Consider the following 129,104-nt stretch of genomic DNA (forward strand, 5'->3'; position numbering starts at 1 on the left):
TTGTCTTGCCTTATGTCTCTAAGCAGCACTTCTAGAACCAAAATAAATAAGAGAGGGGACAGTGGACATCCCTGTCTTGTGCCCTTTTGTATTTCACATGAGTCTGTTAAATCCCCATTGACAATTATCTGTGCCTTCTGTGATGTATAAATCGATGTGATCCATTTTATAAAATTATCTCCAAAGTCCATTTGCTCTAGAACCTTAAACATAAATTTCCAATTCAAATTATCAAATGCTTTCTCAGCGTCCAGAAAAATCAAGGCTGCTTGTATGTCATTTCGTTGTTCAAGATACTCCAACACATTCAAAACATTCCTGACGTTATCGCGTAATTGTCTTTTAGGTAAAAACCCCACTTGATCTTCCTGAATAAATTGTTGCAATATTATTTTCATTCTTTCTGCCAAAATCGTTGTAAAAAATTTATAATCATTATTCAATAAAGATATTGGTTGATAATTTTTTGTTTTAGTTAGATCCTGCTCTTCTTTAGGTATTAATGTTATATTGGCATTTTTCCAACTATCCGGTATCTTCCCTTCTTGCAAAATAGAATTCATTGTGTACTGTAAAGATAATAGAAGTTCCTCCTCCAAGCATTTGTAATACATTGCTGATAGTCCATCCGGTCCTGGCACCTTTCCTAATTTAATTTTACTTATAGCCTCAGATATTTCTCTTGACGTAATAGGACCATTAATAGCTTGTCTCTGAAAATCTGTAATTTTAGGCAAATTCTGTTTTGATATATATTCTTCTATTTTTTCAGAGGGAATTTCCTGACACTTGTACAAAGTTGAATAATATTGATGAAAAACCCCTTGGATTTTTACATTGTCTGTCAACATCTCATCTCCTTCTTGTATCTTTAAAATAAGATTTTTTTGTCGTTCTTTTCTTAATTTATATGCTAACAATTTCCCCGGTTTATTTGCAAATTCAAAAGTCCTTTGTTTAGCAAAGTTTAATTTCCTTTCAATTTCTCTAACTGTCAACATTGACACTTGGTTCTGTAACATTTTAATTTGATTTACAGTAGAAGCTTTGGTTGGATTCTTTTTCAATTCTTCCTCTTTTTGTTTTATTTCTTCCAAGATTAATTGCATTTTCTGTTGTTTCTTCTTTTTTAATTCAGAGTTACATTTAATAAAATATCCCCTCATAAATGCTTTACTTGTGTCCCAAACAATATTTTCATCTGTTCCTTTATATAAATTGTGTTCAAAAAACTCTTTTAATTTCTTCTTACATTCCTGCACTATTTTATCATTCTGTAATAAAGATTCATTTAGTCTCCACTTAAATCCAAGATTTTTTTTTTTTTAAAGTCAATATCACTGGATTGTGATCCGAAAAAGTTTTTGGTAATACATCCATCTTGGAAATATCTTTCACTAAACTTTGAGACATCCAAATCATATCAATCCTCGAAAATGTTTTATGCCTTTCTGAAAAATAAGTAAATTCCTTTGCATTATTATTTATATGTCTCCCAAGCATCCACCAATTCCAAATTTTCCATCAATTCAAAACAAATCTTCGGCAATTTGCCCTGTGTCTCTTTAATGTTTTTCTCAGAAAGTCTATCCATTTTTGGTGAAATTACCCCATTCCAATCACCCATGACACACCAATGATCATATACAAACTCTGATAATTTTTCCATAAGTCCAGTATAGAACCTTGTTTTATCTTCATTGGGAGCATAAATGCCCACTATCAAAATTGTTGTACCCTGTATGGTAATTTCAACTCCCACAAATCTGCCACTATCATCCAATAATATCAATTTAGGGGACAATTGTGAATTAATGTAAAGGACCACACCATTTTTTTTTTTTGATCCTGCCGAAATAAATTCTTCGCCCAAATTTTTACAGATTAAATATTTGGAGTCTTTCTTCTTAATATGAGTTTCTTGTAAACAAATTATATCCAATTTTAATTTTTTCAAATAATGAAATACTTTCTTTCTCTTCTGCGACGAATTAGCTCCATTTATATTCCAAGTTAGATATTTGTAATCCATTTTTTAAGCATGTATTTTAGAAAAGTCTGTACCTGTTGCTCCCTTTGATTCATCATCATCCTTTTCTTCTTCTACCTGTTTCTGTTGACTTTGTTTCCCAGGAATTGTATCCATGTCTTTGAGTTTATCTTCTTCCATATCTTTTGAAGCTTTTCTCAAGAAATCCCTTGCTTTTTGAACAGTATTTAATCGATACTTCTGTTGTCTGAATGTAAAAATCACTCCCTCTGGAATATCCCATCTAAATTGAATTTTACATTGTTTAAGTTTTTCTGTGAAAAAAGCATATTCTTTTCTCTTTCGTAAAAGTCTAATAGGAATTTCCTTCATCACCAGTATTTCTTTACTGTCAATTTTGAAGCCATTGTTAAAATGGTGTTGCAATACCGTATTTCTAGTATTTTTTTTAGAAAATTAACAAGTACATCTCTTGGGATTTTTTTCATTGTTGCATATCTGGAATTAATTCTGTAAACTGTATCTATTTCAAATTCCATCCGATCTTCATTCATTTCCAAGGATTTTGCTAAAACAGTAACAATTTTCTCTCTGATGTCTTCACCTGTTTCCTCAGGAATTGCACGGAATCTCAAGCAATATTCTTTATCTCTAAGTTCCATAACATCAAAATAATCCAGATTTTTTTCTAATTCTACATTTGCAATGTCAATTCTATTCTCTAAGGTTTGCACCTTATCTTTAACATTTTTTACTTCCTGTGTTAATTGCCCAATATTATTTTTAATCTCACCCACTTCTGTTTTGATATGATCTTGTAAATCTTTATAGTCCTTTTTCATATTGTGAAATTCATCTTTAAATTGTTGTCTGTCCTGTTTCATCTCTTGTTTCATCTCTTGTTTAAAATCATTAAATCCCTCCATAATTTTCTGAAACATGTCTATTCCTTCCTGTGTATCAGTTGAAACTCTTCGCTCTAAAACTTTGGCTGCTTTCCTGGTTGTCATTCTAAAAAAGTAAAACTTTTTCTATTATTAACCAATGTTTCCAAATTTAGTGGCAAACTGTTTCTTACTTTTCCTCAACAACTAAAGAGTTAATATAATCAGGCTTGTTAGTGTGATCTTAGCCAACACAGTTCTTATCTCCGGCACGTTCAAGAATGTAAAACAAATCCAGTTCTCAGCATCCAGCATTCAGTAACATACACGAACAGCAGATTCGTTGAAAAAAAAACATAATCCAAAATAGAAAGGAATAGAAAATAGTCTCAGATATATTTCCTTCAAATAATCAAAAACATCTTGTCCAATAGGTTGCCTCTTATTCGTTTTAATCTTTATAATTCCAAATTTAAACCAGCTTTTTGTCATATAAAAAAAAGAAAAGTAAAACAGGTTCTTTGAATTGCTCCCTTCTTCCTTAACTTTATGCAAAGCAAAAAAAAAGTGTGACTCACCCAAGTTTCTTAATTAGCTGATTCGTAAACAATCCTCTTTTACGGTAGTATTTTAAGTCCAAGATAAGATTTAGACAGATGGAGGCTACCTCGTTAAAAACGTTTTTAAAGAGAGAAAAAAATGTCTCGCTTACTGTCAGCATAGCATGTTGGAAATCCAAGCTCCGTCTTCCGTTGCCAGGTAAGCCTTCTTATCTCAGGGGATTCCTGATCAAATCCAGCTATCTGCAACTCGACGAAGTTACGTGGATAATCTTCAGTTCTCCTTTTATCTTGGAGAACATTTACGCCAGTCATAGATTCCTCTTGATTGACTTTAAACTGGAATAAGCTTTCTCTGAGATAGAGCTCCCTCAGAGACAACCACCAGCCAGCACTCCTTCCGGGAAATCAGTCGACCAGTTTGTATTCCAATGTACAAAGACTTCCCTGCCTTGGTGGCTGGAGGCTGTTCTGACTTGCCACAGACAACCAGGTGAGTAATACTCTCCTTTCATTTAGAACACAAACACAGAAATAGAGTGTTGCCCATCCTATTTTATTTAATTTTGTAAATTTATATCACACACACTGCATTTGGGACCATACTATACCAGTATATGCTTGCATATAAATTATACTGTATAAAAATTGATTGTAGTGCTTATTTTGCTTGATAAAGCAGCAATAAATGGAGAAAACTAGGAAAATCATAACAATAAGGAAACTGTTCCTAAATTATGTAATATGCACAGACAAAAATATTACAGACAACAGTTTTGCAGAAGAAATTTCTAGGTGATTTAGACAGCCAGTGTGGGGTAGCAGTTAGAGCAGTCTTTCCCAACCAGTGTGCCTCCTGATGTTGTTGGACCACAATCCCCATATTTCCTGACCATTGGCAATGCTGGCGGAGGCTGATGGGAGTTGTAGTCCAACAACATTTGGAGGCACACTGGTTGGGAAAGGCTGGGTTAGTGTGTTGGACTATAACCTGGGAGACCAGGGTTTGAATCCCCATACAGCCATGAAGCTTACTGGATGACCTTGGGCCAGTCACTGCCTCTCAGCCTCATAGGAAGGCAGTGGTAAACCACATCAGAGCTTGGAAGATTACTTTTAAAAAGTAATAAATTACAGTTACAATTACATGGCCCAAAAAGTAGTAATTGCCGTTACAATTACAATTGCTCTGAAAGTAACATTACTTTTTTAAAAGTAATCGCTACAATTACATTTCAGTTACTTTTTAAAAAAACCACCTACAAGGTGCTGGCCTTGGCTGTTGCACATCTAAGTAGCCTAAAACAATGTTAAAAATAAGCACACACATACAGAGGTAGTAGAATAATTGTTTTTATCCATAAGATAGCAATGGTGGTTTCTCCGCTGGTAAGGGAGGTGGGGAGGGAGGCAGAGGCCACTAAGATCTTTGCACGTCAAACCAAGTGCATCCCCCCCAGCCAGCGAGCATAATCTGTCTCACTTAACCACCTCCTGGACCCTGCCCTGCCACCAACTAAGGGACACTCGCCCAGGCAAACATTTTCCCCTGAGATGCAAAAAAGTTAAAGTACTACAAATGCATCAAAGTAGCCAGAGAGGGTGGTGGAGGCCACTTTGTGTGCCAAATGCAAACACAGTATTCACACACACACATGTTGTCATCTTTCACCTCCACAGTTCTTTATCTCCATTCTGCTGCTGCTGCCTCCGAGTCCTCCTCCTTTATCCATGTTCTTGCCCTCCGGCTTCTTTTCCCTTCCACTCCATTCTTCACCACCACCATCCATTTTTTTAAACAATTGTTTTCTCCACTTCACTCCATCTCACTCTCCACCTCCTCCCTCATTGCCTCCTACCCACCCACAGAGCATGAGGGAAGAGCGATGCTGCACAGAAGCCCAGTTTGAGGCACATGATTTTTATCCACAAATTGGAGGAGCAGAATACTTTCCCCGTCCTGTCCACCAAGTAATGCCCAAAAGTAATGCTGGAAGCATTACAATTACTCCTCAAAAGTAATAAAATTCCTCCTAGTTCTATTACAATCAAAATGTAAAGGAATTACCCTCTTGTTCCTCAAAAAAGTAATGAATTAAAAGTAATTTGTTACTTGTAACAAATTACTTCCAAGCTCTGCTCTGAATACCGCCTACCATGAAAACACTATTCATAGGGTCACCATAAGTCAGAATTGACTTGAAGGCAGTCTATTTCCATTTTTAGTATGCTGAAATAGCTCCTAAGTGCCACAAGAGGGCTCTATATATATTGGTCTCGTTTTCAAACTGCCTTTCTTCCATGAATTCTACAGTGGTTGACCTTCTATAGAATTCCTGTGTGAGGCAGAGGATTCTGGAGTACATTCTAGGACATGCTCTTAGATTATGTGGAGTGTCATTTAGGCCTGTTAGGCTTTGCAAGATTGAGACTACTCTTCTCAAGATTAGGGTCTCAGCTGGTGAACCAGTTGTAAAATGCAGTCCTGGCCACCAACATCACCAGGACATCACAGATAATGCTGGTTGCAGAAGAAGCCCCAAGCTGCAAACTTGATTCTACAGGTAGAGTTCAATCCATCCATAACAGGCTGCATATCTCCATCCATATCAACATGAATTCTAACAGCTCCTTTGACTTATTTAAGCCATGTTTCAGTTTGTTCATCCTCACCCATCCCAGAACTTTCTCCAGAAATTGGTTCAGCATATCAGCTGTCTCCCTGGGAGTAGTTGCTGGAAACAATGTAGAGCTGAGTATCACTTGTGTACTGAGGGCACTTCAGTCCAGATTTGTGGAACAATCTTCCCCACAGTCTCATGTAGATTTTTAAAAGCATAGGGGGACAAGATGGTATCATGTGGCATGCTATAGGCCCATAGCCATGGGACACAATGGTAGTCTCCCAGCTAGCTTTTGTGGACACTGTGATGCCCTTCCCTGGCTCTCCCTGTCAGGTTCCTACCTGCTCATGGTTACTGCCTGTCACTAGGCACCACCAGGGACTCTACCAGTCCGGACTGTCCTTTTTATGGTTTCTCTCCCCGCTCTAGCACAGACCTCACCAGATCCCCCTGCTAGGCAGCACCACCAGTCACGTCCTATAACCAGTATTCCCAGAGACTCTGCCTGAGTCTCTCTATCAGGTTACCTCTGTGACTGCGTGCTTAAACTGTCCCAATCCCTTTGTATCAATGCAGATAATTTTGGTTTGCTCTGGATACTTGTGGTGTTATATTCTTCCCTTCACCGCTGCCACCATTTGTTACTGCTTCCCTTCAGCCTTGGTCATTACCTTACCCTCCCTTCTGGTCTGTGAAACCCCAGCCAAGGATCAGGCCTTCGGTAAACCAAATATAGTTTTTCTTAAATAACAGATAACAAGATTACTTTATAAAGGCACATAAGCATATGGTTTCATCTATTACTATGATACTTGTCTTAGTATTAATCCGAACTCCACACTCTCATCACATCCACCAACTCTCCACACAATCTCCTCTCAAAAACCCACCAAAACAGCCCACTCACGTCCACACAGATTTAACTGTCATCCTTCCATTTATACTCTCAGCCATTCTAAACACTCAGCCAATCATCCAGCATTCTACTGCCCATTCACTCCCCCCTCCTCTTTCATTCCACTTACCATGTATCACCTATACAAACAGCACTTACCATATATACATTAATACAGGAACATCACATTTCCCCCCCCTTAAAATAACGGCAGAGTATTATTCCTGTTCCAGGATTCATACGCCGCGTTAACAAACAAAACAAGTCTCTCTGGGGAAAATGTCTTTCTTTGCTCCTCCGTCTGGTCACGTCACTGCAGTCCCAGCCACCTGCCTTGACAGTCCATCGGCCAATACATTGTCCTTGCCTTTGATGAACTGGAAGTCCACTTGATAGTCTTGTAGGGCCCAGGACCACCTCTGCAGCATAGTATTATGGTTTTTCATAGTCTGTAACCATAACAAGGCCTGATGATCCGTTGTTACTGTGAATCTTCGTCCCCACACATATGGGCGCAACTTATTCAGTCCCCACACGACCGCTAGGCACTCCTTTTGGACCGACGAATAGTTTTTCTCCCTCGGCGTCAGCTTGCGACTCAGATACGCCACTGGATGTCTGGTGCCTTCTCTCTCCTGCAGCAAGACGACTCCCAGTGCGAGGTCTGATGCATCTGTAGCCACGATGAATGGTTGCTCATAGTCTGGTGCTATTAATATAGGTCCTTTGCACAAGGCTTGCTTCAGCAGATCAAAAGCCTTCTGACATTCATCCGTCCATACCACACGCTCAGAACACTTCTTCTTTGTCAATTCATGCAAGGGGGTTGCGATTTCCCCAAAATCTTTCACAAACTTCCTATAAAACCCAGCCACACCTAGAAATGCCCTGACTTGCTTTTTGGTTAAGGGGATAGGCCACGATTGTATTGCCTCCACCTTGCTCCATAAGGGGGTGATTTTCCCACTCCCCACCTTATGTCCTAAATAGATTACTTCACTCACAACTTTCCCATTCACACAGTACGGCACAGATCTGATTGGGGCATGATCTCCAGTATCAATGGAATGTATAACTATACTGGTTCGGCCAGGTTTATTGCTAAAGAGATTCCCATAGTTTTTCAAAACTCTCAGAATCTCTTCTTTTACTTCCTCCTTCACCTCCTCTGACCATTCCACTTGATCTACCCCTCCTTTGTCTTTGCTTTCCTGTACCAAATCTGGAAGTTCAGGCCCACTTCCCTCAGGGAATAAGGTAACTTGCAACACCTTTGCATCCCTGGTATGGTAAGGTTTCAACATATTTACATGAACCACTTTGTTTTTGTTTAATTGGTCTGTGGTAATTACATACGTCACTGTGTCAAGCTTTTCTCTTATGGTATAGGGTCCCTCCCAGTTAGCCTGTAATTTATCATGTTTCCTGGGTATGAATGCCATAACCATATCTCCCACATCATACACACGTTCCCTGGCTGTTCTGTCATACCAGTAACTTTGCTTCTCCTGAGCTTGACTTAAATTCTCTTTCACAACTTCCATCATTGACGTTAATTTATTGCGGAATTCCAATACAAAATCTACTACAGATGTTTTGTACTCTCCCAGGGTTCCTTCCCATGAATTTTTTAACAGTTCCAAAGGTCCCCTCACTTTTCTAGTAAACATTAGTTCAAAGGGTGAGAAGCCTGTTGACTCCTGAGGGACTTCTCGGTACGCGAATAAGAAGCACCCCAAACGTTCATCCCAGTCTTGTGGGTGATCTTGAACATAACTCCTTATCATGCCCTTCAGAACCCCATTGAATCTCTCAGCCCATTAGTGGCGGGATGGTAAGTAGTGGTCTTTAGATGTTTTAGACCACAACATTTCCACATACATTGCATCACTTCTCCCATGAATACACTGCCTTGATCCGTCAGCACTTCATGAGGGAAACCCAGCCTCATAAAGATTTTTAATAAAGCCTCTGCCACTACAGGGGCTTCTACAGATCTTAGTGCTTCTGCATCTGGGTACCTGGTGGCAAAATCCACTACGACCAATAGATATTTCTTGCATGCCTTGTGGGTTTGGAAAAAGGGCCCACCAAATCTATTCCCACTCTATAAAAGGGTTGCCCTATTATAGGAAGGGGCTTCAAGGGTGCCTTAGTCTTTACTCCACTTTTTCCCACCTTTTGGCATATACCACAAGATAGACAATGTTGCTTTACATCTTTGGAGATATTTGGCCAATAATAGTGTGCAGCCAATCTCCTCTTGGTCTTTTTTATTCCCAGATGTCCTGCACATGGGACATCGTGGGCTACCTCTAGCAATCTGGTTCTGTATTTGCTAGGTACTATCAATTGCTTCACTGGTTCACATTCATCCTTTCTCTCAGCAGGCATCCACAGTCTATATAAAATCCCATTCTCACACACAATTTGATTCCTCAGCTTGTCAGTAAAGGGAATCTTTTGTGTCAGGGCTTGGTCCTTTATTTGCTTCAAACTTGTATCCTTATTCAGTTCTTCCCTGAATTGCTCTGTCTCTTCCCCAGAGACCATTTGATACAGTTTGTCTCATTCAGCAGGCCTGCCAAGGGTTGCTATGGTGACCTGAGGCTCGCAAACAGGTTCCACCCTGTTTCCTTCAGCCCCTTTTAACATGGCTTCTGTTTCTTTGCTAAGTTGCTGTCTGGTCACCACATATATTTTCCCTTGTGCCCCCATAACATCTCTTCCCAGTATCACTGGTTCTTGTTGTTGGGCATTAATACCTACTTTATATTTGCCCTCTCGGCCTCTCCACTCCATTTTCACTAGGGCCATAGGCAAGCTTTCTGGTCTACCCCTCACTCCTTGAATAGTCACCGTTTCCTGAGGTAATATTTCCTCAGATTTTATTAAATCTGGCCTCAGTAACGTCTGAGCGGCACCAGTATCAAGCAATGCCCAATAATTTGCCCCTTGTACACTCACTTCCTCTCTCAGACTTGAATCAAGGTCTTTTACTTCTGTCCAGTTTATCTGGCAGAACTGAACCTTTTTTTGTTGTTAGATCTTTTGTTCTATTTTTACTGCCCTTGCCTGAGCAGGATTACTAATGGGGTTGGCAACCTCACATTGAAAACGTAGGTGCCCTGGTCCACCACATTTGTAGCATAATTTCTCCTCACTTTTAGGGTACACAGATCCACTCTGGGGTGTCCTGTGCCCTTCAGATTTTACTGGAGGACTCACTCGCTGTGGTACCACATCCTTTTTGCCGCCATTATATGGTCTGGGTTTAAACTCTCTTGATGTTTTCCCCACCCAGCCAGTTCTATTGGAGGCAAAGTGATCCGCCATCTCTGTGGCCTCCTGCACCGATGTAGGGGAACGGTCTTTGACAAGGAGCCTTATTTCTGGTGGTAACTGATGGAATAATTGATCCAGTATCATGAGGCTTTTCACCTCTTCCACTGACTGAGCTTTGGCACTACTCATCCACTTTCCAAATATATCCATCAACTTTGCTCCCAGTTCAACAAAAGACCTCCCTGCTTGGATCTGACAGTTTCGGAATAACTTTCTAAAATAGTCAGGTCCCAGTCTGAACCTTTTGTATACTGCCTCTTTATACTCAGCATAGGTGATGGGCTTGTCTGAGGGGAAATATTGGTATACCTCAGCCAATTCCCCTTTGATCAGGTTTGATAAATATTGCATATATTTATCCTCTGGTAGCCCCCACAATTGAGCTGCCTTTTCAAAAGTGCTGAGGTAAATCTGTGGATCTTGTCCAGGCTCAAACACTGCAAAGTCTTTTGGTGTAACCTTTATCTTTGTTTCATTTCTGTCCTTTCTTGTTTCATCAGAATGAAACTTCTCTCTTTCAAACTTTAACTTTTCCACCTGTAATTCAGCATCCACTCTCATTCTCTCAAATTCCAACTCCCGCTGTTTTTCTTTCTCTTCCGTTTCAAAGACCCTCTGCTTGTCTTTTTCCTCAGCCTCCCTCCTCAATCTCTCAGTTTCCAACTCCCTCTGCTTGTCTTTTTCCTCAGCCTCCCATCTCAACTTTTCTCTCAAATACTCTATATAAGCGGGATTGCTTGAGTATCCTTCTGGGGTCTCTTTCCTGACAGGTTGTTTTTGCTGGGCAGTTGCAAATCCTATAAGTGCTACCCTCAATTCATCTACCCCTTTACCCTCGTGAGGTAAATTGAATGTTATGCACTTCTCCACCAGCTCCTCTCTTTTCATCTTTATATATTCAGTCATTTTAATTTAATTTAATTTAAATTTAATTTAATTTAATTTAATTAATTTAATTAATTTAATTTATCGGTGTACATAACAATAAAACAATCAGAAAATATATAAATACAATAATATAATAGTACACATTAAAATGCCTGGAAATATAAAAAGGTTTTCACCTGGCGCCGAAAAGATAGCAGCATCGGCGCCAGGCGCACCTCATCAGGGAGACCATTCCACAGTTCCATGGTGTTTGAGTTCACTCACTCTTTGCCAGTCACTCTCACAAGTAATCTTGATTTGTTATTTCTGTTTGCCACACCACTGTTAGGGATTCTCTAGTATTCGTACCACCGCTACAGCCAACACCTGTGACGTATTCTCCTTTGTTCGTATCCCACCACTACTGCCACCCCATGTGATGTATTCTCCTTTGTTCATATCCCACCGCTACTGCCACCACATGTGACACCCTTCCCTGGCTCTCCCTGTCAGGTTCCTACCTGCTCGTGGTTACTGCATGTCACTAGGCACCACCAGGGACTCCACCAGTCCAGACTGTCCTTTTTATGGTTTCTCTCCCCGCTCTAGCACAGACCTCACCAGATCCCCCTGCTAGGCAGCACCACCAGTCAGGTCCTATAACCAGTATTCCCAGAGACTCTGCCTGAGTCTCTCTATCAGGTTACCTCTGTGACTGCGTGCTTAAGCTGTCCCAATCCCTTTGTATCAATGCAGATAATTCTGGTTTGCTCTGGATACTTGGGGTGTTATATTCTTCCCTTCACCCCTGCCACCATTTGTTACTGCTTCCCTTCAGCCTTGGTCATTACCTTACCCTCCCTTCTGGTCTGTGAAACCCCAGCCAAGGATCAGGCCTTCGGTAAACCAAATATAGTTTTTCTTAAATAACAGAGATAACAAGATTACTTTATAAAGGCACATGAGCATATGGTTTCATCTATTACTATGATACTTGTCTTAGTATTAATCCAAACTCCACACTCTCCTCACATCCATCAACTCTCTACACAATCTCCTCTCAAAAACCCACCAAAACAACCCACTCACGTCCACCCAGATTTAACTGTCATCCTTCCTTTTATATGCTCAGCCATTCTAACGCTCAGCCAATCATCCAGCATTCTACTGCCCATTCACTCCCCCCTCCTCTTTCATTCCACTTACCATGTATCTCCTATACAAACAGCACTTACCATATATACATTAATACAGGAACATCACAGATCTTAAAATACATTAAGAAAGGACTGGAGCTGTCATAATACCACGCTTCTGAGCCTCACTCCAATGAGAGGACCCAGAAGGATACCATGGCCCAGAAGGATAGTACCAAAAGCAACTGAGAGATCCTGGGGAATGAAAAAGATCTTATCTCTCAGTGCAGATCATCTGTAAGAGTGGCCAAGGTGGCTTTAGTCTCAATATGGCTGGAAGCCAGACTGCAAGGGATATAAATTATCTGGACCAACCAGAACCAGCTAGCAATACATGAAATTACCATCATGAATATTGCCATAATATTGTGGCTGTGCAAATAAGTTTGTAATCTTTTTCCAGGCTTAAAGTGACATCCTTTGGTTAATGGCAACAGTTCAGACAGAACAAAAAACCTTCATTATTGATTCGATTGCCAGTATTGTTTCGATGTACCTGGAATGTGTAAGCTTTTCTGCAGGTCACACCTACCTTGTAAAAGTAGGTATGATGCCTGAAAAAATGTGGGTGGTTCTGTCTTAGTTGCTAAATGTCAAGGGAACAGTCTGCTCTCATTTTTATCTAAGCTAGTTAAGTCTGGGGCTGAACTAACAGTATGTCAGAAGTGGCTTGATTTGTGTGGCTGCTGCTGCTGCATCCTGGTAACACCTGGTCAGCCTGTATACATGTAAATAAACAGGATTATTTTTTACACCTGCAGTTAGGGTTGCCAGGTCCATGGCCTGACACTGATCCTGTATCTTTAGGAGAAGAGAAAGCCAGCCAAGTGCAGGTGTTCTTGCAGCTCTGTAATGGGAAAAACCACAAGGTGGACTTCTCCCTCCCCCCCTCCACAACTTTTAAAGATACAGAAGACCTCTTGGAGGCTGGGCCTGGCAACCAAGAGGTCTTCTGTATCTTTAAAAGGTGTGCAGGGGGAAGGGAGAATTCCACCTTGTGGTTGTTCCCATTACAGAATTGCAAGAACACCTGCACTTGGCTGACTTTCTCTTCTCCTAAAGATACAGGATGAGTCTCAGGCCAAGAACCTGGCAACCCTACCTGCAGTAGATGTTCTGATACTCTCTTCTCCAAAGGAAACTGATCCTGAACTTCATATGGCTATGGTAGTGACTGTAGTGAAGTGGTAGAACACATGCTTTGGATAGTCTACAAAAGGTGTCAGGTTTGATCCCTGGCATCTCCATTTAAAACGATCAAGGAACAGGTGATGGGAAAAGCTTGTGCCTGATCCCCTAGAGAGCTGCTACCAATCAGAGCGGACAGTATTGGGCCAGATGGGCAAATTGTGTGAATTGATGTGAGACAGCTTCTAAGTGATCCTATGAGAGGAAATTGGAGGTGCTCCTCTAAGACAATATCATAAGCTTCACATACAAACCCACACTGTTCTCATCTCTGCCACTGGATCTGGACAACCTCTATTAAGGATTGCTTATGGGGATAGCCTCCTAACCTTTCTGGGATTGTATATTGCTGAGTAAAGATTTGGGCTGGGGACACCCCTATTTGTGACTAGCGATATATAATGTCCAGCTGCCAAACTCATTTACTCAGATTCTCACATTTAGAATTTGGAAACATCCACAATTTCAAATTTTAGCTTTAAAGTTCTTAATTAAAATTCCCTCCCTTTGAATATTAGGCAGGCGCCATCGCTGCTATCTTTTCAGTGCCTTTTGAAGACTTGCCTCTTTCAACAATCCTTTTAGGCTGAGACCTATCCCAGTCTGTGTCTGTGTTAGAATTGCTTAATATGTTTTTTAATAATATTTTAACCCTTTTTTAAAGTTGTTTTTTTTAAAATGTTTTTAATGCTGTTCTGTTTTAATGTATTTTAAGATCTGTTTTTATGGTGTTTTTAAAGTGTTTTTAGCACTTTGTTTGCTGCCCTGGGCTCCTGCAGGGAGGAAGGGTGGTATACAAGTTAAATAATAAATAAATAAATAAATTTCCAGGGGATGCTCCCAATACATTTTAGCTTTTGATTATATTGTTTGCACTACAAGAGGTGAATTTTATCCCTCAAACACTCAAATCTTTGGGGAGCTGAAACCCCACATTTCTCTGTCTTAACCATTCCAGATGAGGCAAAGTGTTGATCCTCTGCTTGGGAACAATTGTTTGGATGATGGCCAATATATTGAAACTAATTCCTGACAAGATGGAGGTGCTGTTGGTTGGTGGTTTATCTGCCCAGGGAGGTGGTGTTCATCCAGTTCTGGAGGGGATTGTACTTTCTCTGAAGGATCAGGTGAGTAGTCTGATATTAGATTCATCTTTATCTCTTGAGGTTCAGGTAGCCATGAAGAACCTATCAGTGCCATGAAGGACCTATCAGTTGAGGCTGTGAGCCTCACTCCTGGACAGTGATAGCCTAGCCACAGCTATATCCATCCATTGGTAACTTCAATGTGGGATTACTGCAATGGGATTTATGTAGGGCTGCCTTTGAAGATAGTTCAGAAGCTGTAGCTAGTCCAGAACACAGTGGACAGGTTGCCACTGGGGACTGAGTAAAGATACCATATTTTGCCTGTATTGAAACAACTCTGCTGGCTGCCAGTAAGGTTCCAAGTTCAATTCAAAGTGTAGGTCTTGACCTTTAAACCTTAATACATAGCTTAGGAGGACCCTGTCAGGCTCCCACCTGTGGTCCCTGGCTTGTCATGGTCCCACCTCAGGGTCCTGGTCTCCAAATGGTTCTCTCACCGGCTGTAGCAAAGATCTCTCAAGATCCCACTGCTAGGCAGCACCACCAGACATTCTCTGTAAACAATATTGCTTTGAGACTGTGCCTTTCTCTCCTTCTGACTTATTACTACGTTGTGTCTGGGTGCACTTACAGGCCACAACCCCTCTGTATCTTTGTGCCTATAAAGCATACAGCCCTGGGTTGCTCTGGATACCTGATGATGTTACACTATCTCTTCACCGCTGCCACCACTGATACTGTTTCCCAACTTTTGTATATGCCCTGCCCACCCTTCTGGTCTGTGAAAACCCAGCCCAGGATCAGGCGTTTTGGTAAACCAAGAACTATTTATTTATTTACACAGGGAATAACAAGATTACTTAAAGGTTTAGTCAACAAGTGTGTGGTTTCATAAAGATGTGTTACTCTTTATGTTTCTTAGTCATCAATAACCTGTCTCACTACCTGCCTAAATCCAATCCACCCAACAACCCACTCCAAAACCAACCAACCCTCCAACCAACAGACCCACAAAACGAACCCTCTCTCAACTGTCATCCTCACATTTATACCTCCAGACACTCAAACACTCAGCCAATCATCATCCAACATTCTTCAACATTCCAACCCATGTACTCCCCCCTCTCACTCAGTCTACTTACCACATATATTCTAATAAACCTGCACTTACCGTATTTACAGTATTAAATGTACAGGGACATCACGGACCCATATATGTGTTGGAGCATCTTCTCCCATATCAATCCCCCTCTTCACTGAGATTGTTGTCTGAGGCCTTTCTCCAGGTGCGCCTCCACTGTCTGAAGCACACAGAGATGCAACTAAAGGGAGAAGCTTTTCTGTGGTGAGTGTTCGACTTTGCAGTGCCTTCCCGAAGCAGGTCCATGTAAAGACCATCTTCCTCTCATTGCTTTTAAGAACTATGAATGTAAGCATTTTTCACTTGGCATAGCTTGATTTTACTATTGGTTTGAATAGACTATGCTGGTTTTAGTTTGTTTTTAATTTGCATGCTTTCTTTTTATTATACAGTATTCTTTAAAAATTGTCCAGAAACTAATGTTAAAGATGCAGGATATCAATTATGTAAATAAATATATTCCCAGGAACGGAACTTTTGCAACATTTTGGAAGCTTCCGTATTTTGCTAATGATTTTGAATGCTGCTTTGTTCAGTTGATGTGTCTAAAATGATTGCCTGAAAGTGCTAGTTACTGCAATATTATTGCTGTTATATTTGGGGAAGAAGATTCTTATTCAGACTTTGAATTTACATAATTTGCCATTTTTTAGTTGTATGCAGAACTCTATGTTAACCCTTCTCTGGCTCCCTTCTGTCACTTACTACTTTGCCTACAATTTCTCCACATAATCATACTTGTGGTCAATTTATGGTCAGTCTACAAAGTGCCTGGCCCCTGCTACTAGAGTATCCCGCCCTCCGATTTACAGATTGTAAATAAATACGGACAAGGTCTCTGCCAGCAGGGCCTATGATGTTTACTCCGAGCACTGTCAACTCGCATGGCAGAATTGACAAAAACCTGATTTCCATAATCTATGCTGTTCTGGGGCTGCCTGTGGAGACAAACTGGACATTTCAGCAGATCAAAAGTACAACAGCTGGGTGCATGCAGCACTAGTCCTAAAAGATCCACATTGTCTGTCTTTTTTCTTTCTTTCTTTCTGGGCTCAGAAGTGCAGGTTTTGACCTTCAAAACCGTTCATGGTTTCGACCCCACTTATCCAAACAAATATCCCCTCCCATATATACCACACACATCCCTGTGCACTGAAATCAATGGAGACAATTTTTTGAGTGCCCCTGATGTTAGTAGTATACATGTAGATCACAACATGTAGAGCTTTCTGGGTAGTAACATCTCTGTTTGGAACTCCCTAATAAGGAAAACTCACCTTTATTTCATTTTGTGATTTTTTAATTGAATGTGTGAACCACTCAGAACTATGGTTACAGCATGGTATGTGAGCGTAATAACTAAAATAATGATCGCAGAAACAAAAGACAATCTTTTTACTATATTCATTTTTCCTATCCTATAAGGAAGCAACACCACTTAAAGGGCATGTGTGTCATACCAGTTTCCTTTCAAGGAGACTTCCCTGTTGCTTTGGAAATAAGTTACAACTTCTGTATGACACAACTTCTGTTATGACAGAGGCACATGGAAATTAACGTAGTGCAATTGCCCTGTGCTAATAACAGACATCACTGCTTTTGGTTTATAAATAGCAGCCATTTAAGGAAGGTGTGTTTTATTTCAGAATCGTTACGTCTTTAATTTAATTAGAAAGAGAGTTTATTCTGAAGGACTATAATGAGAACAGTCATATTTTCCCCTGTGGTCTTTATAGCACATTTGAAAACTGCCAATTAGCTGCCTGATAGGGGGAAAGACCCTTCTGTGGGATAGATGCTTGCAGCTGGCTCTGGCCACTTAATTGTTTACAAGCGTGTGGCCCTGCAGCACAGGATCACAGGGCATGTGGTGAAGGAATTCCCATATTGCTGGGATGCACATGAAGGACACCTCATAGAGAAACTGCTCTGAAGGCTGTCAGCACACTTCCTACTGGTCCTGTTTCTTCATGCTATTTTAAAGATGCTTTTAGGACCCTCTGCTATTTTGATGAAGCAAGACATTAATAACTTTATTATTTATTACATTTATGTCTTGCCTTTCTTCCAAGGAGCCCATGCCTCCCCCACTCAATCTTTTCCTTCTAACCCTGTGAGGTGGGTTAGGCTGAGAAAGTGACTGGCCTGACACCACTAGGTAAGACTCAAAGCTGAGTGAGGATTTGAACCCAGGTCTCTGGTCCTAATCTGGGAGAAACATGTTTAGTCTGTGGTTCATGTTTGCTTGGGACAGCAAATTTACTTTAGTGACCAAACAGGCTTGACTGAAGTAGCCCATCTCTATCAGGCTAATGTTTTTGTCTGTAAGCTCTGTTTGGACATCTTCATAGCGCAGATGAGAGGTCAAGGATGGGAGAACAATGGCTTGCCTAAGACTACCCAGTGGCTGAGATCTGAACCAAGGACTTGGTGTCTGGCTCACTGTCTTTTAGCCAATCCATTACAACACACCTCCAAAAGAGTGCCACTTTTTATCCTACCCAGTTAGGGGCAGTCCAGAAATTTGATATATCAGTGGGGCAAAATTAAAAGGACATCAAGGAGTTACTTACAACTATATGATAATCATGGAAAACAGAATATTGGTGGACAGCAAAAGAGGTTTAAAGATGTTCTCAAAGCTAATCTAAAAAAAGTAACATAAGCATCAAGAACTGGGAAGCCTTGGCCCATGAGCATCCCAACTGGAGGTCAGCCATTATCAAAGGTGCTATGGACTTTGAAGAAGCACGAGTACAGGGTGAAAGGGACAAATGAGCTAAGTGGAAGGCACGTCAAGCAAATCCTCATCGTGACCATCTTCCATCTGGAAACCTATGTCCTCACTATGGGAGGCTGTGTGGATCCAGAATTGGCCTCCACAGTCACTTATGGACCCACTGTTAAAGACCTTATCTTGGAAGACAATCTTACTTGGCCACGAGTGATCGTCAATGATGAAATGAAAATGAATGAGTGATGCAGTCTGCTTCTGAAAACCAGTTGCCAGAAGCCACAGGAGAGAAGAGTGCTCTTGCATTCAGGTCCTGCTTCCCATGGACATCCAGTTGGCCACCATGAGAACAGGATGCTGGGCTAAATGGGCAATTAGTCTGATCCAGCAGGCTTTTCTTATGTTCTTTGTTATTTTTAATACGGAGTTGGAAAACATGAGAATGACAAACAAAATAATGCCACTCAGCATGATTCTGTTTCTACTAATAATATATTTTCCCTAAAATTTTATCAATTAAAGGGGATTTTCTCAGCAGCCTGGCCTAGCATCCATGATTTTTGTAATACTGTGTCAGTTTTGATGATAACCCTAGTGCCCAAGAGAAAACGGGTTTATTGAGTGGTTTGTCCAGACCTTGAACAACGTTCAAACAGCCTGCTAAGAAAAAAGAGAAAGAAATCCTGTGGGAACTGCTTCTCTAGAAGATGCAGATTTGCCAGCATTGAGATGTGGCCCTGAGGGCCTACTTAATTCCAGCCTTTTGTACAGATATTAAGGCTGCCATTCTGTGCACACTTATTTGGGAATAAACATGTCTAGGATCAGGCCGCAGGTGAAAGCAATTCTATTAATAGAGGTTGCTTGCTTAGTTAGATCTCACCGAAAGTGGCTCTGTAACTCCTCAAGTACTCTACTGAAAGCCAGGACTATTCCGGTATTTTGAATCACACACCTGAGTTTCCTAACTGGAATAAGTTCGCCAGAGGTAAATAAATATACGAAAGCGGAGGCAGGCGTGGCTGTGGTGTGTGCGAGAGAAATCTTTCACAGGCAGAGCAGTTACTCAGCAGGCATGCCATTTTTCCGCTCGCAAATGTTTGCAGGGTGAAACCCGAAGCTCTTCTCCGCCTCCCAAGCAGAGTAGGAGGGACCCAGCGAGGAGGAGGAGGAGGAGGAGGAGGAAGAAGAAGGAGAAAGTTCAGCTCCTCCTCCACTTTGGCTCCGCGGTTATTTTTCCTTCTCTGAAGAGGCAAGAGAGAAGGACACGCCTGGGAAAGACGGTGCGCAGGAGAAGGCGAAGGAGCGCCTGTAGTTTCCTGACAGCATTCCTGGGTGCTTCCCTGCAAGGTAATAAATAGCTGCATCCCTGGGTGTACCAGACGCTAGGGGTGAACAGCAGGGAGAGGCCGCAGTTGCCTTCCTGGTGCGCCTCCCGAAAGCCACTAGCTAGCCGCGGCTGGAAACGGAATCCTGGGTAAGGTCTGAGCCACCAAGACAGTTCCGGCAGTCAAAGCCTAGGCAGGTTTCCTCCGAGGCAAGGGCCGCAATCGGCGAGACTCTCGGCCGGATCTGTAGCGGCTTGATTTGAAAGTAAGTGTTCCTGTATTCAGTGGGCCTTAATGGCAACTAAATTGATGTTTCTCTCCCCTCCTCCTCCGGAGTTGAGGAGATTAGGGAGCCCCGATCTAAGGAGGCTGTAAGGAGGGCTCCTTGTTCCCCTCCCTTCTCAAGTGCAAACATGGCTTTCAGTCTTCTGCGAGGAGAATGAGCGCTGCCCGCCAAGGGCGTAGTTCCTGGGTTGGGTAAGGGAACAGAGGGAGCCCCGGGGCTGCTCCTTGTTGAGAGAGAAACAAATTGTATTGGTACGGCCCCTGCTCATGCAAGTCTTTCTGCTTTCTGTTAGCATTAGTAGTAATACTGCAGATGCTTTATTTTCACTAATCTTCAGCAAGCCTTGTCACGTGCTTTGCATGTTTTCTTTCCCTTGTCTTTTCCCCTGAATATTTTTAGATGTTCAGTTCGTTGGACTGTTGTTTCTGTTGTTGCGTATGTTACACTGTGTAGTGCCATGTCACTGTGTCAGTAATTTCATCTGGGCCCTTATAACGAAGATGCTTAGCAGCGTTTTTCTGTTTCTAGTATTCAGAGTGTTTCATGGGCATAATCTCAGTAAACCTTCCAACACCCCTGTAATGAAAGCCGGCATTATTTGACCTGTATAACAGATCCTCCGTGGCGCAGAGCGGTAACGCAGCCGAAACTCTGCTCACGGCTGGAGTTTGATTCCAACAGAAGGAGGAAGTCGAATCTCCGGTAAAAGGGGTCGAGGTCCACTCAGCCTTCCATCCATATGTGGGCGGTAAAATGAGTACCGGGCATATGCTGGGGGGTAAAGAAAGGCCGGGGAAGGAACTGGCAATCCCACCCCATACAAAACGGTCTGCCTAGTAAATGTCGCAAGACGTCACCCTAAGAGTTGGAAACTACTCGCACTATAAGTGCGGGGACACCTTTACTTTACTTTTTATAACAGATTTGGAATGGGGAGTGTTGGAGTGATGGCTTCTTGCCCAAGGACACCTGATGGAGTTTATTACCGACCTGATATTTGAACAAGGAACTTTCAGTGTATGCTCTTAATCGTCATACTGTGCTAGCTATGTTCTTAAAGAATATGTTTATGGCCTACCTTTCCTCATAGCCACTTCACCAGCCCCCTCCCTCCCTCCCTCCCTGAAATTGGGCCTGCAGTGAGTTCCACAGTAGCCCTCTAGTGTGGGACAGCAGATGTATTTTATTCTTTATTTTATTCATACCTTTCCTCCAAGACAACGTAGATGGTTCTTCTCTTTCCTCCATTTTATCCTTACAGCAACCCTATGAGGCAGATGGCCCAAAGTCTCCTAGTAAGCTTGTTGGCTCAGTGGAGATTTGAACCTGGATCGCCCCAGTCCTAAAGTGATACTTTAATTGCTTCACCATACCGCTTGTAGGCAGGGATAGGCCTGCCCTTATTAGGCTTGGTGTAACCCCTGGGCCTTGCCATGCGTTTAAGGTTAGCCATTGTCCTAGACAGAATGCTGGGCTAAATGAGCCTTTGGTCTGACACAAAAAGATAATTAATTCTTACGGTTTTTTGAAGGGGGGGTAAAAGGAGAATCAAATTGGAATGTAACTTTCTGTTCTTGTTTGTTTGGTGAAAAAGCCCAGGTTAAATCACCATGATCTGCCATGAAGGAGCTCCAAATCTGACTGGCGTGAAAGTGGACTGTGCTTATCCTTTTCCTGCAGAATGCCTCTCTGTTAAAAATCACCCCTCCCCAAGTTGCTTTTCTCCCCACAGGGGAGAACTACGTGTAGTCCTGGAATATTTTTGGGGTTGGGGGTGTGAGCAGGAAAATTGTGATAGGAGGGAGTATCAAACACTCCCATACATTGTGATTAAATTGGGAGCCTCTCCCAGCTGCAATAATTGCATTTTTCAAGTGCCTGGTATCACACTGAGTTCAGTCCTTAGTTCTTAAGCTTCAAGTATTGGGTTAGTATAACCACAGGAGCTAAATGCCCTGAGTTTAATGGAAAGTGGGGAAATCAAGTTTTTAACCCTTACAGGTTGATGACCTGGTGAATGTAGGCTGCAGGCAGATGGACAATGCCTGGTGAAATCTTAAAAGTGGGAGAGGGGTGGAATTCAGGGCCCTTCATAGCACCCTGTACCTCCCTACAACTAGCAGAGGCCAACTAAACTATGTCAGATAAGCAACTATATGAAAATTTGCTTTTTTTGTGCAGAATTTGAGTTGTCTCAGTAAGGATCTTTTTGCTAGTGCACATTACATAAAGTTGATTAGGTTGTGATCTCTGGGTTGTAATGTACTTTGTATAGTTAACATGCCATATTTATAAAGTGCACTAGATGCTGCACAATAATTATTTTCTAGATATGAATAGTGATCTGTGTGAACTTTTAGCCTGAAACGTTTCCCCTTAATCTGAGTTATTTCCCAGATGTTGCAGTTGCAGGATTGTTTTCTTTTGTCCGATGAACCCACAACAAAGGATCCTCCAGTCCATATCTCCTCTAGTTGTTCATAATAACATTGTTATTTCTCTTACCCTGTTTCTGGTTGTTCATTGCACAGGAATCTGGTTTAGGGGCAGCTGTAAAAAAAACTCAAAAACCTTCATGCTGCCTCTTGCACTTCTAATGACTGGTGCTGCACCCAGATTTATTTTTGTATGCATATCTGGAAAGAGAACTGGTATAGTGACTAAAAGTGGGACAAGGTGTTATTTGGAAACAGAGAGGTCCCAGTTCAGTGCATCCCTTGTACTGCTAATGTATTATCCTAGGGGGTGGGAGTGGGGAGCTTAACCCTTCCCCCGAGTCTCCCATGCCAATGACCCCCAGCGGGTTTCAATTTATTTTTCCCAGATGGGCTCTTGAACTGTACCAAGGCCATTTAAGGGAAAACCAGCCTTCAAATAATATTTGCAGGGGAGAATTGCCTGCAGGCACAGGAGGCATTAAGGATTTTTTCTTTTAGCTTGCTGATCCTCCCCTGCAAGATTCCTCCCTTCCTGGCTACTACATTGGCAAGCATGGGTTTGGGAATGTTCTTATGCCAAGATAATGTGTAGCTGTGCCATGGAGGGAATCCCTTGGTTCAGATCTCACCTCAGCCATGACCTCATCTGATGACTACAAGCCACTGTCTCTCAGTCTCATCTCTTCCCCATCTGCAGTGTGGAGGATAATTATATTGGCTCGCTATAGAGATCTCTCACTACAGAAGCTTGCATTCTCTGTTTTGTTAGTGAAGAATGGATGTTTAAGTGTATTTAGATTTCATTTCAGCGGGCACAAGTCAACAAAATTGGCAGATGTTATCTCGATTTAACAATATAACATCTCATCCTTTTTCAGCACCCCATTTTATGTACCGCCTTCTAACTATGGTGCAAATTTGTCTGGCAATGGCTGGCCGTGTTTGTTCTTCTTTTATTTGCCCTGATCAAGTGGACATTGGCTGGGCATTTTTTACTGTATGTTGGTGACTAACTGCTGTCGCCTCCCCCACTTCACCTCACCATGCTTCATTGTTGCAGGTGCTTCACTTATAGCTGGAGCAGAGATGAAAAGTGGTGCACTGAAGCATGTACTGCAGGTAGGGCAGAGTTTGGCTGCCCTCACCCATGTGCAACATTTGTTGGAAAAATTGGCATCTCCTCTTTAAACCTCCCCCTCCCTTATATGTGAATGAGACAAAGAAGTTATGAAGTGTATCTGGCCCTTTCATGTGCAATTTAGACCTCGATTTCAGCATGTGAAAGTAGGGGAGAAGGAATTGGTGTGGTCTCAGTTTTGGTCTTGGAGCTTTAAGTCGATGGCCTGCTCAGTTTTGGGTGAGTTCCAGTCTGTTGGTTTCAGTCCCTTAGTCTCTGGGCAGGGAATTGTAACTTCAGAACAGGATGATACTGAGGATGAACTAAAAATAGGTATGTACTTTTAACAGTATTACAGTATATAAACAATAGTCTATATTATTATTTTTCATATAAAATCTATACAGAAACATAACTTTGCTATATTAAAAAGGCCAAAGAATAAAATATTTGGGGTAGAAGGGCAGTTGAGGGGTGGGGGAGCTATCCCATTTTTTCCTTAGGTTATCCTGTCTCAGAGGTTTATTGTGAGACAGAGAATAAGTGGCCCAAGGTCATTCGGGGATGTTCATGGTCCCAAAATCTATATATACATATATGAATTAATAAATACTGGATCCAGCCTAGTAGGAGATTTCAACTGCAGAAACTCTATTGAAATGACACTCATGTGCAACTCTGGTTCGTTTCAGTGGGGCCTCCCTGTAAGAGAACGTTGTGCTGGGTTGGATTTACGTTAAATGTATTAGTTTCGTCTGCTTGACTTATTTGATTAATGTACATATTTATCTGTGAACCCAACCATCCCGGGAGGATTTTATTCTTTTAGACTGTAGAACGAGGGACCTGTTTGGCAAAACTAGAAAGAAAAATGTGTTAACCAAGTGCAGCTTGATTTCACTGGCCTTTCTTCTTCATTAACTCACGTTTCCTTGTGTGTTGTAACCTTTAGCAATCAGTAACAGCTTCTCCACCTAGAGTCGTAAATGACTTGTGACCTCATTGCATGCTGTCATGGAAACTATAACAGCCCAGCACTGTAGTTCCTCCATGCAGCCTTCTCCAGCGTGGTGCTCTCCAGATGTTTTGGGCCACAACTCCCTTAAGCCCATCCAGCATGGTACAACTCCTTTAAATGGGACAAGTGCTGCAGAAACTGGGCCAGGAGGTCCCTGGTCCAAGTCTTAAGATCCTGTCTGCTGCGGTTGAGCTGTCTTCTCACAATTCTACTCAGTACTGCTATTCAATAAGGATGTAAATTAACTGGAACAAGGATGTGGAGAAATATAGTGACACAGAAAAGGTTGGTCAAAACAGTGAGTAGTGAGAAAAGGCTTCAGAAGCTGAAGACCAATGTAGAATGGGGGTGGCCAACTGGTGGTCCTTGGGCTGGAACCAGCTTTTGAAGCAATTGTATCTGGTCCCTGACAACCATAACGAATGGACCGTGATTTTGGCTTGTAAGAGAAAGAAAAGGTTTTTGAAACCTGTAAAAAAGAGATGCCACATTTTATTTGTTTATTATTTAGAAGATGTATATCCCACCTTTCAGCCAAATGATTCTCAAGGTGGCTTATAAGCAACAGGTAATAATACAAAAACAAAAAAAGCCCACTTTAGTGTGTATGTATGTTTTTTGTATGCAGTGCTCCAGCTAACTTTGAGTTATATTCTTTAAAATTGTAAGCCCTCATGAGCCCTGGGCTCCTGCCGGGAGGAAGGGTGGATATAAATCAAATAATAAATAAATAAATGATGCCAACTTCATTACAGAGCCTCCTCTGTGAGGAGGTGTCACTTGGTATGGCAAAAGGTTCTTCTCACTCCCAGACTACTGCCTCCATAATAGTGCAGGCTCTCAAAAATACACAGGCTGACCATTTCTGAGTTACAGTTGAATGAATGGTTTTCAAATTTCATACCTTCAGGGAACCTTTATGGATTGATTCATCTGCTGAGGTATTTTTACCATTACAGAAGATTCTGGAAAGCATTAAAAGGATACTCTAGATCAGTTCACATGTAATGGCCAAGCCGTTGTTTGGTGACTGGGACTTGGATTTGTGCCCATAGATTGTCATTGTGTTCAAATCAGGCAAACTAAGGAAATAAAAGAGGGAAATGAATGCATGTGATTTGGGAGCCTGATATGCATGAATCTGTGTAATTTTGATCTTTCAAAACCATGTTAAGAGAGAGCTATTAATCACAATATAGCATTAACATAAATAAAAAGGCTTAAGATGTCAATATGTTTACCCTATATATTAAATAAACAGCTCAGTTCATTGTGTGGCTTTTTATGTAGGCTGAACAACATTACTGTCACACAAGGAAGAGGGATTAGGAGGAGCCCCAATATTTGCAGAAGTATACCAAAAAAAGATGAAAAAATGGAGGGGGGAAATCCCAAAACAGCCCAATTCTCAGAGACCACAGGCTGCTGACTGACTGACAAGGTGGGTAGGGTGAGGGGAGGAAGAGCAGAGGGGAGGGGAAATGGAATGTTGTATTATGGAAAATAAAGTGGCTGGAACTCTGAACAAGGACACCCTAAATTGCATCATTTGGTATATAGCCATCATGACTAGTAGCCATTGATAGCCGTATCCTCCATGAACTTGTCTAACCTCCTTTTAAAGCCATTTAAGTTGGTGGCCATCACAACATCTTATGGTAATAAATTCTGTAAGTTTACTATAAGAACATTAAGAGGTTTGTATGCTGCATATTTAAAAAACTCTGTTTCTCATCCTGCCCCAAATGTATTTGTGCACTGGTGGACATAGAGAGCTTCATGGCATGAAATCATATAGTCATGTATTGAAAACTGTACCGGGAATCTCTGTTTGAAGTGCAGAAACTGTGACTTTATTAATGCCACTAAGTTAAAAACATGCCAAGTTTGTAGAAGCTTGTAGTGGTTACAAGGCCTCTATTTATTCAACTAACCTTGAAGGAGAGGCCTTATTTATCCCATAACAAAAGAGTTCTCACATATAAAATAAGCAGTTCTGTGCTGTCCCCAGGTAAATTAATATGTTCTCTCCCCAATTTAAAGAATTTAATTCAGCCATACCATATGTTTGTCAGAGTCCTGCGATTCACTCTTTGTTTTCTGATGTACATTCAGCATTCGTTCCCCCCTCTCTGCAGAAATGTTCTCTTTTATTATTTATTAAAATGAAACCCGTAAAGTAATGAGAAATTAATCTGATGTCTGGTACTAATTTCTTGTATAGCATGCTAACAGGCACAATACTAAAAAAGTAAAGGTAGCCATGTTGACCCATAAGAAAAATCTCAAAATCCATGTAAGCTTCCTTTATTAGGCCAACCAGCGTGTTGCAAAATATTGTACGAGCTGTTCAGTTCTTCAGAGCTAGACGGTAAAAAATGCAAGAGGATAGGGAATGCATTGGAGGAACAGATTTTTTTGGGGGGGGGAGGGGAGCTGGTGTTCCATCCATCCAAATCTGGATTTAGTACATTAAGTTGTAATGTGGGGCAAGGAAAACAGACTGCTTTCAAAAGAACAGTGAGCAAAATTTAATCCACTTTACTACTTGAATACTTACTGGCATTTTATTAGAATATCAGCCCAAAATACAGATTATTTTTCATTGCCAACAGATATTCCAAAAATTGTATGTCTGCATACAGTAAATTCAACCTAGTACAGATGAACAATTGTAATGGTTCAGAAAACTGAATAATAAATCCTCCAAATTGCAAACAGTTAAGAACTAATGTAGGTGTGTGTAGCTTAAACAAAATTGTTTGTCATCAGAGACTGAAGCAAAAAGAAACGGGCATTTAGGGTGCAGTACCCATGACTGGTCCTTAAACATTTGATGTAATAGACAGAAGAATATATTATAGGATCCGTATTTTCCGCTGAATCGGCCCTGCAAACAGATCAGGGCTGTGGAGTCGGTACGCCAAACCTTCGACTCCGACTCCTCTATTTTTCTACGCTCCGACTCCACCCAGAATTGCTTCCAACTCCACAGCCCTGGAAAGGGCTGTAAATGTCTTTTTAAATTGGAAGTTCTCATAGGAGCATTTTTATCGCTGCCTGAATATGTGCTGGTCTTGGCATCACAGCATTTGTCTTCATCTGGGTCCTGTGCATACACTGACACACAAAATGTTTTCCATCTTGAGTTATGGTGAAATGCTCAACTACAGCTGACTTCATGGGAAGCTTCTTTGACATTTTGAATGTATATTTTAAAAAATTGTCAATCAAAATTTATTTTGAAGTCGGAGTCGGTACATTTCTACCGACTCCGACTCCATCCAAAATTGCTTCTGACTCCGACTCCACAGCCCTGAAACAGATGAACAAAATTTGTAACAATGTTTAGAAATGGTATATCCAGAATGCTCATTGACGTAGACTAAAAAGGAGAAAGTTTGAACACACCCACACCAAAGGCCACATGTTTGAATGGTTTTTCCTGTATTTGGGTAACTGGCTGCTACTCTGTGTGTTTTTATTTGCCCTTTGTCAATATTGTCTCTTCAGTTTAAAAGTGTCATCTGGTCTCATGTTTTTAATGGAGCAAGCATAACAGATCTTCTAAAACTATGGCAATATTAGCTGATAGCAAGATTGGTGGTGGTTTTCCTAGAGAATCCTTTTTTTCCACACGCTCCTGTCTCTTGTATTGCAACAAATAATCAGTTAGTTGATAAAACATCTCTGTAACTGACTAAAAGGAGTACCAATTAAATGGGAAGCATTTTTTAAAGAATTATAATGCAAGAGCTTATAAAAGCACAACCCATCTGCAGTTACCTTAACAAACACTTCCTTCTTCTCTCTCACGCAATGGACTGCCTATCTAACATGAAGCCAGCTGTAATACCTGCATACATCCTCTGAAAGCGAAGTGTGGTTTTTTTCATTTCACATATGTTTTACTCTGTAGAATATTTAATTTTAACTAAGATTTCTTTGAGTTACTACCATACTGAGAAGTTGTCAGGTGTTTTTTTAAAAAATTTTTTTTTTAAGTTCTCCCCCAATGTTCTCTGCAAATGGGTATCTGATACCTTTGTAATACCAGCCCAGATAATGAATGAAGGGGCTTCAGTGTGTTTTCCAGAAACCATTTTTTAAAGTTCTAATTCATACATGTAACCATTGAAATGGAACCATTTGCCAGCTGCTCACTCAAATGGCTTGCTGAGTTGAAGCAGTCAGCACCCTACCACCAAATTATTTTCCCCTCCCCCCCCATTTGGTGTCAGAGGGGGTGAACATTAAGAGTTACCAGCTGGGCTCAGGACTAAGACTGATCACATAAGGAGTACCAGCTCTCTCCCCCCCCCCATCCCCAGTGGCTGGTATCACACGAGAAGAGTGTGATGAGTGATGACCGTGGCAGTGCGGCTTGCTGGCAATCTGCTTTGCCCTCCTTAATTATTTCTTCCGAGTGGCTCTGTCCTCCTTTAAAACTCTGTTCTCACTAGTGTTTTGCATGCTTCCTTGCATTTTATTTTCAGCAGATTGATTCTTAATTCCGTGGGTGGAGGTGTAAGCTTTTTAGCTGGAATTGCAACATGCAGAGACCCATCAACCAGAGGCCCATCTGATAAGTGCAACCAGAGACCCGTCGGATAAGATGTTCCAGAGTTGGTTCTGGGGGCCCTTTGGGGAGTTTTGGTTTTGTTTGTTTTTAAGATACGTTGATAGCTTATTGCCCACTGCGCATACGTTAAGTCTTGACTAATCAGGACCAGGAAGAGAGATCTGCATGTCCTGGAGTGCTGCTGTTACTGACACAAGGAAATAGTGTGATGTAATGCCAGCATAGTCATTCAGAATTTTCTGTTGTACCTGTAGGTGGAAGACTGTGGGATTTGCATAACAGCAAAAGAGGATGCTGTTCAAGTTCTGCATATTAGTTAATGGAACTTTTAAACACTACTGTTGTAGTGTTTGAGCACTTCTGCATGTGCACACCAACTGGATTGATCTGTGTTCTAAATTCTCTCTTCCCCCTCCCCCAATCATGTTTCTTTTAGTCTGTATAGGGTGTGTGTCAATCTGATTATGATAAAGTGTCTTCTTTTTTTAGTGTTTTCTTTTTTAAGAAGTACATCATTGCTTATTATTACATGTGCATGGCAGAAGTGTACACACAGTTGAGGCAGGTGGTAGGGTGCTGATACTGCTGGCTTTCATGTTCATTTCTTTTCCACTAGCTAGAGTAGACTTTGGAATGGACTTTGTTCTTTCTCAGTTTTTATGGGAAATCCTGGCAACGCTGCTGCCAAACAATTGCATTCCATTGTTCTCCATATTGTTCATGTTGTGCGATTGTGCTAATAACAACAAAAATATAACAAGGCGGTGGTCAGATTGCCCAGGCTGCAAATAAGAAACAACTTATTGTAAGTTTGATTGTGGCTGGGAGGTATCAGGAAATTATAAATTATAGGGCTAGCAGCAGGGATTATTTTATAATACATCAAATAGGGAAGGAGGAAACAATTCGTTTAAGGGGTCAAATAGAAGGAAGAAGCAGGATAGGAATTACTTCTGAGAATGAATATTAGGATCTTCCCATAGAGAAGGCCATTGTAGGAATATTACTGGTTCTGTAGTGGCATATTAAGCACTGCATGGTCCCACTGTTTAATTTCTGCTACCAGCTAATTGTGTAAGAGCAGTACCTGCATAAACTCTGTGTGGTGTATGTTTCCTTGACTTGTCTCCTGGAAGCAGTTCTTCCCTGTTACAGGAAGCAGTTCTTCCCTGTTACAGGAAGCAGTTCTTCCCTGTTACAGGAAGCAGTTCTTCCCTGTTACAAACAAGTGGCTGTTTATGTGCCTGACTGAACAACTGTCATTCCTTCCCTTTCATATCCCCTTTTTAGGTGTTTTTATTCTAAGCCATTTTTTTCTACAAGTTATTAAAACGTTTTAAGAATGCCCAATTAGGACATCCAAATGGTGTAAAGACTGTTGCAGTTCACTGAGTGTAAGAAGCTTAGTTTTTAACTACGGTTCCCAAATGGTAAGGCTGGACTCCTTAAGGAGAAAAATCACAACTAAGAGCCATGAAGACAATCGTTATTGTTGCATAAATTTTAGTGGACCATGAGCTCACTTTATCAAGTGAGTCACTCTGTCAGATGCATGAAGTCTTGTCCTTGGTCATCAGGTGTGACACATATAAAACCCAGTAAAAAGTAGGGTCAAAAGGCCATGGAATTTAAGAGGCAACAGAATAAATCAGTTACTCTTTTAAGGAAGAACAAGACTCCTTGTTGTAGCAGAAAAAGACTAATATGGTTACTCTCCAGATGCAAAACCAAACCATTTTCAGTTCCTGATATCTTAATAGTAGGAATCCGACTGTGTAATTACAGGCCTGCAGAACCACTGACTCACCAAGCCAAATGCAGCCTACCCTACATTGTGACCTGCAAGGGGCTTCACTGCTCTCCTCCTGGGCTGGCAGAGAGAGCAGATTTGTCAAGGACTATCCTCTGTGGTCAGTAGGCTGCATGCAGCTTAGTCGGTTTCAAGTTGTACTGTCTGCTGTAATGAGGTGTTTCCCACATCCTCAGTTTTAATGTTGTACCTTGGGCTCTGCAGAGCCCTTCGTAAGCAGTCAAAGAAATAGTCTTTCACTATCAGTGTCATTCAGTCTTGGGGAAACTGGCCAAGGAGGAGGAAATTTGGGTGGTTCAGCTCTCCATTCCTCTTATTCCCACTAACTTGCTGCAGGTGGAAACTTCCCTTATTTGGCTTTGGAAACTACATGAGACTTAAAATTCCACTACAACATCCTGTTGTTGAGGACTGGCTGTTCTCCTTTTGCTGTTGTTCCCCATGTTTCCTTCCACACCGATAGTAGGCTGCAATTAACTGGTGGTCAGTTTGTATAGATCAGTTTAGCTTGTCACCTACCAAATATCTACTTAAAACTATTCTGGTTATGGAGAAGCGCATTGCTGGATAATATAGCTGTACAGAAAGTTGCATGGGACTGCCATTTTAATTCCATTTCCAGATAATTGCTGAAAAGCAATGCTTTTGGCAAGTTATTAGTACCAAAGGTTCTAGTTTGGAAGCACCTTCTGATGCACTTCTCTCTCCCCCCCCCCATTTTTCTCTAAATGCCTTTCATCATCCATCTTTGGTAAGGTGGGAGCAGTTAAAATGTTTTATTAGTTCATTGCTGTTTTAACACTATCCATGCGTAACTTCTCATCAGCACAGCCCTAGCTAACTGGAATTTGGTCCTACAATACTACTATAGTTGCTGCAGCTAACAAAGGGTGGGAAAGTTTGACACAGCAGGAGGATTTGGTTTCAGACTACTAGCCAAATGAATTCCAAACTCAGGTAGGCAGCTAAATCAACAAGCTTTTCTGCCCACTGAGTCCCAACACAGTTCCTCTCTTGTGTCCCTCATTACCTCTTTACTTGCTGGCATTTGATGTCTGGTTGGAATGAATAAGCCTATTATGGTGATTTGGCTGTAACTTTTTAAAAAAGAGCCTTACAGTTTTAAAGATGGAGGAATCTAACTATAGCATGAAAAACTTGTTCTCTTGAGTTTGCTTGTAATGGGACAGATATGGATAAGGCTCCCTCTTTTTACTGGTAGGTAGTAAAAAGTAGTACTAGATTCCTATGATGTATTTCTAGTAAGCCGTGTTTGGTGAAAAGTAATGTTTGAATTCTTGTTAACTCCCATTTGAACTGTCTTTCAAAAGTAGAAGTTATAGAAGTGGCCAAAAAAAGGAAGTGGCTCCATATTTTCTTGGAGAAAATAACAGTTTATGTACCGGAGCTCTTATCTAATAATCTGATTGGGGGTGAACTATCCTTGAAGTATTAACTGTGGGAAAAGCTGAAGGAGTATTCCAAAGCTAAGGCTGCTTTACATATTTACCTTTTAATATGCACATTCAAAACATTTTATATACCTAGGGAAAAACAACATGTTCCTGCAATAAGCACACACACGCTGCTACTAATATATGGTACGGATACATTTCACAGAGAGCCAAGATTGGCTGCTGCTCTCTGCTATGCAGATGTGATGATAAAATACAAATTTGCAGCTGTGTATGTGTGTGTATGTGTCTTTTAAATGGAGGTGCATCAATTTACAATGTTGACAAGAAGACCACAGAAGAGTCCTTATTTTACCTGTGATTGCAACCATATTAAATAGTCACACTGTGACCTAGCAGTGTCATATGTCTGGATCTCATGCAGTTATGGATGGCTAGATCCCCCAAGATTAACGGGTTCATGAGGTTACTATTCATGTCAGTGCTAGTGACATCAAAACTATAAAATATGAAATAAGAAATAGGTGTGCAGTGGCTAGAGTTGGATCTAGGAGATCCCAGTTCAAATATTCATTTGACCACAAATCTTACCTTGAGCCACTCCTCATCTCTTGACATAACTTACCACACAGGGTGGTTGTGAGGATAATGGGTGTGTGGGACTGCTTACAGTTTCTAAGAGGAAGGGCAAAATAAAAATCCGTTAAAGGTAGCATGTTAAAAACTCAAAAGACTCCAGAAGGTTTAGTTTTAAGCTGCTGTGTGTTATGTATGCAATTAACTATCTGAAGTGTATTCAACCATGTCTCTTTTTTGTTGCAGCTTTACAGAATGAGTTATCCAGGGTATCCTCCTGCAGGTGGGTATCCACCTGCTGCTCCAGGTAAGCTTACTATATTTTTTTTAAGTGGAGGGTCCTAATAACCAGGTGGAAATGGGATAATGGAAGGGTCTGAATCAAATGAATAACGCAGAAGAGCCAAGTTCATTCATCAACATATTCAGTTAAAAGGTCTCAGAGAGGCCCTATGCCAGATGTCTTAGAGAGCTGTTGCCAGTCAGAGTAGGTGGAACTTTGGTTGAGGGACCAGTGGTCTAACTCTGTATTTAGCAGCCTCATATATATTTCTATGAAGAAATCATTTACATCCACATTTCAGTGTATTGTGAAAGCATGGGATGTCTCACATGACATTGACTAAATGGTGTACTTTTGCAATTTTTATGTGACTTTCAGTTCTAGAGGCTTTTCCAAACTATAGGTGGTATTGATATGACCCTCAATTTCTCTATACTTGGTGATCTCCTCCTTCCCCAACTCCTAGCAGTGCCAGCATAGACAAGCCCTACAAAACCTCAGACATATCTGGAAGCTGAGATGGAATAAGGGGCAATTTATATGACTGATTGAAGTTGCAACAGTTTTTTACAAATAGGTTGCGGCTCCTGGATAGGAGCCATTTTATTCATTTATTTTACAAATGCAGAGCTTGGAAAAGTTACTTTTTTGAACTACAACTCCCATCAGCCCCAGGCAGCATGGCCACTGGATTGGGCTGATGGGAGTTGTAGTTCAAAAAAGTAACTTTTCCAAGCTCTGTACAAATGTGTAAACCTCTTCAGAGCCTGAAACCATCAAAGTAGTATACAAGATAAAAATGAGATAAAATACAAAAAATGCAAGCTCTAAAAACAATAAACCGTTTTTACAGATGTACAATTAATTCATAAATGACGGGCACATTTCTGGGAAAGCCTTCTTAAACAAAAACTTCCTCAGTAGGCGACTAAATATCATAATGCTAAGTGTCTGTCTAATTTCAGCTGATAATTGATTCCAGAGGGCTGGAGCTGCAACTCTACAAGCCCAGTTTCTAGTACAAACTAAACACATCTCTGGGGCATTCAGTACTCCCAGCAGTGTTATATCGGAGGAGCACAGTTGTGGGCAGGGCTATAAAGGCAAGGCAGTCACTTAGTTGACCTGGTCTGAAGTTGTGTAGGGCTTTAAACGCTAAAAGTGATTCCTTGACCTCCACGCGCTAGCACATTGACAGCCAGCAGAGCTCCCTCAGCAGAGGTGTTACATGGTGTGAATGGACTACGACTGCTGCACTTTGCTGTAGCTTCCAGATTAAGCCCAAGCAAAACGCCACATGTAGTAGAGTCTTTAAATAATCAGTGCCCACAGTGGCCCAGCCATCTTGGTCTAAGAACAGACGTAGCTGTCCTACCAACTGAAGCTGGTAAAAGTTGTCCCTGCTCTGACCAGGTAAAATTGCTGCCTATTATTGGCTGATATGTGGACTCCCAAATATGTCTGATGTTTGTCAAGGCTGAGAGAGAGAGTTGAAGTTGTACTTCTGTTGCAATATCACATTTTCCGAGCACTGGATGGTCTCTTGTTTTGTACCTGGGGCAAGAATTGAATTTCCCCATGTAGCATATCCGTTCCTCTGTTATGTGAGATGCAGCTATACATGTGGCATGACGTTTTGCTGCCTATGACATGAATGTTGACAAATCTATTGTGCTATCCCCCACCCCCATTCTAGCATAGGAACATGCATGTAGCCTTTGGGTGGGTTGGAGAGGAAGTGGCAAATACCTGCAAGGCTTCCATTCGCTGTGGAGCAATAGTAATCTTTTTTTTTTTTAATTTCAGGCAGTAATCCGTGGGGTGCCCCCAGCTATCCTCCTGCAAATCCTCCTCCAATTGGGTTAGAAAATGTTGGAAACTATGCTAATCAGTTTAATCCAGATTATATGGCGGGCTTGGTGAGTAGTTTGAATTTGATGGATCTTATTATTTCTACTAAAGCTAGTTGCAAGGTTCTGCTGTCTGTAATCTTGCTGTATGTTATTTTCAGAGCCTTCTTTTCAAAGTGATTTACAGCAATTAAGTTACATTTAACATTTCTTCCACTTCCTTTTCTTTCCACCTTTTCTAAGCTTCACACCTCTCTTGATAGTAGCCCTTTTCCCAAAATTTCCCACCTTTCCCATTTGTTAGGCAGGACTATAGCTCAGTGGTAAAATCCCTGGTGTCTACAGCACTAACAAACGGATTATATCCTAAACAATGTCCTCTGAGGCACAAGATATGGCAGGGTATCCTGTATCCCCAGTCCTGTTTAACATGTTGATCGTGGTATTTGTGTAGGAACATATCCCAGACATTTTTTGTTGTTATGTGCCTTCAAGTCGATTGCAACTTATGAATCAGCGACCTCCAGCAGCATCTGTCATGAACCACCCTGCTCAGATGTTGTAAGTTCAGGTCTGTAGCTTCCTTCGTGGAATCAATCCATCTCTTGTTTGGCCTTCCTCTTTTTCTATTCCTTTCTGTTTTTCCCAACATTATTGTCTTTTTTAGTGAATCATGTCTTCTCAACATGTGTCCAAAGTATAATAACCTTAGTTTCATCATTTTAGCTTCTAGTGAGAGTTCTGGTTTAATTTGTTCTAACACCCAACAAATTAAACCAGAACTATCACTAGAAGCCAAAATTCCAGGCATACAGAATTATAAAATTCTGTTCATATGCCAATGAAGCCCCCCATACTATTAAAACAAATGGACACTTTGCACTTATGTACATATACTCAGATAGGTAAAATGAAGTACAGAGCATTATACAGCCACAAGAGTGGCTGTGTACTATAGCCAGCGGGGATTTTTCACATTCCGCAATGTTAAATTGAAAATAACCCCCCATGCCATTCTGATACTTCCCATAAGTTCATTTCAAAACAAAACCTTACAAAACTTATAGTCCTGAACTCAGAAACGCTTCCTTAACAACCCTCTCAATTTTCATGGTGATACACAAAACAGTCAGAGAGAATCGAGAGTTCAAAGTCTAAAAGGAGAGAAAAAAAAACCCAGAGCCCTTTTGGACTTTTTTCTGGCAAAGTTCTCATAATCTGTTGAAATTCATTAAAAATCAGCCATGTTCACAGAGTACCTATAATCCTAATACTGACCTTGCCCCATACTCTGACCTTCATCTTCTGCAGTTTAAAAGTTAAAAAAATGCCTGGCTGATTTTTAATTAATTTAAGAAATTTTGGCTGGCAGCGTATGATAACGCGGGGCATGCTCAGTAAGAACCAACTGTCAGAATTCTAAATGCCAGACTCACAGAGGCTGGGCTTGCCTAATCAGGGGGCCACACCCACACCAGACTTGATTTCACGTGAGGCAGTCATGGCTTCCCTCAGAGAATCCTGGGAAGTGTAGTTTGGAAAGGGTGCTAAGAGCAAACTCCTATTCCACTGACAGAGTTCCAGTGGCCAGAGTGGTTTAACAGTCAGCCACTCTGATTGAAGGTCTGTGAGGGGAACAGGGCGTCTCCTCGCAACTATGAGCACCCTTCACTAAGTACACTTCCCAGGATTCTTTGAGAGAAGCTTTGACTGTCCAAAGTGAAATAAAGGCCTGGTGTGGATGTGGCCAGGGGCAGCTTTGGTTTAAATTTGGGTGGGAGGCTACATGTGCCTGCTGTAGAATAAAAAGATGAGGGAAACGCTGAAAAGCAATGATACTGTTCACAATGTTTTCCTTTTGGAAAGGAAAGGGGCTTCTTCTCTGCCCATTGCCCACCCACCCAATCTCCTCCCCTGCCCCTCCCCCAGGTCAGTGTTGGACTAGGACCTGGGAGACCAGAATTCAAATCCCCACACAGCCATGAAGCTGACTGGGTGGCCTTGGGCCAGTCACTACCTCTCAGCCTCAGAGGAAGTCAATGGTAAAACCACCTCTGAATACCATTTACCATGAAAACCCTATCCAAAGAGTCGCCATAAGTTCGGTCGACTTGAAGGCAATCCATTTCCATTTTCAAACATGATTGCACAGAAATAAATCCCATTGAACTAAAACAGTATGCAAATAATCAGACTAGGGTTTCCAGGCCCAGCCTCCAAGGGGTCTCCTATATCTTTAAAAGTTGTGCAGGGGGAAGGGAGAATTTCACCTTGGGGTTTTTCCCATTACAGTGTTGCAAGAAAGCCTGTACTTGGCTGAATTTTCTCTTCTCTTAAAGATACAGAATCATTCTCAGGCCCTGAGCCTGGCAACCCTAGATCAAACCCACCCTCCCTTCTCCCTCCTGTCCCCTCCCTCTTACCCCTTCCTTACCCCTTCCTTTGCCCCTTCCTCCCCACACCCTTCCAATCTCCTCCTTCTCCCTCCTCCTCCTCATGGTCAGTTTTACCTATCTTAAGCATGATTGCACACATGTAAATACTGTTATGAGCATGGGGGTTGGGATGGATGATTCCTGTGGGTCCCCTTCCAACCTCTGATTTGGAATCCTATGCATTGGGGACAGAAACTCACTCTGCTCGTCAGATGAGTCTCTCCTTTGTTAACCAAATAGATTGGCCAGGTAAGATAATGGGCCTATCAGTTGCCCAGCAACGGTGAATGGGCCAGGAAGACCCTTTTGTCATTGAAACTCTTCAGAAGAGCACCCCCCTTCCTGGAGCCCAGCAGAGGCTTGTAGTTTTGAGCTGTGTCTAGAGAATTGCTGGGAACTGGAAGGTAGGCAGAGAGACTGGCTCTCTGCACCATGGCCTTTGGAGTGCCTGCTGCAACCCAGATGGAAAAGCTGGGTATTGGATTGCTGATGCCTTGAACCCCTCCATTCTGAAGCTCAGGTTGGAATGTTTGTAAATAAATAAACTATATTTCATAAAGACACAGCAGTCTCCGCTGACGTTCTTTCCCAAAGGAAACCAAACCCTGGAATGAGCGCAGGGACCCTGGAAATCTCACCGCTCGGAGATTGGGGGACGCATGCAACAATACCATTGAACTCTATAAGCATGCAAATGATCAAACCTGCCCTCTCCCTTCCTTTGCACCCTCCAATATGCTCCTTCCCCCCTCCTCCCCCATGGTCAGTTTTTCCTATTCTAACCATGATTGCATAGGAGTAAATCCCATTGAACTCAATAAGCATGCAAATGATCAGACCTGCTTTCCCTCTCCCTCCCCTCTCCTCTCCCTTCCTCCTCCCCCCTCTTCCTTCTTCCTCCTCCCCTGCCCACTCCAGCCCTCCCTCCCTCCCCCCGGTCAGTTTTACCTATTCAAAGCATGATTGCAGGGAAGTAAATCCCACTGAACTCAATAAGCATGCAATGATCAATCCATTCTCAGCAAGCTTGCACAAGATCCCATTTCTTACCTCCGGGATTAAAAAGCAGGGAAATTCACTAATAGGCAAAAAGCCTTGCGGTTTAAGAATGTACCTATAGCCCACAGCTATTTCTATCAAACTTTAAAAACAGGGAAATTGGGCAGCTATAGTGAATGCACCAGGGGAGCAGGAGACCTGACCTCCTCTCTGAGATATTGTACTGCCCTACAAATTTATCAAAATGTAAACACCATTTGGGTTGGTCTTTCACAGTCCAATCCACTTGCTGTGTAGCTTGGAAGAATTTGGTAACATGTGCCTCTGAGCATATGGTGAGCGGCAGCAACACCTACACTCAGCCCAAATAATAGAAAGAAGACATGCTGTGCTGATCTTGTTTTAACAGGGAGGAAGCAACATCATTAAGACAGTTGCTATAGTTCAGATGGTCACTTTAAATATGTCTGATTTACTTTGCAATTTTAGTGAAGTTTCCTATAGGAAATCATTTTCTTTTGTTTCTGTTTATGTGAGTATGTGAAGTACAGCAACACTGCAAAATTTACACTAAAAAAACTCCAAACATAATTGTGGAATAATGGCACTGACTTCTGCAGAATAGTCTCCAGTGGACCTCAGGAGTGTCTTAATTTGCACAAGATAAAACAGTGGGAAGTGAAATATATTCTAGCAAAATTCTAGGTGTGCTGTATGTTTTTGACTGTGCCCACCTTGCCTTAAATAAAGTGGTTTAAACATAGCAGGCTGAAAACATGCATCCTCTTTTTTCCAACAGCTAGAGTCGTTGCTGAAGTAGCAACATATTGTAATCAATCTGATTGACACAGATTTCTAGGATGAATAATGAGGGAAATAAAATTTTCTAGTTTAGATTCTCTGTAGAAACATTAGTAACACAGGAAAGAAGCAAAGTAAGAACACCAACAAACATACAAAAATATAATTCTCCATCTTTGGAGATGGCAGGTATTGCCACCACTCGTCGTATGCTCAGAGGCACATGTTACCAAATTTTTCCAAGCTACACAGCAAGTGGATTGGACTGTGAAAGACCAACCCAAATTGTGTTTGCATTTTGACAACCTTGTAGGGCAGTCCAATATCTCAGAGAGGAAGTCAGGTCTCCTGCTTCCCTGGTGCATTCAGTATAGCTGCCCAATTTCCCTGCTTTTTAAAGTGTGATAGAAATATCTGTGGGCTATAGGTATGTTCTTAAACCGCAAGGTTTTTTGCCTATTAGTGAATAATATACAAAGACAGAAAACAAAATTCTGTTATATGCTGGTGATGCCTTTATATTTTTGGAACATCCTGATACTTCTGTGCCTATATTGATGTTTGTAGAAGAGTTTTTGGGTAACTCTCAAGATACGCTATACAATTATTTATGTCTTAACATAATGTTAAGCTATGAGTCAGTGTTATGTGAACGAGCCTACCTTCCTCCTGGGCTTGCATGCTCCCCTCTCCTCCTCTGGTATGGCCACGCTAACTGTGTGCATTTGATTGTTTAGGCTTCCAACATGTCAGGAACATTTGGTGGCGCCAACATACCACAGGGCGTGTATCCTCCAGCCCCTGGTGGCTATCCCCCTGTTCCTTCAGGAGGCTTTGGGCAAACTCCAGGGGGCTTTGGACAGCCTCCACAAGGACAGCAATCGTCTTACGGGATGTACCCACCACTTCCAGGAGGAAACCCACCAACAGGAATGCCGTCGTATCCAGGATATCCGGGCAGCCCTATGCCACCAGCAGGGCAGCAACCCCAGCCATATCCTGGGCAACAGCCAATGCCGCCACCAGGGCAGCAACCCATGCCAAGTTATCCTCCTGGCCCAGCTGTTAATCCTTCTATGCCATCTTATCCAGGACCAACGATGCCCACAGTTACTCCTGGATCAGTAAGAGAATCCATGTTTAAATTACTGTGCTTCCCTCTTTTTGTGAAAAGAAGGAAAAGGGCCAAATCTAGATGTCTGGGGGCAGACATGGGATGCAGAAACCCCAGCTGCTGTCACATTGTCGAGACGTTAAGCAGGACAAGAGGGTGGTGGTCAGTTTGGAGGGCGACAAGCAGTAGGGTGGGGAGGATGGTTAACCCTTCTCCCACCACTTTCCCTCCTGCCATAGTTTCTGGATATGTATTTGCCATGTTGAGTGGTGAGGGAAGGCTGGATATAGATGAGTTGCAGGAGAAAATAGCAGGCCACAGTGGGATTTAGTAAATGCTGAGTTAATATCTTTTTAATTTTTCTTGGGCAATATAGTCTGGATACCGAGGCACAATCCATGATGTTCCATCCTTTGATCCCCTGAGGGATGCAGAGGTATTGAGGAAAGCCATGAAAGGTTTTGGTGAGTAGTGCTTGAATTCAGGGTTGGGTGTCTTTTGCTTTTTGTAATAATATGAGATGTCTTCTCTGTCCCCTCCTTTTGTCCTTGTTTGTATATTGCCTTATATGGGATTTATAAAATATTGCAGATTACACCTGTATCTGTAGGTAAATTGAAAGAAATTCTGATCATTATAATGCATACATCATCTGTCCTTGCAACACAGGCTCTTTACCAGTCATGTGGCTGTGTATTCTGTATCAGGGATATGGAAATTCTGTGATCAGAACAAATTTATGCCAAAAGTACACATAGCTGCTCAGTCTGATTACGGTATCCAGCTTTTTCCATTCCTTTCTGGCTTCCTTCCATGGCACTTAATCTATTCTTCAGGGCTGTAAGGTCTTGAAATTTGCTTTTATTTTTATCTTACTCGTTTTTTGTAAAACATTTTTCAGTCTTCTACAATATTTTTCTTTCCTTTCCCACCTGATTTTGTTGTGCTCTTTTCATCCAACTGCTCTATTCTCTTCCCCGCTGTCCTGTGCAAGGCCTTTGAGAGGCTTTAATCCTAGCCAAATGGACAAGCTTTCTCTTCCCTCACAGGAGTTGAAAAAATTGGGTTTTTAAAAAAAATGTTTAAATTTTTAGGAATTGGGATGTGTATGAACACTCCATGATGACATACAAACTCAGTTCATCTGTCTTCGGCTTCCCTGCCCCAAGTACAATACAATATAAATTTGCCCATGTTACTGCAGATTTGGATATGCATTTGAATGAGCAATGCAGTGCAATATTTAAGGCAGCCAGAAGAAAACAGGGTTTGTTTTAATCTTTGATCTGTTTCAATATCAACTGCTAGGTTAGATTCTCCTAAAGTTGGTTAAAGCAGAATCTATGGTGATGATGGAACAGCGGTACTAATAATTTGATGCTGTCTGTATTTTTAGGAACTGATGAGCAGGCGATCATTGATTGTCTTGGAAGCCGCTCAAACAAGCAACGTCAACAGATTATGCTCTCGTTCAAAACAGCTTATGGAAAGGCAAGTTCCCTTCCACCTCAGGAAACAATGACTTTATTATTGGAGCAGAGAAAGAGGAGGGAAGTGGAGGCAAGGCTAAACAGGGAAGTGATCTGCATTTGTTTCAGCCGTATGCCTTTCGGCTTAGCTACAAGCTGAGTTGCAGTGGGGCATGACTAGGAGTTTGTGCCAAAAGTTTAATGGAAAAGGTGGGCTTTGAGGAGAGATTTAAAGGAAAGGTGACATCATGCAGGTGTCCTGGGAGGTAGTTTTAAGCATACAGAATAGTAAGGGGGAAAGGGTTTGGAGTCTTTTGAAGGAGCAGGAGACCTTTGCATGGCTAAGGATGACAACCTTTGCATGGCTAAGGATGACAGGATTGGACAAGTGAAGATCATATGTGGGCATGTATCTAGATATAAGAGGAGAGAGTGAAGGGAGGGCAAGGCCATAGAGATCTTTGAAGGTAAGAACTGGATCTGGGAGCAGACAGGAGCCAGTATATGGATTTAAAGAGGGGTGTCATGTGATCAGAGTGGTGATGGAGGTTAATGATTTTGGCAGCCAAATAATTAAAGAGGTATTCGTTATTGTGGGATCCCAAGAGGATGAGAGAGGCAAAATGAATTTGGTAATATCAAGGACTCTTCAGCGGAACAACTTCTTCAAACATGTTCTCAGTAGGAATTGCTACCAGTTTTTGTATTTTTTAAAACTACCCTGTGGCTATTTTTGTGAAGGGTGATATAGAAATCTCTTAATAGATATATATTTTAGGTTGCTGCTTTTTAGTTTATTACAATGCTTGTAGTGCATGTGTGTATTTAATGCTTTAAACACATGCACATATTCCGTATTTCTTATGCTGTGGAGCTACTCTGAGTCCTGTGGGGAGAAGAGCAGACTATAAATTAAATGAGTGTTCTGATCACTATAGTTCATTACCATATTTACCTACAATAAACCTAAATATGGGTAGCTGCTAATATTCACTCTGTTACATTTGTCTTGCATTCTCTTCCTCACTGGTATAAATTTAGTTCGTAAACTCCTTTGGGCAGATATTGTGTCTTTATCCTTCCTTATGTTACTCAGAAAGGCACCACACACATTGATAGTGCTATATTAATAACTTAATAGTTATTACCATTCTTATCTTAAGTGTGTGACATTGCCAACTGAGGTTACAAGAAAGGAAGTTCAGATTTATTAGTACCCCTTGAACAGGAAGATTTGTCAAATCCTCTTTTGCTTGCTTTTATTAAATATCAACCTTTTAAAAAAACTCACTAAATTTCTTTTTATAAAAGCAACATGTTTTGTTTCTTAAAAAAACAACACAGGATTTGATCAAAGACCTAAAGTCTGAGCTCTCTGGCAACTTTGAGAGGGCCATCTTGGCAATGATGAAGACTCCTGTCCTGTTTGATGTTCATGAAATAAAAGATGCAATCAAGGTTTGTATGATTTCCATATGATTGCTGGAAAACTTTTGCTTCCCAAAATTCTTTACTAGATGCTTCCCCTTTCTCTCTTCCCCCTTAAACCTGTCTTCAAAATCTGGGAAACCATTTGCATAACCACTTGATCCCGGCTCCTCAGCTGAAAATGCCCTTGATTGGATTTGCTTACTTCCATACTTTGGTATTCTAACCTCTCCTCCTCCCCAGCCCTACTGATAATTGTGGTGTCAGTTTTTATTATGCTCTTGGGTGCAGATACTTCAGCCTACATTTCTATGTGAAGAGCATGTATACTGTGGTGGTACTATACATATATAATCATCAACAGCAACAGTTCTCTCCTATTGTATCATATTTGTGGGAGGGAATACGTGGCACTTGCAGATTAATCTAAGAGCAGAAATTGAGAGCTCTGTTGCAGTGTCTCCAATTCCTGCAGTCTAGACTTGTGTCACTATTCAGTCTATGCTGGTCTCCAGCAATCCGTTGTGGGGTTCAGCTTGGCTTATGCAACAACCTGTTTTATTGTGTTGATCTCATTTAAAACATTTTTGGATTCTTTTCCATGTGGTCCAGTAGCTTACAAGGAATAAAATCCCCCAAACAAAAAAATCTTAACAGATTTGACATTTCTTTAACAGGGTGAGAGCCCTAATTCTTACTTTTCCCCAAGAATACAACATCCCTGTCCCCTACTCATCTTAGCAAACCACCAATCTTTTGGTGTTTTTCTGGTTATGTTTGCTGATAAGTTGGTAACAAATTGCATATTCATGTCATGCTGAACAGGAAACAACACCGGGTAAAAATGCTGCTCATCGCTAGTTCACAGCAAGCGCTAACCAGAAAAGGCCATAAGTGCTGTAAGCTTGGTGTCTTGCCAGGCTCTGTGTGTGTGTGTGTATTCTGGAGAAAAGCGTAAGAATTAGGACACTCACGCAATTAAATAAATCTTTGTTGGTTAATTGTATGAGTTTTAATTGAATTAAAAATCAATATATTGAATGTGCATGTGAGAAGATTCCAGAATAGTTCTTGAGAAAAAAGTGTGCATTCTTTGTCTTCTGGATGATGCACTCATGTCAAAGCAGGCATCTTAGAAGAGGCATTCTCCCTTCTCTCACACATGACGGGACACCTCTTTTTAAGACGGTGCTCGCCATATGCAGTCTTTAGAAGTACTTTCAGTAATGTTTTAAAATCTGCAGACCTGTTAATTGGGGGCACCTTTTTAGTCTATCCAAAACTTTTTTTACTGGAAATCAAACTTTGATGGATTAAACGTTGCAGCAGCATCTGCTTCTGCTTAGTAGCGTGTTGAGTGTCTTTTCCTTTTCTTAGGGTGCTGGCACAGATGAAGCCTGCCTGATAGAAATCCTTGCATCTCGTAGCAATGAGCACATTCGGGAAATCAGTCGGGTACACAAAGCAGGTGAGTTTTCTTACCAATTCAGCACCTTTTACTGTTCTGGTACCAAATAGACCTAAAATGATGGGGTGATGTTGAGATTTGGAGGGGGAATCGTGTTTCACACATCAAGGTTGAAGGCTGCTGAATGAATCAGCTGTTTTGCTTTGAATTTGAGCTTGTTGGTATGTTGAGTGGATCTATCAAATTTAAAGCCAAGAAAAAGATTTACTCTCATGTGACTTTTCTGGTGAGGGCAAACTAGAGTTTGTGAAGGTTGACCATTTTGCAGGTAATTTTTTGATCGAGGAGTTTGTGCAGAAAGAGAACTGTAGGGCAATACAATACTGTGAGCTGCTTCTATAGCTCAACACATCTTCTTGTCCATGAGATGCCTCTGTGGTAGCGGTAGCGGTAGTTGTAGTAGTTGTTGTTGAGCAGTCAGCAGTCTCGTTGCTGCAATTTGCATCAGCTGCAACTTCTAGACCAACCTCAAGGGCAGCCCCACATAGAGCTCATTATAGTAATCCAGCCTGGAGGTTACCAGTGCATGGACAACAGTGGCCAGGCTTTCCTGGTCCAGAAATGGCTGCAACTGTCTTACCAGCTTCTAGCCACTGAGGTCACCTGGGCCTCTAGCGAAAAAGATGGATCCAGAAACACCCCCAGACTAACTACAAACCTGCTGTTTCATAAGGAGTACGACTCCATCCAAAGCAGGCAACTGACCAATTATCTGAACTCGGGAACCATTAACCCAGAGCGCCTCCATCTTGCTATGATTCAGACTCAGTTTATTGGCCCTCATCCAGCCCACCAACCAAGTCCAGGCACTGGTCCAGGGCTTGCATGGCCTCTGCCAATTCAGACGTTACAGAGAAAAAGAGCTGGGTATCATCAGCATACTGCTGACCCCTTGCCCCAGTGTTTGCTGTTCACTCTCCCCAGCCCCCTACTTTGTATGATTTTAAAGTTCTTTGCATCCATTGTACACCATGAAGACTGCAGTCTATACCTGCTTTTCCTGGGAATAAGTCTTACTGAGTTCATTAGGACTTGCTTCTAAGTAAATATGTATAGGCTTGCACTGCAAGGCAGCAATCCTGCACACACTTGCTTAAAAGTAAACCCCATTGAACTTGATGAGACTCCATTTCCAAGGAAGTATGCACTGGATTAGGTTGCAGATATGCAAAGGTTCTGGAAAGTGCCCTCCAGATGTTGCTGGGCTACTCTTAGCCTCAGCTGGCATGGCCAGTGGTCAGGGACGATGGGAGTTACAGCCCAGCAACATCTGGAGGACCCCACATTAACTACCTCTCTTTTGGAGGTTTGGTGTGTTTTAAAATACATGAATTTTAAGACTTCTCTTGAGAGTTCCTTTTTTGTACTGCATGGAATGTTATGATGCATTTGATCTGGCAAAAGGACTTACAGCATCCAAAGTTTGTATGGATGTCCTAGCTTAACTTTTAGGGGAAAAACTGAAAATCATCTCTCTCTGTCTCTCCCTGTCTCTCCCTGGCCCACTAACAGTGCTCCATAAATCTGCTAGCCACTGGTGTGTGCCTTTGCTTCTGTCCCTACATGTCCAGCACAAAGATTCCCTTCCTACTGGAGTTTTCAAAGGGGTAGGGGCATCATCAAAGCACTGCAGGTGCAAAGTTCCAGTGTGTGTGTGAGAGAGAACCAGCCCCTCCCCCCGAGAATTAAAAGGAAGAAATGAAGGATGTTTTCTCAAAGTAAGATTTGTAGGAGGCATTGACAGTAATGTGAGGCTGCTACTACGTGCCCAGCTTCAGTGATGGAAAGCTTCCTGGGAGGAGGAGATAGTGGTCGTCATAAGTATTTACTGGCTAGTAAGTCAAAGCAAAATGGAGCTGTTTACACCAGTGTTTTAGTGTAGGGTCTTGCTCTACTCTTTAGGGTTTGCCTTTTTTTTCTTTTCCAGTTTGGCTAGAATACAATAGGGTGAGGTGTGAAACACAGTGTGTGTTTGTATAAATAGGTAATACATATTTTTATCTTGCTACCTCCAGTCCTCCTTTCTCTCTTTCCTCCCACACATTTTGATCCATATAATGCAATACACATGGCAATTTACAAAACGGGTCTCCTCTGCATTTTTCACAGAATTTAAGAAAACTCTAGAAGAAACCATCAGAAGCGACACATCTGGACACTTCCAGAGGCTTTTAATCTCACTTGCTCAGGTATTTACAAGGTAGTTTATTGTTCTCCTGTGTTATTGTGGCTTTTAATTTATCCTTAATCTAAATACTCATAAGATTTAACAAATTCAACATTTAACGAATTCATCAACTTTGGATGATATCCACTGTTAGTCACACTTGTCCATTGATTTCAGTGAGCCTGCTCTGAGTATGACTAACATTGGAGACCATCCTTAGCTTTTAACATGATGTACTTTGTGTAACATATGTAACCTCCCAAACCTAAAGTAAGGAAAAACAGATTTATATTTGGAATAAAATTGTACAAAGGAGACCAGTTTACTATAAACTTGTTCTTTCTTTGTTTCTTCCCCATCTTTTGTTCTTGTATAATACGTTAATTTGGCTGTCAATGTGAAATCCCACATTTATCAATCCACTTTCTTTAAGAGGATATGCCATTTCCCCCCAACATCTAGCATAAGTTCCTTATGAGTTAATCCTTATGATGGCTTAAATGATCTGTATTATGCAAGAGAAAAAGCGTTGGAGTTAATGGAATTGTATATCCCAAGATTTTTTCTAACAAAATAACTTCCCCGATACTTTTTTCCACCAAGAAGCATTCTTGCCATTTAGAACACATGTCTCGTCTCATTTTCTGACATTTCCAACACATAGGAGGATAGTTCCTGTTTTACTTTTGCTTATCATGGCTGGGGTCACATACCATCTTTCATGACCTCATTTTTCCCAGTTGTATTTTCAACTGTGACCTTTCATTCCACGTATATTTGCATTCCAGGAGGCATGTTTTCACCAATATTTTGAGCCCATTTAATCATGAAATCATTTTCTTCTTTTGGTTAATAATTCAGTCTTAAATTATAATTTATAGACATTTGATAGCAATGATATTGTCAATATTTTACAAGACCGTTAGATCAAATAACAGTGAGTTTATTTGAAAATATTCAAAGTTGGGAGGATTTAATTATGCCATTTAACCTTAATGTCAGAGTAAAGTATCTCAGTACTAAATTGGTAGTATCATAAAACAAATATGCATACAGAACAAATAAATAAAATGCAACACAGCTTAAACTATTTGGCCTCATTTTTGCTCGACTAACAGCCTCATTAGCTAATGTCAGTTACAGTGTTTTTAACGCTGTGGTGTGTTGGCTTACTTTCTATGTTGGTAATTATTTCAGGGAAACAGAGATGAAAGTACCAATGTCAACATGTCACTTGTCCAAAGTGATGCTCAGGTTAGTAAGAGAAGTCTCTGCTAATGTATGTTGCACACTAATTTGAAAACATGTTTGCTCAGCCAAATTGCTGCTGGATTGAACAGACTCCCCCAAATTCCTATAAAAGCTTCCTCTAAACATTTTCTCTAACAAAATTGAAAACTAAGACAGTGTGTATTCCCCCACAAAAAACAACACCTTGTTTGTCTTCCAGTCTAATCTTTGAAGTGGAAACATGATGTGTTTATTCTGCAAACAGTTTGCTTTAAATATACTCTCTTCCCCCTCCTGCTTGCTTTTGAAAAAGGGAAATTGGTGTGGCTTTCCCCAATTTTAGATCTTGTAGCAACTTTCAGTGATATGAAGTGGGGACAGAAAAATTCACAGTTTAATAACATCAGTCAGATTACAAGGTGAAGTTATACTGCATGTTGTGGGAAGAGAACAGAATTCAACATGAGGCTGTTATTTTTTGGCTGCAGCCCCAGGTTGCTCACAGTCTAGTTCCATCCTTGATGGACAGGAAGCGCGAGGCTGTCCAGGTTAACGGGGGGGGGGGATTTGCTGTAAGTCATATCCAAAAATATCAAGTCCATTTAAGAATGAACAATGGAGAGAGAAAAGAGTTTGAGTGGAAGGCAGAAAGAAATTCTGAAAGCACTTGAACTGGAGTAATGAGCACCTGTGATTTTTTTTTAAAAGGCACTATATGCAGCTGGAGAGAATCGCCTCGGGACAGATGAGTCCAAATTCAACGCAATTCTCTGTACCAGAAGTAGAGCTCACCTAAGAGCAGGTAACTTTGTCTCTAATTGCATCTACTGTGGCAAGCAATAAAAATGAATTTCTTTTTATCCAGAGGCTGTGTAGCAATTGCAGAATTAGACTGTTAACAGTGCAAGAGACTTCACACGTCTCTTTTTAAATATGCATTTTTTCTTGACAGGTGGCAACTAGTATTTTGCATTTTGATGGAGCCTAAGAGAAATGTGCGGTCGCCTCTGATCAAAGGGGGGGATTGGGCTCCCCTGTCTTTTTTAATAGCCATGTAGAAAAAGCGAGAGACGCTGCCCTACTTTAAGAGCTCCATAGCAAGAAGAACATGGGCAGCGATAAGGAATGTTCACTTGCTCGATGCAGAGGTCTCTGTGCAACTGACCAGACTTTCTCCAAGAACAGTGGTTGCCAAACTTTGTTCTTCAGGTAACACACAAATTTGACCCTAATTACAAATTATCCTTTTTCTCTTTGTACAGTTTTCAGTGAATACCAGCGAATGTGTAACCGTGACATTGAAAAGAGTATAAAAGGAGAGATGTCTGGAGACCTCGAATCTGGGATGCTGGCAGTTGGTGAGTAGTGGTGAGCAAAGACAGATGCCACATTTTAATTGTGGTTTGAATGTGCCTTTGCTGCTCTAAAATACATACCTTTTTTTGCTCCTGGAGTGCATGCTATAAAATGAAAATTTAAAAGTCAAGAAGCTGGGAAAAATAGACTGTGGCTGGTTCTTATGGGCTAGCACCTGTAATATCCACAACAATCTACCCCACAAATACCCAGAGTAGTTTTAAAAGTATTTGTGTGGGCTTTTTGGTAAGTTGAAAGATACCTTTAATGTGGCGTGTATGTCACTTAAGATATTTTTAAAGCACAAGAAGAGGGGCAAAATTAAGAGCTGATACAGTATTTAAGCCATGTATGTGTGTATAAAGCAAGTCATGAAGCTGAGTTCAAACTGTAGGTGAAGAACTTTACTGTTCAGAATCTTTTATCTCTCTTCAATCTGAGATTCATTCCACTTTCTATGCAAGGGTTCTGTTAGGAATAATGGAATGCAATGAAAAATGTTGATTAGACTGCTGGCTTCATCTGGAGCTATTCCATCTGGAGCCTTCCTCAGAGATTACTCAACTATAAGTAGTGTTTACTATTCCTTTAGTTTGTCTTGTTAAACCTGGTTGCAGTTTAATAAATCACAGCTTATCTGGGGAAATGGTTGGAGCTCCATTGAATGTCCTTTGAATTTACTAAATGAAGGAGAAATCATCAGTGCTAAGGACAGCAACCCTTGGCTGTATCCTCTCATTTTGCATTCCTTCCCTTTTGTAGATGGGGCATGTCCAGTAACATAGTGTTTGCATTGTAAGTGTGTTTCTTGGAAAGGGGTTAATATTGCGGTGAAAGCTTTTGCTGTTGCAAAGTTCTTTTTCAAAAATATTAAATAACTTCCAGGATCAAAGTGACACTTATCCTATCATATTAAGTGGTTAAAAATCAATCTGTGAATCCTAGAGTCAAATGTTGTATTCAGCATGAACTCATTGGGTGACCTTAGGCAAGCTGCTGTCTGTATCAGCCTTCTATCTGCAATATGAGGGTAATAATACTGATCTATATTACAGGATTGATATACCTATATATATGAAGCAGTTTGAATATTTGAAATGTGCTATATAAATGCTCATTATTTTTGTCCTATAAAATGGCTTTTACTCCTTTTGCACCTTGCCTGCCAAATCTAACTGGAAATATGTGCTTTTTTTGGCTTCGTTATAGCTTTCAGGATTGTATGCATGGTAATTGTATGTAATACTCTTGTAGTGTGTGGCTAAATTCATTGCCTTCCATTATCTGGTCTTGAAGTGTAATGTCTGCCTTGTTCATCTACATGATAAATTTTAACATTGATGTCAAAAAGGAACATCCCTTTTATTACGTTACAAATGAACATTTCCATTGGTTCTTTCCACCTCCATGAAATGCCCAAGTAAAAGGAAGATACCACTTGATATTTGTTTGGATTGCATGATGGTGTGCTTGGTTTTTTTTGTTTTTGGAATGGTGTGTGTGTGTGTGTGTGTGTGTGTGTGTGTGTGTGTGTTTCTCTTCCACCCTCGTGTCATTCATTGGCTTATCTCAACTCCAAGGTAAGGTAAAAAAGCAGATTTTGACAAAAATAATGTTTTTATAGATGGCAAATAATTTGAAAAATATGATTCTTTTTTACTCTTGATTTATTGTAGAGACTTGTTGTTTGAAAAAGAAATGGATATGATAGAGCCATCATTGCCTATCATTTGCCCAGGCCTACTAGCACCTCTGGGCAAAGAGGTTTTGGAGGTTTTTGAAGGACTCTGGAATCCTGTTTGGCTTGAGAGAGTAGTATAGTAGAACAGAAAATATGAGTGTGCACATTTCAGTAATCTCAAAAACAGGCTTAGCCATCTGGGGAAGAGCTGTACATTTTTGCAAGAAAGCTCCCTAATCTTTTTCTTAGAGTAAATTGTATATACTTAGCCACATTTAATAAATCTTCATAGTACACAACTGCAGTTTTAAGTGGAATTCACAAGTGGTGCAACTTCAGGATTGATTAATTGGCAAAGCAGGAAGAAAACATTCTATTCCCATCACTTTAAAGCAACACAATCAAAGTTGAAGCCAGTCTCCTAGTTTTGTTCTAGGGTGTTTTTAGCCCTGACCAACAGCTGAATACTTTGCACATTGCTTCAAATCAAGTATCTGAAATCCGAACCCTTTTCATCCTCCCTGAGCTGGAGAGCCATTAAGTGAGTGGGTGTCACATAGTGGCTAAAAGACTGAACTACAAATTGGGTAGTCCCTTATTTGAATTTCATATCTGCTTTGAACTGTCTAGGTGATCTTGCACAAGCCATTCTCTCTCAGCCTCAGCCCCTCAAGTGCAATACTGAGATACTTTTAACTTACATGGTGGTGGTGAAGGGATACATTCAAAAGTGCTGTATAACTGGAAAGTATAAGTGTCCCATTTATTCTGAAGCTATTTCATACAACAAAGTTTTTTCTGCCTTGCAGATAGGAAAAAAGTTTTTGAAATTATTCCTGACTGTTCATAGATCAAAATGCTGCTGAACGTCTTAATTTGATATAAATATGAAGTTATTTAAAGTTAGCTGTCAATAACCTTTTATCTCAATTTCTTTTGCAGTTAAGTGTATGAAAAACACACCTGCTTTCTTTGCAGAGAGGCTTTACAAGGCCATGAAGGTGAATAAGTTGAAATCACATGGGCATTAATGTGCTCAGATATTCAAGTGGATTGGCCTTATTAAGAAGCTGTTAGGTTATTGAGTTGATTGGGGTGTGGGTCTGAGCCTAGATCTGAGATTTTAGGGTCAGTCTGCATATCTCATACAAACCTGTATAACTGCACCTTGAAAAGTCACTTCTGGAGGCAATGATTGATAGAGAAGTGGCAGCAGATGTGTGCACATAACCCATTCAAATCCTTCCCCTCAAGGCTCCATAAGTGTGTGTTGCATTTTAAATGTGGAGGGGGGCATTAACTGTAGTGGGGTGACAGCAGGCAGGGAAGGGCTTGGTGCCCTCTTCTCTCCCTCCCCATCTCTTTCTCAGTTGCCTCCCCCACACCAAACAGCTTTTCAAGCTAAAAAGGGTATGTTACATTATAGACAATATATGGACGTGGCTTAACATTGTTAGCCTTTAATTCATCCCCATTAAGGAGCCTTCTCCCAAATGTGGTGCCCTCAATATGTTTTGGACTACAACTCCTATCAGCCCCTGCCATTGTCGCCAATGGTCATGGATGATGGAAGTTGCAGTCCAAAACATATTGAGGGCACTAACATTGGGAGAAGGCTGTCATAGGTTTGAGCAACTTTTTGAATGCTACACTTTTAGGGTGAGGATCGCAGTCTGGTAAAGATTTAGATTCTAGCCCTCTTCCACATTCTTCACAGGGAGCTGGAACCAAAGACAGGACTCTCATTCGGATCATGGTGTCACGCAGTGAGGTTGACCTGCTGGACATACGGCAGGAATACAAGCGGATGTATGGCCGATCTCTCTACACAGACATTACGGTAAGATTGTGAGGGGCTTGTTTCCTCCCGCTCACTGCCCATGCATGCCAACCTCAGGAATGATTTACTAGAAATGCAGCCTGTAATAGTAGTTGTTAATTTAATCTTCTTTTACATTAAGGCACTGTAAAAAATACCATAAAAACAGTACAAAAGGTTTTTAAACAGTACAAAAAACGGGATAGGTGTTTATTTTGTATTCATTTTAAGCCTGGAAAAGCTTGTCGACATAAACATGTTCCCAGAAACCAAAGAAAAGTACAGATAGTGGGTGCCAGTCATATCTCAACAGGGTTGCTGCCCCACAGAACAGGGGCACCCTTATTGAGAGCCCTGCTCCAAGTTACTGCGGATCAGGCTTTTGATATGTTTGGGGCTTTAAGGAGCAATTCTCCTGCAGAATGCAGAAGAGGTAAGGCAGTCTCTCCTGGCTCCATGGTCTATAGGACCTTGCATGTTGATACCAAAACCTTGAACTTGGCCCAGTAGCAGGTTGACAGCTAGCGCAAATCTCCCAGACAAGGTGTTATATGCTGTTGGTAGTTTTCCCCCACAAACAACCTCGCTGCTGCATTCTGCACTAGCTGCAGCCTCTGGACCAACTTCAAGGATGGCCCCACATAGAGCACATTGCAGCAATCCAACCTTGAAGGTACCAGTGCATGGACAGCTGTTACCCAGCTATCCTGATCCAGGAATGACCATAGCTATCTTACCAGCCAAATCTGGTACAAGGCACTCTTAGCCACTGAGGACTCCTCTGTCACTAGTGTCAGAGCTGGATCTAGGAGCACCCCAAACTATGCACCTGCTCCTTCAGGGAGAGTGTAAACCAGCCAGGGCAGGCAACTTACTTACTTGCTGGATCCAGGAACCTCTTGCCCACAGAGCCTCCATGTTGCCAGGATTCAGACTCAGTTTATTAGCCCTCATTCAGCTCACCACTGCATCCAGACACTGGTCCAGGGCCTCCTTGGCCATTCCTGATTCAGATGTTACAAAGAAATAAAGTTGGTTGTCCCCTCTGTACTGATGACACCTCACTTCAAAACTAAGGACCATTCCCAATAGCTTCATGTGGATGTTAAAGAGCATTGGAGACAATACAGTGCCCTGCAGTACCCCATAGCTCAAGAGCCAAGGGGCTATCTTCCTGAACTGTCTCTGTAGATAACAGCGGGCAATACAGAACAGTGCCCTCAATACCCCGTGGATGGTCCAGGAGAATAACATGGTTGATGGTATCAAAAGCTGATGAGAGATCAAGCAGAAGCCAGGCGGTTGCACTCCCCCGTCCCTCTCCCAATAAAGGCCATCCATCAGGGTGACCAAAGCTGGTTCAGTCCCAAACTGAATTCAGACCTGAACCTAGATTGGAATGGGTCTAGATGCATGTGTTCCTGGAGAAAACTGCACCAGCATGACCCTTTCAAGAACCTTGCCCCCCGCCAAGGGATATTTACAACTGGGCAGTAGTTATTAAATACCACTGGGTGCAGGACAGGTTTTTCAGGAATGGCCACATTACCACCTCTTTCCATGTGACAGGCACCACCTTCTCACCACACCCTGCATCCCTCAAGTCATGCCCCCTCCTGATTAGATTTAATCAGCCAAGAGCAAGAGTTGAGAGGGCATGTCGTTGGGCACATACCCACAAGCATCTTGCCATTATCGGGCTGCAAAAACTGGTCCCACAAACCACTGAAAATCTCACTTGGAGCTGCATCAATTATGGTGTCAAGGTCACTGCAGACATGAGCGACTTTGCCCTCAGAGGAGCTAGGAAGGAAACCAGAGGGGCTCCCTGAGGTGTCCTGGGCTCTATCTACCAATATAGGTCTGAACCACCTACAGACCACCCTGGAGAGCTGTGCTGGGCAATTACTTGAGAATACAATGGAAGCAGTGAAGTCGTTCCTCTTCACCTCTTTCAGTGCCACACAGTAGGCTCTAACTTGTTTGTGGCTGTCTTCACAGCAGGACCTCTGCCACCTGCACTCTGTCATTCAGCCTATTTCATAGCTTAGCTCTTCAATATGCTTGGGCCAAATGTGCTTCACACTGTTGTTGTTTCTTGTTTGTTTGTTTATGAACAAAAATAGCTACTAAGTAAGATCTTCTGAAATGAAAATGGACTGCCTTCAAGTTGATTCTTATTAGGGTAGAAAAAAAGCAAAGAATAGATTAAACTGCAGCTGTCTCTCCCAAGAGCCTTGTCTGTGTAATTGTAGGTTGGGATGTACCTTGTGTAATGGTGTACATTAGGGACCAACAACTAGGCATTATGGATCTCCTCTCTCTTCTCCTCATCCCATACCCCAAAACCGTTTTCAGTCAAAAGGCAGGAACCGTACAAGAAGCTGTGGACATTGGGCTTGCCTGCCTTTGTGGGGAGCAGGATGGCATACTGCAGCCCTCCAATCCCTCTCCTTAGAATGATGCTCCTAGTAAAACGATTACGCATAGAATTGGGTAGTTGGATTTTTGAGAAGCCTTACTTTCACTATTTAAAATGAAATAAAATAATTAAAAGCATTATTTTTTCTGATCCTTTTGGAAAAAGCACCTACTATAGCTGGGGCAGTATTTCTATGCTCTGTAAAGCCCCCCCTCCATGCATCCAATTACATTTTCCTAATTCTACTGCCCAAATACATCTCGTCTCCAGGTAACTTATCACCAGCAGCTTTTTAGTGCTTTTAAGGGAGGTTCGTTTCCTGGCCTCTGTCATGAAGGATGACTGCTCTTTCTAGCCTTTGGCGCAAGTTCGTGTCTTCTTTTCACCCCCCCCCCTTACTTTGTGTTTTGGTTTCTGTTACCAGGGCGACACTTCAGGGGACTACAGGAAAATCCTGCTGAAATTGTGTGGTGGAAATGACTAAATCGAGCCTTCTGGATTTTTGTTTGTTTTTAAAAAATCAGCTGGCATTATCTTACCATTTCACATGTTGTCAAAACTTCAAATATCCAGGGAATTCTTCCTCTGCAGTGCCATGTTTGCTAAAATTACTCAATCTATTTCATTCTTTAAATAGTGTCATGAATACACTATATATAAAAACCAGCTGTTGCATGAATAGTCTTTGTTTTGAAACTCCTTTTTTGTGTGTGAGCAAAATGATTCTGTATTGCTTTTTTTAAAAAAAAACCAACCTATAAAACATTTTTGAATGTATGGTGCATGGTAGGTTTTATATTTACATGCTTCTTGTTACCTGAATTAAAAATTACTGTTCTGAAGGATGATTGGATGAACTCTTAGACCTTAGTTGCTTATTACTGTCCAAGGAGAAATTTAAAAGTCAGGCTAGAGTCTTTGGCTTTCATGCTATCTTCTGTTACTTTTCCATGTTGATTTGAATGTGGGATCTCCCTGAATTTTGCAAAGTGTTCTCAAACTGAAGGAAAGCGGATGCGGTGAGTTGGCAGAAGTCAGGTACCAAAATGTTAGGAAGCCTGTCAGGGTTTTTGTTAATCCCCTGCAGATGCACTTTTTCTTCATTCATGATTATTTGTGCTCATGATGGTATTGGGGCAATTAGAAATGATCCATTTCTGCCTGCAAAACTGCTTTGTTATCAATCAGTGTATGTCCCATAACTTCCTGCTGAAATCTTGCAACTTTCAATATGAGAAATGTTCTCATTTATTTTTATTGTGCTACTGTGTTAAGAGGGCCCCTGCAGATGACAAAGTGTTAATTTTGGGGAAGTGACACAGAACAACCAATAAAGTGGAATGATTGTGGATGGTACAGTGTAATTCACCACTATAAGTAATGCACTATTATTCAATTAAATGACATGTTGCAAAATACACCCACAAAAACCACCGGTCTGGATGAGCCTGTTTTTGCCAGTGGAAGCTTTTTCCCCCCATAGAGGTAACAGCAGTATGAGGTAAGATATTTGTCCAGAATTGTGGCATGAAAGGGTTATACCTCTCCATGCTTAGCAGTCCAAATGAACCCCCTCCAAAGAAATACAACCTAATTTTGTTATTAAAAAATTGATTGGCTTCCTGTTGATACTATTAGCTTCACATCTAGTTTAGCTCTCAAGGACATCCTACAATCAAACAAATCTGTTCACTTGTTTCTTGATACGGGGAGGATGGACTTTTGAAAGAGGTGTGAACAGGACTTCCGTTTGCATTGTTAGGATGGAACAAGGCTACTTTAAAAGCATTATTCATTTTATTGGGACATGAACAGGAGCACAGAAGTTCATGGAGGTTCCACATTTTACAGTTGGGTGGATCATGCTTCTCTTTTGCAGAAAGACATGTAAAGAAGTCCCTATTGATTTTAATGTTCAGCACATGCTTAACTTGCCCCATTCACTTCCCTGCTTCTTAGATGGATGCAGTTTTGGCTCGATCATGCCAGATGTCTTTTGAGGAACTCAAAATGCCTTCCCTATGAGTGCATACCAAAGCTTTCCTTTTTGATTTCTTAGAGTTGTGCCTTAAAATCAAATATCTAACTTCTTGAAAAATTTGTACAAATAAACCAAAGCTATCATCCAAGCCTCCTGGAGCTGTGTCCTTATTTTTGCCATGCATTTTGACAGCACCATTTAAACATACTGAGCCGCCTCCATTGAGATATTCAGCTTGAACCATATAGATCTCCTTCAGGGAATGGGCCTTGCCTCAGTCCAATCAGACTCGTGAGGTAATCGCTGTGTTGACAGGTTTTCTGGTTTAGGCAGTTTCTTGAACAAACATTGCTGAGGGGTTCTAACTTGTACAATAGTGATAATAAAACATGACATTTCTCTCTGGCTTCTTGATCTGTCACTTCATACAAGTACAAGGGAGCAGAACATTCTAAATGCACCCATCACTGGGCCACTGAGCCTGGTATCCTTTTCCAGCAGTAAACATTTTCAAGCTAGTGGTAACCAACTTTTTTTCTTTTTGGCAAGTGTGCCACAAGTCAAGTCCAGGGCCTGAAAGAGTGTCCCTCAGTATATGCTTCCATGGAACTTCATGTGCTTGGCAAGGCATTGTTTGAGCCACCACATTTATTTATTTTATATCCCGCCCTTTCTCCTAGAACAACCTTGCTGGATCAGACCAAAGATACATTGTGTTTCCAATAGTGGCCAGCACTGGATGCCTCTGGGAAGCTCACAAGCAAGGCAAGAGGCAAGCAAGGGTGTAGGTCTGATTATGCTGTAGCCAGGCCCATGTGCTTCCCTGCACTTATTCTCTAGGAGCATCACAAACATCTGTTGCTTATGCTACTTGTGGCACCAGTGCTGCAGGTTGAAATGAAATGAACTACCTTCAAATTGATTCCGACTTATGGTGACCCTACGAATAGGGTTTTCATGGTAAACGGTATTCGGAGGTGGTTTACCATTGCCTTCCTCTGAGGCTGAGAGGCAGTGACTGGCCCAAGGTCACCCAGTGAGCTTCATGGCTGTGTGGGGATTCAAACCCTGATCTCCCAGGTCATACTCCACCACTCAAACCACTACACCACACTGGCTCTCATGCTGCAGGTTAGTTATACTTTAACAATGCTAAAATAGTACTGTTTCTTGTTTCAAGACAATCGCAATCCAGCAAGGTAAATAAACATGGACCCACTTGCTAATGTATTGTGGATTAGCCATGCTCAGGATAACTTCATCCCCCACTTACAAATGTCAGGGGCCACATTTTTACCCCTCATTTATGAGAAGACATCACCTCCAGAAATTTGCTCTTTCCCTTCCCAGTTAAGTCAAATTTATGTATTTATTATATTTATATCCCACTCTTCCAGTAGGAGCCCAGGGCACATGGACTACGTGCCATTTGGGAAGAAGCCTAAAGACAAAACATACACAACATTACACTGGCCCAGGTCACAATGGCTTTAAAGTCCAGGCTACCACACTACATACATTATGACATTGGCTGTGGGAAGAAGGGGCCTCCTCCACATGATCTGGAAATGGGCTGTGTGAATCTGCTGGGAAGGTACTGGCATTGTCTAGAGAACAGTTTTTTGTAACTAGCAGAACTGCTATTGTTTTAAATGCCTATGCTTTAAATTAATGGCTTTTATATGATCAATATTTGGCCAGTCTATTAGCAATGTATTTTGTGTATGTGCTTGACTGATCAGATGCCAACCCTGTTTTGGAGAGTACTCTGTGAAAAAGTACTCCAAACAGTAGTTCCTGTAACTTCTTTTTTACTGCCTCTTTCAAAGACTGTTGGGGGTTCTGGGACATTTACTTCTCTGGTGGGGCTTTTGCAATGAAATTTCTTTTGAACAATTTTAGGTGTCTTTAAATCGTAATGACAGCCACATGCTTGAGAAGTTAGCATGGGAATGAACTTACATTTTTGTACTTTTGAGTTGATACAATTGAATCTTAATACAAGAACTTGCTATGAAGCACTGTCCATCCCAAGTCTAAAGACAACAGTTTGGTTTAAAAGCTTACAAAACAGTGCAATATGAATTGATTATGCAGGTGGTGATATATAACACAGTCTGTGCCTTTTTGTCCATCTTGAAGCTCAGCTGGTATCTGGAGTGAGAAAAAGGAAGAAAGATTATGGGTGACAATCCACCAAATCATCCATTTCTAGGGAAGACAATATTGGTCACAACGTGAATAATAGGTTTCATCCAATGAAAGAGGGGGAGGCAGTTCTCACTTGATTTCACACCCTCTCCATACCACCTTCCCACACTATTATTCTAGGGATCACCCAATTCTCAAGAGCAGATTTTTGGGAGACAGGATCCCGTGGTGAGAGGAGGAAACGGGAGAAAATTTCCTCCTCCCTCTGCTGGTGAAGGTCTCCCCTAAGTTAAATCCCTTCCATGAACAGGACAGCTTCTTCCATTTACAGGAAGTTAAAGATGGATAGTACCCAATATACATGGGACAGATACTTCGGTAGTGTGACATACTAGAAAAATATCTTGAAGTTCAAGGATACAACAATCAACCAACAGTGAAGTAATGTTTAAGGAGCAACCAGATTGGTATGCTGATCTGCTGGATGGTAACTTTACAATCATTTGTAGACTTGGATAACAGATTAGTGCTTCTGTATGACATATACCTTCAAAGATATCCATCAGGGGAGTTCCAGGAGCAAGAGGAATACTCCATGCTGATTCACTTACAGTGTTGAGTAATGACTTGACTTCCGAGTCCAGATGATCAACAGTTTTTTCCACCTGCTAATGAAGGAACAGAAATTCCGGGTAGCATTTCCTAAATTGGCCTGGTTCTCACATAGCACTAAACTATGTCCTAGCTTTTTGTCTGAACCCTGATCAGCAGCTTAACTATACTTTGCTTATTATTTATTTATTATTTGATTTATTTCCTGCCAGCAGGAGCCCAGGGCAGCAAACAAAAGCACTAAAACACCTTAAAACATAATAAAAACAGACTTTAAAATACATTAAAACAAAACTTTTAAAACATTATTTAAAAAAGCTTTGAAGACATTTTCTAAAAAAGATCAAAAAACATTGTTTTTTTAAAAAAGGTTTCAAAACATATTAAAAAGCAATTCCAACACAGAAGCAGACTGGGATAAGGTCTCAACTTAAAAGGCTTGTTGAAAGAGGAAGGTCTTCAATAGGCACCGAAAAGATAACAGAGATGGCGCCTGTCTAATATTTATGGGGAGGAAATTCCACAGGGTAGGTGCTGGCACACTAAAGATCTGTTTCCTATGTTGGGCAGAACGGACCTTTTGATAAGATGGTATCTGCAGGAGCCCTCACCTGCAGAACACAGTGATTGACTGGGTATTTGAGTAAGATGGTCTTTCAGGTATCCTGGTCCCAAGCTGTATAGGGCTTTGTACACCAAAACTACAACCTTGAACTTGGCCCGGTAGCAAATAGGAAATAGCAAATTTGAGATGCTACTGATTTTTCTGGTGAGAAATCCAAGGGTTTATACCCAAGTACTGATTGAAGTAATATCTATTATTAAAACTAGAACCTTGAACTTAGCCCGGTAGCAAATGTGCAATTTTTTCAGCAGCAGGGTGACATGTTGGCAACACCCTGACCCAGTGAGCAGTCTTGCTGCCACATTTTCACCAGCTGCAGCTTCCGGACCCACTTCAAGGACAGCCCCACATAGAGTGCATTACAGTAATCCAGCCTGGAGGTTACCAAAGCATTGGACAACAGTGGTCAGGCTACCCGGTCCAGAAATAGCTGCAGCTGTTTTACCAGCCAAAGCTGGTAAAAGACACTCCTCGCCACTGAGGTCACCTGGGCCTCTAGTAACAAAGATGGATCTAAGAGCACCCCCAGACTATGGACCTGCTGTTTCAGAGGGAGTACGATCCCATCCAAAGCAGGCAACTGACCAATTATCTGAACTCGGGAACCACCAACCCACAGTGCTTCCATCTTACTAGGATTCAGACTCAATTTATTGGCCCTCATCCAGCCCACCACTGAGTCCAAGCAACGATCCAGGACTTGCGTACTGCTGACACCTCGCCCCAGATCTCCTGATGACCGCTCCCAAGGGATTCATATAGACGTTAAACAGCATGGGGGACAAGATGGTACCCTGCAGCACCCCACAGCACAACTGTCAGGGGGCTGAAAGACAATCACCCAATGTTATTCTCAAAATGACCCTGGAGCTGGATTAGAACCACTGTAAAATAGTGCCTCCGATACCCATCTCATCAAGTAGGCCCAGAAGGATACCATGGTCAATGGTATCAAAAGCCACTGAGAGATGAAGTAAGAGTAACAGGGTCACACTCCCCCTGTCCTTCTCCCGATAAAAGTCATTCATCAGGGCAACCAAGGCCGATTCAGTCCCAGAACCAGGCCTGAACCCATACTGGAACAGGTCAGGACGATCTGTTTCATCCAAGAGTACTTGCAATTGCTAAGCAACAACCCTCTCAATCACCTTCCCCAAGAAAGGGGTATTTGCGACCGGTTGGTAATTGTCGCAGACCAGTGGGTCCAGGGTGGGCTTTCCCAGGAGTCGTCGGATCCCTGCCTCTTTCAGGGTGGCTGGAACCACTCCCTCCTGCAATGATGCATTGACCACACCCTGAATCCATTCGGTCAAACCCCCTCGGCAAGCTTTAATAAGCCAAGAAGGGCAAGGGTCGAGAGGACATATTGCTGGCCTCATAATCGCAAGCACCTTGTCTACATCATCAGGCAGCATCAACTGCAACCGTTCCCAAGAAGCTGCAGCAGACGTTGCACTGGACACCTCATTGGGGACTACACTAGATGTGAATGGGGCATCAAGACTGCTACAGAGGCGAGCAACTTTACCCTCAAAGTGCCTTGCAAACAATTCACAGTGGGCCTCCAAAGGGTCTAAAACTCTATTTCCTGGAGGTGATGTCAACAGACCCCTGACAATACGGAAAAGCTCCACTGGATGGCTACTTGAGTATGCGATGAAGGCAGAGAAGTGGGCCTTTGCCGCCCTCACCACCACACAGTAGGCATGGTTATGATGTTTTACTCATGCCCAATCAGCCTCACAGCACGTCTTTTGCCACTTGCGCACGAGCCGTCATGCAGCCTGTATCACTGCCCTTAGCTCACTGGTGTACCAAGGTGCAAACTGGGCACCACAAAGCCAGAGAGGGCACTTGGGGACAACCATGTCAAGAGCTCGACACTCCTCACTGTTCCACAGAATGACAAGGGCTTCAACAGGGGCACCTGCTTTATCTACTGGGAACTCCCCCAGGGCATTCAGGAATCCAGTGGATTCCATTCGTCTCTGGGGGCGGACCATCTTAATCTGTCCATCACCCCTGCAGGGAAGGATCGGAGCCACAATTCTAAACTTCACCAGGAAGTGGTCTGACCATGACAATGGGGTGACATGCACCCCTCCATCTCCAGACCACCCCTTCATCTGGAACAAAAACCAAGTCAAGGGTGTGCCCTGCCCTATGTGTTGGGTCGGTGACAACTTGAGACAGCCCCATGGTCATCATGGAGGCCATGAAGTCGTGAGCCGGAACACCAGAGGCAGCCTCAGCATGGCAGGGGGTCCCAATCCTTGCAGCACTTACCAGGGACTTCAGCTGACTGAAGAGACAGCAACCCAGAGGAGCAAGCAGCAAGCACCCAGATGCTCAGAGACTTAATCCCAGGGCATGGCTTCTTCAGTCCCCCTACTGCTGCAGCTGTTCCCAACAACCCAAAGGGCAGCCAGGCTTATATGCCTCCTGACCCAGTCAGGAGCTGATGCAAGAGGCTGCAAGGTTAACTGCAGCCTCTCTCTGGAGCCAGGGTTAGGCAGTGGGTCCCAGTCTTTGCAGCACTTACAACAAAACATATCTATAGCCATGGTTTGTTGTTGGCTTATGAACCTTGGTTTGTTTTAACTATGGCTTGGTATTAAATGCTGAACCAGCACCATACATAACCATGGCTTGTTTGACCTCCCCGTCCCACTCTCTAAACTACAAAGGCGTAAGGCAAGAACAACTGGAAAAGATGCCAAACCCTGGAGAAATTAGCCATGGTTGCTTGGATATCTGGGGGAGCAACTTGTAGTTAACTCGTGGTTTGTTGAAACAAACTGCAGCTTAGAGTTGATATTCAAACCAGGCCATAGTGACTAGAGTAGAAAATACCAGAGATTCACAGTGGAACTCTGTGCAGCTGGTTGTTAACAGGCTCCACCTTTCATCTGAACCAGAATGTGCCCTCTGCACTCAGGTACCAAGGTGTTTTTGCTTTACTGGTACAGCATTACCTGTGCCTACATTTGTACCACTTTCACTCTGCAGGCAGGTATGTACAATGAAATGCTTCCCCACGTGAAAAAATATCTCCTCCTACATCAGGGGTGGGCCATCTTTTTTCTTCCCTAAGGGAGGGGGCTGCATGCCAGCAGTGAGTGAGGCCAAAGCCAAGAGTGGATGGGGCCACCCCATTTCTCTCTCTCTCTGACGCACTCTTCCCCTCCCCACTCAGTGCCCTGGCAGTGGAGCAACTGATCACTTGCAGAGAGATTCTGGAATTGGGCTCAGGGCTGCAGATTAACCACTCCTGCTTAATGCAGAAGTGTCAAGGAAAAAGGTTCTAGCCTAGCCTACTGTCTGACAAGTCAGTTTTCTGACTGGGGATCTTTGGGGGGGGGCATTTCTCCATCATGCAAGTCCCGAACTGCAGTCTGAAGTGATAGATCCCAGACACTGGTTTCCTGCCTGCAGTGGCCGGTGAACTCAAGGCTGGTGGTTCACTTAATGTCACCTTGCTTTGAGATGAGTGCGGCATTTTTAGCCATTTCTCAGTGTTTGGGATACACTCTGCCATGATATCAACCACAAGAAAGTGTAATTCCCCCATTCTTGTCATGCATGCCCTTTCTCCCCCCCCACTCTTTTATTTTCAAAATAAACAAAATATAAACATAACCAACAAAATAAACCCAAAATATTATTATACTATGTATATCATAATCATATTGCTTGTAAAGATTACATTTTGATTATCCATAGTGAATTATTAACACAATTTTAATTTATACATCAATATCGTTCTCTTTCCTTTCCTGCAGAATTGTTGAATATCATTCCTATCCTTTCATTTATTGGACCATTTAATAATAGTGCCGTATCCATGTATATTAGGGTTGCCAGGTTCTTGGCCTGAGACTGATCCTGTATCTTTAGGAGAAGAGAAGGTCAGCCAAGTGCAGGTGTTCTTGCAACACTGTAATGGGAAAAACCACAAGGTGGAATTCTCCCTCCCCCTCCCCAACTTTTAAAGATACAGAAGACCTCTTGGTTGCCAGGCCCGGCCTCCAAGAGGGTGACCTTGGCAACCTTCTCTTCTCCTAAAGATAGAGGATCAGTCTCAGGCCATGGACCTGGCAACCCTAATGTGTATGCCATTGGCAGGAGGATCCTTATATCTTGTAGATTTATATAATTGATATAATCATGGCATACTGAAATGAAATTAGTCCCTTTACTTTCTCATCTTGCTCTCTTTAAATTATCTGTTAGTTTTTTGAGTGGAGCTATATCCCAAACTGTTTTATACCAAGAATCTATATTAAGGTATTTCCAAAAAGTATGCCCTTTCTTTCTGATTCATCACTTCCACAGTGCATGCAGAAGCAGGTGCTTTCAAAATTCCTTTCACTTTGAACCAGCCCCACACAAATACTAAGGCTGCAATCCAATGCACACTTACCTGGGAGTAAGTCCAATTGAACCCAATGGAGTTTACTTCTAAGTAGACATGTTTTGGATTGCCACCTAAGCAAAGCATAGGTCACTGGAAAGTCTTGAGATACAAAGAGGAGGGAAATATTTGCCATCCAGCTTTAGGGTTTGGGAACGGCCGGCAGAGAAAACCTCCTCCTACGGGCGTGGCAGTGGAGGCCTAGCCATCTTAATTTCCTCGACCCTGAATGTGCAGGCTTCCACAGTACAATATATGCCACCAAGCGTCTGCCAGGCACTGATAGTACAAGGTACGAGGGTGAATCCCCTGATTTGTATAAACGTGTATTTCCCCCCATTTTCATCTAAGGTGGATATAGGTCTCTGGTCTGAACTAGAGGAATTTATTGAAAAACTCGTAATTAATTATCTGACTCACTTGCTTTTGATGAGCGGAGACTTCAATGCTAGGATGGGCTCTGGGTTTCCCAATGAGGACGTGCTATGGTCTGAGCCCAGCGAACTTAATCTCCTCCTTTGACAAAAAAATTAATAAGTATGGGCACGCTCTTGCCTCGCTAGTTTTCAAATTTCACTTAGTGTGCCTCAACGGATCCAATTTGGATTGAACGTCTGGGCACTTCACGTACATTTCTACGAAGGGCGCAAGTGTTATCGATTATTTCATTGCTTCTCCCTCTATTATTCCTTTTATTCAGCACATGACAATAGAGTGCAGGGTCGAAAGTGATCACCTCCCATTAACACTCAAGCTTTCTTTTCCAACTTCTCGCCCCACTGTATTGTCTGATCTACAAATGCATGGCCATCTCCAGAGGGCTAGACGTCTTAAATGGTCCCTGAGCATCGATGCTAACATAGGCCAGCTGTTGGGCTCGAATAAACTTCTCTCCCTGCGATCCTCAGCGATTGCCTTCCCTGGGTCCATTCTTAGAACCTTTCAGGATATAGTCGGAGAAATCAGACCCCTGGTCATTTCGACCTCAGTTGGCAAAGACCTGAGTTTTCCCCGGTCATGGTATGACAAGGACTGTAGAGCCAAGAAAAAGGAACTCCGCCAACTTACAAGAATGCTCGCACGCCAGGGCTCTGCAGTGCTTGTATCGCTTTTACAACATTGCCGGAGAGAATATAAATCTCTAACCAGACAAAAAAAAAAGGGCCTTCCACACAGATAGCTAGAATGCCCTGCTCTCGGCCTTGAGAGAAAGAAACAACTCTAAATTTTGGGAATTAATCCGCACCGGGCTAACGAGTGCCATACATAGGACAGACTCACCAATTTCCCCTGATACATGGGTCTCCCATTTTTCTAACATCTTTGGACCCAATGGGAATCCCTCCCAGGTGCCATTGGGAGACATTTCCAATCTTCCACCTTGGCCACCGGTGTCGCCCTTGGAAATCCTAGATCTGATCTCCAAGCTTAAACCGGGCAAAGCCCCGGGGGAGGACATGATCCCTCCCGAGGTATTCCTCACCGACGTAAGTTGGTGGGTGCCGGTTCTGGCCTCTCTATTCACGCATATAAATGCTACTGGAGAGATTCCCACAGGTTGGCGCTCTAGCATATTTGTCCCTATTCACAAGAAGGGCAATCTTTCGGACCCCCGAAACTATAGACCAATTAGCCTTTTAGATACCACCTCCAAACTCTATGGGAGGCTCCTTCTTAATAAGCTCCTGGATTGGGAGACAAATAACTGTATCCTCTATGAGGAGCAAGCAGGGTTTTGGAGAGGCAGGAGCACGATTGATCAGGTATATGTGCTGCAACACTTCATACAGAAACACACGAAAGGCCCCAACACACGTTTGTACGTAGCCTTCGTGGATTTCTCCTCTGCTTTTGATTCTATAGACAGAGACTTACTTTGGCAAAAGCTGGCCCAGACTAATATAGACAGAAGATTGCTCTATCTTATTCGAGTTCTTCATCAGGGAAATACGTCACAAGTACGCCTAGGCCTGCAGGGCTTGCTTTCTCGGGCTATTCGAGTACGGAAAGGGGTGAAGCAGGGATGCATCCTGGCTCCTTTTTTATTTAATGTTTTCATAAATGACATCATCCCTGCTATGGCTTCCCCGTCCTTTTTTCCTCCCTCAATAGGCTCTCATAAGATTCCTTTATTGTTATACGCCGATGACTTGGCCCTACTTTCCTTAAATAAAATTGGCCTTAAAAGGATACTCACTCGCCTGGGTGCCTACTGTAAGGAGCACCTTATGACAATTAACCACACCAAAACCAAGATCTTGATCTTTGGCAACAAGAAGGCAGCTTCCAATTGGTCAACTGAAGGCCATGCGCTGGATCAAGTTCACATGTTCAAATATCTGGGCATCTGCCTTAGCGAGAATTCCTCATGGAAGCCCCACATAAAGGCCATCAAACTGGTGGGAGCGAGATCCTTAGTACAACTTCAAAGATTTTTTTATGCTAGAGGGGGGCAAATGGTTCCCACGATGCTTAAGGTCTTTGTTGCCAAAACAGTTGCCACCATACTGTACGGGGCCGAACTTTGGGGGGCCGCAGCTAAGCAACAAATAGAAACTTTAAAAAACCAGTTTATGAGGAAAATTCTAGGATTCCTGCTGGGAACCCCTGCTGCACATCTCAGAGCGGAACTTGGGCTACCCTCTCTTGCGGCCAGAATAGACCTAGCCCACCTCAGATATTGGAGGAGAATATATCAAATGGACAACAATTCCCTCACCAAACTTTGCTGGTCCGAACAGCTGTCGAAGGGGGGGTGGGCCCATACCAGCCAGGCACTGCTGCAGCAATATAACCTCCCCACGGGTGAGCTATTGAACCTTAGCCCCCAAGCCCTTAGGAATTGGGTATTCAATCATGCAGCGAGGAAAGATCGGGTAGACATTTTAATAGCCCCCTTCTCTATTTGGTATTCCCAACTCAAACTCAATCATGCTAGATCATCGTATTTTGAAATACTCACCCATCCCTCTCTTCGTAAAGCATTCCTGGAACTTAGGTACCAATTAATGCCCTCGGCCTACCTGGAAGGGAAGTATAAGGGAATCCCTATCGAGGAAGGGAAATGTATTTTTGGGTATAATATTGTGGAGGACATTATCCATTACCTGTTATATTGCCCACTGTATGCTAACCCCAGACAGAAATTTTTAGCCCAATTCATCCATTCTCCTTTGGTTAAATGCCCTAAGGAGCTAGTAGTAGAGCTCCTAAATGATAATTTTAAACACGTGACTATCGCTGTAGCTAACTTTGCCTTGGCAGCTAAAAAGTTAAGCGCGATTTATATTCAAAATCAGAAACCCTGAAAGTTTAAAATGTTTTATTTCTACTCACCAGGCTCAACATGGGTCTTATGGTGGCTGATTTTATTTTATTTTATCGCATTTTGTGGCATTTGTGGTATTTGTGATGTATGTTGTATTTGCAATGGCCTTTGGCTAAATGCAAGATAAATAAATAGAAATATTTGTAGAGAACAGGGTTAATATTTCTGCTCTTGTGCTGCCCTCTAGTGAACAGAAGTGTTGCATTTTGTACAATAGATGGGATTAACTGGCGACTGGTCTAGGTGGCTGCATTTGCACATAATGTTAAACAGTGTTTTACAACACTGGTTCCCAAACCTTTCCCCCAAAAGACCACATGAAAATTGCTGAGGATGTTGATGGGCAACTTAATTATTTTTCTTCCGGTTGTAGCAATCCTAATGTACTGTGCTAGATGCTATATTATTATTAATTGTATTTTTATTGGTTATATTGTATTTTATTGTATTAAAATTGCATTCTATAGAATTCAAGTTGTAATGCAATAAAATACAATGCAAGAAATAAAAGAAGCAATAAAAAGTCAATTAAAATCAATATGTCTATTCAATGCAGACATGCTGTGGACCACTTGAATGAAGCTCGCAGGTCACTGGCCATCCACGGACAGCAGTTTGGGGACCCCTGGTTGAGAACAAGCCCTTCTTTTGATGCGGTTGTGAGGAGGAGTTTCTACTAACTGCAGTTTAGTGGTACATCTAAACCCAGATAAACTGCAGTTAGTCTTAAATATAGTTTATTAAAAAAAAGGCCACTTCGAAGAGTGGTTTATGAAACTGGCTTGGTTTACTGGGGCCCTGTATAGAGAAACAAACCCCTACAGGGTCGCAGAAGCAGGAGGTGAGGCAGGCTGGCAAGCAGGTGAGGTGAGGTCGGCGATGGCATGGGTAAGCTGCAGTCATGGCAGGCCAGGGCAGCAAGCCTGCTCTGCTTCCGCTCGGCAGACAGTGAGGAGGACGGAAGCGGTGGGAGAGCAGGATGGTTGATGAGGGGCTGCTGAGCCCTGATCATGCTCAATCTGTTCTACCAGCTGCAGTACGTTCCTCTAAGAAAACTGGAAGTGTGAATATCTGTGTTTTCCCTGCCTATGGTTGGTAGGATACAGCTGAAATACAAATCTTTGTTTGAGCAGTGTTATGCTGTTGCACACAAGTTAGGGGGAAAAGAAAATAAGGGCACCATTTGTAGCAACATAAAAAAGGCAGCAGAATGGAGGAGAGCAGTGGGAAGTTGCTTTTCAGCCCATAGGAAATAAACTGAAAGAAGGGAGGAGGAGGAGATAGTGGGCATGGAGAGGGGAACAATTGATATACTCACCTAAAAGCATTGGAGCAAAGCATCTGCAACCACTAGAGAAACAGAGTGGAGACTTATTTTCTCCACTTTTCATATTATCAGTGGTTTGGGTTAGTACAGATTTACAGGTGGGAAACTGCGTGATAGCTCTGTTTGCCAGTAACGTCATGTGAACCATGCAAATTTAAAGGAGATTTGAGTAGCACGAAACACACAGCAAACCACTATGTAGATGAACTCTAAGTGAGAAGCCATTTTGTGGAAATAGCAAGGAACATAAAGTATCTCTAAGAGTAACTGCGGCTTCTGTGTTGTTTTGCCAAATCTTCTTACCTCTTGGATAGTATCTAAGCGCCTATGAATTTTGTTGTGGTCATCACACCAGTCGTTTTGCTCTGAGCTTCCTTGAAGATCACTGACAGGATCAGCAGCAACTGCAGGGGGAAAAACAAGCAATATTAAAACTTTGCATAGTTACCAAACATTGATAAGCCATGTTTTACAAAAAAAATCTTAGCATCCGTGATGTCTGGGAATATCTACTGAAAGAAAGTTCCACAATTCAGCAGAACTGGGACCTTCTATCATCTGAAAGCCCTAATGTATTACTCATTTGCATGCATTGCTATTGCCATGTGAAGAGGCATCGACGGAGGTACCACTGTAATGTCAGACTATTTTATATATTTTGGTATATATATAGTGCATCAACACTCATCAGGAGTGACATACCAGAGAGTTGATCTCTCTGCTTTCTAGGGTTTACTAGCAAGAGTGGTGAATTGCACCAAATATCACAACTTTGTGGTATTTCAATATATTAGTAAGAGAACATATATTATTATTCTACCGAAAAAAGGGTAAGTGATCATCTTGCAAAAAATTCTTTTCTTATAAATAAGATATCTTAAGGAAAGGGGGGTGCCCCCTTCCCTGTCTCTGTCATGTGCTGGGATTTGCAACTCCAGACCCAAATAAAGAGTCTTGAAGCTTTGCTAAACAGGAAATGTTCTCCGCTAAACAGGAAATGTTCTTCAAAAACATCTCCCTTATAGTCTTTTCTTATCAGAGCACTCTACAGGGCCATGGAACAGCAATCAGGCAAGATCAATAGGAAGCAATAAAGCAGGGATAAACTTTGGCTATCCATATGTTCTTGGACTCCATCAAGCATGGAGCATGGCCAATGGTCAGGAATGATGGGAACCATAGTGGAACAACACATCTGCAATAAAGCCTGCTGAGGCCCAACAGCCTGAAACACCTTCATACAGCACTATGGACACACTGGGGCACCACCACTGAGAAGGCAGAGCCAAGGGAGCCTCCCCACCATAGCAGATCTCAAAAGTGGAGGCTGGTCCACTGCCCCAACAAGATCAGTTTGCCTTCAGCCAGCCCCCATCTGCCTACCTCCATACTTACAACCAGTTTAGGAAGTGCACTGACTGTCACCTGCCTTCTCCTCCTCCTCTTCCTTAGACTTGGTGGTGTATTCGTAGAACTCATCAAGGAGAAAGATGGGGCAAAAGCAGAATTAGCTCTGCTGGCCGTTTGCTCTGGCTCCACCTACTGCTGGCATCTCGGCCTTCTGCCCTATTAGTCCTAATGAGCACTAGTCTCCACTGAACACCAGTTTGTATGGGAGAGGACAGGTATCCTGGCTCACTTTGTGTAGGGCATTACCAGCACTTTGCTCATTATGTCCAGGTATAAGTGTAGCTGGCAAAAGGCATTTCTCAGTGTGGAAGCCACTTGAGACACAGTGATGGTCCTAGCAGCACCCCCAGACTATAACCTATTCATAGAGGGCCTTGCAGTAATCCAGCCTTGAGGTTGGACTATAGAGGTCAGGCTACTCCTGTCCAGAAAAAGCCACAGCTAATGAACCAGATAAAGCTGGTAAAAGGCACTCCTAGCCACAGAGGATACTTGGGCCTCTAGTGACAAAGATGAATCCAGGAGTACCCTTAGACCATGGACCTTTTCCTTCAGAGGGAGCACAACCCCATCTAGAACAGGTAATCTGCCTTCTCCCAGACATGGGGACCATCTACCCAAACAGCCTCCAACTTCCTATGATTCAAGCACAATTTATCGCTCATCCAGTCCACTACAGGATTCAGCACCGATCCAGAATGTTCACAGCCTCTCCTGATTCAGATATTATGGAGAAATAGAGCTGTGTGTCATCAGCATACGGCTGATACCTTGCTCCAAAACTCCTAATAACCTCTCCCAATGGCTTCATATAGATATTAAATAGCACTGGGGAGATGATAGCACCCTCTGGAACCCTGTAGCACAAGTGGCAGGAGGCCAAGGAACAGTCACCCAGTGTCACTCTCTGGACGTGACCCTGAAGGTAAGAGCAGAACCACCATAATACAGTGCCTCCATCCCACTGAGTCAGTCCAGGACGATACCATGGTCAATGTCTTCAATAGGTGACTTTGTCCTCAAAGTGTTTAGCCAGCCGGTTACAGCTGGACACCGTGCACTTCCCCTGGTCAGGTGTGACCATGAACAATGAACTGCAATTTGGTAAAAATGGAAACAAAAGCTTTCAATCTCCTCCTTTTGCTGGTGGAGGAAAAGGGAAGCGCACAAGTGTGAGGCTTGTTCACGTAACACTGAACTGAAATTTAGCATTACATGCGAACGAAGCTGTTGTCAGGCTGTTTACATGTACTTACTGCACATTTAAAGCACATGACTTCCCCCCAAAACCCTGAGAACCATTCTCTGTTAAGGGTGCTGGGAATTTTAGCTTTGTGAGGGGTAAACTACTGTTCCCAGGATTCTTTGAGGGAAAGTCATATACTCTAAATGTATATGCAGCCTTAGGTTAGACTTGTGTGTGGAGGGAATTGTTTCCTCTTCTTTGTCTTTTAAACAAATTCATTGTATAATGAAATAGTTTTAGCCATTTACACACCTAGTCTTGCAAAGTGGGAATGTTTATCCAAAACATTAGTCATTTCCCAGATTAGAATGTGGCTGTTGATTAGCTGAAATATACCTCTTGCTGCTGTTGGCTGAGCCACTCTATTGTCACAGTGTCACTCTGCCATCAGTTAAAATGTTCATGGAACATTATGACATAGCATATCTTGTGCAGTGAAAGGTCAGGACAAAATTCAGCGACACCTTGAGGCTGCTGTGAGAGGTAGGGATAGAGAAGCATGGCGTTGGGGAGGGAGGAGGGCAAGAAGAAGGGGAAAGATTCATTTCAGTGATGAAACAGTCAGCCAAATATTGGTTTGCTATTGATGAAACAACAGACACCACATGTACGGCACAGCTTGCTATCTTTTTGCATGGAATCTCACCATGTTTTGCGATTAGAAAGGAGTTGCTCTCTCCGTCACCTGTGCGTGACACAACTAAAGGGAGAGGACATATTTGAAAGGGTACTGAATGCAGTGCATGACATAGAGTTGCCTTTTGAGAAACAAATTCCAGAATTCTACAGGTATTCTGGAATTCTAATAAATCTGTATAACAAAAGAGGAGTTTCCTAAACTCAGGAGGCATGGACTAAATATAGCATCTCTGTTTGGGATAATCTACTGCTGCCAAGCACTGTTTTCAAAACTGACTCAGGCCAAGAACCATCTTTTTGCCAATTGCCCGATGACACCTGAGAAAGGCAGTTGAGAATGGCAACATCATCAGTGGAACCAGACTTGGCAACGCTCATAAAGAAAAAGCAGCCTCAACCATCACACTAGAAAGACTTCATGAGGAGAGGTTGGGGTGGCTGGAAAGGGAGGTGGAGACCACATGAAGAGATAAATAAATAAAAGCTGGTGTTTGTTCATTTTTACTTTTTCATTATAATAAACAACAATGAAAAAGAAAGAAATGTGTATAAAACCTATACAAACACACCGTGTTTTGTTTTGAAGAGGTTGGGGGGGAACTGAAAAAAGGTTGAGGGTGGAGTTAAAGGTGCAACCTTGCAGACCCTTTCATCACACTTTGGTTTTCATGCAAGTAACACATAAAGTGGCCTGTTTTTATTTTACTAATGTCTGCATACCAAGCTGCTGTTAAGGACAGAGTTAGTGACTAGATGGAAAATTGGTTACCCTTAGTTCAAGGTAAATCTTGCCTCCATCATAGGCTGAGTGAGTTTCAGTTGCTCAGCCCCACTTCCTTGCTTCAGAGGTTCTCAATGTAAACTGTTGCCTGGCAGCTACCAACTATCAGCAAGGAAAGGCTTGCTTCCATCATGGGCTGCTCAATCTCACTCCCTTGCTTTAGTAGTCTGTTGCCTGGCAACTACCAGCAAGGAAAGACTTGCCTCCATTATGAGCTGAGCGAGATCCAGCTGCTCAGCCTTATTCCCTTGCTTAGTAATCAACAGTGGGCCCTGTTGCCTAGTAGACAGAGCCAATAAGTCAACAACAGGGAAGAACAAGGATGAGGGTGAGAAATAGGGTTGCCATGTCTCTGGTTTTTGCCCGGAGACTCTGGCTTTAGTGCGGTCTTCTCTGGATCTCCAGGTGAGTCACCCCAATCTCCGGACTCTTAGCTTTCATTAAAAAAAATTAGGTGGTCTGGTTCAAGAGATATACACCAAAATATCAGCCACCCCTATCCGCAACTTCTGTTAGTGCTGGCTGCTCTAATCCCTGCCCTTTCAGGTTTTTAGCCAATAAGTTCAGTCAAGGTTGTGATTGATGAGAAACTGGCTGACCTCCAGGCAATAGCTAGAACCCACTGCAAATCCTGAAAACAGTTCCTTTTTCTTGCTTGTCTGCACATCAGAAGTTGAGTGAGTGTATAACTTTCAGCAATAGCAAGATTTCCTTTCTACAATAATATAGCAGGAAATCTAGAACTGACAGTCACAGCAGGATCTTGGTAGGCATGCACACACAGTGAACAATTTCAATTATGATTACAATAAAAGTGTACATGCAGGTTTGTTTTAATTACTTGCAAAAATAGCATATTATACACTTTATCTTTCAAATAACTCTTGAACAGAAATTTGAAAAAATGTACATGCTGCAGCATATGATGCCATTACAATATGTTATACTTTTGTAATTATAAGGAGTCAAACAAGTTTAAATTTTCCTGGGCTGTTGAAGAGGACAGTTTATTTGTCTAATGCATAGCCTATTGTGAAAACCTTTCCAATATGAAGCTTTAATCCTATACTCGCCTTTCTGGGAGGAAAGCTGCAATGCTAATTCCACATACCTGGAAGTAAACCCCATTGAACTCAGTAGGACTTACTTTTAAGTAGACATGGTTAGGACTGTGCTGTGAATCAATAGAACTTTTGAGTGAACATAGCAAAGGATTGTGTTCATGTTGTAAATCTTTCCCCCTCCAATCCTTTTTTTTTGTAAGCAATTAGGCAGGGCTTACTTAGATGTCACTGCTTTTATGTGGTAGAAAAGTAATACTGAATTTTTTAAAAAATGTTCTGCAATGACCAACTGGTTTTGACACTAAACTATTATATGGGGTGTATGTATTTTTACATCTCTAGTGTGTGTATATGGAATCTTTCCAACAACCCTGTGAGGTTGAAAACCAGGGCAGCTCACAGTAAGAAATAAATCCATTTAAAATCCAACAATCATGAAAAAAGTATAAAATACTTGCAAAACAGCTTAAAGTGGCATGATTCTGAATTTTGGGCTGGGTCAGTGACATTTCTTATCATTTAAGGTTGCAGTTCTGTGCACGCTTTCCTGTTTGAGTAAGCCCCATTGAATACATTGGGACTTGTTTCTGAGTAAACATGCATAGGATTGCACTATAAATATCTTTACAGGTTATGTAAATAATAAACATCTTTTACATTTATGCTTATATAAATATTTCTTCATACTATGTTTTGATATGTATCTGATTTTACATTATGGTTGTACATTCTTGAGAGCCAGTGTGGTGTAGTGGTTAGAATGTTGGACTATGACCTGGGAGACCAGGATTCGAATCCCCAAACAGCCATGAAACTCAGTGGGTGACCTTGGGCCAGTCACTGCCTCTCAGCCTCAGAGGAAGGCAATGGTAAACCACCTCTGAATACTGCTTACCATGAAAATCCTATTCATAGGGTCGCCTTAAGTTGGGATTGACTTGAAGGCAGTCCATTTCATTTTTTTGTACATTGTTATTTCCTCTACATTTTAAGTGTGCCTTTCTTGTTTGGGGTGATCATGGCCCCTCTCTGTTATTTTCACCATGAGGGGCAGATTAGGCTGAGAGATGGTGAGTAGCCCATGGTCACCAAGTGAACTTTGTAGCTGATTGCCATTTTTAAAATTAATTAAAATGATTTATATGCAGCCAAAGTTTATGAATTAATGCCGATCCACATAATACACTTAAAGCACAACCAATTTGCATTTGAAGAACATGATGTCTCCCAAAGAATCCTGGGAAAGGTAGTTTCCCCCTCACAGTTATAGTTCCCACTACCCTTAACAAACTACAGGTCCCAGGATTCTGTGGTAGGATTCATGTGCTTCAAATGTATGTTGAATGTGCTTTAAATGCATGATGTGGATCTGCCCTAGTATGCTGTGCATTCATTAGGGAATTGAAGAGAATTATTTTAAAAGATTTTTTAAAAATAGGGGCGGAGGGCTGTAGCTCAGTGGTAGGGCACATGCTTTGCTTGCAAAGGTCCAAAATTCAATCTCCGGAAAAGACTACTACCTGGAAGCCTGGCGAGCCAATTCTAGTCTATGTCATCAGTACTGAGCTAGATACTACCAAACATCCTGAGTCAATGTAAGGTCCATTCCTTTGTGTCTAAAAGAGGAAAAAGACCCAAGGACCACAGTGACTCTGAAATTTATTTCTGTATTTTACTTAAAGCATTTATATACCACTTTACTGTAAAAAAAACCCTCAAAATAGGTTTACAGAAGGAATTAAAACAATAAAATATTGGCAGCAACATTTAAAAACAGGTATTTAAAAATATTCAAAATAATAAAACCAACAATGAGTTAAAAACAGATAAAAAGCATAACAGCTTCCACATGACTGGGTAGGCTTGCCTAAACAAAAATGTTTTTAGCAGGAGCTGAAAAGAGTACGATGAAGGTGCCTGCCTAATGTCAATAGGCAAGGAGTTTCAAAGTGTAGGTGCTGTCACACTAAAGGACTGGTTTCTTACAAGAGCAGAACAAGTACTATGTGGAACTCGTAACATGGAAAGCACACCTTGAACTTGGCTTGGTAGCAAATCAGGAACCAGTGCAGATTTCAGAGCAGAGATATTATGTGCTGACAGGGTTTCATGGGGATATCTGTGACCTTGGCTGACTGGCTACCAGTTTTTTTAGTTTTGGTTTTTGGTTAGGAACCCTGAATCCCACCTTAGTGGGATGCTAGGTTTTCTGCCTAACTCAGGAACCTTGTAATGGTTGGTATGGTATTGCATTTAGTAAATCATCACTATCTTGCTTTTCTTTTTTTCTTTGCATTTCATTTATCGCTGACCTTATTCCCTTACATCCATAGATGCAACAGTGGTTCAATGCACCAGCCACTCAGCTCAACCCCCTTAAACCACTGATGATGTAACTTGTTGTTTGCATGATGATTTTTTTCTTGCCTGATAGTGGTAAAGGAGAATTCACGTACTAGGAAGTGTGGCTTCAGCTGCTGTGGTTCCCAGTCTACTGCCTGTGAAGGTAGACCAAACTTTGTGTGCTTTCTCTCTGTCAATTATTACTCACTGGAATTGGGTTAGCTGTCAAAGTGAGTTTATAGCAGCCCACAGAGTAGGCAGGAATGGGTAGAGAATCTTCTTAACTCTTACTTGTTTCTCAAACCTCTCTCTGCAGTGAAGGCTCAAGTCTTGAAAGATGTTTGGAGCAGCCAAGTTAAAAGGCAGGCAGGGCATTCTAGGCAGGGGGTTGCCAACCGTGGTTTGATATCGATATCTTTGCAGAGGATCCCTAGTCAAGCCTTACCAACAGCACAATCCTAACCATATCTTCTCAGAAATAAGTCCTGTTGAGTTCTATGAGGCTTAGGTCCTTAGTAAATGTGCTTAGAATTGAAGCCTTCAGGGGCATCCATCTTTACTCCTGAGTGCTTCCATCTAACATCTCCACAACACTAGGCTCCCTTCTTCCTACAATGGCCTTCTGGTGACTGGCCTGGCCTGAGGGCACTTAAACCCTTCTTGCCAGAAGCAAGTAGGCTAGATTAAATGTTCCCTACCCAGACTCCCTAAGCAGGTGAGGAGGAATTATCCCATAACTTCAGCTGGACCTGGGAACACCCTCATTCTGCTAAGATTTCTATCTTAATTTCCAATCAGATACTTTTTTTTGTTTGAGTGGTATGCTCCAAGCAAGTGTAGTTGATGCTTAATGTATCATGCTTAATGACATCACCAGGGCCCACTCCTGAAATCTCAGGGTTTGGGATGCTTCTTACCTGGCAGCACTAGAAATGAATAATCTTAGCATTATAGTAATCCCATGTTATTTCAGATGAGAATGTGATTTTTGTTCTGATAATTTTTTGTGAGCCTCTTTGAAAACCTGTCAGGGCTATAAAGCAGGATATAAGTGTTATAATAAATTGGCTTCATAGAATTATAGAATAGTAGAGTTGGAATGGGCCTATAAGGCCATTGGGTCCAACCCCCTGCTCAGTGCAGGAATCCAAGTTAAAGTAGAGGGACTAAACATGGTATTAACATGATATAAAGCCCTAAACAGCTCAGGACCAGGTTACTTGAGAGTGTCTTATCCATTAATAGTAACCAGTTGGTCACTGTTTGAACTTCTGCAGGAGAGTTTCTCCTTCAAAGGTACCCAAAGATATCAGAAGCCTACTGCTTGCTCCACAGTTAACTTGGAGCAGGGCTGTCAGTGTGGCTGCCTTTATTCCTTGGAAGAGTATTCCTTTTGAGATACCAGGGCCCACTATCTGCACTTTCTAGGACCTATTGAAGACATTTTTGTTCTATTAAGCTTTCCTAGCTGGATGAATAGTTCTCTGCCATAGGTGTCCATTTTGTTTTTAAACTCATCTGCTGTTTTTTAAACTGTTTTGTAACTGTTTTTGCCATTTTTCTTTTGTATATCACCTTGGGATATATGTGGAAGATGATTAATAATAATAATAATATTTTAAAACATAGTAACAGAAACAGGAGTGCTGTGAGTTTAGTGGATTAGTTCACATACTGCCAGGTCCTAGGAATATTTACTCAGGCCCAATGACTTCACTATGACTTACTCCAAAGTAAATTAGTGTCAGTGCTACTTGTTTACAAGGGTTTCTTTATTTTGTCTTTAGCATTGTTTTTCTATGAGGCAAGCTGTCTCCTCATAATGGCATCACAAGCTCTCTTTTAAAAAATTTTCCAGGAAGAAAAACAACATGCAATTAAAGAGCAGGAAAATGGCCCTCCTCGAATATTTGGCTAACCATCAAACCTTAAAATGTTCGTAGTGGAGCCCCCACCCACATCAGAATGATGAGTACAACCAAAACTATGTGGAACTTGCTTGTCTCAAAGTCAGGAAATTTGGTTAAAAGTGAGTGTAAAGCAAACCACCACTGGGCTTTGGAAAACGTTTTGCTGGGAGAAAACAGCACATTTCAACAATGTCTTCTCTGGCTCCATGTGAAAAGGGATACTTTACATGGGAAAGTTTCATGATGTTACTATAAAATAAATACAAATGCTGCCTGTTTAAGAAAATGTAGACTGTCAGATTATGAACAACTTTGTAACTTGGCACAACAGGTCTTACCTTGCTGGTGCTTGTGGCCAGTACACATGTGAAACAATTAAATAGATTTTTTTCCTGTGATGCAGTGACTTCTATGAAGAACTTACTTCGGGAGAGTACATCTCCCAGATGTGTCATAGAGTTTCTCCCTGCACAACACTGTGAAAATTTGCCAGTTCAGTTCTGATTCATCTAGAAGTCCATGCTGCCACAACCTTTTTCTCCCTGGTTATCTTTTGTTGCAAATCAGTCTTCAGTCCTCTCACCTCAGCTGCCAAAATCATTCACTTCTCCCATCACTCAGGCATATAACTCCCTCTCAAATCTCTAGCCTAGTTTCCTACATCCAGTGCATCCCTTCTCCTCTCTTGGTACAGCTTTGCCCGCATAGTGGACACGTTCACATGTAATGCTAAGCCATGTTTTAGCACCTCATAGACATGCACAAACAAGCCTTAACAAAAACTGTCATAAATAACATTTATGAAGTTTCCTTGGAAGCAAGGAATGACAGCAGTGTTAAACCACTTTAGGTCCATAGAGTCAATATGCCCAAAGAGTCCACCTTTTCAGGAGAGCATGTTGCTGTTACATGAAGCTGCAAACCTTTGAACAATAGGGAACTCTCTTCTACAGATGATCCTTCAGATCCATGCCTTCCCCCAATCCACCCCAGCATGCCCCAGATCTGCACCCACCATACCCTCTTTTTGTCTCTAACAACATTGGACCTCCAACACCAATAAGGCAAGGGCTATGGAGATCTCTCTAGCAGTGGAAAAGGGTCTTGTGGAGGTGGATCTCCCTCTATAAGGATGAACCTCTCTCCTCCCTCAGAGAAGGAGATCCAAAACATCCTACAGCCTCTGGGACCACAGAACTGCAGCCCTAATCACCTACTTTGATGATCAGGTTAGATATAAATGCACACATCTTTGGTCAACCTTACAACTACCTCCCAACTAGGATGATACTCTTCCTTTTCAGGGGCATCCTTCAACATTTTTTAATTATTTATTCCCTTTATGGCCAATCCTTCCTTCATAGAGTTCAAGGTGGTATGTGGGGTTCATCCCTTTGGTCATTTTATCCTCATCACAACCCTCTGAGGTAGGTTAGGGTGAAAGTTGATGACTGGCCCAAGGCCATCGAGCAAACTTCAAGGCTGAGTGGAGATTTGAATCTGGATCTCTCAAGTCCTAGTCCAACGCTCTAATAGTTAAAGTCTAACCACTATATCATGCTGGCTATGCCTTTGCTTAGTAGAAATGAATGAAGAAAAATACAGCCAGCATTTTTTTATTCTGGAATCATCATTCAAACCACATTTGAAATTAATGTGAGTTATTATAATTAAGAGGGAACCTTCCTAGCTTTAGGATACAAAACCACATACAGCACTGTGCAACCAGAATAACTATTTCCACATGTAATACCAACATCTGCTTGGAATTTCTTGAGACACTGAGTAAGCAGCAAGGCAGTTTCAATTTTTGCTGTGTGCTCGCCTGGACTCATTGGGACTATTCTTGATTAAAATATTTCTGTTCTCAGTTATGCTGGTAAAACTTCAGCAAGTTTGAAACCTTGGGTTTTTCCATGTCTCATGTAAGACAGATGAGAGAAACATAATTCTGCCTGATAAAATATCACCTTGTACCAAAAGATAACATTGCAATGAAGCAATCACATGAGCACAAGCAGTAAAGTCTAGAAAGAGGTCCATTTCAACATTAAAGCCACCAGAAGGCTGCATCAGGCATCACAGTCCCAGTGTCATAAACCATGTCTTATGAAGCGGAGAACAAGCATCGGACATGCTTGCTCCTCCCTTGCCCATACTCCGCTCACCAACAAACCAGGATCTCTTGCACCAAAGCTGGCATGCAAAGAAAGAGTAAAAGGCCCAACACTCGTTTCTGGCTTCATAAACTGGGAACATTATATCCAAACTGGCACAAACTGCCTAGATTTTGACACGGGAATGCACACTTTGCAGTACAGCACTGCTTGCTAAAATCTGTAGATATCAAGCTACTTAGAAAAAAACTGAGCTGATTGCTCTTTAAATGTAAATTTGGGATGGACCACTTCCACCTTCAGAAAATGCACATATGCAAAGTTTGTGGGGAGCCTCCCATTTCTGGGATAGGAATACAGGATGGGAGGAGATAGTATCTCAGTTAGCCTCCAAATAACTTCCTCTCACCTGGAGACCCACCACAGCTTTCCTATGGCTTTGCCAGCAGCCTAATGCCAAAATTTAGGAGGTGAAGTTCTAACCACCAACTCACCTGAGGAAAAGCTTTGTCTGTTGTTTTTGTGTGTCAGGCTGCTGTAACTATAAAGACACAGGGGAGCAGAGCCAGTAAAAATGGTGGCAACCCATAGTGGTGTGGTTCTTTTGGTGATATCTTCTGCACTCCAGTGCGAACTAGCCTCATAAACCTGCATAATGGAACACAGTCTTTTTATAGAACTAAACAAGGATTCTTAACTGTGGCTTGCAGCCATGGATGGGGAACTGATGTCTAGTAAGAGACTGTGGGAGAGGGAAATAAACTACTGAGGTCATTCTGTCCAAAAGACACCGTTTCTTGTGCACAGCCTATTCTGATTAATGGGGGGGAAAACACTCAACAATCCCACAATTCCTTTTCTTAAATATGCAGCAATTGTCAATTTGTTCCTGGCTCATTCACATCATGTGAACTGGGTGAACCTTAGAATCTAGCACAGGATCCTCTCCGGTGCACAAAGGTTCCTCCACTACCAAAGCAATGTGAGAAGGGTTGCTTGAAAAGATAGAAACCTAAATGCACATCTCTTTTATTACGAGGTCAGACAAAAGATCGACAGAGCTGATGAGATCTTTGTCTTAGTATTTTGTTCCATTCAGTTTTGTTTACTTGACGACTTTCCCTCTGTCCAAAATATTACATCAGCGAAGTAAGAACTTGCTTGGCTTAATTCTCTGCTTGCTTTGGCTATACTTTTTGTTCTCAGAAAGAAGATAAATCTGCGTTCAGAATCATAAATATTTTTGAGAGGACTAAATCACTCTCAGTTGCTCTTCAGAGCTGGTGGATTGGGTGAATGTGTCTTATTGTGTGGTAATAACAATACTTAGCACTGATGGAGTGCTTTAGAATGTTCATGTACTTTGGATATAGTATTTTGTTATAATTCTTCAACAAGCCTGTAAGATCTGGGCTCCCTGGAAAGGATCTTTTAATAAAGTTATTTATTTATATCTTGCCTTTTGGATCCAAAGATTTTCCCCAGCTGACTACACCTTTCTATTTTTTAAAAAACCAATTAACCATTAAAAAAATAAGACCATTAAAACAATTAAATTAGACAGCAGGAGATAAAATCCAGCCCTATCATCCACCAAGCTTTATTTATTTAATTTGTGTTTGTCTTAATGAAAATTTGCCCCCCTCATCTCATAAAATCAGAATCATTTTGCTCCCATCAAGTTACTTTAAGGATAAAATTCTGATTGGTAATTAGGATGCACAGAACACAAGCACACTGCAGAACACAGTTTTGTGGTTGCACTGGGAATATAAACTTTAGGATTAGCTTAAAAAAATGTTTCAAATATATTCCACAGGGGTAGTCATGTTAGTCTCTTGCAGCAAAGGCAACAAAGGGTCTTGTGGCACCTTAAAGACATAACAAATGTATTAGGGCCACAATAATGTTGTTTTTGCTGTTCCAGATCCACTTTGTTGTTCTGAACTTCACTGAAGTATTGTCCAGATCTACGGAGTCTAATTAAAGCTGTAGCAGAGAGTAAATTTCTACGTCTTGTGATTATTGTGTTAAATCTCCAAAACTTGTGCCCACATTATATTTTTATGGCATTTACCTTAGAGTAGTTGCCATCTGTTTCTATACTTTACTATAAATTGGATGCAATTATCTCCTGGTAGTTTGTCATGTACTCCTCCTGAATTAACTTTAGCTATAGTTTGGTAGTAGAGGTGTGCAGCTGCCAGAAAGACATGGAACTATTGGAAAGGACCTAAAGAACTGTTTTAGGCATGCCTGAGATTTGATAAGTGCACTGATAAGATTTGAGGTTGGTTTGGTTTGCCCATCACAAAGTGCTTTGGAAATTCCCCTCATGGCTACACTAGATGTGATGGTGGTGACAGTTCACTTCAGCTCAGGTCTCTCCCAGACTTGCATAAAATAGGGGGCAGATGACCAATTTTAGAGTAAAGAGGAAGTAAGGCACTAAACCCTCTCTGTATCTACCAATGACCTCCCCCTCACTGTGCTTTTCTCCCAGCTGAGCTCACTTTTGGCATCTGAACTCAGTAAAGAAAAAAAAAGTGCCTGTGGGGACAGATTGGACATAAGGCACAGGGATGGGGAGGTTTACCATCTGCCACTTCCTACCGACACATATACTTGTTTGCTCCTTTTCCTTTAATCCCTGAGACTCCCTCCCCCTATACACAGTTTGTATGTATGACTAGTACAGACCTGGATTTAAATAAAAGGATTTACTGTCACATTTTGTTTAGTCCTTTGTGTCTAGCTCTGAGCTACTCATAGGAAGAACTTTTCCTCTTATACTCTTCCTCTTAATTATAATAAATAATTTGCCGTTTAATTCTGGGGGGCTGCTGTTTGAAAAAACAGTCCTTCAAAACCTTCTTGGGCATGTCAAATCGCTGCATGGTTCTTTGGATCCTGGACATTATCTGTTGGGCCCACAAAGGCACAATACTACTGCTTGACATTCAGAGGTGCCCTACTCCTGTTAGCGGCCACACACGTTCAGGAGCAGGCTTCCATGTGTGCATTTCTCACTGAATGGGGAATTGTGCATGTAGTATTTTCATTTCCATAGCCAGGGATACTCTGAAATAGCTGATCAGCTGTTTAGGGTGCAAAACAGAGAAGTCATAAACCAGCTCAAGAGCACAGTGTAACTAAAGTTCAGGGGGTGCAGGCCTGAGAGATGGCATTCTCTGTGGCAGCCCCTAAGTTGTGGAATTCCCTCCCCACAGAGTTGTGGCTGGCACCTTCACTGTACAAGTTTTGGCAAACACTAAAGGCACACCTCTTTACCCTGGCTTTTGGTACTTGAGATGTATATTTTCAGGACCCACCCTATTCTTGTGAATGTATTTTTCATGGTTTCTAATACAGCATTTTAGACTGCTGTAACCTGCCCTGGGCTCCTACTGGGAGGAAGGGCGGGATATAAATCTAATAAATAAATAAATAATAAAACAAAAAAGGGTGATAAAAATAAAAAATAAACATGGTAAGTCTCAATGTGTATGTGTTTCAAGTGAAATGTGTTTTTTTTAATAATTGTTACTGCATTTAGTGCTCCATGCCAATCAGCTGATCAGTATTAATCAGAGTGCATGCATGTAGAGTTGGATTAGTTCCATAGCATTTTTTCTAAGTGTTCAGTGGATTGCCTCACTAATCCTTACAAAGGCCCTGTAAGGGAGGCTTATATTTTTATTATTCCCATACTGTAGATTTGGGGCCAAGGCTGAAAGAGTGTGGCTTGAGCTGGTAACTGAGAACTGAAGTGGGAATTTTTCTGACATAGTTTATTCCCTACTTCTTCTGCATAATGGCTAACACTGATTTACTAGAGGTAAACTAAACTCTATTGGCATGAGTCTTACAGACTGCCTTTACTGTGATATGCTGAAAGATTGCATCTATATGTTTGGATAAGAGTAATTCATCCTTGAAGAAATGTGTTCACAATTTAGAGTATGGGGGGGAATGCACCCAATGAGAAGCATGAAAGCCTACATCATGATTTAAAAAACTGTGAAGATTTTATGCAAGGTCTAGTTAACATTAAGCATGTTTCTATCCAATTCATTTCAGAGACAAGGTTAAACACTTGCAGAGTATCTTCTACTGAAACAAATTAGACTTTGGGCCTGATCCTATGCCAGCTCATCCAGAAGTAAGATTCAATATATTCAATAATACCAACTCCCAAGTACACACCCATAAGGCTGCAGACTTTGCAGTGCTTGCCTTTGCTAGATTCCATCCTTACTCAGTCATAGCATTATGAGACACAAAAATGTCTTTAAAACATTTCTACACACGAAAGGATCCACTTTCTGCAAACTATTTCCCTCCTTCAACATATTTATACATGCAGTATATGATGGTACAATAAAACAACCAATAGTGGGAAAGGCAGCTGAGTTAACCAAGGATAAACTTTAGAAGATAGTATACAAGGGTCTTCATTACTAGCTTCTTGGAAGTTTTCATAGCAATAGAATTATTTTCTAAACTCATCAAAACTTAATGTCATTCAGAAATCCATACTTGACTGGCAAAGGTGAACAGCGCTCTAACCTGCCTGCCATTTTGCTCTGACTTTTGGAGAAGTGTACAAATACTGCATATTTAAGACCCCTGTAAAAGTTTATAGTTTATAAAACATGTTCTCTATTTACATAGAGTTCATTCTTATAGAGGGCTTTCCTTACGAGAACTTCAAAAATTAAAACAATCCATTAGCTGTTGCAGATCAAAAATAAGCACATTATATTTATATCCATCTCAGCATATTTGCTCTAGATTACTTTTTTCTCTAGAAGACAACATTCTACAAAGTGTCCTGTACAAGCTTTGAAAAGTCTTACCCAATCCTTGTCCATCCAGCATGAAAATAAAAAGTAGAGGCCAAATGCAAGGCATAGTTTCAGAGTCTCGGTCTGGAGGAGTCTCCTGGTCCAGCACATGAAGAGAAATAAGCAGCCTCTTTCTCCAGTCTATACACCGACTCTCTGCAGAACAGTTTGGATTGGCAGCCAGAGAATTGGGAGGAAATATAGTCTCTGGATGCTGAGCCAAGTTTCTTAGACAGCCTTTGCCTTCCTTCCTCCCCACCCCCATCCCAAACCACCCTTTAAATTCCACATGGGGTTCAGTCACCCAGACAAGCTCATTTTAGGCCAAATGTGCTGAAGTGAAGGGGTGATTTCTTATTTATTTATACGGAGCATGAATGGAATGTGTTGAAAAAGAGCTCTATTGAATACAACCGAGCGGATAAGGCACGAAAGCAGTTGCCTTGGATTTCTCCATGTGTAGTTTTTATCACTCTGTGGAGGAGAGAAAACCCTGCAGTATATTTGTAAGGCCTGCTATTACTTGTTTGTTTAGAGTTTTTAAAACTCCACCCTATTCTAAAAGCTTAGTGCAGGTTACAATATTTCCAGCATATTAGATATAACACAATCCAGCAACGCAAACTTGATTCTCAGCAGAAACACAGGAAAACTGCCTTATACATTGTCAGAGTGTTGATTTATCTAACTCACACTCAATATTGTCTACACTGATTGGCAGCAACTGGCTAGAGTAGGTGTGGGGGACCTTTTGCCCTCCACATGTTGCTGAACGACAACTCCTATCATCCCTGGCCTTTGGCCAAGTGTGCCAGAACTGATAGGAATTCTAGTTCAGCAACATCTGGAGGGCCAAAGGTTCCCCACACCTCTCCTAGGGCTCCAGGCAGGGGTCTTTCCCAATCCTACCTGCAGATGATGGAGACTGAACCTGGGATCTCTAGGATACAAATGATGTTCTTTGCCACTACATTTCGCTAAAATGGTGCATCAATTGCTATATTAATGTATCATTGTTACACTATTTATCCCACCTTTTCTACAAGGAGACCTTGGGATAGCTGGAGCCCAACAACAAAAACAAAATGTAAAAAATTGGGACCATTTTTAAAAACCTTGTCATTTTTTTAATGCAGCTGCAATTCACTGTATACCCTCCCTGAGTGGCACATATTGATAGGTAAGCTTACAGCTTCAAAATGGATTCAGACCAGAGTTCACAGTATTTGAGGCTTCTTTAAACTGGAATATAAACAAGCCTGAGATACTGTGTACCCTGAAGAAGACTGTATGGTCAAAATGCATTGGGCAACAGAAAGTGTTGCTTATCTACTTTGTAATTTGGAAATTTGTCTATTCACTATGGTGCATTTGGACACCTCTTAGGATATTATAACCAAATTTTGCATGATGGTTCCTAATTCAAGGAGCTGGTTTTTGTCTATGTTTGAATATAATTGGATGCCATTTTGAATCAACATGGTGGACTGAACTTTTCAAAACTGCACTGATTTAAACCACTGATTTCAAAACTACACTGACTGTGGGGGTTGTATCCACCATAGCACTAAGTAAGTATCCTATCAGTGTAAGGATTACCTCTAGCACAACAGGTCTCCCCTCCCATGCTCCCTCTGAATCTGTTCTAGGGATTCCCCCAGCCTCTTGGAACAGATTTGGAGAGGGTGTGGGGCACACAGTGGGGGGAAGTCCCACTGCGATAGCAGTAATCCTTGTGCTAATTGGATGCATTGGTTGAATACTGCAGAAGGTTTCTTAGAATTCCCAAGCAATGCAAGATGATATTATTATTATTATTATTATTATTATTATTATTATTATTATTTATACCCCGCCCTTTTTCCAAACTGGAACTCAAGGCCACTTCCAGATAAAAATGTACATATCATTAAGAACCTATAAAAATATAAAACATATAAACGTATAAAATCAGCATTAAAACAGGATTAAACTATTAAGATGTTAAAACCAATTACTCTTAAAATACTGCAACCCAGTTTAGGGGCATACAAGTAAAACAATAACATACAGCATCTTCTTCAGTCACTACCCTTAAAACCTTCAGTTCCAAAGGCCTGCCGGAAGGAAAAAGTCTTTAGCTGTCGGTGGAAAGACTGCACAGAGGAGGCCATTCTTGCCTCCCTAGGGAGGGAGTTCCAGAGCCTAGGGGCAGCCACCGAAAAGGCCCTATCTCGTGTCCCCACCAGTCGCACTTGTGAAGGTGTTGGGATCGTGAGAAGGGTCTCTCCTGAAGATCTCAGGGCCCGGGCAGGTTCATATAGGGAGATACGGTCTGACAAATAGCCTGGACCTAAGCCGTATAGGGCTTTATAGGTCATAACCAGCACTTTGAATTGTGTCTGGAAACAGACTGGCAGCCAGTGGAGCTGTTGCAGCAGGGGATTTGTGTGGTCCCTGTAACCAGCCCCAGTTAGCATTCTGGCTGCAGCTCGTTGCACCAACTGAAGTTTCCGAACAGTCTTCAAAGGCAGCCCCACGTAGAGCACGTTACAGTAGTCTAAGCGGGATGTAACTAAGGCATGTGTCACCATAGCCAGATCAGACGACTCCAGGAATGGGCGCAGTTGGCGCTCTAGTCTTAACTGTGCAAAAGCATTCCTGGCCACTGCAGAAACCTGGGCCTCCAGGTTTAAGGCTGAGTCCAGGAGCACACCCAAACTGCGAACCTGCATCTTCAGGGGGAGTGAAACCCCATCCAGCACAGGCTGAACCCCTATTCCCTGATCTGCCTTTCGACTGACTAGGAGCACCTCTGTCTTGTCTGGATTAAGCTTCAGCTTGTTCACCCTCATCCAGTCCACCACTGCTATCAGACACTGGTTTAGAACCGAGACAGTTTCCTTGGAATTAGGTGGAAAGGAGAAGTAGAGTTGGGTGTCATCTGCATACTGATGGCACCGAACCCCAAACCTCCGGCCAACCTCTCCCAGCGGTTTCATGTAGATATTAAATAGCATGGGGGACAAAACTGAACCCTGAGGGACCCCACAGGCCAACAGCCAAGGAGTCGAACAGGAATCCCCCAGCACCACCTTCTGGGTTCGACCCTCCAGGAAGGAACGGAGCCATCGTAAAACGGTGCCCCCAATTCCCATCCCGGTAAGGCGACCCAGAAGGATACCATGGTTGATGGTATCGAAAGCTGCTGAGAGGTCCAACAGAACCAACAGGGACACACTCCCCCTGTCCAGTTCTCTGCGTAGGTCATCTACCAAGGCGACCAAAGCCGTCTCTGTCCCATAACCAGGTCTGAAACCAGACTGAAATGGATCTAGATAATCCGTTTCATCCAGGAATCCCTGTAGTTGGGAGGCCACCACACGCTCTATTACCTTGCCCAGGAATGAGATATTAGACACTGGCCGATAATTATCCATAATAGAGGGGTCCAGGGAGGGCTTTTTCAACAAAGGCCTTACAACTGCCTCCTTTAGGCACATTGGAACTCTGCCTTGTTGTAAGGAGGCATTGACCACTTCCTTCACCCACTCGGCTAGGCCCCCTCTGGCACTTTTAATAAGCCAGGAAGGGCAAGGGTCTAACAGACATGTGGTGTCATCTGCCTCATCTCTCCAAGGATCCTGTCCACATCCTCTGGTTGTACAAATTGAAAAGAATCCATTATTATTGGACAAGCAGGAGCCAAAGTTACATCCACTGAGCCTGTATCAACTATAGCATCCAAGTCGGAACGAATCTAAACGATTTTGCCTGCGAAGTGCCGTCCAAATTCTTGACAGATATGAGGCTGCTAGTTTGCAATAAGTTATTAAGTTACACTTTCTTCTATCTTTCAGTATGCATTCTGTTTTGCGGTTGTATTCAGAAGTTTTTTTTTTATCTTGTTCTCTCATTTTTGATTTGTGCAGAATTCCATACTGAGCAAAATTTGCAGGTTTTTTTTTTAAATGATCCTCACTTTTTTACATTTTGATTTAGTTCTGAATTGTTGGAAATCATTCTTCTTTGCATGAAGTTGGAGTCCATGAGTTAGCCCCCCCTGGGTTAAAAGGTGACTCAAGATCACCCAGTGATCTTCATGGATGCAGTCTCCCACATCCAAACCCAATACTATTAATTACATCACACTGGCTCTTGCATTTAAATACATTTACAAATTACCAAAACCTAAATATGGCTGCCTTTTTGATAGACTGAAGAAAGCTTAAAGTGTTTTTTTAAAACTATCACATCTTTAGCAGGAGAGGTATTCTTTAATATTTTATTTTCTACCAGTTTCAGTAACACACTAGAACCAATTTAGCACCACCAACAAAATAAACATTAAACAACACTGTCATCATTTAATGGTACAAATTCATAATAAATCACCAGATAGTATAAAGCAGAAGATAATTATAATTAATTTAAAAACCCACAAACATCGCAGTGACAGTTTAAAGTAGGGATGGGGAACCTGCGACTCTCCTACAGCCCCAGTCAGCATGGCTAACAATATCTGGAGGTCTAATAACAGCCTGCTGGATCAGGCCAGTGGCCCATCTAGACCAGCATCCTGTTCTCTCAGTGACCAACCAGATGCCTATGGGAAGCCCACAAGCAAAACCTGAATGCAAGCATACTCCTGTGGTTTCCAGCAACTGGTATTTGGAAGCATGCTGCCTCCGACCATGGAGGCAGAGCATAGCCATCATGGCTAGCAGCTGTTGATAGCCTTTTCCTCCATTAATTTTTCTAATCTTTTTTTAAAGCCATCCAAGTAGGTGGCCACCACTACTTCCTATGGGAACAAATAACTACGCACTGAAGAAGTACTTTATTTTGTCTGTACTGAATCTCCCAACAGTCAGTTTCATTGGATGTCCACAAGTTCTAGTGTTATGAGAAAGGGAGAAAAACTTTTCTCTATCCACTTTCTCCATGCCATGCATAATTTTATAAAATTCTCTTCATGTCATTTCTCCAGGTTTCTTATCCCTGGCTCCGACTCCTCTATTTTTCTACTGTCCGACTCCGACTCTACCCAAAATTGCTTCCGACTCCACGACTCCAACTCCACAGCCCTGGAAAGAACTGTAAATGTCTTTTTAAATTGAAGCTCTCATAGGAGCATTTTTATCGCTGCCTGAATATCCGCTGATCTTGGCATCACAGCATTTGTCTTCATCTGGGTCCTGTGTCATACACTGACACACAAAATGTTTTCCATCCTGAGTTATGGTAAGATGCTCAACTACAGCTGACTTCATGGGAAGCTTCTTTGACATTGTGAATTTATATATTTTTTAAATTGTCAATCAAAATTTATTTTGAAGTCGGAGTCGGTACATTTCTACCAACTCCAACACCACTCAAAATTGCTTCCGACTCCAATTCCGACTCCATGACTCCGACTCCACAGCCCTGGTTTAAAGCCCTGGAGAAATAAAAAGGTCTTAACTGTCCCCCACCCCTAAGATCAATAGCACAGATCTGGTGAGTTTCACCTTGGGAGGGAATTCATAAAGTAAGATCTGACACCAAAAAGTTTCTTTTCCTAGTAGCTAACTTTGCCTCTAACTACAACAGTACTCATAACAGGTTGTCAAAATCAAACCTTAATTGGAATGGGGGAGTTAATACAGATATTTTCTTTCAAATATCTCATACAAAGGCATGTTAGGCTTAACTGTACAAAGCAACTCCTTGAGTTTAGTGCTAATATTAACTAGATATCATTGGAGCTATCTCAAAATTGGTGTATCATTTTCCATTTGAGCAGCAGCCATAGTCAAAAGCTATACAAGAAACAAAGTGAAGTTTCTGAAATGTCTTCAACAGCAGTCCCAGGTAAAGTACATTATAGGGTTGTCAGGTCTCCAGGTTTTGCCCAGAGACTCCAGTTTTTGGAGGTCCTCTCCGGGTCTCTGGTGAGTCACCTTAATCTCCGGACTCTTAGCTTTCATTTGTTTTAAAAAATTAAATTTCTAGATGGTCTGGTTTCAAAAGATATAAACCAAAATGACAGCCCCCTCCCCACAATTTCTGTTAGTACCAGCTGCTCTAATCCCTGCCCTTTCAGGTTTTTAGCCTATAAGTGAAATAAGGGTGGTGATTGACAAGATTTGTTGACCCCAGGCAATAGCTAAACCCACAGTTTCCTTTTCCTGCTTGTCTCACATCAGGAATTCAGTAAATATATAGCTTTCAGCAGCATAAAGAGGACTTTCTCTGTACAGGATTGAGACTTATAGGATTGCACTACAACAGAAGATCACAGCAGGATGTTGGTAGGCATAAAAGTTTATGTGCAGGGGTTTGTTTTATTTACTTGAAAAAATTGCGTATTATACATTTTATCTTTCAAATAATTTTTGAACAGAAGTTTTTAAAAGTGTACATGCTGCAGTGTTATACTTTTCTAATTAAGGAGTCAAACAAGTTTAAATTTTACTGGACTGTTGAGGGCAGTTTGTCTTATTCATAACCTGTTTTGAAAACCTTCCTAATATGAAGCTTTTCTGGGAATAAAGCTGCAATGCTAATTCCACATACCTGGGAGCTAACCCCATTGAATTCAGTAGGATTTAGTTTTGAGTAGACATGGTTAGGATTATGCTGAAAATCAATGAGACTTTTGAGTGCACATAGAAAAGGATTGTATTGTAAATCTTTCTCTCCCTTCTGATCCTTTTTTTAAGCAGTTAGGCAGGGCTTACTTAGGTGTCACTGCTTTTATTTGGCAGGAAACTCATACTTATTTTTTGAACAAAAATGTTCTGCAATGGCTATCTGGTTTTGACAGTAAACTATTATATGTATTTTTACATCTCCAGTGTGTGTATATATGGAATATTTCCAACAACAACCCTGTGAGGTAGGGTTTATTTATTTATTTGTTACATTTATACCCCACCTTTCTTTCACCATGGATCCCCAAGGCGGCATACATGTGGTTCCCAGCCGGTCTCCCATCCAGGCACAGACCAAACCCAGACCTGCTTAGCTTCAGCAAGGTGGTGGCCTTATGTGCCTTCAGACCATAGACGATAAATAATAAATAAACCAAGGCAGCTCACAACAAGAAATAAAGCCATTTAAAATCCAATGACCATAAAACAAGTATAAAACAGTTGCAAGCAGGCTAATGTGGCATGATTCTGAATTTTGGATTGGGTGACTGAAGTTCCTTATCATTGAATTGCAGTTCTGTGTATGCTTCCCTGTCTGAGTAAGCCCCATTAAATACATTGGGACTGGCTTCTGAGTAAACATGCATAGGGTTGCACTATAAATATCTTTACAGGTTGTGTAAATAATAAACATATTTGACATTCATGCTTATATAAATATTTATTCATACTATGTCTTGATAGGTATCTGATTTCACACTATGGTTGTATATAATTATTTACAAATTATTATTTCATCTATATTTTAAGTGTGCCCTTCTTCCTTCGGGTGGTCATAGTCCCTCTCTGTTGTTTTAACCCAGGTCAGATTAGGCTGAAAGATGGTGCATAGCCCATGGTCACCCAGTAAACTTTGTAGCTTATTTCTATTTTAAGATTTAATTAAAATGATTTATATGCAGGCAAAGTTTATGAAGTATGCTGTGCATTCATTAATGAATTGAAAAGAACAATTTTAAAAGAGACTTTTAAAAACAGGGCTGTAGCTCAGTGGTAGGGCACATGCTTTGCATGCAAAGGTCCAAAATTCAATCTCTGGAAGAGACTGTTGCCTGGAAGCCTGGCGAGGCAATTCTAGTCCATGTCATCAGTACTGAGCTAGATGGCATCAAATGGCCTGACGTGGTATAAAAGAAGAAAGAGACCCAAGGGTCACAGTGACTCCGAAACTTATCTATGTATTTTAGTTACAACATTTATATACTGCTTTATTGTAAAAAAACCCCTCAAAGCGGTTTACAGAAGGAATTACAACATTAAAATTATTGGCAACAACAGTTAAAAACAAGTATTTAAAAACATTCAAAATAATAAAACCAACAATGAGTTAAAAACAGATAAAAAGCATAACAGGTTCTACATGCCTGGGTAGGCTTGCCTAAACAAAAATGTTTTTAGCAGGTGCCAAAAAGAGTACAATGCAGGCACCTCCTTAATGTAAATAGGCAGGGAGTTCCAAAGTGTAGGTGATGCCACATTAAAGGACTGATTTCTTACAAGAGCAGAACAAGTACTATGTGGCACCTGGAACACGGAAAGCATACCTTGAACTTGGCTTGGTAGCAAATCAGCAACCAGTGCAGATTTCAGAGCAGATGTATTATGTACTGGTAGGGTCTCACTCATGTCAGCAATTGTGCTGCAGCATACTGCACTAACTGGAGTTCCTAGGTCCGGTTGTGCTGCACAGGGATTTCTGTGACCTTGGCTGACTGGCTGCTAGAATTTTTTTAGTTTTGGTTAGGAACCCTGACTGGTTGTGGGATGCTAAGTTTTCTGCCTTGCTCATAGGAATCTTCTTGTGGTTGGTATGATATTGCATTTAGGAAAACATCACTGTCTTTTGTTTTTCTTTTTCTATTTGCATTTCATTTACCTCTGACCTTACTCCCTTAAATCCACAGAAACAACAACAGTGGTTCCATGTGGTCAGCTCAACCCTTTTTAAACCACTGATGATGCACCTTGTTATTTGCATGATGGTTTGTTTCTTGCCTGATAGTGGTAAAAGAGATTTCATATATTGGGAAGTGTGGTTTCAGCTGCTGTTGTTCCCAATCTACTGCCTGTGAAGGTAGACCAAACTATGTGTGTTTTATCTCTGTCAATTATAACTCACTGGAATTGGGTTGGCTGTCAAAGTGAGTTTATAGCAGCCCACAGAGTAGGCAGGAAAGAGCAGATAATCTTCTTAACTCTTACTCTTTTCATAAACATTTCTCTGCAGTGAAGGGTCAAATCTGTAAAGAAGGTTGGAGCAGCCATGTTAAAAGGCACGCATGGCATTCCAGGCAGGGAGTTGCCAGCCCTGCTTTGATATGGATATTGTTGCAGAGGATCCCTAATCAAGCCTTACCTTACCAACAGCATAATCCTAACAATATCCCCTCAGAAGTCCTGTTGAGTTCTATGGGGCTTAGTTAGTGTGTTTAGAATTGCAGCCTCCAGGGGTATCCATCTTTATTCCTGATTGCTCACATCTAACATCTCTACAACACTAGGCTTTCTTCCTACAGTGGCCTTCTGGTGATTGGCCTGGCCTAAGGGCACTTAAACCCTTCTTGCCAGAAGCAAGTAGGCTAGATTAAATGTTCCTTACCCAGGCTCTCTAAACAGGTAAGAAGGAATGATCCTGTCACTTCAGCTGGACCTGAAAACGTCCTCATTTAGCTAAGATTTCTATCTTAATTTCCAATGAAATATTTCTTTTGTTTGACTGGTATACTCCAAGCAAGTGTGGTTGATGCTTAATATATCATGCTTAATGACATCACTAGGGCCCGCCCCTAAAATCTCAGCATTTGGGATGCCTCTGACCCAGAGCTTGGCAAAGTTACTTTTTAAAACTACAACTCCCATCAGCCCCAGCCAGCATGGCCACTGGATTGGGCTGATGGGAGTTGTAGTTCAAAAAAGTTACTTTTCCAACCTCTGTTCTGACCTGGCAACTCTAATTACAATAGGCATAACTCTGGCAGGGGTTTCCAGACTTTTGGGGACTGGAATCCTATTTAGAAAACTGAAAAATGGTTGTTGTCACCATCATAAAATGCTTGTGTTGGGGAGTGGGAGGAAACAGCTGCTGAGGGGACCTGTCTTGCCATGAAGGAAAAATAAATTCCCAAGGAACTGAATACCTGACAAGTCAGGGATTGAGGTTGAGCCTCAAAGACCAAACTACACAGCTGCATTCACAAAGAACAAACAGACAATTTCACAGAAAGAATACTTAGAGACTTTGCTTGCTATAGAACAACAATTCACTAATAGGTAAAAACCCTTGTGATATAAGAATGTACCTATAGCCCACAGATATTTCTATCAAACTTTAAAAAGCAGGGAAATTGGGCAGCTATACTGAATGCACTTGGGCAGCAGGAGACCTTACCTCCTCTCTGAGATATTGTACTGACCTACAAATTTGTCAAAATGCAGACACAACTTGGGTTGGTCTTTCACAGTCCAATCCACTTCCTGTGTAGCTTGGAAGAATTTGGTAGCATGTGCCTCTGAGCATATGGTGAGTGGTGGCAACACCTGCCATCTCCAAAGATGAAGAATTACATTTTTGTATGTTTGTTGGTGTTCTTCTTACTTTGCTTCTTTTCTGTGTTGCTACTGTTTCTACAGAGAATCTAACCTAGAAAATTATATTTCTCTCATTATTCATCCCAGAAATCTGTGTCAAATTTATTTTTATTAATTTCAAAGCCTTTTTATTGGTCAATGTCATATGATTGATGCTGAAGATAGCCTTTTGTGTTTCAATCTGGAGGTTATGCTCAATTTCTGTTTGGGGCACATTAACAGTTGAATCTGAAACTGCAGTTTGATGTAAAATCATACGGATTACAACATGTTGCTACTTAAGCAATGACTCTAGCTGTTGGAAAAAACAACTTCACCTGTCCAAGATGCATGTTTTCAGGCTGCTATGCTTACTCCACTTAAGGAAAGGTGGGCATGGTCAATTAAAAACATAGAGCATACCTAGAATTTTCCTAGAATATATTTCACCTCCCACTGTTTTATCTTGTGCAAACTGAGACACTCCTCATGTCCATTGGAAAGTATTCTGCAGAACAGTCAGTGCCATTATTCCACAATTATTTTGGAGATTTTTCTTTAGGCAGGAGGGGGAGCATTAGGGCAGGTTTGAGCATTTGCATGTTTATTGAGTTCAGTGGGATTTCCTCCAATGTAATCATGCTTAGGTTAAGTAAAACTGACAATGGGGAGGGAAGCCTGGAGTGGGCAGGGAAGGAGGAAGAAAGAAGAGGGGAGAAGAGGAAGAAGGGAGGAAGAAGGGAGAGGAGAGGGGAACGAGGGGAAAGGCAGGTCTCATCATTTGCATGCTTATTGAGTTCAATGGGATTTATGCCTGTGCAATCATGGCTAGGATAGGTAAATGTCGATGGGAAGGGAGAGGGAAGAGGGAAGGAAGAAGAGGGTAGAGGGGAGCAGAAGGAGTGGGAGGAAGAAGGAGGGGATTGGAAGGGGAGTGAGAAGGGGTGAGAGAAGGAGGAGGGAAGGGGCAAAAAGGAGGTGATGGGAGGGAAAGGAGGATAGGTTTGATCATTTGCATTCTTATTGAGGCCAATGGGATTTACTCCCATGCAATCATGCTTGAAAATGAAATTGACTGCCTTCAAGTCGATTCCAACTTTTGTTGACCCTATGAATAGGGTTTTCATGGTAAAAGGTAGTGACTGGCCCAAGGTCACCCAGCGAGCTTCATGGCTGTGTGGGGATTTGAACCCTGGTCTCCCAGGTTGTAGTCCTGGGATCGGTAAAACTGACCATGGAGGAGAAGGAGGCGGAGAGGGAGGGGGGAGGAGAGGGGAAGGAGGGGAGAGGAGAGGATTGGGGAGGGGAGGGGAAGGGGAGGGAGGGGGCAAAAGGGAGGGAGGGAGGGGGCAAGAGGGAGGGTGGGGGAGGAGGGGAGGGCAGGTTTGATCATTTGCATGCTTTTTGAGTTCAGCGGGATTTACTCATGTGTAATCATTCTTAGGATAGGTGAAGCTGACCTGGGGGAGGGGCGGGGAGGAGGAGGGCAGGAAGGGAAGGGGAGGCAAGGGAGGAAGGGGGATGGGAGGGGGAGGAGAGAGGTTGGGTAGAGGGGAAGCTCCTTTCCTTTCCTTTCCTTCCCTAAAGGAAAATGTTATGAACAGCATCATTCTTTTTCAGCGTTTCCCTCACCTTTTTATTTTATAGCAGACACATGTAGTTTCCCACCCAAATTTAAACCAAAGCTGCCCCTGGCCACATCCACACCAGACCTTTATTTTACTTTAGACAGTCATGGCTTCTCCCAAAGAATTCTGGGAAGTGTAGCTGGTGAAGGGTGCTGAGAGTTGCTAGGAGATGCCCTGTTCCACTCACAGAGCTTCAATCAGAGTGGCTGACTGTTAAACCACTCTGGTCATTGGAGCTCTGTCAAGGGAACAGGAGTCTCCTGTCAGCACCCTTCACAAACTACACTTCCCAGGATTCTTTGGGGGAAGCCATGACTGACTCAGGTGAAATCAAAGTCTGGTGTGGGTGTGGCCCCCTGATTAGGCAAGCCGAGTAGCTGTGAGTCTGGCTTTTAGAACACTGACAGTTGGTTCTTATTGAGCATGCCCAACATTATCATTAAATTCAATGCAAAATTTATTAAATTAATTAAAAATCACCCAGACATTTTTTTTAACCTTTAAACTGCAGAAGATGAAAGTCAGAGTATGGGGCAAGGTCAGGAATAGGATTACAGGTACTCTGAGAACATGGCTGATTTTTAATTAATTTCAACAGATTATGAGAACTCTGCCAGATAAAAGTCCAAAAAGGTCTGGTTTCTCTATCTCTCCTTTAACACTTTGAACTCTCGATTCTCTCTGATTGTTTTGTGTGTTACCATGAAAATTTAGAGAGCTGTTAAGCAAGCGTTTCTGAGTTCAGGACTATAAGTTTTGTAAGGTTTTGTTTTGAAATGAGCTTATGGGAAGCATGAGAGTGGCATGGGGGTATTTTCAATTTAACATTGCGGAATGCGAGAAATCCATGCTGACTATAGTGTACAGCCACTCTTGTGGCTGTTTAATCTACAGCTACCAGCATCTACTAATCTAAATTATGCTCCTGCACCTTCAATAACCAAATAGGAGAGAGATTGCTGGCTGGTGCAGTTTGTTCAGGAGCAAACTTTAAGGCTGGTTTCCTCCTTTCCATACCCTCTCTAAAATAGTTCGTGATATGTTTGAAAAAGCATTAACCCCGCACATGATTCCAGCTATAATGAAAACAGAAAAATACACTAGTGCTTTTCAAGAGCAACTCAAAAGATAGTTATAATTTAAAATTATACCACAGATTTTTGGCACAATGATAGTCTGGAAATAGAAAGCATGCCTTAGTGTCTTTAGCCCAAATATGGTCCAATCTGAGAAACTAGTGAAATAATGTGAATAAGAGCTCTGAACAAAACCCGAGATTCAGTAATACTTTCAAGATGAAGCAGCCAGAGGGACATATCACCCAAACATGATAGCTAGTATTTTTATGCTCGCTGGGAAGGGAGAGAGTGTATGTCTGGTTGCTAAGCAATTGCCACACCTGTTCTTCTGGATGACAACAAAAACTAATTCATATTTTGTTTAAGATAACAAAACTGGAAATGTGTAAATACTCTTTCACTGCAAAAGTGGACAATAAATACTTTGTATATAGATATTTCCTAGGGTATAGATATGTCCAAGGGGGGCCAATACCTTTGTGGACATTAAGGCACTAGTTTCGTAGAAGGGCTATATCTTCTACCATTATGCAGAAGAGAGAATTTGGGCAGACTTTGCCGCTGGTGTTATGGTGTAACAGTGTGTGAGAAAAAATGCACCTGCCAAAATCCCCCCTTGTATACTTCCTTGTATACTTGACAACCATAACAAGGTCTAAATGAACCAAGGCATTCTGGGTTCCAAGTTTTTCATCTGTGTGGACCTACTTTTATGTAACTGCACAGAAATTTGTGGGTTACAGATTGCAGAAAGTAAGTGCTTTCAAATTACTAGTTCAAAAAGAAGAAAATGGTTAGTGGTTAGAATGTCAGACTAGGACCTGGGAGACCAGGGTTTGAATCCCCATGCAGCCATGAAGCTCACTGGGTGACCCTGAGCCAGACACAGTCTCTCAGCCTAACCTACTTCACAGGGTTGTTGTGGAGATTAAATGAGGAGGGAGAGAACCATGTTTGTATGCCACTTTGATAATATAATAATAATAATGAGAATGAGAATAAATATTTTAGAATTAATAGAGACCACAAGTGGGGCCCTGCAACTAAAGGTCAGAATGTGGACTGCTTCTGTTCAGTGTCCCAGTCATTCCATTCTACTCCCAGTCACTCAGCATTCTGTGCCTATTAAGCATGCTCAGTCCTCACTGGCCAGTTTTTTGGAATTTCCCCCCTCCATTTGTGTTTCTTTTTTATTTTTATTTTGTGTGTGTGTATGTGTGGACACACTTGTGCCCAATCACAGCTCCACAGTTCATTCCTCAGCTGTGTCCATGAGTAGCTTTTTCTTCTGTGGACATTTCAAAACAGCTTCACAGTGTGAACCAGGAGGTAGGATGGTGCAAATGGGTCCAAAGCTCCTGTATCTTTAATAGAATCTTTAATTGCAGCAAGTATAGCCTTTTCTTTCCTGCCCTTGCTCTTGGGCCTTTAACAGTAGACACACATAGAAATTCAGTCAGTCACATCCCCATACCAGGGAAAGCCTTGCTTGCTTAACCTCTGCATGTTAGGTTGCTGTTAAAGGCAGAGGAGCAGGCAGAGCTTGGAAAAGTTACTTTTTAAAACTACAACTCCCATCAGCCCCAGCCAGCATGGCCACTGGAGTGGGCTGATGGGAGTTATAGTCCAAAAACGTAACTTTTCCAAGCTCTGCAAGCAGGGCCAGTGAAAAAGGGTTGGCAGCCCCAACTCTAGTGTACAGTGGGCTGAAAGAAAGGAAACTGTGACATAGTTGCTTATTATATGATTCTTACTTACATTTACAGTATATCCTACCTTTCCTCCAAGGCAACATATATGTTTCTCTCTCAGCCCATTTTATTCTTTTACAACATTGGGATCTATTATGATGAAGGGCAGGCTATAAACAATCCTATAAACAAACATCCCTGTGAGGTAGGTCACACTGATAGTGAATGGCTCAAGAGGCACTCCCTGGTCCACTTCTGCTGGAGGAGAAGGAGAGTTCTTGGAAAGAGGTCATATATGTCCAATCAGCTGCACATGGGGGAAGACAGAAAGTGCTGAGCAGCCAGATCCCAGTACCCAGCTTCTGCTGGGAGAGCAGCACCTGTGTTCCTCCAGATGCTGTTGGACTCCAGCTCCTTTCATCATTGCCTGTGCTGGCACAGGTCTATGGGAATTGGTCCAATAGCATTTGGAGGCCACGGGTTCCTTCTTTAGAAGCTCGCTGTTGGCATTCAGCTGCAAAGGAAAGCCAGACTTTTTTCTCTTTAATAGTTGGTGACCTCAGTTTTCAATTGTAAAAAACCCGCGTCTCTAGCTATTATGATTCTTGAAATATGTTTGAAAATGCATCAGTCTTCAGAAATCTTGGAAGTCAGAAGTGACTGAATAAAATGTCCTGTGTTTGAGCATGTAGTGTAGGTATTCTGCATAGCTGCTTGTCCCTCCCCATGACTAATAAAAGTGTAATAATGTAAAAAACCAAAATATGCAAAATAAGATGGTAATTTATATTTGCAGACTACATTATTCAGTTTTTCTTGGTGCAGAATTTTAAATCATTTCTGCATAGGATATACAAAGTTCTGTTTCCAGGTACACTTGCCCTGCTAGACCAGGGATGGAGAATTTGTGGTCCTCCAGATGTTGTTGGACCATCAGCCCCAGCCAGCTTGGCCAATGGCCAGGGATGATGGGAGTTGGTTCAACATTTGGAGGACCACAGGTTTCCCCACTCCTGAACTAGTCCAATGGGCGGACTGGCCTTGGATTTTCTTACATACAGAACAGCTGGCTGTATAGTATATAAGAAAGCCTGGATAGTGGTGCATATAACTACCTAATGGAAACCATGATTATGAGGGGAAAGGGGAGAGGCACAAAGAGGCCTCCCCAAAGAGCCAAATCTATTCAAGCACAATACAGCTTGTGCTGTGATGAGACATTCTGCCAGCAACAAGTCAGCCTTTTGAAACACTGTCTTTTTTCATGCCTGGAACCAATATATGATGCTAAGTGTTGTTTGCTGAAACTGAGAGAGAGTACACTAGTCCTAGGTTTGTGCTTAGAATTTCATGACTGCTTGAGTAAAGGTGGTGCTTTGCAGTATTATACTTTGGACACATAATGAGAATACATGATTCGCTAGAAAAGACAATAACGCTGGGAAAAGAAGGGAGTAGAAAAAGAGGAAGGCCAAACAAGAGATGGATTGATTCCATAGAGAAAGCCACAGAGCTGAACTTACAAGATCTGAACAGGGTGGTTTACAACAGATACTTTTGGAGGTTGCTGATTCATAGGGTCGCCATAAGTCATAATCGACTAGAAGGCATATAACAACAACAAAGTGAAGTTTTCCCACTCTGGTGTGACCCCAACTTTGGAACCTGTGAGACATACATGGCTGCTTTCTGTTGTGAGGTCATATGCCATCAGCTGCCTGTGTCTATATCAGCAGGCCAAATACTGAGGCGGTTTAGAGGAGGGTCCCCTGGAGTCTGGGCAATGTCCATGGTTTGCGGCTGCAATAGCGCCCAACTCACATTTAGGGGATGTAACCTTTTTAAAAAATGGATTCTATGGAAGGTTAAGCCACTGTAAAGAAGGGTAGACATGTACTTGCACCATATCTGGTGTGCGCAACATAGATGTGATATGGTTGAATATTTAAACACTTAACTTGGAGGCTGCTTACACTGTTTGGAAAGCAAAGAATATATATATATTAAAGTATGTTTTTATGATGTTTTAACGTGTTTGTAGTGCTTTTGTTTGCCTCCCTGGGCTCCAAGTGGGAGGAAGAGCAGGATATAAATCAAATAATAAATAAAAACTAAATAAACTTCATTCACCTAGCCCAAAATTCAGAATCATGCCACTTTAAGCTGTTTTGCAACTGGGTATACTTGTTTTATGGTTATTGGATTTCAAAGGGATTTATTTCTTATTAAGAACTGTCTTGGTTTCCAATCACCAACCCTACCTCACAGTGTTGTTGGAAATATTCCATATACACACACACACTGCAGATGTAAAAATGCATACACCCATATAATAGTTTATTGTCAAACCAGTTGGTCATTGCAGAACATTTTTTAAAAAACCGATATTAGTTTCCTACATAATAATAAAAACTGTGATACCTAAATAAACCCTGCCTAATTTCTTTAAAAAGTAGGATTGGAGGGGAAGAGAAAGATTTGCAACACAAACACAATTCTTGCTATGTTCACTCAAAAGTCCCATTAATTTACAGCACAATCCTAACCATGTCTACTTAAAATAAGTGCTATTGAATTCAATGGGGTTTACTCTGGGTATGTGGGATTAGCATTGCAGCTTTCCTCCCAGAAAAGCAAGTATTGGATTAAGCTTCATATTGGTAAGGTTTTCAAAACACTGCCCTCTTCAACAGCCCAGGGTTTGACTCCTGCACACAAGAGAAAAAAAACCCTGATAGCTATATACTTACTCAATTTATGGGATTTTCAGATAAAAAGGGAAAAAACAACCATTTTCTGATGTTGCAATGAGGTCTAGACACTGCCTGGAGGTCAACAAATCACAACCCTGACTTCACTTATTGGCTACAATCCTGAAAGGGCAAGGTTAGAGCTAGGAGCTGATTTAACAGATCTGTTAAACAGATTTAACCGTTGCAGGGGGGTGGTGGCTGACATTTTCGTGTATATCTTGTGAACCAGACCACCTAGAAACTTAATTTTTAAAAAATATTAAAGCTGAGAGACCAGAGATTAAGGTTACTCACCCAGAGACCCAGAGAGGGCCCCCAAGAGCTGGAGTATCCAGCTGAAAATCAGACACCTGGCAACCGTAGCTATATTCATGCCACAGACCACAAAATCTTACTCAGAATATGTTATGCAGTGGCCATATCTCTTTGCTGCAATTTTCATTGGTTAGGTTTGTTCCTTGCTGCCTCTCGTTGCTCAAACACAAACAGCAGCATGAGAAAAGAACACAGAGAAGGAGGAGGAGACCAAATTCCTCAGGCAATTTCAAGTGAAGTAAGCAGCTCCAACAGCTAACATCTAGATGGATTCGTAGCGGTTTGGTGGGTGCTGTTATACTTGGCCTGTCTTGACCCTCCCAAGTTTACATCAAGTTTGTAAAATAGAACTTGGAGGCTTTCCCGGGAGACCAGGCCTCCAAGACAAAGTTTTAGATCTAATTTTTGACAAAGTATGTTTTGCTAATAATACTGACTGAGCTGCATCTGTAAGGTGCTGAGTTGCCGTCCTTGATTTAAAATTAATAACAGCCATAGCCAGAGCTGTTCATCTTCTTAATAGCAGATAAAGTGGTAAAGGAGCTGCTATTACACCAGCCTTTCTTCCATTCCTGCCTGTCAAACTCAACTGCTGCTGGGAAATCCTCTTACCCTGTTCTCCATGCCTTTAACTAACCAGATTTAGCTTTCATAATTCTTTCAGGAGACATTATATATAAACAATATAAGTCTTGCTTATCCCACATATAGGGACAAATTGTTTTATTTTTATTTTTATTCTTGGGGGCAGAAACCCTATTAGAACATTTCCCTAATGCTTACCCTTCTCTCTCCACTGTAATCCAACTCAAATCCTCTCCACAAGCAGAACAATCTTTATTAAAGAATTAATCTGGACTTTCTTACTATTCTTTTTCTTTAAACTCCTCCTCAGGAAATTCAGCGTCTTTCCTTTGTTACTAATACTATTATTGGTTGGTGTCAGATTATCTTGGTATACTTCCTATTGCTGTTCCCAAATCAGGCATTTTTCTTCTTCACAGCCCAAACAAACTTCTTACAGGTAATTGCTCGTACATATTGTACATACTGTCCAGTGGTTGGGCCAGCACTTGATTAAATGATTCACACTCTCCTTATTGGTAGGAAGTTCCAGGAACAACTTTACAACATCAGTCTCTTTAGTATGGCTAAAGTAGTAGAGACTTAGGATGTTTTTTGGAAGAAGCTGTTTACAAAACATACAGGTGCATAGCAGATGGGAAAGAAGCAAGCAGTACTAATCTCAAACCAAAAGCAAGATCCTGGCAAACTCCTTCTGCTACCCAGTATTCTTTTAGCAACAGCTTCTGCAAGCTCCAAGATTTGTTTTCTAAACTCTGCCTGCATTCATTTAAACTGTAAAAACTCCCAACCAGTTGGGGTTGGACACAAATTCCAATGCTTGGAGTAGGCCACAGAACTCAGAGACCTGAGGTGGAAGATGGCTACGGGCGAGGGCGCTATGGTCAACGGAGCTCTTCTACAGATGGCTTTTACGGAGTAATTCTCCCCCACACACACACTGGAAGCTGCAACGTTTGGGAGAGCATGGGAAAGATGGGGGAGCCTGTGAGGCGTCCTTCCCTGGCTCTCCCTGTCAGGTTCCTACCTGCTCGTGGTTACTGCCTGTCTCTAGGCACCACCAGGGACTCCACCAGTCCGGACTGTCCTTTATTTTATTTTTTCTCTCCCCGCTCTAGCACAGATCTCAACAGATCCCCCTGCTAGGCAACCACCAGTCACGTCCTAATACTAGTATTCCCAGAGACTCTGAATACTGGTATTGTTATTCTCTTCACCGCTGCCACCATTTGTTACAGTTCCCCTTCAGCCTTGGTCATTACCTTACCCTCCCTTCTGGTCTGTGAAAGCCCAGCCAAGGATCAGGCCTTTGGTAAACCAAATTAAGTATTTATTAAAGATAACAAAGCTAACAAGATTAACAAGATTTCTTCTTAAGGCACATAAGCATATGGTTTTACTCAATACTAATCCGAACTCCACCCCCCTCCTTCTCCACTCTCTCCTGTCAAACAACTCTCTAAACCCCACCAAGCAACCCACTCAGTTCTCTTCTTCCCCCGCGATTCCACTCTCACTCTTCCTTTTATACGTTCAGCCATTTTAAACACTCAGCCGATCATCTAGCATTCTACTGCCCATTCACTCCCCCTCCTCTTTCACTACTTACCATATATCTTCTAAACAACCGACACTTACCATATATACATTAATATAGGAACATCACATTTCCCCCCCCTTAAAACAACGGCAGAGTATTATTCCTGTTCCAGGATTTATACGTCGCGTTAAAAAATAAAAGTCTCTATGGGGAAAATGTCTTTCTTTGTTCCTCCGTCTGGTCACGTCACTGCAGTCCCAGCCACTTGCCTGGAAAGTCCATCGGCCAGTACATTGTCCTTGCCTTTGATGAAGTGGAAGTCCACTTGATAGTCCTGTAGGGCCCAGGACCACCTCTGCAGCATAGTGTTATGGTTTTTCATAGTCTGCAACCATAACAAGCCCCGATGATCCGTAGTCACTGTGAATCTTCGTCCCCACACATATGGGCGCAACTTGTTCAGTCCCCACATGACCGCTAGGCACTCCTTCTGGACCGACGAATAGTTTTTCTCCCTCGGCATCAGCTTGCGACTCAGGTACGCCACTGGATGTCTGGTGCCTTCTCTCTCCTGCAGCAAGACGACTCCCAGCGCCAGGTCCGACGCATCTGTAGCCACAATGAATGGTTTCTCATAGTCTGGTGCTATTAATATGGGTCCTTTGCACAAGGCTTGCTTCAGTAGATCAAAAGCCTTCTGACATTCATCCGTCCATACCACACGCTCAGAACACTTCTTCTTTGTTAATTCATGCAAGGGGGTTGCTATTTCCCCAAAATTTCTCACAAACTTCCTATAAAATCCAGCCACACCCAGAAATGCCCTTACTTGTTTTTTGGTTAAGGGGATCGGCCACGCTTGTATTGCCTCCACCTTGCTCCATAAGGGGGTGATTTTCCCACTCCCCACCTTATGTCCTAAATAGATTACTTCCTTTAATCCAAACTGGCATTTCTTAGCTTTTATTGTGAGGCCTGCTTTTCTTAAGGCCTCCAATACTGTTGTCAGGTGTTGGACATGCTCAGGCACCGACTTGCTAAAAATGGCCACGTCATCGATATAGGCCACTGCAAAATCTGACATGCCTCGCAACACAGTATTGATTAGCCTCTGAAATGAACTTGGTGAGTTCCTTAGTCCCATGGGTAAGGTCACAAACTCATATAACCCATCTGGTGTACTGAAGGCAGTTTTGGCTCTGGATTGCTCGTCTAGTTCCATTTGCCAAAATCCTTTACAGAGATCTAGTGTAAAGATAATGGTTGCTGCCCCCAATAACTCTAACATTGCATCTACCCTAGGCATAGGATACGCATCTGGGACAGTAATTTTATTGATTAGCCGATAATCAATGCAAAACCTGGTCGTTCCATCTTTTTTCGGAACCAGGACAATACTTGAGGCCCAGGGACTGATGGATTCCCTGATCACTCCTAATTCCAGCATATCTTCCACCTCCTTTTTGATCTCATTCAAAACTTTCCCATTCACACGGTACGGACAGATCTGATTGGGGCATGATCTCCAGTATCAATAGAATGTATAACTATACTGGTTCGGCCAGGTTTGTTGCTAAAGAGATTCCTATAGGTTTTCAAAACTCTCAGAATCTCTTCTTTTACTTCCTCCTTCACCTCCTCTGACCATTCCACTTGATCTACCCCTCCTTTGTCTTTGCTTTCCTGTACCAAATTTGGAAGTTCAGGCCCACTTCCCTCAGGGAATAAGGTAACTTGCAACACCTTTGCATCCCTGGTATGGTAAGGCTTCAACATATTTACATGAACCACTTTGCTTTTGTTTAATTGGTCTGTGGTGATTACATACGTCACTGTGTCAAGCCTTTCTCTGATGGTATATGGTCCTTCCCAGTTAGCCTGTAATTTGTCATGTTTCCTGGGTATGAACGCCATAACCATATCTCCCACATCATACACACGTTCCCTGGCTGTTCTGTCATACCAGTAATGTTGCTTCTCCTGTGCTTGACTCAAATTCTTTTTCACCATCTCCATCATTGATGTTAATTTATTGCGGAATTCCAATACAAAATCTACTACAGATGTTTTGTACTCTCCCAGGGTTCCTTCCCATGAATTTTTTAACAGTTCCAAAGGTCCCCTCACTTTTCTAGTGAACATAAGTTCAAAGGGTGAGAAGCCTGTTGACTCCTGAGGGACTTCTCTGTATGCAAGCAAGAAGCATCCCAACCGTTCATCCCAGTCTTGTGGGTGATCTTGAACATAGCTTCTGATTATGCCCTTCAAAACGCCATTGAATCTCTCTGTTAACCCATTAGTGGCGGGATGGTAAGTAGTGGTCTTTAGATGTTTTAGACCACAACATTTCCACATACATTGCATCACTTCTCCCATGAATACACTGCCTTGATCCGTCAGCACTTCATGAGGGAAACCCAGCCTCATAAAGATTTTTAATAAAGCCTCTGCCACTACAGGGGCTTCCACGGATCTTAGTGCTTCTGCGTCTGGGTACCTGGTGGCAAAATCCACCACCACCAATAGATATTTCTTGCCATGCCTTGTGGGTTTGGAAAAAGGGCCCACCAAATCTATCCCCACTCTATAAAAGGGTTGTCCAATTATAGGAAGGGGCTTTAAGGGTGCCTTAGTCTTTACTCCACTTTTTCCCACCTTTTGGCATATTCCACAAGATAGACAATGTTGTTTTACATCTTTGGAGATGTTTGGCCAATAATAGTGTGCTGCCAATCTCCTCTTGGTCTTTTTTATTCCCAGATGTCCTGCACATGGGACATTGTGGGCTACCTCTAGCAATCTGGTTCTGTATTTGCTAAGTACTATCAATTGCTTCTCTGGTTCACATTCATCCTTTCTCTCAGCAGGCATCCACAGTCTATATAAAATCCCATTCTCACACACAACTTGATTCCTCAGTTTGTCAGTGAAAGGAATCTGTTGGGTCAGAGCTTGTTCCTTTATCTGCTTCAAACTTATATCTTTTTGCAGCTCTTCCCTGAATTGATCTGCCTCATCATTATCAGAGACCACTTGATACAGTTTGTCTCCTTCAGCAGGCCTGCTAGTGGTTGCTATGGTGACCTGAGGCTGGTTAACAGATTCCACCCTGTTTGTTTCAGCCCCCCTTAATATGGCTTCTTTTTCTCTGCCAATCTGCTGTCTGGTCACTACATAGATCTTTCCTTGGGCGCCCATTACATCTCTTCCCAGTATTACTGGTTCTTGTTGCTGGGCATTAATGCCTACTTTATATCGGCCCTCTCGGCCTCTCCAAGTCATTTCCACCAGGGCCACAGGCAAACTTTCTGGTTGACCCCTCACTCCTTGGATAGTCACAGTTTCCTGAGGTAATATTACCTCAGATTTTATTAAATCTGGCCTCAGTAATGTCTGAGCGGCACCAGTATCAAGCAATGCCCAATAATTTGCCCCTTGTACACTCACTTCCTCTCTCAGACTTGAATCAAGGTCTGTTACTTCTGTCCAGTTTATCTGGCAGAACTGAACCTTTTTTGCTGTTTCTAAAGCCTTGGGCTCTGTTTTCACTGCCCTTGTCTGAGCAGGATTACTAATGGGGTTGGCAACCTCACATTGAAAACGTAGGTGCCCCGGTCTACCACATTTGTAGCATAATTTCTCCTCACTTTTAGGGTACACAGATCCACTCTGGGGTGTCCTGTGCCCTTCAGATTTTACTGGAGGACTCACTCTCTGTGGTACCACATCCCTTCTGCCAGCGTTATATGGTCTGGGTTTAAAATCTCTTGATGTTTTCCCCACCCAGCCAGTTCTGTTGGAGGCGAAGTGATCCGCCATCTCTGTGGCCTCCTGCACCAATGTAGGGGAACGGTCTTTGACCAGGAGCCTTATTTCTGGTGGTAACTGATGGTATAATTGATCCAATATCATGAGGTTTTTCACCTCCTCCACAGACTGAGCTTTTGCACTTGTCAGCCATTTTCCAAATATGTCCATCAGTTTTGCCCCCAGCTCCACAAAAGACCTCCCTGTCTGTATCTGGCAATTTCTGAAAAGCTTTCTAAAATAATCAGGCCCCAGTCTGAATCTTTTAAACACTGCTTCTTTGAATTCAGCATAGGTGACGGGCCTGTCTGAGGGGAAATATTGGTATACCTCAGCCAATTCCCCTTTAATCAGGTTTGATAAATACTGCATGTATTTATCTTCAGGTAGCCCCCACAACTGAGCTGCTTTTTCAAAGGTGCTGAGGTAAATTTGAGGATCTTGACCAGGCTCATAGACAGCAAAGTCCTTTGGAGTAATTTTTATTTTTGCTCCATCTCTGTCCTTTCTTGTTTCATCAGAATGAAACTTCTCTCTTTCAAATTTTAACTTTTCTACTTGTAATTCGGCATCCACTGCTCGTTGCTTCTCCCTCTCCTCAAACCCCATTCTCAACTTCTCAGTTTCCAACTCCCTCTGTTTGTCTTTTTCCTCAGCCTCAAAGACCCGCTGTTTGTCTTTTTCCTCAGCCTCCATCCTCATTCTCTCAGTTTCCATCCTCAACTTCTCTCTCAAGTACTCTATATAAGCGGGATTGCTTAAATATCCTTCTGGGGTCTCTTCTCTGACAGGTTGTTTTTGCTGGGCAGTAGCAAATCCTATAAGTGCTACCCTCAATTCATCTACCCCTTTACCCTTGTGAGGTAAATTGAATGTTACACACTTCCCCACCAGCTCCTCTCTTTTCATTTTTATATATTCAGCCATGGTGTTTGAGTTCACTCACTCTTTGCCACACACTCTTTGCCAGTCACTCTCACAAGTAATCTTGTTTTGTTATTTCTGTTTGCCACACCACTGGTAGGGATTCTCTAGTATTCGTATCTCACTGCTACAGCCAACACCTGTGACGTAGTCTCCTTTGTTCGGATCTGGATTCTCTGTTGTTCGTATCCCACCGCTACTGCCACCACGTGTGAGGCGTCCTTCCCTGGCTGTCCCTGTCAGGTTCCTACCTGCTCGTGGTTACTGCCTGTCTCTAGGCACCACCAGGGACTCCACCAGTCCGGACTGTCCTTTATTTTATTTTTTCTCTCCCCGCTCTAGCACAGATCTCAACAGATCCCCCTGCTAGGCAACCACCAGTCACGTCCTAATACTAGTATTCCCAGAGACTCTGAATACTGGTATTGTTATTCTCTTCACCGCTGCCACCATTTGTTACAGTTTCCCTTCAGCCTTGGTCATTACCTTACCCTCCCTTCTGGTCTGTGAAAGCCCAGCCAAGGATCAGGCCTTTGGTAAACCAAATTAAGTATTTATTACAGATAACAAAGCTAACAAGATTAACAAGATTTCTTCTTAAGGCACATAAGCATATGGTTTTACTCAATACTAATCCGAACTCCACCCCCCTCCTTCTCCACTCTCTCCTGTCAAACAACTCTCTAAACCCCACCAAGCAAACCACTCAGTTCTCTTCTTCCCCCCGATTCCACTCTCATTCTTCCTTTTATACGTTCAGCCATTTTAAACACTCAGCCAATCATCTAGCATTCTACTGCCCATTCACTCCCCCTCCTCTTTCACTACTTACCATATATCTTCTAAACAACCAACACTTACCATATATACATTAATATAGGAACATCACAGAGCCCCCCTCCCTTCTTTCCATACTTTCTATACTGCCTCCCTTGTTATTTGACCTGAATTGGACACTAGCTACCGGTATGTCCCAGAGACTTTACTTACATCAGGCCGCTGCCGCCGCCGCCACCACCGCCTCTCACAGTGGATAGCGCCGAGCTGGGCTGGACGCAGAGGCAGGCGAGAGCTGGAGACTGGCGGGTTGGGTGTTGCGGCCTGACCTTGGAAGACGACATTGCTGTGATAATCTTTCAGCTTCTGAGGAGTGGGAGGCGCCCCGCGGCGGCTGTTGTTTTGCCATGCGGCCTCTGTTTGTTTTGCCTGTTATCAGTCGCGTTTACACCCTGGCTCCTCTGCCTTGGCTTCCTTGAGAACTGCCCTGTTGGTTTTGATTTCGAGGGGCCTGTTGTCCCGCCCCTCTCTTTCTTGGAGTTGCTGGATGTTAAGATCGGGGAGAATGTTGCTTTACATCTTGCAAATGAACTATTGCCACACTGGTTCAATGCTTATACCAGGAACCTCTATCGGTAGTTACACCTCCGGACTATACAGGAGAGAAGCCCTATTATTTTTGGAACTTGTTGCTTTTACGTTATTGTTAGTTTTTATTGTTAGTCTCTTAATGTTTTGATGTTTACATGTTCTGCTTTGTACATCGCTTAGAGTGGCTGACAATTCAGCCAGATAAGCGACTAATAAGTCGAATAAATAAAATAAATTAATCAGGAGGACCCTCAACTCGTGCCAAGCTAAACAAAACAAAGATAAAGAGAACGAAGCCCATTCTGCATAATCTATAAGATTACATTTACAGATGCACAAATTTGAACTTGGTCCCATTTATAGTTAATATGACTCTAGTAAGAAATTAGGGTTGCCAGGCTCAGAGCCTGAGACTGATCCTGTATCTTTAGGAGAAGAGAAAGTCAGCCAAGTGCAGGTGTTCTTGCAACACTGTAATGGGAAAAACAACAAGGTGGAGTTCTCCCTTTCCCCTGCACACCTTTTAAAGATACAGAAGGCCTCTTGGCTGCCAGGCCTGGCCAACCCAAATTGTTTTTGCATTTTGATAAATTTGTAGGGCAGTCCAATACCTCAGAGAGGAGGTCAGGTCTCCTGCTCCCCTGGTGCATTCACTATAACTGCCTAATTTCCCTGCTTTTTAAAGTTTGATAGAAATATCTGTGGGCTATAGTTATGTTCTTAAACCTCAAGGTTTTTTTTCTATTAGTGAATTTCTCTGCTTTTCAATCTGGGAGGTAAGAAATGGGTTTGCTGAGAATGGATTGATCATTTGCATGCTTATTGAGTTCAGTGGGATTTACTCGCCTGCAATCATGCTTATGATAGGTGAAACTGACCACAGGGAATGGGCATGGGGGGAGGGAGGGCAGAGAGCAGGAGGGGGATGGGAGCAGGCAGGAGGGGGAGGGGAGGAGAACAGGTTTGATCATTTGCATGTTAATTGAGTTCAGTGGGATTTATTCCCATGCCATCATGTTTAGGATAGGTAAAACTGACTGGGGGGAGGGCTGGAGTGGGCAGTGGAGGAGGAAGTAGGAAGGAGGAAGAGGAGAAGGGAGAAGGAAGGGAGAGGAGAGAAGAGAAGAGAAGGAGGAGAAAGGCAGGTCTGATCATTTGCATGCTTATTGAGTTCAATGGGATTTACTCCTATGAAATCATGGTTAGGATAGGTAAAGCTGACCATGGGGGAGGGGGAGGGGGAGGACTGAAGGGAGGCAAAGGAAGGGGGGAGGCCATGTTTGATCATTTGCATGCTTATAGAGTTCAATGGTATTTACTCCCATCCAATCATGCTTAAAACTGACCATGGGGAGGAGGAAGGGGGAAGGAAGGGATTGGAAGGGGAGGGGGAAGGGAAAGGAGGGGATTGGAAGGGGATGGTGATGGGGAGGGAAGAGTAAAGGAAGGGGGATTTACTCCTATGAAATCATGGTTAGGATAGGTAAAGCTGACCATGGGGGAGGGGGAGGGGGAGGACTGAAGGGAGGCAAAGGAAGGGGGGAGGGCAGGTTTGATCATTTGCATGCTTATAGAGTTCAATGGTATTTACTCCCGTCCAATCATGCTTAAAACTGACCATGGGGAGGAGGAAGGGGGAAGGAAGGGATTGGAAGGGGAGGGGGAAGGGAAAGGAGGGGATTGGAAGGGGATGGTGATGGGGAGGGAAGAGTAAAGGAAGGGGGAGGGAAGGGGCAAGAGAGAGGGGATAGGAGGGAGAAGAAGGGAGGGTGGGTTTGATCATTTGTATACTTTTTGAGTTCAGTGGGATTTCTTTCTGTGCAATCAGGTTTGAAAATGGAAATGGACTGCCTTCAAGTTGATCCCAACTTATGTTGACCCTATGAATAGGATTTTCATGGTAAATGGTATTCAGAGGTGGTTTTACCATTGTCTTCCTCTGAGGCTGAGAGGCAGTGACTGGCCCAAGGTCACCCAGCGAGCTTCATGTCTGTATGGGGATTGGAGCACTGGTCTCCCAGGTCATAGTCCAACACTGACCCGGGGGAGGGGCAGGGAGGGGAGGAGGAGGGGGAGGAGATTGGGTAGGTGGGCACTGGGCAGATGGGAAACCCCTTTCCTTTCCAAAAGGAAAACATTGTCAACGCTATCATTGCTTTTCAGCATTTCCCCCACCTTTTTATTCTACACAGGCACATGTAGCCTCCCACCCAAATTTAAACCAAAGCTGTGTCTGGCCACATCCACACCACACCTGTATTTCACTTTGGGCAGTCATGGCTTCTCTCAAAGTATCCTGGGAAGTGTAGTTAGTGGGGGGTGCTGAGAGTTGCTACAGACACCCTGTTCCCCACACAGACCTTCAATCAGAGTGGCTGACTGTTAGTCCACTCTGGCCACTGGAGCTCTGTTAGTGGAATAGGAGTCTCTTCTCAGCACCCTTCACAAACTACACTTCCCAGGATTCTTTGGGGGAAGGCATGACTGTCTCAAGTGAAATCAAAGTCTGGCATGGGTGTGGCCCCTGATCAGGCAAGCCCAGCAGCTGTGAGTCTAGCTTTTAGAACACTGACAGTTGTTTCTTACTGAGCATGCCTGACACAATCATTCAGTTCAATGCAATTTTTTTTAATTAATTAAAATCCAGCCAGGCATTTTTTTAAACATTTAAACTGCAGAAGATGAAGGTCAGAGTATGGGGCAAGGTCAGTATTAGGATTATAGGTACTCTGTGAACATGGCTGATTTTTAATGAATTTCAACAGATTATAAGAACTCTGGCAGAAAAAAGTCCAAAAGGGCTCTGCCAGGATGATTCAGACCATGGTATTCCCAGTCTGTATGTATGGATGTGATGTTGGAGGAGGGCTTTGCGCATACCATGGACTGTGAAAAAGACAAATAATTGGGTGTTAGATCAAACTAAACCAGAACTATTACTAAAAGCTAAAATGATGAAACTGAGGTTATCATACTTTGGACACATCATGAGAAGACAGGATTCACTAGAAAAAATGATAATGCTGGGGAAAACAGAAGGGCGTAGAAAAAGAAGAAGACCAAACAAGTGATGAATCGATACCATAAAGGAAGCCACAGACCTGAACCTACAAGATCTGAACAGGGTGGTTTATGACAGATGCTATTGGAGGTAGCTGATTTATAGGGTCACTATAAGTCATAATCGACTTGAAGGCACATAACGAACACACACAAAAGCTCTGACCATAGTTCTCTCTGTACACTTGAGCAGGCAGGCAGGGGGCAGCTTCCACCCCCGTGTTTGGTCTCGCTCTCTCTCTTCCCCCCCATCATCCCCTAAACTCAAGCAGATGCATCTGCAGTAAAGAGTGCTTCCTGTAGCATTGTTTACTGCGGAAGTGCCTGCACCACCTGGCAAGGAGCACCATTCCAGCCATGCATGAGAGAGTTGCCTGTAGCAGATGCAATCCAGTAGACAAGCAGCCACATTCTGACTATGTCAGGGTGTGCCCCCCCCCCACATCCCCCAAAAGACTTTGTTAAAAGAAGCTTCTTTCCTGGAGAATTTGTTAACTGAGGTATTACTGCAGTAAGACCTAGAGGGTGAGTTAGGGTTGGAAGGATATATGTTGTGAGGTTACTTGTGATATATAGCGAAGAGCCAACAGAGCTGGCTTGATCTCCAGAACTATGCCCTGCTCCCTCCCCTTTATCCAGTAGCAGCGTGTGGTGAGGTAAGCCATAGTGCTGCCCTCATGACTCTGGCATTACTGCTGTTCAGCTGGGCAGGGCAGGGGGAACAGGTGGACTGCATTGGCGGGATTGCTGCCGCCAATATGGCATTCCTGTCAGTGCACCTGCATGGCCCAGGTAAACAGCAGTGATGCTGATGTTGGGAGAATGACTCTACCCCACCACTTGCACTACTGCTGCCTTTAATCCTTCCCTGCTCCTGAAACTCACCCTGCCCCCAAGGTCTAAATAGCACTATAAGGCTCTGCCAAAAGGAGCACTCATCTTGGGTTGAGATATACTGCAACATTTTGTTGCAGTCCTACTTGTGCCCTCTAATATGCACCAGCAGGGGAGAGTTGCTTGTGTTCTAGGGCACACTGGAGTGATAAGGAGGCTTATTTCTATGTGAACAGTGTACCCCAGAATATGCCTCAGAATTCACTGCCTTGTGCAGAGTTCTGTTGTAGATGTGCAGGGGTTTCTCAGCAGATTAGTTGATGTGGAAAGGATTCCCTAAACATAGAAAAATTTAAAACCAGTGAAGTAAAACAACCAATAACAGTTTATACTGTTGTAGCATGTACATTTTTTATTTTTAAAAAATATTAAACAAAACAACAATGCAGCCTGCAACGTGTCCTCTTGACCCTTGCCCTTCTTGGCTTATTAAAGCTTGCCGAGGGGTATGACTGAGTGGATCCAGGGTGTGGTCAACGTGTCTTTGTGAGAGGGTATGGTCCCAGCCACCCTGAAAGAGACAGTGATCCGCCCCCTCCTGAAAAAGCTCACCCTGGACCCACAGGTTGGTGACAACTACTGCTCGGTCGCAAATACTCCCTTTTTGGGGAAGGTGATCGAGACGGGTTTGGCACAGCAATTACAACTACTTGTGGATGCAACAGATTTTCTTGGCCCATTCCAATCTGTGATCAGGCCTAATTATGGGACTGAATCAGCCTTGGTCGCCCTGATAGATGACCTTTATTGGGAGAAGGACAGGGGGAGGGCAACCCTGTTATTCCTACTTGATGTCTCAGTGGCTTTTGATCCCATTGACCATGGTATCCTTCTGAGCCGACTTGGTGAGATGGATATCAGAGGCACTGTTTTACAGTGGTTCCGATCTTAACTCCAGGGTCATTTTCCAAGTATAGCATTGGATTATTGTCTTTTGGCTCCCTCTCTGCTGTACTGTGGAGTGCCGCAGGATACCATCTTGTCCTCAATGATGTTTAACATCAGTACACTGATGACACCGAGCTATATTTCTTTATAACATCTGAACTGGGAGAGACCATGCATGCTCTAAACCAGTGCCCAGACTCAGTGGTGGGCTGGATGAGGGCCCATAAACCGAGTCTGAATCCTAGTAATATGTGCGTTGGTGGTTCCCAAGTTTGGATAATTAGTCAATTGCCTGCTTTGGATTGGAATCTTTTCAGTCCCTATTGAAAACTTTCCTCTTTCAACAAGCCTTTTAAGTAGAGACCTTATCCCAGTCTGCTTCTGTGCTGAAATTGCTTTTTGAAATGTTTTTAAAGTTGTTTTTTAAAGTTGTTTTTAATATGTTTTGTTTTAATATTTTCAAAGTATTTTGTTTTACGTTCTTGTTTGATGCCCTGGGCTCCTTCTGAGAGGAGGGGCGGGATATAAATTTAATAAATAAACAACACTGAGGTTTGGAAATTGCAGTGGCAGTAAGCACCTGACTCAAAATGCTAAGCCATCATTTAAATTTGTCTCCTTTTTCTCAGGGTGTAGAATCAGAGAGTTTTCCTGTGTTGCAGCAGTCACTAAAGATTGGTCATCTGGTGGAAGATCAGACCTGCAGCAACCATCAGTTTTACAGAGGTAACTAGAGACTGGCAACTTTTCTACTTTTGTGTTATCTAATCAAAGATTAGAGACTAAATTATCCTGTTTTGTTTTGTGCTGTTACCTGTGTTACATATGTAGCTTTTCAGATGTCCTTTTTAATGTGGAGGTGGTATTTTGCCATTGTCTACAGTTTTGTTATGTGATGTTAAACAGGAAGCATAGTAGAAATCAGATTAAAAACTATGTATAACTGATGCTCGGGGTAATTACCACATGATGCTAATCATTCTATAATTTTAATCTAATAATAAGATCAAATACTCCCCAGTTAAGTCATAGGGTTGTTGTTTTTTAAAAAAAGAGATGTATTTGGCAATGTCTCCAGTTCAGTTTAATGTAAAAATATGATATAGGAATTGGGGTTGGTTTGTATGATGTCTTTGGATCTCCTCCAAGCCTGTAATTGTGTATCTATAAAGTTGGAATCTGTAGCAGAAGGAACAACTAAACTGGTCAAACCAGTCTCTTTGTTAAGATAATGGCCCCAGCCAACAGGTCCAGTGCCAGCGGGTGGCCAAGTCAGGCATTGACCGAGGGCTCTTGCAGCTGAGAGGGCTCCCTGCAGCTGGGACTGGGAGGGTGGAGTGTCCTGACACTGGCTCAGATTGCAGCGCAGGACCTCCATCCTCCCAGGCAACACCTCCATGCACTGCTGCAATGATACAGGAAGTTGCACGGCCAGCCTATTTAAGCCCATGCTGGCTGCATGGGAGGTGTTGAGAGCCTGCTGCAGTCTGGTGCCCAAGGGTTTACTGCAGTCTAGTGCTGTCCCTGCTAGCCAAATCTGTTAAACATTCTATCTGCATGACTACAGAGCTGGCCATGTTGCCATAGGAACAACTGGCTGGCAATGCTCTTTCCTGAGAGGGTAGGCCTTTCCCCCCTCACCTGGTTGCAGGTCATCTTGTAGGTAGGACAATAATAGCCCAGGAGTAGCCTTTCCTAGTTTGATCTGGAGCTGGGAGCTGGAAAGAGACAGAGGCTTGACTTGTTCTCTGTACTGAACCCCAAGCTATGGCTTTGGGGACTCCCCTGGAAATGTAATAGGGAAGCAATGCCTTTTGGAGTGTTCAAGCTATGAGACCTTCCATCTTATGTTCAGGTTGTATATATGTGTAAACAAAACCGTATATCCTAAAGACACCACAGTCTCCGTAACCTTCATTCCAAGGAAACAGAACCTTGAGTAAGCACTAGAACCCTTGAAGTCTCCTACTGCTCAGAGATTGGGGTGTGCACAAAAATATCATTATATTTAGGATTATTGTATAAAAAGGACTGCAACTGAAAAATAGGATCTGTGATCTGTAATTACCTCAGTATTAATTTCTATGGGGTCTCACACACGTGAAGAATTTTATTCTTTTCAAAACCACCTGGAAATATGAAGTAAACAAACTGGCGGCTTCTTACCTTCACTGCTACAAGTTAGTCATTATGTATTCCATGGAAGTTTCTCCTATGGTCTCAGTACAATTTCAGAGCTGTTTTTCTTTTGGGACTTTTAAACTGGTTTCCTTTGCAGCAGCTATAATGGTCAAACTGCAGGTGGCATGAAGGTCCGTGATTCTTACCTCCAGTTTTTAAAACCCAAAACTGCCTTGGGCAAGCTGAATGGCATATGTAGCCTGCTTGACTCTTTCATTTCCAGTCCTTTTTCAGCTAAAACCACCCTCCCCATGTTGCCTTTGAAGAGAGTTGCTTTATGCAGCAGAGTTCATTGGCGATATAAAAGGATATGAAAGAGAGTGGTGTTTATCTTAAACAAAATGAACTCATTTTATTAAGAATGTGCATGTGGATAGGAAAGCCTAAACCTCTACTCTAGCTGAATTCAAAAGGTAGGGAGAGAGAGAATGGTGGGAAGGAGGAGGAGGAACTGGAAGTGATGATAGCTCTGAGAATATCAATCTAACCAATCAGAGGCATGCTTAAACGTGAGGAAAACAACAAGGAGAGAATTCAAGCAGGGGCCCTTTCAACAGACTAACTCTATCTATTGCTCCTAATGGTCAACACATTCAGAGCACACAGCAGCGCATTGATTGAAGTGAACCTTCCAGCACCCCTTCCCATTGTCTTGCACTCCAACTCATGACTCCCATCACTTCACGAAGATCCTGAAGATGCTCTCTGGGCCATGGTCTGGTAAGAACATCTGCCACCATTTCTGCTTTCGGGCAGTACTTCAGCTCAATGAGCCCTTTCTGTTGCGCATCTCTCATGCAGTGGTACTTGGTATCAATGTGCTTTGCTTGCAGAGTCACCCTTTCTAATTGGGGGAGAAAAATACAGCTCTTGTTGTCTTCATGCATTCTAGTTGGCTTTGGTTCATTGATTTTATAGTCTAAGAGTAGTCTGTGCAACCAGGTTGCTTCTTGACATGCTTGTGCTGCAGATATCTATTCTGCTTCTGTAGAGGAGAGAGCTACAACTGACTGTTTCTTACTAGTCCAACTGATGACTCCTCCTACATAATAGAACAGATTCCTACTAGGGGACTTTTGGTCTTCTCTATCTTCAGCCCAGGTTGCATCCATATAGCCCACCAGTCTGGGAATATTGTTTGCAGGTAGCATCAATTTCAGATCTGCAGTTTCCTTTAGATATCTTCCCATCCTCTTGACTGCAGTCCAATCTTTCATTGTTGGTGCATTAACTTTTCTGCACAGTACCCCAACTGCTGCTGCAGTGTCCAGTCTTTTTGCAGTTGATATGTACGGGAGCTTTCCACTTGCTGTCCTCTACTGACTGTTCTCTTGCAGTGGTTCCTTGGTCACATTATCTTTAAAGAAGCTTACTTCCATTGGTGTTTCTGCTACATTGGCTTCTGTCAGCCCAAGGTGCTCTATCATATCCATTATCTTCTATTTCTGGTTAATGAAAAAGCTTCCATTTTCTCCCCTTTCCATCTGGATTCCAAGATAGTAAGAGATGTCTCCCAGGTCTTTCCCGTCTATTTCCTTGTTAAGAAATTTCATCACTAACTTCCTTGTCAAGACCAAATCATCCACATAGGTCAAGATGAATGTCCATCTAGTATTACTGAACCTCAAGTATAGGTGGGGTCAATCTTTCCTTTCATGGATCCCTCCTTAAGTAGTAGGTGGTTTAGTTTGTCTTTCTAGGCCCTAGCGGCTTGCTTCAGGCCATTAATACTTTTCTGAAGTTTGCACACCAGTCCTTCTTTCCCAGGTTCTTCAAACTCTGGTAGTTGCGGCATATATATATCTTCCTCAAAGTCTCCATATAGGGAAAGCTGTCTTTACATCCAGGTGTTGAACCTGTATCTTCCTTGAGGTGGCAATACTGAGGAGTGTCCTTATAGAAGTGTGTTTTTCACAGGGGCAAAAGTTTCATAATAATCTTCCCTGTACTTTGGGAGTATCCCTTAGCAACTAGCCCAGCTATGTAACGCTGGATATCTCCTTCTGCACCTTGTTTGGTTGTAAAGCCCATTTATATCCAATGGTCTTTCTCCCTTTTGGTAAGTCTGTAAGAGTCCATGTTTTGTTTTTGTGAAGAGATCCTATTTGTTCTCCACCAGCTTGCAACCATTTGTCTGTCTCAGTGTCTGGCATCCCCTCAATGTGTCACCCACTGGAGGGCATTGGTGTCTCCTCCACTCTGGTTAGAAGAGACAGCCTATTGGGTGGCAACCCTTTGTTGGGTCTGCTTGAGCGTCTCATCTCTGGACCAGCTCTTTTACCCCCTTCTCACTCAGGTTCACTTGAAGTTTCAAACGTCACAGCCTCTTCTTCTTGCTGCAACTGCTGTACTGTTTCTTCTGTTGGTATGTCTAGTTTGATTTCTGACATTTTTCTGGTATTTGATCTTTGTCTCTCATTGAAGTATGCAATACTATGCACCTTGATTGTTTCTGTGATAGGATCAAGTATTCTGTAGCCTTTGCAGCCCAATTCATAGCCAACAAATATGGCTTCTTCACTTCTGCAGTCTAGTTTGCCTCTCTTTTCTTTGGGACTGTAAGCATACACCTTAGATCCAAACACTCCAATATGCTTTAAGCTAGGTTTGGCTCCATTCCACAGTTCAAATGGTATTGCTTCTCTGCCTTTAGTGGGTAACCTGTTTTGCAAGTAAGTGGTTGTCATGATTGCTTTCCCCCAATATTTGTTTTGCAATCCACCATTGAGAAGCATACTTCTTGTCATTTCTAACAGTGTTCTATTTTTCCTTTCTGACACTCCATTTTGTTTTGGGTTATAAGGAATTGTTTTTCATAATTAATGCCTTGTTCCTTTAGGTATTCTTCAGTATATTTCCCTGTGTATTCACCACTATTGTAAGTGCGTAGAGTCTTGGGCTTTCTCCCAAATGTATTGCTCACTCTGGACACATACTCTTTAAACTTTTGTAATACTTCATTTTTCTCATTAAGGAGGTAAGGGTAGACATACCTTGGGAAATCATCTATAAAAGTAAAGAAATAAATATTCCTTCCTGGTGTCATTACAGGTAAGCATCCACAGATGTGACCATGGATTAAATCCAGAGGTTTTTCTGATTGTGCTTCAGCAAACAGCCTGTAGATGGCTCTAGTTGCATTCTCTTTAACACAATCAGCACACATGAACTCAGATTTACACACTTTTATGACTTAATTCTTTGTTAAATTGTCTTTCACAAGTTTTGAAATGCTTTCAAAATATCTGTGGCCAGATCTGTGATGCCACAACCCCAAGTAGTCTTTATGAAAACAATCTTTACTAGCATTAGCTTGCTATCTCACACAGTCTACTTCATAAAGCTCTTCATTACTTAAAAGGCCTCTCATAAGTTGTTCTCTGCCTTTGACCACAAAACAACAATCTCTGCTAAACAAAACTCTGCATCCTCTCCTTGTAGCTGTTTTTACACTCATTAAACTGTTCTGTAGAGATGGCATATAGTAAGCATGCACACCTCACTAGTGCTCTTTTCATCCAGTTTATATTTTAAATGAACTGTCCCTTTCCCTTGTGTATAAATACATTGTTCATCAGCAAGATAAACTGGGACTTTTCTCAGATATAAATATGGATTGTAAACATCCAAATTGTTGAAGAAATATGAAGTTGCCCCACTGTCTATGTAAAGCTTGTTGTGGACTTGGTTTGAATCAAGTCTATAAATTATTTCTTTTGCAGTACATATTTTATTTCCTTTTCCAAAATTATGTCCTGGAGAGGCATTCCCCCATACTACTGTTGAACCTAACGGTAGCATTTTTTTTTTCTGTAGAAGATGTGACTACGAACGGGTTAAACCAAGAGGAGCTAACAGAAAGTAACCACAGCTGTATGTCATTAGCTCAGAGATAAGCAGCTAGAAAAAGCTATAAAACCTGTTGTAAAAGAATGTGCGAGTGTGGGGGGCGAACGAAGCTAACATAGGAGATGTGTTGTCTCTATGTCTGTACTGGTTCTGTATAAGGTTAAGCCAGTAAAGGATTGTTTCAAGTGTCTCTTCCTTGGGAGCCTTATGACAAGCACTCTCTCACTCAAACACACAAAGGGCATACACCTCTAATAAACGCTGCCAACAACTACTTTGTCTTTTGGTCTTGTCTTTTGGTCTTGTCGACTCGTTCCATTGGAATATGCCCTTAAGGGCTTTTCTCAGGTGAGGGCAAGTGCTTTTTGAATGTTGATTACTTCCACAAAAGAAACAGTGCTTGCCTTGAGTCAGTCTGTTGGCTTGACTTTTAGTTTCCTCATTTTGTATCTGTTTTCTTACAGCTAGAGCTTTCCTGTTTGCAGCATCCCATTCGTCTTGTTTCTTTCCAGATGCCTCTGACCTTGGTTCTTCGAGGACAAGACTAACCCCAAAGTATTCAGCAGCATTTTCATCCGAAAGGACCATCTCCTGTAGAGTTTGAGTCATTTAGCAGCTCAGTGGCATCAGACCTCATAGCAGATTCAGAAGTAGCCATCCTTTCTTACCTAATTTGTCTGTATTACAGACTCCACAGACTCCTTTTTTCTTTTATAAATCTCCAATTATGTCTGGGCCCATGACCCTATGAAGAGAGTTGCTTTATGCAGCAGAGTTCATTGGAGATATAAAAAAATATCAAAAAGTGTGGCGTTTATCTTAAACAAAATAAACTCATTAAGAAAGTACATGTGGATAGGAAAGCCTAATCATCTACACTAGCTGAATTCAAAAGGTAGGGAGAGAAAGAATTGTGGGAAGAAGGAGAAGGAACTGGAAGTGATGATAGCCCTGAGAATACCAGTCTAACCCAGCCTTTCCCAACCAGTGTGCCTCCAGATGTTGTTGGACCACAACTCCCATCTTTCCTGACCATTGGCAATGCTGGCTGAGGCTGATGGGAGTTGTGGTCCAACAACATCTGGAGGCACACCGGTTGGGAAAGGCTGGTCTAACCAATCAGAGGCACGCTTAAACTTAAGGAAAGCAACAAGGAGAGAATTCAAGCAGGGACCCTTTCAACTGCCTAACCCCTAATGGTCAATAGATTCCGAGCACACAGAGACACAATGCATTGACTGAAGTGAAACTTCCAACAGCTTTTTTTTATCACAAGGCAGAAATATAGCAGCCCCTACAGCTTCACCTATATCTTTCCCCAACCTGGATGAAGAATGCACTTAGAGGAGGTAAGTTTTAGCTGAAAGAGGAATGAAGGGAAAGGCAAGCTTTCCTTGCCTACTGTTCTGCTCAGAGGCATTCCACCTCCCCCCATCAGGCTGCTTTGGGTTATTTTTATAGATGGGATATAACTTATACAAACAGAAGTTCCATAATGAAAGAATGTTGTATGTATAAGCAGCATTTCCTGAATAGATCTTTTACATTAAAATTGAAACCAGAGGCCTAGAGCCAACAATTTGACTTGTTATTTCAAATAAGTGTATGTTCAGCCTTTGTCACCTGCACAGCTTTTGGCTATGTTTGCCATTTCTGTCTGTCCCAGATGACTGATTCCTCCTTCTCTGGTCTCTTCCTCCATTCCATCTTCCGGTCCTCCTGTCTCAAGACATGTCCCCTTGCTTCCTTCCATGGTTAGCTGATTCACCAGGCCTCCGCTGCCTCTTCCTTCCCTACTCATCTGCTTCTTCTACCCTTCTTTTCCTGTGTCCTTCTCTGTGGTCTGATCAAATCAGCCAATGGAAACCCTTCCCTCCATGCCCAGCTCTCTATGACAATAGGACAGTTCAGCTAATTGTTGCCAGAAGTTTCACTACTGTTTCAAAAATCTTTTACGATGTTATCATATAGGTTGTAAAATGGCAAACTAATTTTTTAGATTTCCGTTTAGAGCTAGTGGGAAAAGCAAATTACTACCTCTTCCTTGCTTTCTAAATGTGTTGCTTCAACCCACAGATGTGAGTGGACCTTGTTTTGGCACCAAGTCGTTGCAGTTGACCGAGAAATTTGTTGATAATATTGTAACAGTGAGGTATGTATAGGAAATATATAATGCCATGAGAATTGTAATATTGTGTAGTTCCAAGGGCACGTCAGAGTGGTTCTATGAGCTAATGCATAATTTATACTTCACATGTAGCACATCAGTTGTGACTGGTGGGTGGCAGGTCCATAGCCAGAAATATTGTCATGCTAGGAAAAACAAAGAATTCATGGAGGAGGGGAGGCATCATAAATCACTGTGTAATAAGGAAGGGGGCTGATGGAATATCCTTGAGTGGGCCAGCCCCCTTTTTGCAGCTGTGACCCTGATGTGCATACATTTAAATGCTTAGGTTTCCCCACTCCATGGCTCCCATCCTTTTCGAATTACCAGTACCATATACACTGCAGGAAAATTTGCAGTTCTAAGCCAGTGTGGTGTAGTGGCTAAGGTGTTGGACTACAACCTGGGAGACCAGGGTTCAAACAGCCATGAAGCTCACTGGGTGACCTTGGGCCAGTCACAGCCTCTCAGCCTAAGAGGAAAGCATGGTAAACTCCTCTGAATACTGCTTACCATGAAAACTCTATTGATAGGGTCACCATAGGTCGGAATCGACTTGAAGGCAGTCATTTCATTTTAAAATCTGTTATGAATGGACCTTGGACTTCCTCATGAGCATAGCTCACTAGAAATGCAATTTCCCTATTGTGAGGGTATTGAGACCTTTTGCTGGAGTTATCCACATGTCACCCTTAAAATGTGTATATTTCTACCCTTAATCCAATGACGCACACAGAAAGTAAAATAAAGAGTGGATTTATTAAGAGAAGAAACAAGGAAAAATATTGCCGTTTACAATTACAATTAATAGTGAGCAACATTGTAACTATTATTCCAAGCCTTTCCCAACCAGTGTGCCTCCAGATGTTGTTGGACCACAATTCCCATCTTTCCTGACCATTGGCAATGCTGGCTGAGGCTGATGGGAGTTGTGGTCCAACAACATCTGGAGCCACACTGGTTGGGAAAGGCTGTATTATTCATTCATTCAACAGTGCTAGATAGACTAAAGCAAAGAGACCTTATGCACCATTTCAGAGTTCAGTTCACCCACACAGAGAAAAAGAAAGGAGCCCAGAAGTTGTATATACCTTTCCTAGAGAGTTGCTGTGAGTCTAAGGCTAAGAGAGAGACTTTCGTATCTAGCATAATGAGCCAGAGCTCCGCCCTTGTGTAACCAGTGCTAGATTTGAAAGATCTCACACAAATCATTAGCTCTGAAGCTCAGTGTTTGTCCTGATGATGCTGGACTGCATTGGTAAGGCAGCAGTAGGAGCCCTCCAGAAAGAGGAACTGCTGACCAGAATTCCAGAATCCTCATTTGCTTGCCAGTCATAATATGAAAAGGAAAAAACCCTGCACTGCTTTTGCACTATTACACCACCATTGGACTTCAAAAAAACCCTTTTTATTAGTTGGATTAATCTGTTTGGGCATTGTTTCCCTGAGAACCTGGTTACACTTCCAACCCGTCTCAAGGAAGCAGGGTGTCTTACCATATGGGCACCCCCCCTTCATAATAAGATGACCCAGCAGCCTAACACCTTTTCTCTTTCTCTGTGCAATCTCTGAATGCACATTTTCTAAGTCTGTTTTATACCTTTTCTAACTGAACTAACCCCAGTGTAATCGTGACCAGGAAGATGCGGAAATGACACATAAGAACAGTGAAAGAATTTAGGATTAGTGGTCAAGGAATCTGGTTTTTCCAGAAACCATTCCCCAAAAAATTCCCAGATGATGACTGCAATCTCTCTATTGTCAATTCATGATGTTTCAGATAATTGCTATCCTGTCTCCACCTCAAGGTTATGATTATCATCAACATTATGTAGGCTATATTTCACTGTTTGAAAGGAGCACCTACTTCTTGCTGGGCGATATTCATCTTGCCTCATATTTAAAGCTGTTGCACACATCATCAAGCAGGAATCAGGAGCACGGGAGATCATGTCACCAAGTAAACAGGAACATAACAAAAATGCAGGTTGTTCTGTTGATCCAAGAACACAGTAGTTTATTTTTTATTTATTTATTTATTTATTTATTAAACTTATATACCGCCCCATAGCCGAAGCTCTCTGGGCGGCGCACAAGACTAACATCAAAATACAATAAACACATATTAACAATTTAAACACATTAAAAAGATTTAAAATTTTAAAAGATGAAACAATTCCAACACATACTAAAACATACTAAAATGCCTGGGCGAAGAGGAAAGTTTTAACCTGGCGCCGGAAAGATAGAAGTGTTGGCGCCAGGCGTATCTCCTCAGGGAGATTGTTCCATAAGTCAGGGGCCACCACTGAAAAAGCCCTTTTTCTTGTTGCCACCCTCCGAGCTTCCCTATGAGTAGGCACTCGGAGGAGGGTCTTCGATGTTGAGCGTAGTGTACGGGTAGGTTCATATCGGGGGAGGCGTTCCATCAGGTATTGTGGTCCTGTGCCGTGTAAGGCTTTGTAGGTTAGAACCAGCACTTTGAACCGGGCCCGGAAACATATATGCAGCCAATGCAAGCGGACCAGAATTGGTGTTATATGTTCGGACTGTCTGGTCCCCGTTAACAGTCTGGCCGCTGCATTCTGCACGAGCTGCAGTTTCCGAACCGTCTTCAAAGGCAGCCCCACGTAGAGCGCATTGCAGTAATCTAATTTAGAGGTTACCAGGGCATGAACTACTGAAGCGAGGTTCTCTCTGTCCAGATAGGGGTGTAGCTGGGCCACCAGTCGAAGTTGGTAAAAAGCATTCCGTGCCACCGAGGCTACCTGAGCCTCAAGTGATAGGGATGGTTCTAAAAGGACTCCCAAGCTACGAACCTGCTCTTTCAGGGGGAGTGCAACCCCATCCAGAACTGGTCGAATATCCGCCATCCGGTCAGGAGAACCACCCACCAGCAGCATCTCAGTCTTGTCTGGATTAAGCCTCAGTTTGTTAGCTCTCATCCAGTTCAGTGTTGCAGCCAGGCATCGGTTTAGCACGTCGACAGACTCACCTGAAAAAGATGAAAAGGAGAAATAGAGCTGCGTGTCATCAGCATACTGATGGCAACGCACTCCAAAGCTCCTGATGACCGCACCCAGCGGCTTCATATAGATATTAAAAAGCATGGGGGACAGAACTGACCCCTGCGGAACTCCATACTGGAGGTCCCAGGGTGCCGAGCAATGCTCCCCAAGCACTACCCTCTGGAGACGGCCCGCCAAGTAGGAGCGGAACCACTGCGAAGCAGTACCGCCTACTCCTAGATCAGTGAGTCGTCCCAGAAGGATACCATGGTCGATGGTATCAAAAGCCGCTGAGAGGTCAAGGAGAATCAGCAGAGTCACACTCCCCCTGTCTGTCTCCCGACAAAGGTCATCATACAGGGCGACCAAGGCTGTCTCCGTGCCAAAACCGGGTCTAAAACCTGACTGAAATGGATCCAGATAATCAGTTTCATCCAAGAGTGTCTGGAGCTGGCTGGCAACCACTCGTTCCAGGACCTTGCCCAGAAATGGGACATTAGCTACCGGCCTATAATTGTTAAAATTTTCTAGGTCCAGGGACGGTTTCTTCAGAAGTGGTCTTACTGCCGCCTCTTTCAGGTGGCCAGGGACCACTCCCTCTCGCAATGAGGCATTAATCACTTCCCTGGCCCAGCCAGCTGTTCCATCCCTGCTAGCTTTTATTAGCCAAGAAGGGCAAGGATCCAACCTAGAAGTGGTTGCACGCACCAGTCCAAGCACCTTGTCA

The 129,104-nt window shown here is 42.2% G+C and overlaps 2 protein-coding genes across 5 annotated transcripts; one reads left to right on the top strand and one right to left on the bottom strand.

The window, feature by feature from the left end:
* Positions 1 to 19,435: 19,435 nt before the first annotated feature.
* Positions 19,436 to 57,733, top strand: ANXA11 (annexin A11). Of its 3 annotated transcripts, XM_061634935.1 has the most exons (16): positions 24,841 to 24,984; positions 25,990 to 26,140; positions 33,329 to 33,389; positions 35,172 to 35,284; positions 40,188 to 40,574; positions 40,941 to 41,028; positions 41,961 to 42,055; positions 43,378 to 43,491; positions 44,839 to 44,929; positions 47,039 to 47,118; positions 48,294 to 48,350; positions 49,035 to 49,128; positions 49,589 to 49,684; positions 52,306 to 52,364; positions 53,081 to 53,203; positions 56,029 to 57,733. In XM_061634935.1, exons 3-16 carry the CDS (start codon positions 33,338 to 33,340, stop codon positions 56,086 to 56,088), a joined length of 1,509 nt encoding a protein of 502 aa, XP_061490919.1. In that variant the 5' UTR covers positions 24,841 to 24,984; positions 25,990 to 26,140; positions 33,329 to 33,337; the 3' UTR covers positions 56,089 to 57,733. The 3 variants fall into 3 exon arrangements, with proteins under 3 accessions (XP_061490916.1, XP_061490918.1, XP_061490919.1); XM_061634932.1 differs by lacking the exons at positions 24,841 to 24,984; positions 25,990 to 26,140 and adding an exon at positions 19,436 to 19,862; XM_061634934.1 differs by lacking the exons at positions 24,841 to 24,984; positions 25,990 to 26,140 and adding an exon at positions 19,870 to 20,105.
* On the bottom strand, positions 57,383 to 86,673 carry PLAC9 (placenta associated 9). Of its 2 annotated transcripts, none has more exons than XM_061634937.1 (4): positions 86,412 to 86,673; positions 70,346 to 70,446; positions 60,284 to 60,401; positions 57,383 to 59,739 (listed from the first exon to the last, which is right to left on the bottom strand). In XM_061634937.1, the coding sequence occupies exons 1-4, from the start codon at positions 86,662 to 86,664 to the stop codon at positions 59,729 to 59,731; spliced, it is 483 nt and encodes a 160-aa protein (XP_061490921.1). In that variant the 5' UTR covers positions 86,665 to 86,673; the 3' UTR covers positions 57,383 to 59,728. The 2 variants fall into 2 exon arrangements, with proteins under 2 accessions (XP_061490921.1, XP_061490920.1); XM_061634936.1 differs by having other exon boundaries at positions 60,284 to 60,404.
* Between the last annotated feature and the right edge of the window lie 42,431 nt (positions 86,674 to 129,104).

The sequence above is a fragment of the Rhineura floridana genome, chromosome 7 (genome assembly GCF_030035675.1).
Source record: "Rhineura floridana isolate rRhiFlo1 chromosome 7, rRhiFlo1.hap2, whole genome shotgun sequence".
Classification (NCBI taxonomy): domain Eukaryota; kingdom Metazoa; phylum Chordata; class Lepidosauria; order Squamata; family Rhineuridae; genus Rhineura; species Rhineura floridana.

Coding starts and splice junctions, on each gene's coding strand:
- ANXA11 (XM_061634932.1), top strand. CDS start 33,338: ATGAGTTATCCAGGGTATCCTCCTGCAGGTGGGTATCCACCTGCTGCT. Junction 47,119..48,293: donor TTTTAATCTCACTTGCTCAG/GTATTTACAAGG, acceptor TAATTATTTCAG/GGAAACAGAGATGAAAGTAC. Junction 49,685..52,305: donor ATCTGGGATGCTGGCAGTTG/GTGAGTAGTGGT, acceptor TTTCTTTTGCAG/TTAAGTGTATGAAAAACACA.
- PLAC9 (XM_061634936.1), bottom strand. CDS start 86,664: ATGGGGGTGGGGAGGAAGGAAGGCAAAGGCTGTCTAAGAAACTTGGCT. Junction 70,447..86,411: donor GCTGGATGGACAAGGATTGG/GTAAGACTTTTC, acceptor TTCCCCCTGCAG/TTGCTGCTGATCCTGTCAGT. Junction 60,405..70,345: donor GCTTAGATACTATCCAAGAG/GTAAGAAGATTT, acceptor TTCCTTCATTAG/CAGGTGGAAAAAACTGTTGA.